Source organism: Trichoplusia ni, chromosome 11 (genome assembly GCF_003590095.1).
Source record: "Trichoplusia ni isolate ovarian cell line Hi5 chromosome 11, tn1, whole genome shotgun sequence".
Classification (NCBI taxonomy): Eukaryota; Metazoa; Arthropoda; class Insecta; order Lepidoptera; family Noctuidae; genus Trichoplusia; species Trichoplusia ni.
The window spans coordinates 1,651,399-1,795,577 of record NC_039488.1 but is presented as its reverse complement, the minus strand read 5'-3'; the positions used below and the strand labels follow the sequence as shown (position 1 = coordinate 1,795,577).

Genomic DNA, 144,179 nt, shown 5'->3' with positions numbered 1-144,179 from the left:
CCCTGTTTCCTTGATGCCGGGACCAAGCAGAAACGCTTTTGCAGACCCCGTCAGGGGTTCCGCTTTTAAAGGTAACTGCGTCATTGGTGTGAGTGGTAGGTATGAGTTTTCCACCATCGTCGTTGTGTGACTATTACATCAGACTTCCCAAAACTGCTGACCGAGGCTAATCAGGGTGACTAGAGGAGGACATTAGGGACTTCTTCTGCCCCTTACTCGTCGGGATCGCTATGTATGTCCCGTATAATTTAACAACGATTACATCACTAGAAATCTGCTAAAAATGACCAATTACAATAAATATATCTACAATGGCGCTCTGATAAGAAGCCCCGTTTCGGGATTCCTTTTACAATTTGTCACCTGTCAAATTATATAAGTAGACCAATTAGCGAAATAGATAGCTTATTATAATTGCACAATATTTTGCAATCCATATTGTCATGGTCAGATAAGCCCTAATCTAAATTCAGTCATGGTGGGTTTTGCTTGTAAAATGGTAAGTTTTGCGGTAAATGTAGGTTTTTTCTTGTAGTAAATGTAACAACTGAAAATAGTAAGCTGAAATGAAATGAAATTGTTTATTATCTATGCAGCTATCAGCTTATGGAAATTTGGCATATCCGAATGTATTTTTGAGAATCCTCTACATCTTTTTTATGAATTTTGCGTTTATTTTCTGGCATGAATGTTCTATTAAAATATATCTTGAATTATGCAGTTTAAACACCTGTACAAAAAGTTTAAACCCAGTAATCAGATATCTACAGGTATTATCATTATAATAGAGCAGTATACAATATAATAGTTATTTGTTGTTTAACCTATAAATATCAATTAAATACACAATACCTATATAATAAATGACATAAAGAAACAAATATTATTCAGCTTTCCTCTCGTAACGAGCTCATTTCTCAGAATTCAGAATACTACAAGTAAATGTAAAGCATTGATACCAAGTTGCAGCAACAGAGCCACCAACACTCATAGAAAGAGTACTACAGTGAAGAGCGAGATAGCACTACACTTCGTATAGCGCTGTCCCGATTCCACAACGGTAACAGTATTGTCTCAAGACGTGGTTGTATCTCGCCAGGTTGTCTTAGGTTACATTGTAGTATTTTCTTGTACAATTAAAAGCATACAGAATTGTTTTGGACTATTATTCAATTTTGCATTCGAAATATATAAAATAACCCAATTATTGGAGTGTATTGATGATTTGAAGAAGCAAGTCCTGCTCTTACTGTTTTCAGCGAAACATGCCCATTTACCAATTTCTGTCTGAGTCTAAAATCCTCAGTCATTTTATTATGGCATTGCCTGACTTGCAAGAGCTGGATGCGAGCAGTCGAAGATAGATCTCGATAGCGTGCAATTGGGGAGGCCTATGTCCAGCAATGGACGAATATGGACCGATGATGATGATGATGATTACCTCCAGTAAAAATGACATTGGAATAAAAAGGAGTACACATGACTGTTGGAACAAGCAAACAAAAATAGCTGAATTTGCAACCATCAGAAGTAGGTACAACTCAAACGAAACATTAATAGTTATATAACAAAAGAAATACAAACTAATCCAGTTTAACCTATTGCTGACCTAATTTTTAAACTAAAATATTCAAATGGTTCAATCTTGTCATCAGATATTTGTGATTTCCCATCAATATTGGATTCAAAGTTATTTTTTAATTGCAGTAATTATTTCTCGTACCACATTATTCGTCGCTGTACAGAGTGGTATATTGGCGTCCCAGATGCATATCAAATGCAATCGGGTTGCGACATTGACCTTGCTTTCGTAGATTAGATGATTGTTACACAAATAGGCGAAATTCGACGTTCTGAATACCATGCATTTTAAGGTTTATGAAAATTTTATATAGCTGTCCCCCAGTTTACATATAACGAGTATACAAGACAGCCAAAGTCTTCCGATACTCGATGCCTTTAATCAAGAAAAATGCTTGACTATGCTCGAACTTCTTTCAGTTGGTATGATGGTAGTCTTAAATCCAGGTCCCCAATTACAATATTTTCAATAGCCGATGAATGCTATTGGAATAAATTTGACAGTATTTTTATTTTTTTAAGAATTTTGCTAACACAATATTTGGAAATTCATTTTTTTAACCGTGAGTGTTCCGCCCCGTACTGAATTGTGTTGGAAAATGCTTGGGAGAATACGAATAGTGTCATTTTAATCCTGTCATCTGTCATCATCCACTGTAAATAGTGGAATTGGAGCCCTGAAAGCCAAGTCAACTTACAAATCTCCAAAGAAGCAATTGTCATTGGTATTTCGGTTCACTTTTGATGGAAGAACAGTTAGAGGCTTATAAGCTACTGTGGCATGGTACCTCGGGGACGCATGCTGACACAGTTTGGCTCTGCTCATTGTGCGAGAGAATAAGAGCGTGAAGTTTAAATTTCAATCATTACGCCGAAATTATTGATGTCAGGTAAAACACGGCGACATGGGTGAACATTTGTTCTAGAAAATTAAATTATTAGTTTTTATGGGACAAATATATTTTGATCTGAAACTTACCAAAAAAGGAGGTATCTCTGATGTTATTATTGGTGGCTTGCTGTTGCTCGCAGCTTCAGACGCCTGGATATCGGCTAAACGTTACATTTCCCTCTTGTAATGGATTCGGATAAAAGTCTGTGTTAAATAAAAGGTTCAACTACCTCTATACCCAATTTAATCCAGCTGAATTAAGTCCAGCCTTTTGGGCATGAAGAGGCAACAAACATACAACAATTTAATAGCGATGAATTCTAGTCCAAGAACGTTCGATGTGATCTCTAAAAGTTCTGAAAATATTAAGCAGATGTCATAAAATTCGTAAAGCTTTTCACTTTTCTATAGAAATCCTTCTTATTAAATCTTGCCAATAATAGTAATGTATAAAAATTTAAACGGTACCAAAGAGTTTTAATAAGAACCACTACAATACCACGACTAATATAGTATAAAACCTCTTTTGAATATAAAAAAAAAAAACAATAAAGAAATACACAGGAATACAACATAAACCTTTAACATGTTTATCTGGATGTTGAGCCATTGTTGTTCTAATTATCTGCATCATCAAAACCAAAATACTCAATAGATTTCCTACTCCTATACATTGTAACTTACTTAACTAACGTATTCCTTAATATTTAAAAATCATTACAAAGTTATCATTTATCCGCCATTTATATTTGAACCGAGCAGATATTGTCTCGGCCCACCATGAGTATTGATTTTCTTACCGACTTCCAAAAATAGGGTGGTTGTTGGAAAGCAGTCGGATTCATTTTAAGTTATTTTGTTTAACGGGTTTCTTATTTATATAAGTCTGAATGTTTCATTGAGTGATGTATTTTTTGTGCTAGTAAGTTTTTAATATTGCGGCATTCCTTTTTTTCAAATACACTTTTTTCAGGCTCTGTACTCAAAAGGGTGAAAGCGAAACCTTCTTACCTGTCTGTTATACCCTCTGTCAACTGAGGTATCTCAGGAACTGGTAAAACTTAATAGGTGATGGATTTTTGATAATAACGAATACTTAAAGTTAAGATCGAGGTAAAGCAAAAATTGTTACTGTCATATCTTTTTTAGGTAACAAATTAATTTATTTGATGGTTTTTTTTGCCTATTTACTTGGAGCCCTGAGCCTCGAGACTGGGACTCGAATAAATACAAATCGTAAAAAACTATTCATATAAAAATGCCTTTATTTGTCAGGTACATTAATCCAAAAATGGGCAGAACTTTTCTTTTTTAAATCGTCCCGTATATCAATTTTAAATTTTATTTTAACAATTTCAGGGATCTTGTCACCTTATCCTATTTACTATCGTATGATATCACCATTTCATAAGCAACATGCTTTGTAGTAGATACATAACATAATATACATTTAATTATTTAGTTAATTACGTTATTGATAGATTATCTAATTGAATACCCATTCCAACTAATGATTACATCTTATAAGTACGGTCAGCGATGCAAGTTAACTCAATCAGATTTATAAAACACTAGCTGTTGCCCGCAACTTCGTCCACGTGGTTAGAAGATATAAGTTATGAGTTTTTTTGTATCGGTTTAGTTTTTAGAGTCCAAACTTTTGTTCGTATTTGTAAGATATTTTTATTTTGTAATTTTATACATGTTTTGCCTTTTTTCCCACATTTTCCATTGTATCTTCGCTCCTATTAATCGCAGCGTGATGACTATATAGCCTAAAACCTTCCTCGATGAATGGTCTATTCAACACAAAAAGATTTTTTCAAATTGAACCAGTAGTTCCTGGGATTAGCGCTTACAAACAAACAAACTCTTCAGCTTTATATTAGTATAGATATAGATCAGAATTCAATCACATGTTTGTAATTAACTACGGAAATTGCGTTATCACAAATATTTAGTGCTGTTATATCTATAAAAGACAATTTTTAATTTAAAGCTTATCGTTCAGATTGTGTTTATCAACTTTTGTTGACTGTACCTACTTTTTATTGTTTAAGGGTAAAATCGGGACCCTATTACTAAGATGCTTCTGTCGGTCTATAGGTGCGTCCATTTACCATCAGGCTCTTTCTCATGAACCATGAAATTTTCAGAGAAGATGTGTTTTTGTTACCGCAATAACAAAAAACAATGAAATATCGACTTAAGTAGTCTTTATGTTTTGAAAGTATAGAAAACCTAATTCAAACAAGATTGTTTCTTTGAATACTTTCTAATAGAAAAATGCGCTTTTGTTTTACGTGAAAATTGGCTAGCTTTTAAGGAATTATTTTGCAACTCCGTTAAATTTGTCAATCTTTGAGGTCACTTCGCGAAAAGCTCACAAAACCCACTTAGCTACTGGGTTTGAACTTGCAACCTTATGCATGTAAATCCGGTCAAGTAAATAAGTAAGTTCGCGGATTAGCTAAGGCTTTCAGTTGACCTTGACAGCCGACTAGACCGAAGCTAATAAATCTAGAGACTGTTAGCATAACAGATACGCCCTGTAGTCCGGTGAAGCAAGCAGACTGTGCTTAAGATTAATATGATATATTATTAGACATATAAACTGTGATTTTATAATTGATTATAAATATTTTAGATCTATAAACTTCTCTATTTTATTAGACACGTATTTTTTCATTTTTCAGAAAACTAGAATTGACAAAGTTTAACTGCTTTAAAGTTTAGGAGAGGGGGCTTGTGACGTCACGATATGCTAAAATTTATACTCAATCGTGACGTCACGCGTAAGTTTCATTCACTGTAATTTGGACAATTTATGTTTGCGGGACAAATTAAAAAATACGTATCGTATCCATTATTATACAAAAAACTACAAGAAGGACACTACAAAAAAATCCCTATTATATTTCATGCAAACAAATAATCTATCCTATTCTATTGACGTCTCTATCGCCAATAAGAATAAGAATAATTTGTTGTAACAAAAATTCGCTATTCATAAAAGCATCTAAGAAAGTTATTGCAAACTGTTCTTAATTTCGCAAAATAGCGCGTGGTTTTAATCAAGGTAGATTAAAAAAAAAGAACCGATAAAGAGTATAATAAAAATGAAAACAATTATAGCTATATTTGAGATTTTACCTGGACTTTACCATATAGTGACTTATTCAGAGTTATTCAGCCCATTTAAGAAGAAAGGACGAATATCCAAGAATAAAAAACAATCCCACAATCAATCCGTATATTCTTCTAATATATAAAATTCCCGTGTCACGATGTTAGTTACCGTACTCCTCCGAAACGGTACGACCGATTCTTATGAAATTTTGTATACATATTGGGTAGGTCTGAGAATAGAACAACATCTATTTTTCATACCCCTAAGTGTTAAGGGTTGCCCACACTAAAAAAATAAATTTTCTTTTTTGGACTAAATTGTTTGTTTTTATTTTTTTTATAATGTGGCATTCAAAATACACACAACTAGGAAAAAAAAAAATTCGGCAAAACAACGTTTGCTGGGTCAGCTAGTAGTATGACATAATATGTATATGTAAACAAATTAATGAATGAAATATACATGGATATACATACATAGGTGGCGGTTGGGTTGCCCTGCGCGATGGCGGGCATGGCGGCAGACGGGGCTAATCACTCCAGACAGTATTAGTAGGTATAACCCACCCTGTCTACTTATAACAACATACACTGCCTAACATCACTACGTATCTATATATATATATATATATATAGAAAATCAGAGTATCTGTTTTTAATATTGAATTAAGCGTTTTGTGGTACAAGCATGCATCGAAATATTTTTTTTATATAATTTTGTACCTCTTGACCGGACAATCTCTAGAAAACTAGAAAATCGGCCAAGTGCGAGTCGGACTCGCGATACTAAGGGTTCTGTACAACTTAGGCAAAAAAAAACAAATTGATGGCTAACCAATAATATTTAGTTTACTCACAATTTATCATCATACAAATTTATGACGGTAAGAACGTTGCTTTTACTAGGTTGGTCTAGTGATTAGTCACCCTGACTGTTATACGAGGATTAGGGTTCGATTCCCACCCAGGACAAATGTTTGTATGAGGAGCACGATCATTTGTTCTGTGTATAATACAAGCTATGCTTAATTTGACACTAGATGGCGTTTTGTGAAAGATTTGAAACATTATTATATTATTTTATTTAGAATGACTTGTTGCGGCCACACAAAATAAATTATCTGTAATAATGCAACTGTCTAATCAATTTATAAAATACAGCCTGGATAGAAGAACGAGGTATCTCAGCGATCCGTAATAAACTTAATACATATAGCTATGGTCATGTTGGTACTGCCCATGTATATTGAACATACAGTCAGCTCTCCGAAGTCCATGACTCATGAAGGAAAACGTAAAGTAGGTAGCACAAACACTTAGTCATACGCAAAACTATCTAGATATAACATCTAATTTGAACTCTATGCCTTAAACAATAAGAGCTATTTGATTTTGATATAAATTGTTCTTGCACGCATGTACGGTTACTGATTTTGGTATAGGATGTAACTTTGATAGAAAAGAGTATTTTTAATCTATTGATAGCTACTAGATAAATATTAACAAAATAAAGGCAATTCTCTGCACACTTGTACATGTTTTTTTGTGTTATGTTGTGATTTTTTCATATTGTGTGTTCTTATATAAATTTCTGAATAAAGAAAGCGATTTAAATAATATACTGGTTATATTTTTTTGGGGGTACGAATACGGTTTTTTTTTCTTGTCTTGTCATCAATGTTTCTTTGAAATATATTGTTATCAACAATTAAAAGTCTAATTTATCAAACACATTGCTCACGGAGATGTCGGTACGAGCTTTTCTTCAACAGTAACAACCAGTCAAATGAGAGTTGGATTTGCGACATGAATGGTTCCGTACAAAAAAAGAAAACATTTTGATAAACTTATTTTTAGTGGCGATTTTTATAAGTTTTTATTGCAGAAACGGAAATAAATCTTCATTTGAAAAAAATTGCCGTCTTGTGTAATGTAAATGTCAAAGATCAGTGTGTAATGTAAATGTCAGTCTGGTGACGGACGGACGGACAGATAGCGTAGCTTCAGTAATAAGGTCTAATTTTACCTTTGGATCTGAAAAACCGAAAAGTATAGTACTAAACCTGTTATTATTTATAGAGACAGCTAAAATATCACTTAAGCTACATATTAGTATCGACATTTAACTATGAGCTTTGAACATGTTCCACTACCTTGGTTTTAAACTGCATTTCTCGAAGATTGCCTAGTCTGTATGTTATGCCATCTCACTGCAGATACTCCTAAGTGATGCGGTAAAATAAACAAAGACACCTCGGTGAAGCAGAGCTGTATCAAAGCCTTGCTTGTGAGTAAACAAAGGTGTAAGTAAATAAATACGAGCATACCGAAGTATTCAAAATTCTGGACATTTCTGTCCCCTCTTCTAAAGGAATATACTGAATCTTTTAATTTTTAAATAGTTTTATTTATTTATTCCTATCTCATTTATTAAAAAGAAATTGTAAAATATTCTTTCTCACTGTCCCGAAATGCTAAATTAAAATTCGTTTTTGTAATAAGTACTCACTGATATATATATATATATATATATTTTTTTTATTAGGAATGAATATCGTTATGATATTATTTATTATACTAAGTCAAAATCAAAGGATTATTAAATCGGATAGGTATTCTTAAAAAGGATCTACTAGCGACTCCACCTCGTCAGGTCATGATGAAGGACTCCAGTTGAGTTCGAAACTAGTCGGGCAATCCCTATAAATACGCGTGAGTAAACCGTTTGAAAATTTTTGAAACACTAATCTCAATTAATTTACCTGCAACACTAACACAAAGATCAATTGAATATATGGAAGATTAATTTAAAAAGATTAGAAATTTGTCATCGTAACTCGAAATCTTAAACAAAATTGTAACGCTAGTTTCAAAATATAACAATAATCTCTAATCTGGTTAAATTAAATTCCTTTAACGAAAGCACAAATAAAACAATTTGACAGGTAACGTTCGGAATCTCTACCGGATGAAATTTTTTGTAGGAAATTATAATTGTTTTTAAAATAGTATAAATAATAATATTTCCGTTTCGCTGAATCTGTGTAGTGTCAGTTGTTTTTAATTGAAACCTGGCAATACTGAACCCGATTCCCGGAATAAATGTTGTATCGTAGACATTCACTTGTTACGCGGATTATAGGAGTGAAATAAAATAAGCACTGCTTGTATTTTATGAATAGAGAAATATAGCATAAATGGAAAATTGTATATTTTTTTCATGATAGTGTTTGTTGACAAATCCATGGCTTGAAAGTAGTTGAAAGGTATTTTTTACTGTTACGCAAATAGTGATGTATTATAATTCAATTAAGTTTGTTATGTATTAAAGGAGAGTTATGAGCGAGTGTTCTTAAACTAAAAAGTTTAATCAGTGTGCAAGGGAGGAAGAATAGTCAAGTGGAAAGTCGAATGAAAGCGCACTTAAATATATATTTTTTATATATTAAATGTTTAATATATAATAAATATATTTTTACAGGAATGAAATCAACACCATTTCTTTAAATAAAAAACAACATAGTCTACATTGTTTCTGTGTATACAAATCTTGTGTAGGCTACAACCTATTTTAATCAGTCTTGATTCGTTACCGAGATAATTAGAAGTTAGATAACTCCATTCGTTACATGATCAATACTTATTTGATGTAAAGAGCTTTCGTTCGAATAATGTGTACATACGGGGTAAAATATTGAGTAGGAGTTAATTAATAAAGAGCTGTAGCTTCGGTGTTAAGCTTGTGGTGAACATTCAGATGTCAAAAAGCAAGATGGCGGATTCCATAAGAAATTCAGACGAGCCAAATGAGTAAATGATACATAATGTTTCGCCTACACTGAATTTTGTAATTGGATGTACATTATTTGCTAATTTTATACGTGTAGGAAAATGTATCTGTCGGTTTTAAATTAAAAAAATTAAAGTTATAGTACCAGATAATTGTTTAAAAGAGTATCCACCTTTTCATGCAGTCGGGTGAAAACTAAACGACATTTTTAACTTCTTGCTGTCGCATAGGAGACGTAGTTGCTGGATAACGCTGGCATGGGAGCAAATAAGAAAACAAAACATTTATTAAGATCATTTTTATACTTAACAGGTCTGAGTAGGAAAAAAAAACAATTTCGTTTAAAATTTGGAAAAAAAATGCTTGAAAGAGGAACATACATCTGTACATACATACTTTCGTGTTAATAATATTAGTAAGATACCCACAAGTAAAACATAATTAATCCCAATCCAATATCCTTAATTTCCCAAATAGCAGTCCTATACTGCGCCGGCATCGCGGAAATAGCCGTGATGTTCTATTCTGGTTTGTCTGCGGCTTCATTCTACTTACAGTTGGTCCCATCACTCTATCTTCGAAAATACGCAATAATAGCTCCGCAACATCCATAAAACACGTTTACTAAACATTTTCCGATGCTTCCCAGTTCCCAGGTCCGATTGGGCTGTGATGAGCACAGAATTATCATCAAATTTCAATAGCGCAGTGTTTTCCACGGCTGTTCTCGGACTAGGAAATTGTATTAATCCGTCGATAAACTAGGGCACACAAAATGGCGCTCGATGCTATCTCGAAATAGATGAGAGCTTTTTCAGTTTGTCTTATTTATTTTATATTAGGCAGTTGTTTCTGCGTCTTTCTTAATTCTCACGGAACTAATGTTAACAGAGTTATGCAGTGTTGTGAAAAGTAATGAAGATGTTTATTTGATTTTATTTTGTTAAAATTAAAGACAGTAACGTTTCCGTTGTTTGTTTGATATTGGACTAATTTGACGGGGAATCTCGGCGTTTTCTAGACAGAGACGGTTCAGGGATGGAGAAGGAATGTTTTAAAGTTTCATTTACCGGGACGCTTGGATGACACTAATATAACATTCTTTACAACATCACTAATTAATGTTAGATTAATTTTCCAAGGGTGTTTATGTTTTGCGATAGTTATTTAAAAACAGGACATTCATGTTTGTATTGTTATAAACAGTGCAGCATAGCATCCCATTGTTTTATAAGCCACACAACCAATTAAAATAGATTGATGCCTCGAGCATTGCCGCCGTTTTGTCGTCATTAACATTATAGATTTTGGAAACCTACATTTGGTTCACTAGTATCGGGAAGCGGTGACACAAAGCCTTTATTAGAAGGTGATAAGGTTGAAAATTAATAAGTAGGGGAAGGTGGGGTAAGACGGGGACCTTAAGGTATTTCATAAATAAAACCCATCTTTTTTAATTGCACAACGTAGGAACTTTTATTAATTAAATAATCAGTCTTTCTTCTTTTAATAACAATCAGTCAAAACAAAAAAAAAATAAGTTCTTCTCATAAAAATATAAACTTTTAAAAAATAACTGAATCACCCCATCTTACCCCACCTATAGGGTAAGATGGGGTATACCCCTGGGGTAAGATGGGGTATAGACTATTTAAGCGCCGTCATCTTCACAAACCGGGCAGATATGTTCAGCTTCGTCATCGCTGTCTTCCACTCCTGCACAGACACAATGCGCTCACTTGCCTCAAGTACGATAAGTGATACAAGTATGATAATCGGAATACAAGCCGCGACAGTATAGACATTCTGTATCTTCTTCTTCTGTGCCTTTTCGCTTTTTCGGTTTTTCAAGTTCTCTTTATTGTTATTTTTGTCATTTACTTTTTGTTTGTTACATGTGGTTTTAGTTTCTACCTATTTTAGTTTTCCTCTCATTCTTTTTTATATAGAAAAGCAGTAATAATAGCTGCTTTTCCCCTTCTTCGAACTTGTCTTGGTCTTTTTTCGGCGAATCGCGAATAAGGCATTAACTTTTTCGGGCTAACCAGATGGAATGCATCATTATCTATATAATCATTTACTGTTGCCTGCTTGAGACATGAGGTTGAAGCAGTTGGTGGAGGTGGAGAGTTTGCTAAATGATTTACGGCGGTGTAGCCATTTAAGCATCAGGAAATGACAACATTACTGTTTTTGGAACTGTACTATAAAAAAATAGTTAATGTTGAATGCAATCTCAATACAAACTGAATAACAACTCAGCGGATAAGATCGGGTACCTACCCCGTCTTGCCCCACATAAGTGTCCCATCTTTCCCAAACTGGACTTAAAAGTTGTATTGAATTTTTAGAGGTTATAAATCAAAAGAAACCGGCATGAATTAATGAGTTTACAATAGTAAAATAAATACAAATTAACAAAAAAAATATGTCACACATTATGTTTATCATACATTATAACAGTCATGCACTTTATATGCTTCAATAATTAGATAAAACCACTTCAAATTTTAAAAATGTACTTACCATGAAGAATCGTGCGCTCCTTCGAACAAACTTTTTGCGACTCTAACAAGTACTGATAAATACGACTAGATGGCGTCAAAATAACTTTTCAATTAATACTGTATTATATATTTTTGGAGGGTCCCCATCTTACCTCGCTACCCCGTCTTACCCCACCTTCCCATACTTATAGAAATGAAAGTGGAAAACTGATGTTTTATCTTCGGAGAGCGGCGGTCACGGCGACGCCATCGATCCGAAAACACTCGGGCTCACGTCTAAATAATTCCATCCTTTATGTTTCACTTAACTATTCAACCGATATTTTCAGCTAATTCCCAAAGAAATCCTTTATTACTTTAGAACACGGCGTTCGGGCTTTAAAATTATAAACGACGAACAAAAGAAGATTGAAAATGGCGCAGTGCAAGTTGCATCTAGCTCCAGAAATATCTGAAAAATTACCTTTGTGATGACCACTAAAACAATACGTTTGGTAGAGCGGGACAGAGGAATTTCATGTCTGATGTTGGAAAGAGAGCGAGCATCGAGCGGCTGGCTGTCATTAGTACCGTAGCTAAATCTACCTGTATCAAATTTATGCCAAATTTCGTTTTAAGAGGGGTTTCCACACTTATTGCGACTGCTAAATCCGAATGATATTTAAGTACCCGAAGGAATAGGTTTATGTATAGATATTCCACCTACTTATATACCTATTGTTATTCTTTTTAATTATATTCATTAAAATATAAAAGCATTGTTAGTGTTTTAGTTATTTGTATGAGACAGCTGCTTCCCACTTGGATGCTCAATGTAGTATTGTTTTTATCGTACACACGTCGCAGGTCCTTTGTTTTAACCTACACTTTCTGTGCTCTTTAAATTATCAAAAAAACTGAAAAATGGTCATCATACTTTAACTAACGAATCTGGAGCGATCTCCCACTTTTCCAATCGTAAGTATTACAAATAGGACATCGTTTTGAAATTTGAAAAAATGAAAAGATACTCGAAACTACAATTGCATTCAAAATTTTTATATCCATACTATTTATAAATATATCTTTAATTTTCTTCGGTTTTATAACATGTACTGGTACGTGGTCGTGGTACGAGCATGGCGTGGGCGTGGGGTAAGCTGCTGACGTCACCGTTGTGACGGGTAACACCGAAGGCTCCGTGCGTCACTGTTTTTCTGCAAAGGTTTGTATAGAGGACCTGTTTCTTCATAGTGTGTCGTAATGGAGTACTGGCTACTGTAGAGTATCTTTTTTCTTTGTTTTTTTTATTTGAAATTTTAAGGGAGATTTATGGATTTGAAAGGAGGTTGTGTTCGCCAACAGTTTGGTATCGGTACTAAATAAAACTGGCTAGGTACGAGTTTGACTCGCGACACTAAGGGTCTGTACAAATTGGCTAAAGAGAAGCAAATTCTCACATCTAATTTAGAGTCTGTAGAATTCGTTTGTCATTGCTTACCATATTCTTTATTTTCATTTTTGTTTTTACACTAATACAAATATATCATCAGCGACAATCTCAGCTATATAACTATCACGGTTCATGAGACTTCCTTATGGCTCCCAACACCGTCTTTTGCTTGCTGAAGTGGTAGTTTTGACTTTGTAGTTTTAAACCTATCAACTTTCTACACCAACAAGTGCTGACTGCAACAATTTTGAAAACAGTCTTAATGATAGATCAAAAGCAACCTATAAGGTTTACCATATTACAAAAAGTTAAGAAATTCAGTAAATAAATATGTTTTAAATAATTAAAACCGTGCCCTGTCGACTCGTCTTAAGTCAAACTAAATGCAAAAGAAAACATTGTTTCAAGAAAATTCCATAGTTCAGCAACAAGATGTTCGCAAAAACAAAATCTCCGTTACCATAGCAAAATTTAATAACCGACATAATACAACTCACTGCACCATTGATTTACATTGCTGCTGCAAAATCCTTAACGACCTTGACAAACAGAACAAAACACGCAATGAACGCGATAGTGCTAATAAACTATCAACAATTTCCATTGCGTAGTATTATGTCGTTATCAAATTGATATTCTGATAACATGTTTTTTCATTATATTTAAGTCTTTTGGCGGACATGATATGATTTTAATTACGTCTATTATGTAGCTATTACGTAGTGTTAAAATGTTACGAGTAACTGCAACCTGTTATTAATAGTGAAAAGGTCAACGGTTTCACAATTTTTAATTCCCGTTGAAGTGTAGACTGTACGTCATTTTAGCTGACGTTAGTTTCTTTAAAAGTCAGAAAGTAGTGAATTCGTTTTTTTGGAATTATAATGCAAATAATATACGTTCGTTATTAACTTTAAATTTTAAGGGTTCTGTAAATAAAGGGTAAAAAAAAAACCTGTAACTGTAACTCATGAACCGTGAAAGCTAAGCAGTCGAAATTTTCACAGGTCATAGATTTTGAGATTAGTGATAGGTTAGGTTAGTGATAGATTATTCATACAGTCACTGCAGTTAAATCTTTTAATTACAAATTAATCGCAGTTTAGAAGATCACCAACACGTTATACGAAAATGAGAGATCACATTTTTCTACATACATTATAACGTGGTTAGTTCACCATGATTAGTTATAAGAAGCTTAATAACCTTCTAGGTAATTCCCATCACATAGAGCCTTCGTCCTACGGGTTTTGATATAATATTATAGCAGGGTGACATTTCCTTTACGTCTAAAAGTAATTTCTTAATAATAGCTACTACAATTTTATAAACTCAAATGAGCAAAAAGAGACAGGTGAAATAAATATATTAATATAATCTTTATTAACCATAATTCTGCTGCACGTTATTGGACTCCTAAAATGCTGGCCCGATTTGAATCTTTCTGGTTTCTTTGTGCGCCCTAATTCTTAGTTCCTCAAATCAACCTTGCCAAACGATAAGCAAGTATTTAATATTAAATCCATTAACAATCACATAACAAGGAATTTTGGAAAATTGACTGATTTTAGATTATTGGATGACAACCCGATAAGCCATGACACAACTATACAATGACCGAACTACAATCTACCGCAAAAATACTGAATTAAGCCTACACCGAAGGAAAAGAGTTTATGCTTCAGATCGTGAACAAGCTGATAATCTTTACACGCCTAATCAAAAAACTATCTCAAAAGATTTTCACAGCTGCAAACTTATTAATAGTTTTCTTTTTATTTAGTAGATTTATAACATTTAATTACAATTCACTCATTTAATACATACTTACACAACACAGATTACGGACACTAGTCCGTATAGTTTTGAATAATTTAAAAAAATCTAGCATAAAGCGTGTTTGTCTACAATGAAAGTCAGTAGACTTTTGGCACAACTGTCATTATACAAGGATTTAGGCAGTCTTTTGCCTATATATGGTCTTGTAGGACAGTATATGTTTCACCTAGTATATCTATTTAATCTTAACAGATTCAGGTGGAAACTACTCCATAGAAGTCCCTTTTAGACCCTATAAAGTATAGTTATCTATACTTACGATTCAAAGAGTTAATTTTATAAAAAATACATTTTCATTTTGACGATACGGCATTTCATAAAAAAGAAGATATATATAATTATATTATGTTAATTATGTCAAGTACATATGTACGTATCAACAAAAGCTGTTTTCTTTCACAAATTCAAAATGTTTAAATGCATTTGTGACTAAAACAGTTCTTGGGGCAGGTGGGAATAATGCAGAACCAGTATTTTAGTTGAAAGGCAAAAGTGACGCTTTTTTTATGCCTTTATTCATTGCTTGGAACGTTATTTTTTATATTAATTCAATGTACAAGGATTATTTCTGAAAGGTGTAACGTTATTCGATGTTTTGAAGAGTTTTGTCATATAAACTGTATTGTTTATTAAAAAAAGTAGATAAGTAAGGTTTTTGTGGGACAGTTTTATTGGAGATAAAAAATCTAGAGCGGTTTAAAAAAAACGGTTAGGAATACGTGAATTATAGCTATATTTTTTTTTGCTTAATTTTAATATTGCTGTAGTTTAGGTTAAATGAATTAGCAAGGGTTAAAGATAATCGAATACTTATTTTTATATAGAAATTCAAGGTCATTGACAATTGAAGGAAAACTAGGGCCGGATCTACTGGCCTAGGGGCCATGAGGCAACAAAGGAGTGGGGGACCCTTTGGTTTTTCATTCAGTGAAAAATTTATCGAGCTTTTTTTAGATGCATAGTGTCAATAACGTGAGCTTCTACCGTGGCTCATTTTTTTTTATTTCATAGGAAGTGCTGGGCCCCTAGTCATAGTGGTGGACCCCTGGTCATAGTGGGCCCCTAGACACTGGCCTAAAGTGAGTTATGGATAATACGGCACTGAAGAAAACTGACATTTTTCTTATTAGGGTCAATGTCAACGTTTTTCCTTTTTTATACCCTAAACAAGAGGATTATTATGTGTACAATAATAGATGCAATGTTTTAGCAACTAAATAACTACCGTATATTAACCAAGAACAAATTTACAATAATATTGAGTTGTAAGTTGTAGAGGTCGCTACTGAGCACCAAGCTTTGGTGATTCGTTACTCTAAGTGCACTACTTTCATTTTTAACTCGAATTTTATTTTTCTGTCTCTCGCAAAGAATTTGTCAACCGAGCCGTTCTTAATTATTGAAATACTTTTGTTTTCTTTTACTTTAATGTTTGTAAATATCACACGTGATAATTTTTGTCAGGAATTCGATGAAAGATAAAAAACATGGCGGTTGGCTATGTCACTTGTGTTCTTAATTCTGTTATATGAAAGTTAAGTACATAAATAAATACTTTATAGTCTTGTTTTGTTCTTTAACGAATTTTACAAAATAGTCTAAAGAAAAGTTAGGTACTTATAGATTTATTGTTTTTTTTACGTGGCAGGTTTACTCATATGATAAAAGTATTAGAAAAATTACTTCATATGCAATAATTTTTTTTAGTATTAGATGTTAACACTCAGTACTTTTCCTCCTCTCTCCGATAATTTTATTCTGCTATGCTTTGCCCGATATAGTCCAAAATTGTGTCTATATTACAAACCCGTATCTAATATAAACTGAAAAATGCACATTTTGGAAAATTTTGGAAATTGACTTTAAACTAAAACTGGAAGTGCCACCAAAATTATTCGCTAACTTATACCCGTTATGCTTTATTCACTTCCTTCTATTTATCTATGTTCCATGTCTCCATAATATGTACGTTCGTCATTTACGAAGACTGTCTTCTATAAGACTCGGCTAAGTTTGTAGGCAGCCGACTTTCACAAACGAAATGTTAACGCAATTTTTAAAGTAATTTGCTATTGGTAATACTAGAAAGAATACATAGAATGAGGTTCTTAAACATTTTTCTTTTAAATGTTTACGATTATATACTACACCTTAGTATTTTTTTATAAAAAATAATCTTTTTAAATTAAAAGTATAGTAATTGGTTATTTTAATTTGTGAACGCTTTTGCGTGCAGTTTTGTTGTTTGCGGTAGCGTGTAAGTTAATTTTAATATTTATTTTATTATACTTTAGGAGACAGGTATTTAGAGTGTAATGTTAACTGGGTTCGTTTACAATTATAAACATACCGCCTAACAGTCGATGATCACAGTGGAGACAAAATATTAAGGGTGGACAACCCTTATCACTTTGGGTTATGAAAATCAGTAAAGCCGTTTCGGAGGAGTACGGTAACTAACATCGTGACATGGGAATTTTATATATTAGATAAAATACCTGATAGAAAATGTAAATTACCTTACATCTAAATAAAAACTATTACAGGATCAGTGTACAACAAATATATCGTTCCGAGCCACCACATCCGCGACCCCTGCAGAAGCAACAGTTAATAAGTACCATTACATTATTAAAACGGTACACAACATATATAATAATGCATGATTTTATAAATATACAGTTCGCTAGGTTTCCTGACTATCGACATCCGAAACTGAGTCGATCTAGGCGATGACATCACCGCGTCGATTCCTCTGCGCACGCGCACAAACATTGAAAACTCGTGTTTATTGGAGTTAGGAGTCTGAGCGTAGAGTTACACACAGACTAGAATAAAGTAGAAAGAATAGATCTTTTTGTATTTTCTTTTGTCGTTTTTTGCCTGAATTAAGGAATCTAATTCTTGAAATAAACAATAAAGCTACATGCACAAAGACAACAAGACTCATGATAAGATATTCGAGGATCACGCAAATGCTTGTTTTACGCGGGGATCGAACCCGCGACACGTCGCGCACAGTATGTCCTCAACCACTCAGTTATCCATGCAGTCAGATTGTCAGTTGTCAATCCATAGTTTGGTGAAGCTATCGAAGCCTGTGCATGCGTAACTGCAAACTTCGGAGTTCAAAAATAGAGTCGTTAATCGCAAATTAAAATTAATAGCATTAAGCCTCGGTAGAAGTAAGACATCACTCTATACATTGTCAATCAACAAATTCTAAGGTTACTAAGGTCGGTGTGGTATCCTTGCCTCTCCCGTGGATGACGTAATAGACCAAGTATTAGTATCGGATAGATGATAGTAGCATTCACTTTTGGATGACGTCATTATTTTACTATTATACTTACAGGTGTGAGATTTGCTGGTTGCAAGATATATTGTATTTATTTTTTGCAAACTAAAGAGAGGTACATATATTTTTTTATAATGTATAATTATAGAGATATATGGAAATCTATTTAATTGTTTGAAGGCACGAATACTTTATTGAGAAAATACCTACTCTTCTTTTTCAGGTTTATACTATTCAGATATATAGAACTCAAAAAAACATTAATAAGACGACTCACACCTATCCCTATATTCAATTCGCATAGAAATAAACATTTATTTATAAATCATTCTACAAATATACACTCCAAATAATCAAAACGAAATGACTTGAACATTCAAGTCCGGACCATATCTCGAAATGCATTCAAACGCCCAAGTTAAACCTAAGACCCAGATCCGCACCTCACAATGCGTCCTGTTTAGATCTAATCTCAGCTTAGGCTGAACCCCTAGCTTAGTTATCTGCGATCAGACCCTTTGTCAGGACATATAGGCGTCTTAGGCCACGTTGTAATGTATTAACGTATCCTATGATCGTCTTCAATGAGATTGAGAAATCGATAGTGGCGCCATGACAAGACGGTGGCGGGATTTGGCAACTCGACCGGTAAGAGATCTCTAAGAGTTTCTGTACTTAATAGACAAGTTTTTGCTTGACTGGCTTAATTTTTGTGTCTGTATAGGTACATATGGACAAACAAAACACCTGTTTCACAGATTTAAGATGTCTTCCAACCTGATAAAATTCAATAAAGTCGCAATTAAAATATCTATGAATTTACTTAAATCGTGTTTCTGCCATTCAGTCACTTTATCATATCCTAGAGAATTCCATACAAAACAATAGTAGATTCGAAAATGATCCCATGGGAATATAAAATTGGAATAAAAACTATCCTAGGTATTAATACAGGTTATAAACTATCTGTGTAGCACGTTACGTCGAAATCCATTCAATTTTTTTTTGCGTGAACAAACATCCATCCTTACATACAGTAGGACGATCCCAATGAACAGCTAAAACCAATTACAACACCCTATAACAAACTAAGATTTATCTACAACTGATGCTGTGACTAGCATCACAGCTTGGGCACCATTCATTAACAGTGCAGGACGCATCAAGCCACCCTGTTAGTTTGGGGATGCTCGCGTCAGCCATTCAGTTGATTTGTAATTTGTATGTATGTAATGACTGAGGTCCCACGTCAGCTGATGACGCACAAGAAAGGGAAGGAGTGTTACTGTGTGTACAATATCTTCTGTATAGTTTACAAGATGAAGGATGTAAACTTGTCTTGCTTTAGAAACTGTTAACCTGCCTATAAGGAACTCGTTTTTGACTGTTTTTAGGGGTAGGGCAAAGGGTAAAACGGAAAATAGGCACCGCTGACTGCCCGTCTGTCACTGACCTGTATCTCACGAACCTTACTAGCTATACAGTTCGGAGTTCCACAGACGATGTATTTCTGTTGCCACTATAACAAGAAATACTTAAAATAAAAAGATAAGATTTCTCTAGAGCTGCAAAAAAAAAACATCAAAAAATCATTTTTGCATTTATGAAGTAATATCATAATTTGATATCATTCATATCAATGGCTCTCGACCAGTTTTAACTTACCTAAATGATATCTGTAGCAACCTACTTATCGACGTCAAGCTGTCTAAGACAATCTGAGCGTGATGACGCACTGCCCATTATCTAATTACCAGACGTAATATACATATTATGTAGGTACCTTTGAAGCATAAACCACTTGCATGTATGTATGTCGTAACACGAATAGGGATGATGACATTTTTCTCCAGTGTCCGTCTCGTAGTTTATTTTATAATAATGGATACGTATTTATCAATGTGTACCGCAAAACATAAATTGACCAAATCACACGTCACAATTGAGTATAAATTTTACCATATCGTTACGTCACAAGCCCTTTCTCCTAAACCTTAAAGCAGTTAATCTTTGTCAATTTTAGTTTTTCTGAAAAACGAAACATCTGTCAAGTATTTTTCAATTGATCATCTGAGAAACTAATTAGATTTTTTCTTTTATACCCAATCATCCCTATTGGGTAAAATTTTGCGCCAGTTCTCGAAAGTTGATAAAACGGACGAGGTGACCATGCAGGTGCGCCTCGTTTAGTGTTGAATTTATTGGCATGGTGAGACTGTCAGGAGCTGTAACGTTTGATATAAAAAAGTGAAAGAATTAAAAAGACAGGGTAAGGCTAGGAAAAACAAAGGATAAGATTGTGTCGTATGGTTTTAACTAACATTCAGCTATCTATTGGAGACATATAGTGCAAGGCCGGAACACACAAAGTTAACAACGCCGGAATTAGGTATTTACAAAAATAAATTTGTTATATAACCCATTAATCATAACATCACGGTATGACCGATAGGAGCCGACAGAGCGCGGGCGATACCGCAGGGTCAGGTAACTGTAAGACATTAAATTCGTGCTAAATATTCGTAAATCATAGTTATGTTACAAAATCTTAAGAGATAAATAGAATTTTCACGTGATACAGTTTCAATTTCCATGGCGATTATAAAAACCAGTCCAGTCAATTTTAATAACCTAACAATTTATTAACAATGGGTAACAATTATTTTAAAATGTCTAGCTTTGCAATTGAATGTACTAAATTTCAAATTCACAAAATGATTTGGCAATCAACGTCCCGACACAAACTTTTTGGTATTTACAAGTTGCTCTTTCAAAAACGTAATACGCGTAAAAATAACTAATTAAAAACCTAATTCGGTGTTCTTTTCATGAAATCTTTCAACATATGTCGTGTGTCGAAAGAACGATGAAGGAAAGAACGAACGAAACAGTTATGTAAACACAAGTGAAGGGCCGTGGGAGAGAGCGAATGTGAAGCCAGTTAGTTCACTCAGAGAACAGGAGTACTGGTAACTGAATGGCGGTAATATAACCTCTGAGGTGAATTTAGAGTTATTGTTGAACAGATACTAAAATGTGGGTTATTAATGTGTGACAAATAGTTTCCATGAAGTCCAGTCAAAGTTTATTACTCGTTACTTATATGCGATGAAATATTAGATTTGTTTAAACTGTACATTTATTATAACGTTTAGAATTAATAAAACTATTAATTAATGGATTTGTGCCTATAGTGCATTAATTATATACTTTTAAATACCTATATAGTAATTAATATAAATATATTAAAGGACTCCCGCACTAAGGAACTTTATCCTTGTGTCGCGGAAGTTATCACAAATCATTGTATTTCGTTTGTCTTTAGCCCGTTTTATTGTAACCCTCCGTGTCAGCGTTTGACTCGTATTCTCCGGTAAATTTAACAAATACTAACATTACTACATTTAATTTTTGTATAATTATTATGGTCGTCTTTCAGATAATTAATATTTGGAAGTGGTATCGCCTAATTAAATGTACCATCTATCACTAAACTTCACGTAGGTGGCAGAGGTGTAAGTCACGCCCACGCGTGCCCTGAGAAATATTTCCCACGGCAACAATGATTTTTTTGGATTTTTCCACCCAAGTATTTTTTTATAATATCTTATTCAGTTTCACCTGTCCTGTTTCTGTTTGCAATGAAATCTTGCTTGAAAGAAGAAGAAGAAGCATCAAGAAGCACGTAAGAGTTCTTAGATGGTTTTTTTTCGGTAGTTTAGCTGCTGTGTCTTTTAAAACTTTCTGCCTCTTGTATGTTTAAATCAAAAACTACCAAGATTTAATAAGCCTGAACCTAAAGTATCGTTGAGGGATATAAAAGGCGAATTGTAGCGACGACTGTACCAATCGTTCTTGAAACTAAAACAAATAAAGTAATGAAAAATGCAAACCTCAGACAGGACTCGAACTCGCGACTCCTGCCTATGCGCTCATACTCTGTACATAGGTACATGTTCTCCAATAGCTGCTAGAGTTATGTACTTAAATAGAGAAGGCGTAAACTTAGAATTATTACACAATTTTATGTAATCGTTATGAACGCTGGCTTGTAGTCATTCGGTTAGACATGTGATAAGGCGCCATTTGTGATTGTAAGCTATCAGATACCTATTGAAAACGAATAAAATATACCTGTACAGATTACGTGATTATGATGATAAACTATCATATGTAAAATCCTCTTTTTTAGGGTACTGAGGTACCGCTTTCTTCTGTCTGTCACCTTTTTTTATATAATTAGGACTTAATTAAAAGTATTATAATAGATTACGCTGATGTTTTTAAACTTTTAATTGCCATATTTTATATGAACCGTGAAGATATATCGTGGTTTGTAGGCTACCTGTAAGGACAGGACGAAATTAAGAAAATATGTGAAAAACCAAAACATTGCTTATTGTTTTATTTATTTTTTCAGAATTAATTATCGACAGATTTCTTTTTATTGGTTTTGAAGAAAAAATACATATGTTGTACATACTCGCCAGCTGTCCAGAATCGAGGCTAACGCACAACACTATTTTCCTTCAGCGATTAAAAATATATAAATATATATTCCTCCAGGCTATAAACTAGGTAACCAGCTTCCTGTCAATCCAGAAAGTCAGGTTGTATAAGGATGTTCTTAGTAAATTATATTACGTAACTCGTATTGGAATCGTGCCCAATAGTGAATGACACACCCTAATACATTGGTACCTAATGACATTTGCATTTATACACCATTAAACTTATCTGTCTTCCATTTAGGATTATCGTCATAACGATATATATGTTAAAATTGTTAATAAAGACATACTGGATGACTGCTTTTGGGGGCAAATAGAAATGTGAGATGTGATGAAGTGTAGGCAACGCAATAGCGATTAGGTTTTGTTTTCTAGATTTTTTTTTATTGTTTCGTATTTCGTAAACAAATTAAAGGGTTACAGTGTTTTAAAATGTCGCGTGACGTCACTTGCCAGTACGTTTTTTACTAGCAAGTGATGTTTTTAGTCCCCATTACTAAAGTGTTTTTATCTTTCTTACTTTTTTAGATGGGACAAAATGAAAAATACGTGTCCAGTATTTTGGAAATCTTTTTAAGTACTAAAGATTAGTGTTATTAGCTTTACTTAGTCAAATACCCTTTTCTACGAATCTTAAAAACTAAAATAATAACTATGATGATACCAAAACATCCTAATACCCCGTTGAACAAAAAGTGCTGGATTTTGAAGTTGGTTTTAAAGCTTAAAAACCTTTCTGTTTTAGTTTGAGATTCAGTCAGACTTGGTTGATCCTCTTGGGGCCGCTGTCATCATCAAGATGGAATAAAACTGATATGCTGGAAAGTACCAAGAACTTATATACTTGGGTATGATATCATCTATTGCAAACGATAGGTGATCTACTATTGTTCATTGAAAATATCGCGTCTAAAAATCATCATCATGTGTTGCACACGTTCCTTACATAGACACATTTGCAATTATCTGCATATGTTTTTTTTTGGATTTACTTAAAGCGTAGAACCAAATTCCTATCATTAAGGCTCCTCTGTAAGACCGTCTGTCACCAGCCTGTATTGGAAGACTGGTGATAACTTTACACTCTTGTAAATTCACAGATAAAGTATTTCTGTTGCCGCTGTAATAGCAAAAATAATCAATCTATATATTGTTTTTAGCCCATTTTACGGAATAATCAGTGTCGCGAGTCTCACTTGTACTTAACCGGTTTTTTATCCAAGCTTACCTTACATCAAAGTTTTATCAAAATCGGTTCATCAGTTAGTCGTGAAAGCTCACCATACATGTATAATATTAATATAAATATATACAGAACACACCCACATTATTGACTTGTGTGCTAAAATTTTGTGACTCATAATTGTTTATTTGTCCTGTTTTGATCGACCTCAGAGTTTAGGTCAGTTGCGATGAGCAACTATTGATAATTCCAAGTACTTTGAAAACAAAACATTGTATCGACGTGATTGTAGCCTATAAGGAGGTTTTATATATGTTTAGATAGTATTTATTATATTGTCTTAATTTTAGGATTCTTAAGTTTATCCTTTTGAAGGCTGGAGCTAAACTATTCATCCTCTACAAAATGAGCTACGCGCAAAAAAAAACATTTCGTGAAACAAGTTTCTAACTTCTAGCACGTGAATGTTTGTAGTGTGGATGTACGCTGGTTTGAACAAACGTACCAAACCTTTAATGAATCAAACCAGAAACTATGTGTTGGATCAAACTGGTTTGAAGGTTTCGAGAGTCTTTAGTCGTTTCTGCATATCGGAAGGTGTCATCTCATAAGTACTAGCAATAAGAAAAAGGCTTAAGCTATATTTATTTCATTTGGTTTATATTGATTTCAATTGCAAAATGACATAATTTGTAATTAGAAACAAATAAAAAAGTGTTTTTATTTATTTTACTTTATAACCAAAGTCGGTTTTAATTGCAAACAAATGAGATTAATTTATAATCTATTCAGAAATAAAATGAGGAGGCAATTGGCCACGGAATGTCCTTGCCCACGTATGGGCAATAGACATAAAGCCATAGGCACCTTTCCTTATGTCTATCTCTATGAACTTTCTCCAGTCGTATTCAGTAATTGGACTGTAGTATTTTCCCATTTCCCTTCCCAAAAAGTTTTCCTTAAAGGTCCTATTTATCCAATACGTTGCATATGTAAAAATTAAATGGCTTGTTGGAATTATTGTGTTTTTTATCGACCTCTTCACCACTGCGATTTGCATTTTTTTTTAATTTTAAAAGAATGCTTATGCTTTTTGGAATATTATACTGATGAACACTGGGATAATCGATTAACCTCGAAAACTATTCTGTTTGACTTAGTAGTAGTAATTTTTTGTATAGAGTTTGGTTGTATACTGCCTGTTAGAGCACAAAATGTCTTGATTTGACGCGTCAGGTAAGAAGTGCTTGAGCGTTATCCTGAAAAGTACTCGTAACTTAAAGGTAAAGAGATCGTGAGTTCTTTACGATTTACATTAAGCAACTGTATTAATATTTTATCAATAACAAATGAAAAAACGACTCTACAATTTACACCTGTCATTTTTCTGTCAACTATAGTTAAGTACCTACCGTATCTAAGGTATCAATTTCTCAACTTAAACTGCATCCTTATGTTAAAGCAATAAGGTTCATTATTAAGATATGCTTACTTAGAAATAAATTTGTAATTTAGACCTACCTTGATACTTTATGAGTTCAAGAAGAATTTATTAATAATTTAAAAGTGTGACATTTATCAATCGGCGCGATTTCAGTAGGAAGCTGAGTCCGTTGTGTACTTTATTGTGAAGAACAGTGAGGGATAGGTGTGCAACAAGTGGGGTGCTTGATGTGTCTTTAAGACAGGCCAATTGTCGATTTTGTCGTCTGGCGATAGCTCTTTACTAAGGTAAACTTCTTTTAGTAGCTGTGGGTTCATTCTGATTTAGACAACAGTATGTTTCTTTTTTATAATTTAAGCATTGAGGACATGCTCTTTTAAGGTTTGATACATTTATTGCTAAAGGTAATGAGTTTAAAATTGGAATTTTAACATTTCTTTTTAATGTTCTGAAAAAAGTCTTTTTTGATCATATCAAGTAAGTGTAGTCTATAAGTGAATCTATTTTTGAGTAGCATCTTATGTATTGACCATTATGTACCAATAAATCTTTATGTCTCTGAAGTCCTCCTTAACGGTTGAACCGATTTAAATGATTTTTTTCTAAGCGTTTGAATGGTGCCGTGGATGGCTTAGATTCGAAAATCAGTCTTGCAGAACAAACTTCGACGTATCAGCCAGATTATTTATAAATTTCGATTAGTTCCCAAATTCATTCTTTCAAATAATTAAACTACTTCCATAGCACGTAGCAGTATTTAGCAACTATCCCACTGTGTTACTCGTCTATTCTTGCAGAGAGAACGAGCATTGATCATCAGTCATCACGCATGCGCACTGCGTGTTGCCAATTTCACACAATTAAGCCTGAGATCCATTATGTTTTCCTTTGCTCTTTGTTTTAGATAATATTACTGATAAAAGTGACTCTTTTAAAGTTTAATCAGGATTTTCTTTTCTAATCATTTGTAGCGAACGTGTAACTGTTTTTTATTTTAAATTAAGCTGTATTCTATTCTTTTCGTCATCATCAATGTGAATCGGAAAGAAAAGAATTATGTTCTTGTAAGCTTATTAAATTGGTGAACTATTACGACGATCAGGCAACAAATGTATCGTTAACATATGGGTACATACATGCGTAAATTACAAAAATAACAAATTCTTCAAAACTCCACGATATTTAACTCAAAATCTCTTTTATAATTTATTTATTCACTTAACTATGACACTCCAACGACTTATAAACTAATAACATTTACGGATACTGTAATAGATAGCGTTTAAATCCTGCGTGAAATTCTTTAAATTATTTATTTTAAATTTATTTTGATTATTAGATATTAGGATCACTTACAGGCGTGCAACGCACTTGCAACGTAACTTCTTCAGTATGCCATAAATACACACACACACAAATCACCACAGACGGACTAGGAATTGCCCATATACACATAGTACCGACATATATGACGTCATTGGAATGACAGCGCTGACAAAGGAATAGGCTTAGATGGTACTGGACTGCCTTCAGCTAACAGATATTTCTATGTGATACAAGTATTTGCCTACATTGATGAAGCAACAATCAGTAATTCAATGAAAATATAGTTTCTTAAGGAAACGCCTGTATTTGAAAAATCCTGGTCAAGAGCGAGTCGCACGACAGAAAGGGTTTCGGATAAATAGATTAAGGATAAAAAATCGGTAAGGGTACACTCCAATTTATTTATCAACGGCAACAGAAATACATGATCAATATAAAAAAGTCATCGCCTAGCTACCGTTCGTACTAGTTCATGAGTAAATCCTGGTGCCGAATGGATGGACGGACAGGCGGACGGGCTGGGGGCTACATAAACATTTAAATCATAGGCACTAAGCACCACCAAATGTTACATGAATAGTAGTAAGTTAGTTAAGCTTCTTGCTTATGTCGAGAACTTCTAATACCGAAAAGCAAGTAATTCTGCTATTCTTTATTTAACACGTTTAATATCTCTTACTCCTCGTGTTATAATTTCAACTTATAGCATTTAAATTTTTTTTTGTAAAAGATTAGTATATTAACCACTATGTATTTTACTTAGCCTACTTAGCTTAGTCTTGAAAAGGCAATCGATCTGAATGGATTTCTTATACTGATTTCCGACAATATCGAAATAATGTGCGTAACTTTCTGCACAAGCCCATTCTATTGTCATGGGGCTAGGCTAAACGAAGCACATTCGGTTACCTGCTCACCTGTAGCTTTACTTCCTTTGTTAACAAAGATTCGAACCTGCACCAACCTGTCGCTGCGTGCTGCGTTTTTTTTGAGGCCCAAGAATTTTGTTCAAATTTATTGCAATGAAAAAATTTACATCTTTTTTTTCGTGATAAGATTTAGTGGTTTTAAAATGTTATATGTTATTTTGATATAACATAATACTGGGTAGTGTTTCGTTTTCATAATTTTATTTTCATTATATACATAGTTAATTGATTATTTTATATATTACATTGTTGTACGTTATAAGGAGATTCAAGGCCTACCGTTAAATGAGGAGAGGGGGAGAGAGCGGGAGCTACACCGCCAAGACCTAAGCTCTTAATAATGACGATGATGTTTTGGTCCATAGAAATCGATGGCCTAGCTATTTCGATATTAATCCTGCACTTTCCTTAAGTCTCAAAAATGATAATATTTTAATTTTCATATTATAGTAGTCTTCGTAAGGATGATTTATATTTTAATGATGCAACGGATTGCCCACGCGTATTTACCGGAATCTGAAGCGCAACTCATGATTAAGGACTCCGGTTGGGTCCGAAACTAGTCGGACAATCCCGATAGGATAGATAGGACAAAATTATTGCAGATATCTCCTTTCCTAGTGGAGAAAAGTATTAAGTTCCTAGTGGAGAGAAGTATTAAGGACGATTAAAATAATCAAACCACCACAAACAGATGCATACGAGAAACTTGTATGTCCCCCTTTTGCTCTGGGGGTAAAAAATACTAAATGTTTCAAAAACATTCCTGTCTGTCTTCACAAAACATCCCACACAATTTTCCCTACAATTCTAAAATATGGGTAAATTACCGCAACTAGTTGTAGGACCTTCAACAGGAGCTGAAACTTCAGCGCTGACACAAATAACGAAGCTGCCTGAGGATCACTACAGGCCGAGTTTAATGACTTATACTCGTTAGGGATCGCACCCGGCGCCACTCGCTCTCAGGAACAGGGAGGAACGTATTATTAGAACACGAGAGAATGTCACGCAAATCAATGACAGGATTTTTTTATGTTTTTAAATGTTTAGGTTTTATGTCTGTGGCTGTATGGTTTTGTTCCTTAGTCCAGGATCTGGTTTTTTTTATTTACTGTCAAATTGTCTAGTGTTGTTAGTGAAGAAACGGCAATATGGGCAGGTCGCTGTTGCTGTGGAAATAAATATAATTCTCATATTCCAAAGTTTGGCTTTTAATTTTGATTCCTAAGATGATAGACACAGAATGTTTGTAATACTGAGTTCGAAAAGCAGCTCGTGCTAATGCTTAGGTAAATATTTTTACATAAGTTTAATCAAATATTATATAAGTTTTAAAGTAATGCAATAAATAATTCAAAAAATACACAGTTTATCATGATCAAATGCATAGTCAATGAAAATATATTTTGTTCTCTACATTTTCATTCACACTACGCTGTTCAATTGAAGTGCTAAATAAAAGAAAAACGTTACAAATCAGAAACGAAATTATCACTTACGAATAGAGGTGATAATTAATCGTAAATTCTGTAAACAATACGACCGATTAGGACGTTTCGATACCTACTAGGAGATTTGTACTGTATATTCAATAAAAAATATATTTCATTCAATAAACGTTAGGAGTACTGCCACTATTTTTTGGTCAAAAACTTATGAAGAGCATAAACAACAAGATGTCTGCGATTTAAGCTTGGCTTATTCCGTTTGTTATTATTTTGGCAGAACGCGAAGATATTTGGAAGTTTGCAGTGCGTCGCACGGCGCGGTGAGCACTGTGAGTGGTGTGAAGCAGTGTCACAGTTTCTACGTGTGAAAGTTACCGCGTTTGCCGCGCTCCGCGTGTTTCGGCGGGAATAATCCTATTCCCGGCATAAAGCCGGCCACTCACGGGCGACGTGACGCACCGCGACGCAGGCGCCACCTCGCGACCCAAAACTATCACTAATATTCCTTTTAACTTATTATACTGTTATTTGAGGATCTCAATTACTTTGAATTCTGAACTAGAACGTTATCAGAGAAATTTCGAGTTGTTAGTTACCGCATTAGAGCCCCAAAGTAAATTAATATGCAGCCAATGTTTCTTTGTTTCAAATTTTGTGGAAATATGTAATTTGTTTGTTTTGCGTTCAAACTTGTATCGGACAACGAGTAAAAGTAGAGTTCGGTGTCCGAGAGCTCTTTATTCATTAGCTAAGCTTCTCACATCACGTCGTTATGATCGCGTCACGTTAAGTCGAACGCGGAAAACTTAATTCGCAGTAAGCTACAAGCCGGTAGGAAGCGCGACATCTATGAGCGACGAGGCAAACTTCAGCGAACTGAATTGCGTTTACGATCTTTATTATCGGCAGCCGTAATACTACAAATTTAGTTCTTGCCCTACAAAAAGCGTTTCTCCTTTCATAATAATAAGAATACGTCGAGTCGGTCGGTTGGCGCGCTCGCTCGTTCGATACACACGGACTCGGCGCGGCGCGCGTGTGTGCGTGCGGCGCACGCGTGTGCGGCGGCCGCTGCCCGGCCCCCGCGCCCTCGCCCCCTCCCGCCCCCGCGCCGCCCCGCGCGCCCACCGAACCTAGCTTTCTGTTCACTTATATAACGACATACATATATAAATGCGGTAAATAATATACGCTGTGAATAGCGAGCTATGTGCTGCCACCTAGCGGCCCGGACCGACTACGCGCCGCCACAGAGTATATTGCTTTGTTTTCAGATTTTCTTTTCGTTTGACACCATGTTCCTAAGCCACTAATGTTATATTGTTTTTTAATCTGATATGTTTATGATTTTGGACGAAGGTAGAGACTGGATGGGAGATGGGGTTTTGGGAGTATGTCATTGCGTGGGTTCGGGTACGGTGTTTATGCGACAGTTTAGTTCGGGAGTTGCGCCGACTTTTCAATTACCATTCAAATGGCCTAGGATTCGTAGCGGCGCGCGGCGTAGCAGGCAGTCGTTGATGTCTTTTGCAAAATAAGACCAATTAAGACATTGGGATTGCGTAGCTCGAGTTCATAACCCGCGTTGTTCGTAGGTAGGTCTGAGACTGTCAATATGTTTACAGTTACTGCAAGATAAGTTAGTATTAATATACGGTAATACATAGTTACATATTGGAATGTATTTTCATTTCTTTAGAGGAGTATCTCGGATGTGTAACCGTGATAATTTCGTAAGTAGTTCTTAGTAAGAATGAGTCAGCAGAAAAAGAGCGGAGTATTTTAGATTAGTGAGTTTCCGTTCATTTTCGCAGTGGTTGGAAAGTGTTTGGTTCTTCGTGACCCGAGCCGGTTGCTTGTGGCTCTGGCTGCGATATATCTCGGGCAACCATCCATGACTGACGGCCACGTGAGCCGCGCCGAACAAAACAATATCATCATAATATACTTTTAAAACGCGACAACACTTTTAATATATTCTTGTAGTAATAAACACTTCTATTGTTTCGTATTCTCACAAGGATTTTGCTGAATTCTCTCGTTTTTTTTTGTTTGGTAGATTTGTTAGTATTTTGGTAGTAATTGGTAGATTATTTCCTACATGTTAGCACTTGTACTGGTCGGCACATGTAGAGTTAGGTATTGTGTGTCCTGTTTTCTTTTGTTTCATTAAAATTTCTAATCAATCATCGAATGTTAATGATTTTAGAATCTTTAATAGTGACTTGAAAATATTAAGTTACATAAATATGTTCAAGAATATTACGTATTAATTTTTATGTACTAATATTGGTAAATTACATAAACCATTCTGTCTGGTAATGTACAAGATTTTGGTTGGAACATGATAAATTCACAATACACCTACGAGTGTATTTTTAATGAGCGCTCAATTAGTTTCGCTGTATATCAGCTATGTTCAGTTTTTCAGACAGTCTAACTTCACCGCCTCCCAGTAACACGAGATCTCGATCTGTTTTCACTCTCCGTGACTTAACGGCGGCATAACTCACGAACTTTCAAACCTTCTCTACACTTTCGGCCACTATACTTGACATATTAAAGAAACAACTCCTAACTGTGTAAGCTTAAACTCTAGAATCGTCTTTTGTTCCTTCTTAAAACAGTTTTAGAAGAAGTTGGTTACTAAGGAGCTCGATCTCGAACGACTCTGTTTTCGAACGAAATCGTCAAACATTGTCCCTACCACAGGTGTCGGCAAGCGAGTTTGTACGCGAGTCATTGTACATTAGTAGTCCGTTGTTTTGTTCAAGTGTACGAATAGAGGCCGCCAGAGCGTCGACTTTGAATGATAGTCGAAGACGGACCGAATGAAGGGGAATGACATCTTTTTCGGACTGCGCCGCATGTTGCTGCCAGATGGCCGGCGAAAAAACTATTTACATGTTCACCGCTCGCGACATACCGACATTACAGTGCCGTTGTTGGAGAACACGCAATGTATCATGTTATAAACTGTGTTTAGTAGGAGCTGTTGCCGTGCTGGAAGTATTTTTGACCTGTAGCTCCAACTGTGTGAGCTCCTATTAGATTAACTCTTGCTATGTTTTATCCAATCATGTAGCGAATTATGAACCAAGTGTTGCGAAATTATACCTAAGCCCGTAAATAACATTTTCAATTTGTCCAGCAGTAAATTTTTGTTTCGTTCCAAACGAGGTTCATAAAGAGATTTTTTTATTAAAATTCCTAGTAATCCTTATCAGGACTTTAATAGAGTCCTCTTCCAAACGTTCAGTTTCAAACAAAACGATTTTATAAAACGTTATTGTTATAGCAGAGCATTCCATTTTCTTTTTTATGCTCCTCTATCTCATTGCGACGAGTCATCAGCACCATTGCCGTGACCTGGAGACCCCTTCGTGGTCAGCAATTCGCTAACCATGGACTTGTTTCGCGATTGGCAATACGTCGCGGCGTCGTCAACAATCAATTCTAAACTGTAAGCGCGGGCCGCAAGGCCGCATTTACATCGTTATCACGCGCAGTGATAACACGCCGCCTCGACGTACACTCATAAATGAAAACATATGTTTACAATCACAAGAGCCGCGCTCGATCGGAGAACGCATCGGGACGACGCGGCGACGCTTCGAGATCAACTCATGCAAAATAGGTTAACAACAGCACTGGCGAACTCTTTGCTTGGTAGAGTCGCAGCGAGTTGACGAAAAAGAGGCGTTATTTCAAAATACCTATTTCGGAATTTCAGGACCGAAATCAACTTCATAACAATTAACGATACGACCCCCGCCTCTAAATTCCTCGCCCCGAGCGTGCCCGCTATACGTGGCGGTACGACGCCTTCGCATAGATAGAATAGAGAGCGGTTTCGGAACGCACCCGTACAGGCGCGCGCGTGTGTGCGCCGCGCGGCTGTGTGCGCAGCGTACACACGCGCGCACACAGCCGCGCCGCCGGTGAGCGCTGTTCACCGCACTCTGTGAGCGCAAACAACCATCTATAAGGCCACGCTATAGCTGACGGAGGGACGAGCCGCGCCACACGCCGGTTGCATATTTGGGTTTTTCTTTGTTCATATTTATATCTAGGTAGCATTTGTGTTTAGGAAATTAATGCATTCACGTTTTTTGTAAAGAGTTATTTTTGTATCTGCAGTTTCAAACCTTGCAATATATTTGCACGCTAAAAATATCCCAAAAAAATACTGTTTTTTTCTAGTAAAATATTTATATACAAAAATTTAAAACTTAAAAAATATGTTTCTTTTATCTGGTTTAACAAGAAAAAAATACCACATTTGTTTCAACAAGTTAAAGTAACTTAAGTGTTAGCCATATCTATATACAGAATTATAAAGGATTTCTTGAAAAGTCTTTTTGTAACAATATTTCTGAATTCTAAAAATTTATAGATTTTGAATAGTCACTTTCATATTGTTTTAGTTAATTTTCCTTGTTAATTTTTTACTCTTAATTATAGTTTTTTTGTGTTTTTATTACTGCTAGTAGAGTTGATACCGTTACTTTTAAAATTTTAGGCTTATGCTGCGGTAGGATTGTCTGAGACACAGATTTGACTTATTACAAGTGATTTTTATTTGATTTTACTACACTTTGATCGCTCATTTATTCAAAATCTGCTGAGAACTGACTAAATACTAGGCAAATAACTTCTGATTCCTAGATTGTTCGTAATATTTTCAAGAGATAAGGCTATAAAGATCTTCATCTTTATAGGCATCTTATTTTTCTTCATTTAAAACAGGATTTAATTTTCTATATCATTAGCTAAAGAGTGACTGATGATGGAATAAAAACGCATTCGTCCTTATTTTTAATGCAAAATGAGGTAAAAAAGGTTTTTTTCTTAATTATTAAAATTATTTTTAAATAAATAGCTCATGGTAACAAGATATCAGGGTGCTTTGTAATATGAAAGTATTGACATTCATGTATGTTCTCAAATATTTTTATTTTTTAATTACAAAACTATTTTAGGAAATTTCTTTTTGTGATATGTTTAACCAAAGCAGCTAAGCAGTTATAAAAATGCATTATTTGTAATTTTAATTTTAATATTTATTTTTTTCATAATTATGTTTAAAAAGAGTATTATAAATTTTATGTTTTATGAATAATTTTGAACTATTTTTAGCTAAAGAAGCGTGTAAAAGCAGATATTGAAATTGACTACTTCATAAAAATTTTGAAAAAACTTGAGCTACTTGACATACCCCATATACCTTCAACGAAAGCTTACCCTATACTTTATATTTTAACAAAAGAACCGAATCCATAACTCTATCTACAACTTAAAAAAATCGAAAATAAACTTCCCATACAAACTAAATAGCAAAAGCGTATACCGGCTTGAGGCGCGGCGCGGCCGGTATATTTCCGACATAATACCGCTGCGTCGAGCGATTACTACTATATATTCTATATACATTTAATAGCTATACAGGCGCGCATAGAACTGGCCGTACTTATGTGAGCGCTACGTGGCGCACACTTACAGCGCTGGAGCGCTGCGCAACTCGGTGTCGTCTAACCATACATGACGGGTGAGCGCTGCAGCGGAATGCTTTCTAGGTAGCCGGCTTATTATTATCGTAGATTGGCGTCGGCGCAACTACACGGCGTTAGAAGGACGTTCCGTTTTAAATATCAGGTTTTATTATTATGAAGAGCGGCGCAGCGGAGTGCGGACGGCGCGGCGGACGGTTGCGTGCGATAACATTTGACATTCGTAATTACTCGAGCGCGGACGGCGGTGCGGCGCAGGCGAGGCCGGCTCCGCGGACATTCCGCCGGAGTCCGTGGGGCCGGACAAAGAGGTCGCGCGTTGCGTCAGCGACCGGGCCTCGCACCAACCAGCGGTTTGACAATCGCGACGCGACGACGACGCCGCGCCACCGCGCCGCCGCCGGCACCGCCGCCGACCACTCGCGCATTTCACATACACTGCCGAAATATACACTAGCCTTGACAAACATTGAGTATTTCTAAACGCACAGCGCTAGTCATGTTTCCGTATTTTGTAGCAAATGCTGATGTCGTCAGCTCCGCACTATGGCTGAACCAACTTTGAGAAAATAACTTTAGTAAAGCGTTAATTAAAAGCAATAAAGAGGCAACGATTTTACTTTGATCGATATAATCAGGATGATATTAAACCTTGTTTTGTATTTCTCATTTGTTTCGTTCTCTAAAATGCTGTTTACTAAATCCAAAATTTCCGAATGACGCTTAATGAGTCTGAAAATTCAAGAAAGGACGTTCGTGGGAATTTCAATTTTATTTGTTGAAAATAAGGTCGATAATGAAAGTATTCAGAGTTGTATACGTCAGCCAATGTCAAAGAGCAGAGAGGCAGAGAGAGATAAAGCGTTGGAGGAAAACATTGCGAGCGCTACGACACCAGGGCTCGTCTCGACTCGATAAAAACACGAAATTATAACGAGAAAACGGCGTCTTCGGCATCGTCGTAGGGGGCTATTTTGGACGATGCTGTAGCTTGCTCGTTCTTTGTTTACGAATGCCGCGTCGCTCCTTCGGGCAGAGCAATGAATTAGGCTTTGTTTGTGCCAAAAAAAGGGTACCAATCTCCTTTGTATCGTTTCGTTGTGTTGTAGAGGGATAAGTTTCCACTAATTCGTCTCCAATTGCTTGATCTTGAATTCTAGAGCTCGTTGGGTAGTGCTCTCAGCCAATTGGTTGTTTTAGCTTAGGATGTGATGTCGAAGGCTTGTATTGAACCCTCAGAAGGTGCCATATTTACGTTATAGTAACCATGGAGGCGACTCTACCTTCCCTTGTAATATATTGTCTCTCACATTCGGGACCAGCTTATTTATTAATTCATGAGGCAGAAGTACGGTGTTATTTTACAAATAAGTAATTGATTATATTTGAGGTCTATGTTGTTGCGTTAAAGTAGGTTGTATCAATTATATAAGTGGTTTCACGACACTTAGATAAGGCGTCGTTGCACTTAATGAGATCGAACTGTATTTTTGGGAGAGTCGACTGAATAATGACTTCAATGTTAGGTGGAAATTAATTCTTAAGAGTCAGTTAAAAATGAACTGAATTTTAGATATATCTCTAAGGGTCTATGTTCCTATAGATATGGACGTTAGCTGGTAAATTCGGTGGGTACTCCCGTTACTCGACGCTGTTGCCAACCGGTGCTGAGATCAGTCGCCCCGCGGGTCGAGTGTTATGTTGGGACGCGGCATCACGCTCAATGCTGGGGTGGGCAGAAGTATGCACTCAATGAATTGTAGAGCAATGGCCTGATTACATCTAGATGAAAGTTTCCTAAATTGTTGAATCGAATGATACATTTAAACACATAGTTGTTTATGTTGGAGCAGATTTAACAGTATATGATATTCGTATTTTACTCTGTGAATAACAGAATGAAAACATTGAAGCATCGGCTAAACCTTTGAACCAAAATTTTAACGTTTATTTAATGTTAATTAGTTATTCGTATCTCGTTGAATATGCCATACAAAAATCGGTAGTTGTTTGGCATATTCATGTTATTCCGATTGATATTTGCTAAAAACGTCCGATATAAAAACTTTACATTAACATTGGTTTATGGAAATAGTAAAATAAACGTTTGGGTATTTAGGGTAAAAATCGTTTTATTAAAGTGAATTTGTGACTCTATCCTTATTTTATCATATATTACGTATTGTTTAGTCAAAGGCTCCTACAAGTTTTTCTTAATAGAAAAGAAAAAGTATAGAACAATATCAAGCATTGATATTTTTTAGAAAGCCAATACGTTTGTACAACGGTAAGATTCAGAGAAAATACAACACGAGTCCAAACATTCTAGTCAAGGATGTATGTGGCGCAACGCGAGAATCAAAGCTAGAACCTCGCCAGCAGAGGCACCTCACACTACTAGACGAACGAGGCGTTCCAAACCTGTTTATTCTACCTAAATCCACCATCGTTGGCCAGGCGGTAACTGTCAAAATTCACGCCACAAACAATACTAAACTCTACCAACAGAACATAGAGTCGAAATTCCATTACAGTTTTTGTCATTAGCATATAGTCAAAAATGTGATAGTCGTCGCGTTACCCACGATAGAAGTATTATTTAGATGCCAATGTACGGATAAATTAAAGAAGGTTTTATCTTCTAAGCGTTGGTTCTTCTCTGAGTGGTTTCCTTGGCTGTTGATGAGCTAATTACGGAGGTATTCAATCAATAGGAACGATGAACTGAGGTGAGAGGTGAAATGATGACATCATGCTGAAATATGGGTATTGCTGCGGTCCACTTGTGGAGAGCATAGTTTTCTATCTGTGTACTGGCGGACTAGAGACTATAATAGCAAGCCATGAGATTTAAAAGACCTCAAAAGCTGAGAATCCACAAAAATCATTTTCATTTACACTATTACGAATATTCTAGGATTAACAATTCCACAATTACAATAGCAACGTTACCGAATATCAATCATAATAAATTGTAATCACTAGACAGGCTGACTCTACAAAAATAATGACGGCTTAAACATAACACAAGCAAAATTATTAACACTCCAAAAGTACTTAATATTTGGTCTCAATTCTGTATACTAGTATTTTATATTATCAAATCCGCTGTCACTTAACCAATCAAACGTTTGAATAAAACAAAAACCTGGTTTTGGTAAAGATACAAAAGTAAAAATAGAATAGTGAACGCTTGCTATCTCGCTCTTCATGAGAACTAGAGAACAATCTCTTTCGGAGTTACGGCCCGAACGGCAACGTAACCAGCCAATGAATTATATTTTTACATAATATTAGCGAAACGCGTTTAATTTCTATCATGGGGTCGGCAGCAACTTAAACTTACTCGATGTAAATTATAATTAAAGGAAAAGTATTACATCTGTCTTAACATTTTTAATGAACAAATTATGTCATTTTTTTTCTATTCTAGAATTTTAGAGAAACTTGAAAGACAGATTGAAAATTTATACATTTTTTTTTTAAATTTTTGAAACTGTATTTATCTGTAAGACGATTTGAAATCTCTTTCTTTATCACCTGAAAGTAGCATTAAAGCATAATAATATATGACAGCTACTTAAAAATGATTAAAGTTATAGTATTTGACCATATAACTTACAATAATTTCTACTCCCTTTGTTTGAACTGTAAGTTAACTCCAAGTTGTTTTTATTCCACATATAATAGGTGAGCCTAGTTCGCCGGTCATAGTTCCAATTCTGATGTTTTAACCGTGATTTCTCTACATGCTGATATTTTGTATACATTTCGTTCAACTATAAGAACCTAGATTTAAAGAATAAAAAGTTCTGAAAACAAGGCGATAACTATGTATTATTAAGAACAAAAAATGAAAGTCTAACATAAAGTCTAGATTTTCTTCAAATTCTAGTTTCCAGTACCAACTATTTTGTGTACAGAAAAATCCTTGAAAACTCAAACTACGCAGTGAATTCAGTCAATAACCGCAGTAATCGGTTAACAATAGTTTAACTCGTTTTCGAGTTATCATTAACTTCTTGGTAAAGTAAGAATTTAATTCATTTAACTTAACCAGTATAGCTATTAGGAAAATATTAACTTTCGCGTGTATTTTGTGTTAAACTCAAGAATTTACATTTGTACCTATTTGGGCTCTTATCTGACTAATTCCTAACTGTTTTTGCGCTCTTCAGACTTCCAACAGCTAATTCTTTGAGTATCACCGGATATTTTGACAATTATTTAACGAAGAAAAAGCCTGTTATCAGCATGGGTTATTTGAAGTATAGGTAATTTATCAGAAAGAGAAGTGGAAACACTTTCAGTTAAAAGATTGAGAAAATAATTTATAACTATGTGATGACGCTGACATGCAAACAAGATCCTTCTAAGCATAGGAAGAGGACTTTCATCGGGATTACGATATTTTCTTCACATTGAGTAAACACTTTTTTACCAGATCTAGGTAGACAGTTAGCAAAGTCCAAGACATCTTCACTAGACGACTAGGTACAACATCTTCATCGGACTATAAACGACTGACAACTTATATGTGCTAAGGACAAAGCAACGACAACAACAATTGTCATTATTTCGTATTGAATCATTAATTAATTTTGTCTCACAACTATCTAATATTCCTCTACCTATGTCTCTTTTTAAGATGATGATGATGACATGGCAATTCTTCACCAGGTTCCACAGCTACAGATTGAAATGATTCACTTGAATTTATAAACGTTTTGCGCTCGGTTGCCTGTAGAAGGATTCTTTGTAATATTAATTAGCACTGCTCATTCGAACTACATAGATCTATGTACATACATAACGTGTATCACGGCACATTGTATGTATTGGTAGTGTACACATTTATTTTTATGAAAAAATGGTCAAGTATAGTATTAATTTCCAGGCGAGGAATTATTGTACATGTACTTAGAGATTTGTGGACAATATTAAAACAATAGGATATCACATACTTATCGATTTATTTAAATAAAGTGGTCCAATATTAGTAAACCATTTAGACAAATTGATCTGGGGTTATTAGTATCATTCGTTCTCTAATTTTGTTTAGAAAACAGTGCAAAACTTTAGCGCAAAATATCGATTCTAACTATTCATGACATTAATAAGATATGAAAAGAAAATTTGCTGTTTTCTTAAAAAAAAATGGGTTGGTATTTCGTAGCCAGCAGATTTCGCATTCAGGTCAGGGGCGAACTGAGATCGGAGCCAAGGAGGGATTTATCAGCTGCGGATGCTCCCGGGGACATTTTCCCAGACATTACAGAATGTCTAGACCTGGACACGACTTGCTAGACGCTGCTGAAGATACTTGTTATCATAATCTGTAGTACTATAATATATTCAGAAGATTAAAGAAGATGATTAAAAATAAATAACAAATCTGTATATATTTCTTTATTTAACGAAACTATTCCTTATTTTCCTTTGTCATAATCGTTACAAATTATTTACAGATTGCATGTTTTTAGGTATTGATCTCAATTACGTCAGAGAAAGTATAATACTTGTGTAAATGAGAAAAAGTAGAGTCTAGCAGGGTGAGTTATCCGACTAGGGTAGAAATGTCAGAACACACAGCCTACCGTAATTGAATTTAAGCGCTAAACAAGCAAGTACTGTACAAGTATTACAGCAATTTAAACAGTATTAAAGTAGGTACTTAGTATTGTTGAAAGAATGTTTGCTTTCAACAAAGTTTGATTCGAAAATTGAATATTAAACTTATCACGACCGAACAAACCAATACGCAACACAGCAGTGTGAAATCGTAATTTTCTAACTTACAACAATTTACCGATTGCCAGCAGAGTCGTAGCACGAGGCTAGTATATATATGTATTTTTGTATACTGGCAACAAATTGTTCTTGTACGGTACACGTTGTGGAAATTGAAACTAAGTGTGAGCTGTAGATAAGAGCGGCAGAGCTGTGTAGAGACTAATCAACACTAATAAACGTTGATGGTGACGACGGACGACGCGAGAATTAACCTTCACAGAATTACACACACTTGACGGGCCAAGTCAAGTGGTGACAGAATGTACCGAGCTCGTCCGGGCCGCGGTGCCACCATGCCGCCGCCGTGCCCGCCGTGCCCGCCATGCCCGCGCACACCGCGCTGCAACGCACGCCATCGATATTAGCAATAATGAATAAAGATTACATACACTCGGGAATAAATTAGCAATAAGTTTGACTGGCAACGGCACCTATTTTCCCTCTTTATCCTCATTACTGTGGTTTGAGCTGCTTAAATAAGACTTAAAATACCCATTCTACCTAAACTTAGTCACTGGAGAGTACAGGGAAAGATTGAATTAGCGGTCGATGTTTATATTTTAAACTTGACACAAGGTAAAGGTTACTCATTCATGTCATAAAGCGGTCAATAATGAAGTTATTTTAAGCATGTTTACGTCACACTTATATCATGGCTACGTCACAACAGCTGATAAGCAAGCTCCAAATTACGTGGTTTCTTATAGCTTGTGTCGACAGGGACTGAATAACCCGAAAATTACGGTATGTTTAAATAACGGTATGACGTCATATCGTAAAAAAATTGTTACCGCTATATTTGGATACCTAATTTTATTTCGGTACCTTAATTTTTGGGTACCATATAAAAGTATATTCGCTAGCAGTACTTAGCGGTTACTAAATAAAGGTATGAAAGAGATGGAAAGACGAAGAAAACAGGATTGTTGCCGGCGCGCACGTCGTGCCTTGCCTTGACCACCCTTTCGGTGCTCGCACCCTCGCCACGTCCCGCAACTGTCACGCTATATTTTCGTACGATATCGCATAAGGTAATAGCGTTACTTATTTTGTACTTTTTATAGGTCGTATATACAGTGTCGAGTCGGTGTGATGCCGTGGAGATTGTCGCGTGTGTTTCGATATAATTAGTCAGTTTTTGTAAACCCATTGAACTGTGATCAAATATGAAAGTTGAGTGCAAGTGTTTTGCTTTTACATGATTATAATTTATAATAGCTTAAAATTAATTAATGCTTTGATTGCTTTGAATCTGACCAGCCCAATACCGAGCAATATCGATTACGGTTTGGTAAACATATTTTAACTTGATTTCATTTCTTATTATCAAGTTATTTACCACAAAATACCTAGTGTAAAAGTGAAACATTTGTAAAAAATATATATTTTTTTTGTATCAACTTCTCGGAGTCGTGTATAGTACCGTTTTCCGCTGCAGTACGCGCGACGTCAATGCGGCTGCAAAGCGTGAGATCGTGAATACGGTTCCCAGGTCGGAGTTATTGGTTTATTCTATTAGAAAATAATTATTTTACAGCAACTTATACTGTGGTATAATCATAGATCATATTAGAGTACAAATTTTATTACTTTTGTCTTATATTCAGTGTCCTATTCTCTTTACGCGGCCTGAATAAGTGTGAAATGAACGATGAGGTATTTCGAAAATCAATCTTTAAAAATAGTCTTAGTGGAGATCTATGTTATTATTTTACAATTCATCCTCTAGAATTGCCTTTATTTACTTCTTTTATTATATTATATTTCGGGAGTGGGATGCCGCTCTACACCGCATAGAGCACTGTCTCGCATTTTCAAACACAACAGACATACTTGAGGAGAGAGATGACAGGCCACCAAGTCTGTCTCTATCTGAACAACTTTTTATTTCTAGAAATACTGTTAAAAAGATCAACCAGTGATCTTCTTATATAAACCCACCTTCTTCGTGCAATTACTAGCTGTTGTCCGTGGGTCTGCCCAAGTGAATATCAAATCGGAATAAAAAATGTCCTATTATTAATCCTGGTTATAAACTATCTGTGTACCAAGTTTTGCCTAAATCCGTTCAGTGGTTTTTGCGTGAAAGAGGAACAAACATCCATAGCATACAAACTTTCGCGTTTATAATAATTTTAGTAAGATCATAGTAAAAATCATTTGTCATGTAAATGTTATTGTAATTTGATCAACATTGAGCCGTGAGCTAATTATAGGCATCGAGTGTCAAGCCTTTAGAGGGTGTCAGTCAATGTCCTCACCAATTTATTGGACAAGACAACTTCTTACTACTTATAATGGTTACCTAAGGGTCCATACTAAACAGTAGGTAATTACTGAAACAGTTTACTTCAATGTAGAGTCGTCATGAAATAGAAGAAATATGTTTTGAGTGAGAATTCAACATTATGACATATGATAGAGCTGATCTGATGCTGGAGCTGGAAGGTGGCCATAGGAGAAGCACCATCGAATTAGCTTCGTTCGAATTGTCTATTTGAGTACTCTGATTCCAAAGCAAAAATTAAAGGCTTCTATATTTTTTTTTTCATTTTATTTTTTTGTCATGTTGGAGAAAAGGAATGCTCACAACGCCTCATCTTAGGATAAGTGGTTTTTGCTCAGTTTTAAAAGATATTTTTACATAATATATTGGGCTTAAAATACTCTAAACTTAAACAATTTTTAGCTTAAATATGCCGTAGGCAGGTGTAAGCTACTCAATAACAATAGTGTTATAATAAATTACAGCACAGTTATTTATTATTGAATATTAGGTTATAATACTGAAATTACAAAATATACCAGAGTATATTAAACCAGTGTTATTCCACGTATTTTCCTTCAGAGAGCGAGCAGGAATGTATTGTTTTTGTATCGGTGTCAGTCTATGAATACAGTATTAATCTAATTTATTAAATAATTATAATCTCTATTTTAATACTTAAGATTTAATATGTACAACAAAAAAAAGCAGTAGGCAAAATCTGTCAAATCCCACGCAGGGAACGCACTGTTTCTGTTTATACTTTTTACTTTATTATAATCTGTACATATGAACATCTAGATAACATTATGCGTTACATGCAATAAGTACGTAGGATCTTTTTGTCTCCACCTTAATTATAGTAACATTGACGAGGTTTAGATCCGGAGTCTTGGGCACTCCAATAAGTCTCTCTTTCCCTAAATCCAAAAAATTAACAAATGAAGAACGACAATCTATGAAATAAAATTATTGCTATGTTATAAAAGCGTTTAACAAAATTTTAAGTGATAAACATTATAAAGATTTTGTGAATTGTCTTTGCCATTAACAAAGTCATATCAATAACGAATTTTGACATAGCTCCCATGAGAATTGAACAGTGCATTAAACCTTCAAGACTATAGAATTCTATTGAATTATATCCACACAAATAAGTTCCATGAATGTATATGAGTAATCTTAATAACGTTATGGTCAGTTTCAAGTACCTCATTTATTTTCTACCTTAGATCTGAACATGACTTCTTCGATCAAACATTGTACTAGACTTCCACTCCTACTCTATTCTGAGTGACGTGACTTTCTATCAGACAGACATAAACATAGCCTTCAACCGTTCAAAGAGAGTAATTTGGCTTACAGTGAAAATATCAAAAAGAGAGTTTGTCACAAAAAAGGTAGCCCATCCATTGGCTATCCGCGACGAACGTAACTTGACATTCAGTCAACTGGTTACATACAACATGAGCCGTTTTTCTCTTGACCAAATATCTAAAAGAGAGGAAAAAGGAGTGACAGTCTAAAAGTGTGCTCGATGGACTAGGTCCGAATCCAAGTACGCACGACTTATCTTAATCACCATCATCAGCCAGTCTCAGCTTAGTCCAGCTGAAAGAGGTTTCTCCCAAGGCACACCGCTAAGCTATGTTGACTGGAAATCATGTGTGTGCGTATTTCAAAGTAAACTGAGTGAGGCAATGTTACAACCTGATAGTGTTAAGGGTGTGTTAAGTCACATCAGACGCCTGAAGGCGGCTTACATGTTGCCACTAGGTTGTACATCAACCATATAATAAGAAGTGCTTAAAGTGATCCATTTTCCCAAAAAACTATCTACTGACAAACTAATTATAATTTTCCTTTAAACATTACCTTGTTTAACGGATACTAAATGCTAAAATCAATTCAAAATTATATCAGGGAAAGCCATACTTAAAAATCCCTACTTCCCTATTAATATTATAAATGCGAAAGTAACTCTGTCTGTCTATTACGCTTTCACGTCTGAACCACTGAACTGATTTGAATGAAATTTGGTACAGAGATAGAGTTGACCTTGAGAAAGAACATAGGATAGTTTTTATCCCGGACCTCGACGAAACCGTAGGCGAAAAGTTAGTAATACAATAATTATAACTTTCTTTGTAAAATTTACCTATGATCACATGTAAATGGTAAGTATTATTATGTTTTGTTATGCATCTAGGGCATAGGTTAACTATTATCTGCAAAAGTTTATACAATGTTTTTATCGAGAATATGTTTAAAAAAAATTGCACTCATTCATTTGCACTCACTGACAATTATTATTTAAAAATAAGAATAAAAACATAAATGTATGCAGGACAATTTCAAACTTATATGATGCTATATTATTTTTCTCTTTAATTAGGCAATTAATAAATTTCTTAAAGGAACATAAAGTTTCATGTATTAATTAATTTGAAGCCAAACAAAATTGCTAGGTGTCCAAGAAAACTACAAGGATTTCAATCGCCTTAATGGGATTACACATTTTTGTAAGTAAACATCGAAACTTGTACGAAAATACTCAATAGACTTACGAACAAGAAAAAACGTATTTTTTAATTACGATGCAAGAGAAACTAAGTTCATAGGTTTAAATTCTTTACCTGCCAGCAAAGCACTATTATCGTAACTCTGGGCAAAGATATGCACAAAGTAGTGACGTCAGAAAATATCAGAATCATTATCCATCTGCCATTTCTTCATTAAACGAACGACTTTCCAGACTTCCACACTTTTTCCAGTTTTGGAAAATGGGCTATTTAAAATAAAAAACTTTTGACTTAGATTTTAATGTGATTTCTAAATGCCAGAACCAATATAGGAAGCATAAACTCAGGTACTTACCATTAACATAGAATATCTTAGATAAATACAGAGAGAGTATTCAATACCATGTTGTGTAAATAAATAATAAATAATAAATGCGGACAACATCACATACATTGTTGGCCTTATAGAGGACTAAAAGGTAAAGATGCTACTCTTATTTAGCTAATGTCAGCCGCCACCACACCAAACAAAAATACCTATATACTTATATAACCTATATACTAACTTTGTATACAATTCTGCAAAAATGACGCAAAATAATGAAAGAATTTCGCATTTTTAAACACACAAGTGTACATTTTCGTACGATCTGCTGATATCATTATCACACATTATCTACGTTTGGCTCAGGTCGACAACCTAACAACTGATTTGACAGTCCTTACCTCACCTCTACCGTTCCATCGCATATATATTATGAACCCTTTTCGTCCTATTATTTACTTTGCGGCTAAGATCCTACCTCTTTCCTTTCTGGAGGACATACATTGACATATTTTGCGCGTTTCCAGCCTTTTTGACTCTACAAATAGGTAGATTAAAAATAATAGTCATCGATAATGGTTGATATCCTTGTTTGTTATGTTGGCGTTTGTTCTAGATGAGTCATTTTGCGATTGTGTATTTGAGGTTTTCGGTTCGATTCTCGATGCGATATTCGATGTAAGTTTTAGTATACTGTTAAGATCGGTGGAAGAATAGAAGTGAAGATATGGTAGTAAGATACAAATTCCGTGTTTTCATAAATACCGAAGTGAGGTTCAACTGATAAAATGAAAACTAAATTAAATTTTATGTAAGTATATCCCCACAATTCTTTACGTCATATATGATTAGAATTTCCCCATTTTGCGAGATAAAGACAATTATTGTTTTACTGTCCTCCATTCACTTTATAACTGTTAAAACATTTCAGTAACCTCTCAACGTATTTCGGGATCAAAACCAAAGAATAACCATAAATATACCTTATAAGAGTACAACAGGTATAATATAGATCCATCAGATGCCAATTTCAATTCAAAGTCCGTCCAACAAGCAAAGCAGTAGCAGCAATAGGTGATGAGCTCACCTCTAAACGACAAAACGCTTGAAGATACAAGACATTCCGTCAATCCACTCCCAACAGCTCTGTCGTAATAAAGCATTGATCATCAAGCCGATAGTCCTCGTATTTACAAACCGACGTCGAATGAAAACAAACAAGCTGACTCAAAGGAGTCCTAAAGGTGAGTTTAAAATAATTATTCTGAGCTAGAATGACTTTAGATGTGGAGGATTCGCTCGACGATTTCATTCAGCCATATTTCTGCTTGTAATTTTGCGCTGTTCACGCGTTTTGTTTACAGGTGCTGCTCTGTGCAGTTTAATTTGTTAGTCTGTTGTTTATTGGGTTTAAGGCGTCGTAAGAATCTGCGCTGATATTATACACCACGTCTTGAAGTTATATTATAATGGTTGTGGGAGCGTGACAGCGAAATACGGAGTAGAGCGGCATCTCTCTTCCACGCTTGCAGTAAAATAACTTTAATTCGTGGTGTTAGGTCCCTGTACTATGAGATACTACAAAAAAAGTCATGTCGAAATCATCGCTCTTTAATTTCAGATCTTTATATTTACGGGATATGGGATTAGTATTGGCATTGGGGCTTATGCATTAGCTTCTAAGCAATAAAGCATAGAGCTATATCTTTTAAAAACCCCGTATCACTATAAAAATGTAGGCCTTTGGTTAAGATCATGGAATTTTTATCTAAAAGGCAAGTGCAGTATAGAAAACAACAACCTATTGTTTAATCTAATCAAATGCGCTTCGACTTGCCTCATTATTTTTCACGCTCACCTTAGATTTAGCTCATAAACCATAAAAATAACTGTTGTAAAGTCATATTGCTGAATTAACTACGCCTGGCTACCGACCGCCTGATGATTTCTATGGACCTCATTAGAATCTCCAATGGGTCGATTGGATTTTTAGAGGTACTACTAGTGAGCTACCACTCATCTTGAAGTATTTTTGCAGGTATGAAAGAGGGACAACGCTCTACGCAATACAGTTTTCCGTCTCGCTTTCACAGGAGCATTTATGTAACTTGAAGTGGTGGTACGGTAGCACTTTTTTGATAGATTCAATGCCACTGAATGAAGAATTAGATACAATTTTGCTATGGACGGAGGAAAGAGCAAAAATTATGATCGTACTTTATAGATTAATTTGCATATGTACCATCATTATCTACCTACTTCAAGAGATGGATAAAAGTTATAATTTAATGTAAGAATCCTGTAAGCGTTAAAGACATAAGTGATTTTTTTTTATTATTATAAAACATCCTGCCAAACATTATTAAAACTATTACTTTACTATTGCGGGCTCTTGCCGGTACCTCTCTTCTTTCATAGTAATGACATTTTAGAAACGTGCACCCTGTCATTACTGCTTTGAAACTGTAGAAAACTTCTGATTTTGATGATATTGATTTCGATAAAAATATTTGAAAACTTTTATCTAAAGATTCTTTCATTTTGGGTGTAAGATATCTCCTTTTCGGTTTTCCAACAATATTTTAGTCAAAGCCATATCTTAAGGACCGCTTACACACATAAGGGATCATCTGGTATTTTCTGGACAAAACAAAGCAAATCTTCAATAGTATCAATAGGCAAATTGATAGCATAACTGGGTATCTATGAACAATTAAATGTATGAAAAAGAAATGAACATATATTATCTAGTTTTAGTGTTTACTTCCCAAACGGTTTCCAGTAAGGAGGTTTCATCTTCGTTCTAAATATCACAACATGAGTATTTCATTTAATTAGAATTGTCTAAAAAAGACTTCATAATGCATTCAAGTCTACAAATACCTTAAAAACTGTATAATTTAAAACAGAAATTTATTTAACCACCACTTAAAAGCATCCCCATGGCCTTAAATACCCCATAATCATGGCACAAGCGTTGTAAAGTCACTGCTGACGGCACACGCCATTACCCTTGAAGTACTGAAAACACAGAATTCCTATAACAATGGTGATGACGCACCATGCGCAGGCGCTGACAGGAAAACGACGCTTATTATAAAGTGCTGTAGTGATTAAAACTGTGTGGAATGACAAATATAGTTGTAATGACTCGGCTACCGCGAAACTAAAGGCAAGACTGTTTGTTGGTATCGGCAAGAGTTGTCATTTAAAAATGTATTCTGTTTTAAGTCTGTCCCTGGGATCTGGATGAGGATTTTTCTATAGTGATGTTACTTACCTTGCCACATTGCCAGAGTATTCCTGTTTAATAAATATCACCCGCACTGGTAAAAGACAAAAATAGTAGAAAAAAATAAAAGACAAATATTAAGTAATCATTTATTGACTATTTACAAGACCATTATACAAGTTATCACTACTTAAAAAGAAAACACAGACTCCCGCTTTAATTAATTTAATCCTTGTATCGCGGGGGTTTCACAATCATTCAAGTCACAGCACCCAGACTCAGACCAAGCGTTCTTGGATAACACAAATGCTTGTCCTAAGTGGGGAGTCGAACCCATGACAAATAGCGCTCAGTGGGTTTGGCGTGGTGGCCACTCGCCTATCATATCATATATACAAGAAAAATACGAAGAGAAGTAGAATTTTTAGGATAAATGTTTCAGCACAGAGAAAAGGTATGATGACCAAATAAAGTGTTTTTTTCAGAGCTCCAAATTACCGTCACATAGACATACAATGAACACACTATCCTTATTGATAGAATCCGTTATTCCAACCACTGCGCCGTCGGGTAATAGGTGTGTCTCATTATATAAAACGCCCGTTTGCTATGATAATGAGGCAAACATTGGTTTTGCACTGTGTACTGCGTTCGGGGGCCGATAATACATAGCTTAATTTTTGAACTTGCTGCTATAACGGTAACCTATGTTGTAAATTGTTTTTAATGGCTCTATTGCTGATGTGCGTAATAAAATTGTATGTTGTTTTTTGACAATATTGTTAAGGCATTGTCTGTCCTTCTTTCAACAGTCTGTATGCTACGAACTTTAAATTATTGACAGATGATAATTTTCGCCACGATTTGTATTTTTGTTTTCGTAATCCGTACAGACGGATCCTTAGCATTTGGCGGTTTTTACTTTTGTGTCATCTTATTCGACAGACTAATGGCAGTGGATGAACAAAAGAGTTGCTCTTGGTACCTACTGTTTCACAGTAAGTAGATTTAATTTTAGGTACCGATGAACTATTTTTTATATTTAATTTTTAAAGACTTCTTTGTATGGAAGGATTCAAATCAAAGGCAAAAATGTTATAGTATGCCAACAATAAATACGTATGTTTTCGAGCAAAATATGATCAACAAATTAAGGATAGGGTCTGATTTTAAATAAAATTATTATTTATTGACGTTTTTATATCGTGATTAATTAGCTTAAAACAATATTTCGCAAAGATTGAGATACAACCACTTGTAACAATCGATTTTTGTTGCTAGGGGCTTAAATTATGCTTTTGGAGAAAGGTTAGAAGCCGTTTTTTTACATTTATTTTTGTTTCTATGTAGCAATAGGTTATTTTTGGTTATCTTCTTAAACTAACATTATTTTAATAGATTTATTGTCTGCAGATACTCAAGTACTTAGGAATCTTTTGTAGAAAATGTTCGACGATGTCCTAACTAAGCTAACTCATAAAATAAATATTAATTTTCTATTAATATGGAAACAATTCAGCGTGATTTTTAAACAAAAAATGTTGTGTTAGATTACAAAAAAATCGTGTGCTACTAATACAAATAGCTGCTTATACAAATTCGAATGCCGATGATCAATTTTAATTTGTAAAACTCAAATTCAATTTTAATGTTATTCATTTTGAAATACATTTTCTAACGTCAACGTCATACTGCATTATTATTTGGGGAATCCGTCGACAGGCAACAAAATAGTTTAACATGATGACAATCACAAATACAGCTCAAATTGTGTAATAACTACCTACTATTAATTAATACAGAGGCTAATATAAAACCGAAACTCAATATTTTTATTCCACTTGGTTACAAGTATTACCTACAGAATATTTTCAAGTGCAGCAGTAAAACGATACTTGCTTAAGTCGACTTCGCGAAATTGCAGGGTTGGCGAGTCGCACCGTGCGCCCGCGCAGCGCGCATGTCACCGGCAGGTTGACGCATGCGCTCTGCACACCTTGCGTTTAACGCATACAACGCTTTCTTGCTGTGTGTTTGAAATCGAATCTATTAATATTTTGTGTAGTAAGTATAAAGTATTATTATGTTCTTCAGTTATATGGTTATGTTATTTAATTAGGTTTTTTAAAAATATGTCAATAGAAACTCAATTTAAGACCAAATTAGAAAAAAAAACTATAACAGCTTATTAAATCATTCAACTGACTGATTTTCATGGGAACTAAAATGAACAAAACAACAAAATTATGCACTAAATAAAAACCGCCTGACACAACTGGCACTTAGATTAGAATTGATCAATCCGCTTTTATTAAAAAAAAATACATCGAAATCAGTTGAGCGTTATAGCCGTAATAGTGTAACAAATAAACAAACAAATACACATATCACATAGTATGGTTATTTAAACTTATTTGTATCAAAACACAGTTAAAGGTTAAGGCAATCCACATATTGCTTAATATTGTGACGTATGTAACATTACTGCAAATTGTGTGCAACTAAAGTAGAAAAACTTGAATAGGGTAATTGGAATCAAATCGTAATCAAATATTATTCAGATGGAATACCTAATAAACAAATCTCAAATATGTCTCTACGTCACAAAAACTAAAGTATTTGTTGTTGAAGCGGCTCCCTTACGGTTGAAAGTCAAGACGGTAACCACTGCGCGTATGGAACCTTCAACTAAGAGATGAAATTGTTAAATTAATTTCCTCTTTTTGTTTAGTAATATGAAATTAAAGTGATTCGAATATTAAATGGAAAGTGACAATGTATTTATTTCTCAAATGAGCAATCATAATATTTTACAAAATCAAATAATGATTAGTTTGGGGGCTTTGAACTAAATGATTCATCAAATACATGCTTCATGTCACGATCTATCACTTTAATAAATTTGAACTATTTGCAGCCGACGTATAACAACCAAGTTTTATATTTATACAAATCACTAAAGCCAGTAAAAGTATGTTTCTTTGACTGCAGGACGAAGTATAAAACTCCATAAAAAGTGCACACGCACTTGAAACTTTATTTTATTTCGCCACAAACTCGTTCAGCCGCCGCCGTCAGAAATGCCCGGTCATCATGACGAACCAGCCAGCACGATGCGAGTTTTAACTTATTTATTTATTTATTCGCACTCTATGTAATATACTTTAATAATATCACCCGACCCAAATATTTATAATAGTAACGAGTACTCGAAATTACCGCCGAATGATTCGAGTCTTCGGCGCGGTATCTGTAGCAACAATATCGATCGGCACACGCCCCATTGCCGGCGCGCCATCCGTGCCGCGGCGCGCTGCCTTAACTGCACGCGGAATGGAACGCGACAAACTGAAGGTTCTTTTGTCATGCGGTGATTTGCAAAACGTACCTAAACACGGTAAGGGCGTAGTCGCTCGACAGCCAAGTGGCGCACTCTCGTGAGAGATGAACGAACAGATAAATCTGAGAGAAATGTTTTGCGGCGGCGACATTCTATACAGCACGTACATTGCTGCGTTTTACCCGAACCAAGACTCAGTACAGACTCAACGCGCGGCAATGTAGAGCGCTCTCAACTGTTCGCTCAGTAGTGCGTCGCTCGCCGCGGCATCGTGGTAAGGGGCGCAGGGTCGCAGAGCTAGTGCGGCCTCGCGGCCCTCTTCGCCGCAACGCAAATCGTTGAAATCAAAACTTTCACGCTACGAGAGCGCTACGAAGTTTTACTGCTACGAACTTCCTGCTACGCCGGCCGTAGCGCGGCGCACTCAAAACTTTGTTCAGAAAGCTTTTTTATTTGTCACTTTCTGTTATCAGTTAGCTGAAAACTTGAGCTCTTTATGATTGAGCATTAGGATTCAGATTTCAATACTCGGAGTTGTTATCAAACGCTTGAACAAGATATCTTGTCTCAACTATCCGTGGCTAACAACCAGTATTATATTGAGGTCTGGAAGGTTTTTAAAAGTTTTCCTTCGATCAATTTAATTAATAAAAATATATAGAGACTAGAGACTCTTTATGACTTCGATTTAAATGATATTGTGAATTGGATATTGAGCAAGGGATTATGACGAAATAAATTTCTGTACAGGCACTGAAACTATATAGAACTATATTCAGTGCATTAAGTCGTGTATTTGTAGCGGGCAGTGGAGTCCTGGCAGCGGGCAGCAGGCAGCAGGCAACAGCAGCTCGTTGAGTTTTGTTGTTCGTGGAAGCGAGTCGCAGGTGGGCCGCTACTCGCAGCCGAGCGGCCGAGCGCGGCCGAGCCCCGCCGAGCGCGCACGACCGCTCCGCGCTAGAACGGCGTATGTGACGGACGGCGGCCCGCGCTAGCTTCAGTCTGCGCTCGGCCACCACCCTGCTCGCTTGTGTCAGTGACGCCGTGCTGTGACATATTTGACAGTTGTTATCGTGATTCGTGTGATGTTTTCGTATCGGAACTATGGTGTATCCCAATGAAAATGTGGAGTGATTTCCAGGTAAGTGATAGTAATAACACGTCTTCAGCTAGTTCTGTGTAACGTTTGTGGAGAAATCTCATTTATTTCAAATTCTACTTGAGTTCCCAGTTATACTTTTCGTGTAGTCTGCAGTTTAGTTACCAACTTGGCAATGATGAAACTCGAAATATAGTCAATGCAAGGGTATTTTGGATATTACCGCGTTGTTACCTTTTGTTTACATCCAATAAGTTGTAGTTTTGTCGACTTTATAAGGTTTTTGAACAAGTGGGTAGAATCGTTGAAATCTTTATAAGGATAATAGTGGGTTATAGAGGAAATATTCTGATATATTTTTTTGTGTCTTGTGAAAGAGTTTTAAAGTTTATAAGTTAAAAAGTGTCTCCAAAGTTCACATTTGTACAGACTTGTAGGACAATTTATTAAATATGAGACAGCATTCTCATATTCTCTTTGTGTTTCTCCATTCTAATGTAACTATGTCATTGTTATTTCGTCTGCTGTTACTAGTTCTAACTAACTTTAAACTGTTGATAACATTGTGCAACAATAATTAAATGTTGCCTTCATCTCATATCAGTCATTGTCTAGTTTGTACTAATTAAACATTTCCAAATTGTGATAGGAAATTCATAAAAACATGCGCGCCTTTTTTCGAATCTGACAGCTCGGCGCGTTTCCGGCGACCTGTCAAACGCCATGTGATAGATAGAAGGGCGCATTCGGTGGAGTTTTAAATCAAAGCGCGGTATTCGGCTCGAATCTCGATAACTGCGCGACGCTCGAGGCGAGCGAGAACTCGTCACAGAAATACGTAGTGCTCGCCGTCCCGCTCTGGCGCATAGCTCGGTCTCGCTCTGGCGACGGGTGTTTTTGTGTCGGAGCGGGTTTTTTGTGTGCTTGGCGAGGCTGGCGCGCGGCGCCCGCTCGCTCGACTCGACTGACTCCACATTAATTATCGCCGAGTTGGCTCGCCATCGCCAGCCAGCGCTAACGCACTTTACTTTCTATATTGCTGCGATATTACTTGACTCTTTTACAATGCGTCGTAGTTTTTACTTGATGATAATGAATATATTCATGTTGACTGCGATTTGATAAACTGAATAAATATACAAATGTCATTAGTTATGAATTTGAGAACTTTTAGAAGTATAAAACAAGCATTGAAATGCAGGCGAACTAAGTTTTAGTCTTGTTTTGAAAAAAACAGTATGCGAGTAGGGCTGTATTCGACGTTGGTGGGTTTTCCTGGTGGCGTGGCTAGGGGCGCGTTGCCATGGCGACGGCTGGGGCGCCCCGCCCAGCACGGCCTAGAGCACCTCCTCCACTCCTCTTATTGAGATTTACTCCTCAACTGGAGTCGCCATTGGCGAGTCCACTGCTCGCTTTTATACCTTTGCTTTTCTTTCTTTATTCACTAATGAACGAAATACACTGTATGCCAGGAATACGTGGATGTACCGATTTTCTTTGTTTTTCGTCAACTCCGATACTGGCTTAGATTCGTTGGAGTTTATGTTTATCCATATCAGTCGTTGAGTCCGTATCACAAATAAAACACCACCCAAGTTCGTGTGTCCTTCACGACTTGGAAACTTTTGTTTCGTTGCTCCAATCTTTTCAAAATACATTATTCATATGAGTATTTCAGTACCGAATAATGCCTTTTTGGGTCTTTCGACTACATTATGTCAACTTTGGTAAACTGAAGTCCATACAACACATACATACGTACAAACTTGTGCGTCATCGAATAGAAGTCTTATTTTTACCGATGATGTATTTTAGGGTTAAATAATGTCATGTAATTACGTCCCATCTGGTCCATGAATTTGGCTCGCGGTACTCAGCAACAAAAATGTATTCTAATAGTAACCCTACTTCTAAAAATAAAGACTTAAAAATAACTGTATCACAAATAAATTATTTAACTTCTAAGCTATTTTTGTTCTTCGTTTCTAAATAAGTATCTAAATTAATTACTTACATTGTCGAGTGTATGTCGCCTTGTATATGTAGAGATATTAGAAATGTATACAACCTCTATGTTATGTGGTTATCAAAGTTGGCAGTAGACCTACAAGGGGTGGGGGTGCGTGGAATGCGACTTGTTGCAGTCACGTGCGCTAAGAAACTATGCCCAAACTACCCTTATGCACTACTACTTACATTTAACCTCCTCAGACAATTTAGAACTTTGAGCTCAAAGTGATACAGTCTAAAATCGTTCGCATGCTTCGTTTACGGTAACTAGTTTGGCTACCCAATGTAATAAACTAGCTCCGATACCCGGTTTCGTTCGTCCGCCGCGCGCCGCTGATTGCCGTCTTTGCCGACGCGACTATCTATATTTTTAATGAGAAATGTAATAACGAAAAGTGTTTCAATATTTGTTTTTATACAAAAACCGTTTTCGGTATCAAATAATACCTTCAACTCACTATAAAAGATGCAAATGAGTAAGAAAAAACAATATTATTGTTATAGTAATTAAAAAAAAAAACAAATTCTTTTCCACGATAAATTAATTCATCCTACGTACAAAAAAAACAAAACCAGAGACATAATACACAAATTACATAACTTTAATATGTCTGTATTAAAATGCCGTTGCCATAGAAAAAAAAATGAGACGTCAGATCACAAAACATTACCATAAATAGTTTTGTTTCGCATATCGTGTTATTAACCTTTAGTGTTTGAACGATCTTGGCTACTTAACTGTTTTATAAAAACGATTGATGATTGGGAGCCACGAAAATGCTGGTCACCATGACTTTGCCAACGGATAGGAAAAAGGGTTGATGGTGGTCAAGTCAAGTTGTCAAAGACAGCTGATGTAAAAGTCATAGACAGTAAATAGGTAGACGAAAATTACTTATGGTAGAATACATTTTTTTAAAGTTATCACTCAATTAGTTTCACGTCTGACTTGTCCCTTCGCTCATCAGATCAATGAGGTGTTGCAAACACCTCAGAATAGTAATTTCAATTACAACCGCTGTAGTTATCTGCTAGATATTACGGAGACAATACTAGGAGTCTCCGATCGCGTCAGTTTCTTGCCGCCTGTTACTACACCGTAATGATCATAACAATGCAAATAGTTCCCATTTACGGCACAGATTCTAACCTCACTCCACGCACGTTAAATAAACATGTATGTAAACAAACGGTCTATCACGGCGCATTATGAATCAACGTCACAATGAGCCGCTCCTCCTTAAGCACACCGCGTAATAATAACAACTTTTATTACACATTTGCCGTTAAATTCACGCTCGCATTGTAAACAATCGACCACGTGGAGTAAAAGTAATAGTAAACTCATAAACAAATGAATGAATTAGCCATAGCGGTGCCGACGTCATCGGCGAAGACACGCATAATAATCGCTTATGCAAACGAGCCTAATTATGTAAAGCATTATGAGCCGCGCCGACGTGTTTTGACATACGCTAATGACCAATTATATGGCTATTGTGTGACTCAATGAACTTGAAAGACACACAATAATATAGGGCATCGACACGCGCGGTGAATGACGCCGCCATCCATCGGCCGACACCTGTTTAGAAAAAATATATGCGAATGTCAGGTGCACCCAATTCAATGGTCGCTACTCGCGTGTATTTATATTAGGACCGGCCCGGGCCGCGGCTACCAACTTTGTTTACCATTTTTTACGATAGACTGGTGACATGTTAGAATTGCATTTACAAATTCTATTCGTGTAACACAGGTTCGGTATTCTCACGTGATGTTTTATGTAAACTATCGTTTTCTTTTGTATTATGGCATCGGGGGAAAACCATTGGCTTGTTCGCCTGATAATTGCTTACAAAATCTATCTGATTATTCCGCAGCGGATATGAGCAGCAGTAGAAGTATCGCTATCTAATCTTCGCTATACGTTTCAGCATGATATGAAAATTATTCTGTGTAAAGTTGGCGATGGGTGATGTTTTTATTGTTTGCGAATTGCTAGGTTTTTGCAGGGAATTATTTTAATTTGTTCTGTATCAGGCACCGTGAAAGATGCGGACAGAGAATCGAGAACGGGGGATAATAATATCTTTGGCATTCGCGGAGTGTCTCTTCCACGCTCTAAATATATTTCCCATGGCCTCAATGTCGCACCGCGACCCAATTACGTCTGGCAATAAAACAATATATGAGTCGTTGAACCCTCCATTCGGAGTGATGGCTATGTAAACATTGCATCTGGGTAAACACGCGGGGTGCCGCGTGCCCCCGCGCCGAGCCGCGCCGGACTCGAGACGCGCCGCCGCCAATAATTTATGTAAATTCACGTCATTGTATAAGAGTGATGTTTTTATTGCAATCTTGTTTTGACGGTCAAGTTCGGCACGCGGCGAAAGTTAAACAAGTACAATAACTCTTAAAGTTTGCACCTCGCATCTTAACGTGCGCCACGTGTTGTGCTCGGCGGCTGTGAGCGAGGGCACTGTACATTGTATACTACGTACCGATGTCACTGAAATAACGATACTGGAAAAAGGACTTTAAGTTAGGACTTAGAGAAAAATGTGATTGTGGTCGGACTAGACTTTGTGAAAAACTGGGTGATGTGCAAATATACGCGCATGAACTTTTCCTAGAAATAAAGCAAAATGTCATAACATAAATATGATAGTATCTGCTCGTAAAGTGCTAAGGTACCGTCAAACATGCGAATCTCCAACTAAAATATTTACTCTTGAATGAGAACGTAAAAGTGGTAATTTTGATTTAGCATCGAATGTTTGTAAATAATGTTTTACTACAGCCAGCAAGTAGCGTAAAATCTTGTTTATAATTATGATAATAGCTTTATTATATACTACTACAAATCTATTTCGTAGGTAGTAACCATTAATCACTTATGAATGAATGAATGTTATTATTATACGGCAACCGGTCAACGATATCATAATGTTGTAAACGTCATTTTATAATCATAAGCTCATAAATAAACATGATGACGTATCGCGGGTGATCACCGATCGGGCGGAGTGTGCGGCGCGGGTTCCGCAGCCCTCCGCGGCAGCGCGCGCGCATGGTGCCGGGCGCCGGCTGATAGCGCGCACCTCACACATGCCGATAATTATGTAACAATGTTTTGACATTCAACGACACATTTAGCGCGGACATTAAGTGGATCAATGAACTTGAGCCGTTTGTTGTGCTCGCTGTTACGCAACGATCGGCGTTTGAGTGAGATTAATGCGCGCGGATTATGGCACGCGATACATTTCAATTTACGTTCCGTTTCATTCATGACTCGAGATAATGACGACGCACTCGTTCCGCTCGTTTGTTTGCTTTTGCTTGTCGCCGGCGGTGTCCGCTCGTAGCTCGCGGCTCACGTACACAGGTACACTTTACATACTCGATCCGCCGCTGATCTACCACGATTTATGAGCACCCGTCTTGCACCGCACTCGTCACACCTATGTGACCGGCCGACCGACACACCGCGTACAATGTCTTTAATTTATTAAACATTGCCGTCCGGTCGTCACTCCCGTGGCCTAGGAGTCTAGGTGGCACTTTGTTTATGTGAGGGAAACATGTGTACGCGGCGACCGCCACAGGGTAGATCGTACTATTAGCTACAAGTTTGAGCACAAGACGGCGGGGCGAAGGGAGTAAGTCTTCACCCATTGACGGTTGAAGCGGCCCGCGACACTTTCACTGCTCCGTTATTGCAGTTACTACGCGCCTACTGTGCACCCGGGGGTAACGGGCCGAGGGGGCCCCGCCACCCTATTGCATTCACCCCTCGTTCTCACCCCGCATAGGGCACGACTTACAACAAGGGTGCATGCTTTCTAAATTTAAGAATATGTTTTCTAGCTTGATGTAGTATCTCACAGTTGTTTACCTTATGCTGCAAGACGTTTAATAATGGAGCGATAGAGCATTGTGATCGCACCGAGACAAACGAATGTAAAATGTTAGCAACGAGCGTATCGACGGCGATCGTATCTCAAGTCTAGACGGGCGGGCAGTCGCTCGAAGTGGGACAATGTCAACTGTGAGGGCTCGCTATTATTTGCGTAGACACGTGTGCGTCGGCCGAGGAACGGCAGCGCGAGTGACAAGTGCTCGTGAGTCGTGACGGAAGTTTGTAAACAGTGCCGGCCTTGGTCCCGGCCGCGGGCCGCTGCACTGCAGCACCGCAGCGAGCCGCACCGCTGCCGCACCGCGCCGCACTGCCCCGCACTGCCCGGTCACGCACAATCTATATCGACGTGTTCCGATATCCAATTACACACTTCTATCAATCCATGAATGAAAATGATAATGTACCACCCGACCGACCGTGACAATCGATTCGATTCATATCTCGAATCGAAGACAGGTGGATTACTATTACTTACTACGGGTACAACAACAAACTATTATCACGTGTGGAATGTGCGCGATGTTATCGTAGCGTCGAGAGTGCTGTTATCAGAAGGCATCTTTTCGCAGCGATCTATGGGAGATAGGTGTGTTGCCGTAAGACGGGTCGAGTTCGAGTCGAGTCGCGGAGAAGTGTAGATGGCGGCGCGTCCTTTGGTAGCGGGTGTCCGGGCGGGCGGTGATTGATGGCCGATAGATAGTCGCGACTCGACATTGAACCCGTCCCGCTGCGGCTGCACGCCTACAGTAAATATATCTAGTGCGGACTTCCGCTCGTGACGTCGCCCGTGACGTGCGCATTCCCTCGCTGACGTAGCCGCCGCCGACGCCGACCTAACACATTTATTATACTTTTTGTTTACACTATAAAACTGTATTTACATTGTTATTGTTTTGTGGGGTCGTCGTCTTATCACTTTATTGCTTTATGGCTCGTTTGCGTTTATTGGCTACCTGTCTCTCGATTTCGTAACACTCAGATGAACCAACAATTACGTGAAGAGGATTTCCATTTCGTTACCGTATATTAATTAAATACCGCACACTTGGAGCCGTTTTCATAATGTAGGTTCTAGTAGAGCGTATTTGTTTGAGTTATAAGTCTGGTAGGTGGGCTGGGGAGAGTCGTGTCTACTGTGTCTAGTGTATCAGTCTTCTGAAACAATTACGATTGAACTACATGTTAGTTAGAGTGGAAAGTATTTATTTGTTGTCGAGTGGATATTATTTGAGCGGGTGTACCGTTGGTTGTTAGGAAGTTAACTGGAACGCTCTCGGGAGTAATCTCCTAAGTGCGTACTGTTCGGAAGAGGCAGACAAGGGGAGGGGCTCATTAAAAATTCATTCTTATTTGGAAGCTCGCCTCGTAATCAGCCGCAAAGGGGAGGATCTCTCCACGTTCTGCGAATTCTTCTCTCGCTACTGATTTATTAGTTTTGATCTGAGAAGGGAACTCTACCGAAACAAAACTTGCTTTTTCAGTCAATCTGAGCTAGTGTTGTATATGTATAGCAAAGTTCTTTACAGAACTCAAAATGATAGTGAATAGAAATTGAGAGTTGTAAACCCATCGTTACAAAATGGACATTTTATAGGCGCTAGGCAAAAACTGAAAGTTGTAGAGAAAAAATCTAGACAAATATTTTCACTAAAAGAAAGGAAAAAACGAAACTCAAATAAAAGATAACACCAGTGCAGTCAGCACAATAACGGATTTACTCCAATCCCGTCCCATCTCGAGAACTTATTCAAAACTTACTTAACTTATTAAATTCCTTTTCCATTAGCACTTGCTTACATAACGGGCATAATAGCTCTATCTCGTAAGTGTCACTAACCCAATGCCATTCGTAATTAAATGCATAGTCATACATTTTTTAATAATTGGATAATTACAGTAATGTAGTCGCTAGTGTATGTGTGTTTCACCATATTCCCCAGTGGTGGCGGCGGGCGCCCGCCCCCGGCCCCCACGTCTCTTTGATCTGCCCTACCATTTGTTCTCCCCAACTCGAAAATATCTCGTTTCCAAACTGAATTTTATTTTCAAGCAACAACCCGGGCCACTTCTTCTTAGTAATTTTAATTAACATCCACAATTCAGTACATTTTCAGTGAATATTGTGCAAGTTTTCAAATAATAATGATTGAGTTTAGTGTTTAATTTTTAAGTTGAAACAAAAATTCTGCTTTCAAATTAAAGTAACATTAGAGACGAAGTGAATTCTTCCTGGTTTGGAAATGAAAAATGTACTTTCAATTACTTTCTGTGCAATAATGTGATCGAGTAGAGTTCAGTTGGTAGGGCGGCGCGGCGAGGGTTGGCCCCCGCGCACCCGCCACCCCGTCCTAATCTCCTCCACCCCTCCCTACCAGTGACGTCACCACTTACAGCTCTTTTTTGGCAATGAAAAAAGTGATGAAGTTATATTTATTACAAATTTCTTTCACTTTTTAAGTCTTCGAGGTCGTTGCTTTGTTTATTTGCTGTTCTATTAATCGACTGCGTGCTGCTTTTTATTTATTGTACGTGTAGAAGCGGCTTCGTTTTTATACGTCATGCCCTTTAACTGCAAACAAGTAAAAAGTGTCTGCGAGAAGATACGCCATCCAGTAAGCAGGCTCGCGACATGTTAATTGACACACGATATTATCGTCGTCGAATCGTAAATAAACAAGATATTTTAATAATAACGGTCCTAAACCGGTTTCGGTGTAAGTCGCGTGCAGCCGAGTGATGATGTACGCATCAATCACAGATCAGCTGATCGGCGGCGGCCGTTTTCCTTTTCATCTTGCTCTTTATTTAATTAATTGTTCGCCGCGGGCGGCGCGCTCTCTGGGCCACGGTTAAGCCGACTAACCGCTGAACTAAAGCCTCCACAAACTTACTACGTTTACCGCCGTTGTTATCAGATTATGAATGAATCATGTTTGATCTCTATTCAATCTAGTTCCTAGTACACGTCGACGGCTCGCGTCGCGTGCCGCACTTTATGTTAAACGTTTCTACTGTATCGATGATCATTACTCTTTCTTTATTTGTTTTCGCACTATTATGCTTTGAGATGTTGTGATCGCGTGGGCACGAGCCGAGTTATGTCATGTACCGCTAACAATGGCGATTTTCGCTCGTAACCAATCGACAATGACAACTGCAATGGACCGCTATAAAGAATCGTGTTTGTGAGACGACCGGTCCTTTGTTCAGTTATCCATGCACTTCTACCGAAACAGGTGCCCCATTTACTGGTTATTATTTGCATTCCTTGCAAGTGTCAGTCAAACACTCGTCCGACTCGTGCTCCAAGAGATAGCAGCCCGCATACAATAATGAAATGCCCCTATAGGAACCAATTATCACAAGATTGGGGAACGCCCATTATCCTTCGACTTGGCCTGGCGAGACTTACGTAGTGAATCGATTTGAGTTCCACACAGACGTATATTTTAAAGTAATTTCAGTTGAGCAAGTGAACGTGTCGGGAGGGGGCACTGCGTATCGGCGGTGCCAGCGCCGTATTTCTCATACAGAGCTATGTTGCAACCACGGCGTGTAGCAAGACGTCGCTGGTATCGGGCACAGAGAGCGGCTGTCACGTTGTCTTGAGCCGCCGAGCGTATGGCACGCGTGTGCTGCGCGTGTGTGAGTGACGTCAACGCGCCACTTTCTCCATACTTTCGTCGTTGCTGTTGCGCTAAAAAACGAAGCTCGCCTAGACGACGACTATTAATACATACGATGCGACGTCGCACGCTCTGTCGCGCGAAACGATACGGAATTATTGTTTTCTGCGTGCGACAGGCGTGCGTGTTAAGTGTACAGGCCGACTCTCCCTGGTGCAGCGCGCACCTGCTGGCGCGGCTCGCCGACAACTAAAACATTGCACTTTTTCCATCTGAGAATATAATTGGAGTCGGTCTGTCGCTTGGCGGGCGGCCTTGTTGACAAATGACCACATTTGTCAGTCGCGAGTTCGCGACTCCGAGCACTCGCTAATATATCGAGCAAACAAAGCGAACTGTTCGCTCACGCTCGCGCCGAAGGCTGCCTCTTTACAGTTCACCGGTCTACTAATTTTAAGTGCTTTAATTCAGTCACAACAATTTGTGCTTTAATTCGCGCTGAAATAACGAACAAGTAAAATCCATTCGTTGCCATCGCACGCCTGTCTAATTAAGCTCTGTCATAGACTCTTCGAAGGCTCTATTACGAGCCGCCTCCAAACTTAGAGCGGACTATAACGCATTTGGTATTCAATCAGTAATTCTTGCCGGTGGAGAGTGGGTTTTATGCGGGGGTAGTAAGGTCGATAACGCGAGGGTGGAGTGAAATTCAGCTCGCTCAGTGTGACAATTACGGCGATGCGGCCCGCCCCGCGCCGCCGCAATCGATAGGCCTACGGGGGAGGCGCGGGGCGCGGGGCGGAGGCGGCGGTGGTCATTACTTATGCAAAACAGCATCGGCGCTGGCGAGCAGCTTGCTGCGGCTGCCGGCCAGCACGCACGGCCGGCTGCGTGCCGGTGACCCTGCTGAGCCCATCAATATTGACCTTACACTGCTATCGATTTATCGACCCACCGCACCAAATGAAACTGTCGCAGCTCTTATATTTTGAATGTTTCATTTACCTGATGATTCAAAATAAAGTCCTTTGTTAGGGATCGCGGCGAGCTCCTCGCTGAGTTCCCGGGCCCCCCTAATCTGCGAGTTGGCGATGGGCAAACGGACTCGGGGCTCGTTACTGAATTCGAGAGACGGTCTTTGTACTCTCCCTCGGCGCGGCCTGCACGAGGGTCGCCCTGACTTTTGTTGCCTGCCTCTTTCAACTGTTTCGATGCAGTGTTTTTACAGTTAAAAATAACACAAAGTTTAATTAAAACAAAAATGTTTTGTAAGCGAACTGAAAAAGACAACAGAATTCCTTATGAATTTAGATCAATTTATATAAGTCGAAATATAATATGAAAAATACATAATTTGGGAAAGAAAAAGTTCAATTGTAGACTTAATCCTAAGCACCGATGTCGTCGAACTAGGCTAAGCTCGTGAAAAAGCTTCGCTCAGTCAGCGCTCGAGCTTTCGCGATAAAGTTTGCGCGCGAAAACTCATTCCCGCGCTTTATAACCTGTGAGTTTCCAAGCCTTGGAGAGGGAGGGTTTTATATAAGTCACCCTCTCGGGCCGCCTCTTGTACATAATGTAATTGGCAACAGCGAGCGCGCTCCTCGGCGAGCATTGTGGGCGCCCGCTCGAGCGGGGCCGCACGAGCCCGCGCGGGCCTCTCAACTTACCCTAGCGGGAAACTTTACTGCTTTTCAAAAACTTATTGTTTTTACTCTCGTAGCGTTGATGTTTGTATACTTAGTTCATTTATTTACAGTTTTTAATTAGGTAATTAACACATATGATAAAGAATTGATCAAAAGCGTTTCAATTCTTTATGAGTTCACAATTAACACGCTCGTCTAAACAACATTTTTGCTAAATTGTATAATAGTCTTAACTGATAGAGAATGTTATGAATCGTTATCTGTATAATTTCATAAATTGTATACAAATAAATTATATTCACAATTACTTACTTTATAATGCGATTATTGACAAATGTAAAAATAATATCTTTAAATAAGATTGCGAGCTGGCCGGGTCGGCGGTATCGTGTTATCACGCCGCTCGCTATGTTATCAGCGTCAAGGTGACGCGGCGATGTAACGCAGCCGATTGCACGACTGAAGATACGGCTCACTATTTATTTCGTCCTATCCAGCATTTCACAATTATTACGATACCAAGGTGATCACAATCACGGGATACGAACTCTCTTTAGAAAAATCACGTATTCACATCGGTCTAAAAGTCTTTATTGAATGAAAGTGAACTTGTAATGGAAATACCTTAATAAAAACACATGATTATCGCGGCTCAGTAGATATCGATGCATGTGCGATCTAACACAAGTTCAATAACACGGATCCAATATGGTAACAGTACACGTAATGAGTCACGATCATTTAACGCACTTTAAACTTTAACTCCACTATACCTGCACTTCTGTAAACCAGCAACGTCGGATCGTTTACTTTTTATTGAAACCAAGTGTGAAAGTAAGTTGTCGCCAAGTTGTCACATGTTGAGCGGGAACTCGCGCGGCAATTATGTATAATATCGGCAAGGCCACGTGCTCCGTTGACGTTAACAAAGTTTCCCGATGCGGGGAAAACTTTGTGACATGTGAGTGGTAGATACTTACAATATGTTCGGTAGGCACGCACCCCGCGCCCCGCTCCCCGCCGACGCCGGCACCGCCGCCGCCGTGACTCAGCGGCGCCCTCGCGCGACGTCGCCCCGTCTGCCCCCATGGAAAATTTATACCCACCCTCTTCCCAAGATCATTACGAAGTGAACACACTAAATTCAACCTTGCCTTCGTGGAAATACGAAATGCTTTCGTTCGCCTTGTTGGAGCAAGACAAAGGAGCACCAGCAATTTCGTCGAAAACAAACCTTAACTCCTGTGGGATATAGTTTGTAATTTATGTGACGAAGTGGCTCACGTGCTTCGAAAACGCACCAGTGACGTCACCAACCTCGAAGGTGGGATACAGGGCGGCGGCGGCGCATCTTTTATGTTGTTTTGCTTTGCGTTTTGAGAGTAACAGAAAGAATAGTTATCGTGCTCTAGATTATAATCAATAATTCCGTACTTTTACAAAATTCACGAATGTAATCCTTAGAGTGCTGTTTAAGCTAGAGCTAGAGAGCTAGCACAAAAAAGCCACATCTAACAGTAGTACCGGTGAGACACGGTCGCTGTGCGCTCCCTTAATTCCCTGCTGGTGCGAGGTGGCGCGTCTAGAGAGCGTGTGCTCTCTCATCTCCTTAATTCGTCCTTCGCCGCAGCCCCCTTAATTCTCCCTTCTAGCATAGCTGGGAGGGTGGGCACTCACTCTCTTGTTAACCCGAGTTCGCCTCCCTTATTTATACCCGGCGCGTGGGGGCGGGCGGGCGGGCGAGCGGGCGGTGGGCGGCGCAGGGTGGCTCTATCGACGTCCGTACGCTGTGTCTATGTGCTGGTGAATTAAGAGCGAGTCGGCTTTCATTTTGCTAAAGCTTCCACGCTCGTGTGCTCGCCTTTCAGGCGCTGCTTGGTGGTGTGCACACGGATGGGTCGCGCAACTCTCGACTCTCAGCCGAGGGGATAACAGCGAAAACCCCTCAGCCCGCCTCGCTCGCCTTCAGCGTTTTATAACTTCAGAGGGCGAGGAGGCAGCAGAGTTTTTGTGAGTGGAAGGACTTTTTTGACTAACGTTTTTTATGTTTTACTCAGTTAGGGTTCGCTAAGATAACGACATCTCGCAGAGGGTGGAGAGCGCTTTCATAGGAGATACATGTTTGCAAGCAGTAGTTGATGTTTAATAAATAGATAGATAGAGGATGCAACGACTTATGGATGACATACAGGTCAGAGTAAAAATGCTGTGTCTTTTCAGGCAATAATTCATGACTGTCATGTAACTTCGAAAGATTAAGGTATACTTGTAGTGTCGAAACTATTTTGTAAAGTTTGCAAGGGCCGGGGACGTGGTGGGTGGCTAGGTCTACGCACAACGTCTTCAGAGAAAGTGAAATTTAGCACAAGTTCGGAGAAATACAACTGTTCGGCCCCCTCCCTCTCAGGAGCTGCGGGGAGGCAGTCGGCAAACGCGGCTTATAACAATTAAGTTTATTCGCTCGCAGGTTTTTCTATTCAACTCGACAAAAAAACATTGGAAGTTAAGAGTTGAAGAAAATAAAATTATTTAGTTAGTGCGCCAGTGCCGCCGCGGTCAGCCGCGGTAGAATTCATCCCTTTCTAATTTATCTTAAAGCCGAGAGATAACAAAGGCTGATCGATAGAAAAGAATATGAATGAAAAGTCTGTGAAATAGCAAATAGATAAATAGAAGTCCTGCCTATATTGCTCTCTTTAGTTAATCAAATCAAAATGACCAAAATTTTCCTTTGTTCCTTAAAAACATGTGCATAATTAATTATCGATTTTCTGGAACAACAGTGATTATATTAGTGAGCTAGACATGTTGACCGTGATGCATGTACGTCAGATTAAAAATCGCGAGAGCAACTGCCTCTGTGACGGTTGAACGACCTCTGGTAAGGTGTCGGTTTCGGGCAGGTTATTTAGTGCGGGGGCGGGGGTGGCGGCAGGTGGGGCGCGCAGCCCCGGGTCGCCAGGCAACGGCAACTGGGTCACTCCGGGCCTGCCCCGGCCGCCCACCAATTATGTACACGCTCGTTACCGGACACGCGTTTTTCAATCACATCCATATTTAATTGGGCATCACGAAGCTGGAAAATGTGTTTGAACCGCCATGTTTTACGAGAACTTTATTTGAATTGCGTTACATATAATGATGCTGGTTTTACCAATAATTTCGAAATGTTTTATGCTGATTAACGACTTGTGTTCGTACCTCGGTTTTTAGATCTTTTATATAGTAATTTCTATGAATTTTACGTCAAATACAGAAAATCTGTGCGCTCTTTTTTTTATAAACTCGGGCTAACTAGATGAATGGAATTTAGAGTGACCGCTTTGAATACTCGTGTCATTACATTAGATCAGCTATGCAAATCGAAAACAGCAGATCATCGGAAGAACAGGTGTAGTGTTTGTGCGACACATTAGCGGAGCGCGGGCCGGTACCGCGAGGCGACGCGACTCGTCTTCCGGGCTCCTTACAAGACAAACCTGTGCCCTAACTTGTTGCATGGATGCACCGCGGAGGGTGCGGGGTGGCGCGGGCGCGGGGGCGCGGGAGGGCGCGGAGGGCCGCGGGGGCGTCTTCATAGTGAATGGGCGCGAGATGTCGTGGCCGGCCGCCACGTGCGCGTATGGAGATGTCTCCATTGATAACCGTGACCTCGCCCTTATCGCCGCTTGTCGATGAAGCCCGCGTACCTGAGCACCGAACTCCCGACGCCTTGCAACCGACTGCCCACTTGGGGACTAAACGTATGTGAATAAAAGCTCCGTACTTTAAGTTACGAATGTACAAAAAAATATCGCATGAACAAACAGTCAAAATTACCTCTGTGGTAAAGGTAGAGATAGTTGGTAAAGGTAGACATACCAAATGATGTGCGCATAGTTTGCTGATCTATGATGAATTCGAATAAAATACATATCATTTTAATTAGTAGCGATTAAATTGTACCTATTCAAATTATATTGGTAATTTGTGAGCTGGATTTATTTTATTCTATGTAGAGTTCCAACAGAATAGCTCTACACATTTTACATCATGTTGTGACCAGAGTTAAATTCCTGTTCAATCAGTGCACAATTCGCAAATGAAATTGTAGCACTACATTTTTAATAAACGAATAATCAATACAATATGCACAGTGGCTGTATCTATACAGCCACTTACAACTATTCAGTTCTGTAAATTGGCATAACGGGGTCGAGTCAACTCGTAGACAATTAGCATTGAGTACGGCCGGGCAGGCGGGCGCATAGCAAGTGCAGCCTTGACATTGGCCGTCGCCCTAATGTCGTCGCATCGATTGTCGGAATGCGAACAAAACCATCTCCGGCCGGCAAATAATAATAGTGTCGAACCGATGAATGAGCATATTAGCGAGCGGCGCGGGCGCGGGCGGCGCGAGCCCGGCGTCGAGTCATTACGCGCCCCCATTAATCACTGCAACAATCGGCCGATATCTCGCTATTTACAAACGCGGGAGCACGTGTTCGCCGCTCGTACTACGCAGAGTGTATTGACCCATTTAGATAGCTCGACCTTCGCGCGGCCATTGTGAGCGAAAAACATAAAAATAAGTTTTATTGCGGCGTCGTTATGCGTATCGCTGCGGCGCGGGCCCGCCACCGCCGCCGTCACGCTCGCGCCGCACCGCCCAACAGCTGATTGCTACGTGACATTTTTATTTTATTCGCTCTCTTCCGGGGATTCTCCGAGATACGTGCCAGTGACGTCATTATCAGCCTGCGTACGCTGCCACCTGATTTATTATCTCAAACACTGTGATATTAACTCACCCCTATGGATCAGCGTGATTTATGTCCACATTGTATTGTTTGCACTGCACTGACTCTGTGATGAATGTGTCTCCAAGTTCAATGTTTTTGATTTACTTATTAGTGAAGGGTTGGTGATAATTAACCTTTCTTTATATTTTGATAAAAGTGAGCTGCGTAACCTCTGTTGCTGTCCGAGTCCACATTTAATTCTTTGCACGCGACAAGCCATCTCCGGATCTTTATTTAGATTTTCTCATTCATCAAGATCATTGCATTTCTGCTGTCGGTCTTGGTGCAGCGCAGAAATAGTGTCACTAAATCCTATTACTCGGAATTTTCGATTTCCTGATAGCTCCGTTGTCCAAAGATCATAATACTTTTATGATATAGACCGTACGCTTTGAGAAGTTTACTATGTGTAGCAGAATGTCAGCCATCTAAATAGGACTGACAGTAGCATCGGCTTAAATTCGCAGACCGACTGTTCCGGAGACAGCATTTAGCTGAGAGCCACCCGAATAATTCTCTCATTGCTAATGACACCGCGTTAATCCCATCCACTATGATCCGATTCACCCATAACGAAAATGGATCCCGGCGAAAGGGATAGATATCGGATTTAGGTCATCAGAGTTTAATGAAACAGTGCGAATGCAAGTCCAATACTATTAGCTTAAGCCAGTTGAAAAATGTGCGAGCGATAGTGATGTAAAGCAGCATCGTTACGTGGAAGCTTCGGCTGCTAATGGGTTGCAGGGAACAGTTAGGTTGTGCTCGCGTGGAGGCGAGTGTGCTGGCGTAAGGCGCCGGGCAGAGGAGGCGAGTGCCGACATTCCGATCATTCGCCAGGCGGTCGCGGCGGTGCCCGCGTTCGGGGAAGCGTGCGTCATCTCGCGCTCTACCGACAAAAACTACAAATTTTCCCTTTCATTGCATCGAGTGGTCGCAGCTCGCTCATCATAATAAACGCATAACGCGTCGACTCGCACGCGCTCACTGTAAACAATGCGTTTCGGGAAATCCCTCTCTTTTTATGCGGGATCACATTCCTGAGGGATTCCTTTTGTTTGCTTTTCAACTGTTGTTCATTTTTTTCTTTTTCTCACCTTGAAGTCATTTGACTCTATTGACACTTGCATAACGGTACGCGCATAGATTACGAGCTTTTTGTTATAACCATTCAAGACATCTATCATCGTATGAAGCGCCTTTATGTTGTCCAGATAGCTGTTAATGTTTTTTATAACTCTTCAGATTTGATTGATTTTTATGCGCTTTTGAAGCCGCTTTAGAAAAAATATTGTTTACAATATTGCATTATACCACAAAGTAAGTACTGAATTTATAACATTAAAGTAGAATACGCAATTTACACTTTCTATCATATTTTTATTTAAACTCTACTTTTCGTTAAGTATAAGCATTGACATCTCGAAACAATCAAACCGGAGTCCAATCATAATATTTGAGCAAATGCATAAAGTTATTCTAGTGTTACTTAAATTGCAAGTTGCAAATAAACAGCCATTTGTTACGGTTAGGTGTTGGCAAAAAAATTAGATTACCCAACTACTGTTCAAATTAATCGTGTACGGGTGAGCAGTAGCCGGAGGCGTGAAATAAAAAGCTCGACAGAAGCACGGCGAAGCTGCGCGAGCGCCGGCCCACGAAACAGGATGTGGGACTGGTTGGCGCACGCACACAGACGCGTCGCGAGGCGTGTGCGCATGGGCGCACACACGCGCGCGCGGCCTCGCCGCTCGCCGCTCTCCGCTCACGGAAATGTGCGTGCCAGGGCTGCGCTACCACGACCATGCTCAGACATCATTTATTTTTATCAATCCTTCCAAGCATACTGCTCAAATTTGCAAGTTTATAGAGTCATAAAAAAAAACAATATTTTGAGATGATTTTCTCTCCTTCTGACAATATTAAAGAGCAAGAAACGGAGACTGCAATAAACTGCGGGAGTTATTTTAAGTTGGTGTTGGGAATGCGTTTTCGCCAGCTGTGTGGACAGCCCTGGCCCAGGCGAGGCTGCCTTCGTGCCGCAGCTCCGACTGCCGAGAGCCGACACTGCCACGAAAGAATCCGACTTTTTTGACAATTCATTGTCTACAAGCAGGTCGCTTGACAATGTTACACTGCTCTACATCTAAAAATCGGGTCGAAATTCTTTCAATTTACTGTATTTAAACAAATTGTAGAGACCTTGTAAAATAAACTTATTTGAAAAGAATTGAATAACCCGTAAAATTGTGCCTGTCATAACAATGCCATCCAAATAGCTGGTAGTATTTGCGATCGTCAATATTCGTCAACAATAACGTTGGTCAGGTGTTTACAATCTAATCTGAGTGCAACAAACGGGTCCACAGGCCACAACGAGCCCTTCCGAGATGAATGAGTTTAGCAGCGCCGGTCACGTGCTCTATTGTACTAAAAAGGAGCGTTAATGGTTTAATCGGTCATTCAATCGGCTCGTTCCGATACTGCAATAGCGCAGCCTCTTCGCACCGTTGTTTCATGAATGGACGACAAAAAATGAAATAAAATTCTACTACGATGTTATGACCGTGGCGTCGTAAACAATCGTTATTTATACAGGCATCGATGTATTCCACACACAAACATGAAAGTTGTGTTCACGTGGGAGTCTAACTGTCACAGGGCGCTCGCGGCTCGCGACTCTTCTAAACTAAAACTTACCTCTAAAATGCTCTATCGTATTCAAATGGCCAAGTATACCTGTTACAATGTTTTACAATAATTTAAGTAATCAGTAAAAATCTATTATCAAAATATTTACAAAATAATAAATTGAAATTAGAAGTTTCTATGAATAAAGCCACCATTAAAACGTTCCCACATACAAGTTGGCGCACAGCGCTCCGTATTTTACTCATGTGTATAGGGCGACCCCAAAACGTGCAGCGCAGCACCCTACGCTATCTACCCCGCTTTATAGCTGGCTTTATAATATAACATTGTGGAGCCGACGCCGCGCGACGAGCGTAGGTAGCTGTAGCGCTAGATACAGGCGGCCGCTACGCGATGTTATTATGTGCGCGCCTGTGTGCTGCACGTGCACGCCGCGCGCACACAGCCGCACGGCCGCGCGCCCCCCCGCCCCGCTCCCCCGCCGCCCGCGCCCGCTCGCCGCTCGACATGGCTGTGCCGCTGTGAGGCAATGCCGTTGCCGTGCCGCCGTCTATTTGGTCTCCACAATGCCATAGAAAGTCTCCGTTCGACTCGCCTCGCCGACCGAACTTTTCCTACCTCCTCGAGCGAGAGGCGCTATAACAACACCGCTCCGACGACTCGTCGCCGACTAAGACTTCTTAACGCATATAGTAGAATTCTTTATGGTTGTTATTTTGAATAAGCACTAACTCCTCGCCTCGGCGCTATAGCGAGCGGTACGGTTATAAAATGCCGCATATCCGAGACTAGCGATAAAATAAACGTCTGACGTTTCCAAGTTTCGAACGGAGAGAACGAGCGACGCGCTGCGCATCAGAAAAAGAACTTTACGACAAGATTAGAAAGAGCGAGCGGAGCGGCAACGGCGCGCAGCCGCGTTCCAGAGGCACTGAACGGCAACGCCGAGCGCCAACGTCATTTACTAAATTTATTTTCATGAGCGCCAGCGCTGGCGACGACACTGCTATGCTACACACATATAGCGCTCGGGTGCCGCGTGATACAACCTCACGCTAGATATTATCTAGCTATTTCTGCATATTTAAAACTCGTCGCGTTTACTTATAATTTTCCTTTAATGAACAGTAGGTGTAGTGCCGGTGCAATAATCGGCCGGTACAATGAGGTGGCACGTTTGCGCGAAGCGATAAAGGGGTGACGCAAAGTGATTATTTGCAGCGTTGCGATGAGTGGCCGCTGAGTCAACGCAACGGGCCGGCGCGATGGCGCGATGCCGACGCGGCCCGCTCGCTGCCATCGCAAGTAATCGCACTCTGTCAGCCACGGCTCCGCTTGCTACCTAACCTACTAACCGATCATACGTTCTCGCCTTCTCATTATGCGTCTTCATACTCTACCTCACTCTGTAGGAAAAGGTAGAGTTTGATGTTGAGGTTGACAGTTCTGTAGAGCTACCAATTATGATTCAAAAACAGTAACTACATACATTATATTTATAATTATCTATAACCTATCCATATAAATAGAGATTATAACAAAATGAATTATATAAAATTACAAATTTAAAAATAATTAAACACTAAAAAGGTTCAACTATAAAATAGATCAATGCTAAGTATACTTGTAATAATACCTATGTATTTTCAGTAAATATAGGTAGCCTAGTAATTTTCGTTGAATGATACTATTACTGCATAATAATAGGTGGTATAAAGACTAGAATATCTAGGCAGGTTCTGGGCAAGGCGTGTGCCTCCTAATTGCAGCGGCAGGTGTAGGGGCATCTGCCGCCGCTGGACTTGCCGCTTACTAGTTTATTTTTCACAATGTGTACATCGCCATGCACACTGTCCACTGGCTTAACGTATTGCAAAATTTCGAGTCAACCACTAATGAAAGTAGCAATGTATTGGTGCGTTCGTAATTCGATAAATATGCGTTACTGCGGTAAAAGTCAACGAGCTCGTCGCCTGCACGTCCGTCATTTTGTAGTACGGAGGCGACTGCAGCTGCCAGCATGATAGCTTGTTATTCAAGTATTAAATAAAGATAAAGTAAGTTATTCGATGTGAGCCTCAGACTTGACTTTGTCATAGCATATCTATCCTGGGAGTTTTTAACTGTGTCATCTATGAGCTTGGTAGAGTAGGGGCGAAAGAATGCGTTCTATCAGAAGGGTCTTGTTCCCGGTGGGAGCGAGCTGCGTCCCTCTACCTGAGCGCCCAGGGGCTGCGCTCAGGGCGCATTGTCGGTAAAAAAACTGAGTAGGGTCGGGGCACACAATAGGGCTCAGATGCCCGTATGTTACTCTAGCGAGCTGAACATACATTGAGTGTAGGTTGAGTGAAAAATGGAGTTTACTGATATAAAGAGAGTCGAATCAAATGCAAGGCAACTTGACAATCTTTTGACAATCATGTCTTTGATTTTAGGGTTGAATAGGGTGATTTATTATTTTAGATAGGATTAATCTCAGACGGTTGATAATCGATTTCTTCATTAAGCATATAATGATCTATCAATTCATAATCATAGCTTTCTAAGATATATTTATCCATTGAACCGTATTGAAAAAATAATCCATACAAACTGATAACATGAAATGTTGTATTCGTTGTCCACGGAGTGCACAACGTCTTAGCTTACGGTACTTGTGGTAGTTAGAGAGCGGCGCCGCGCGGCTCCGCCTGTCCGCGCGCCGCCGCACCGCCGCGCCCACGCACCATTGTGCCGAGAGCCCGGGTCTCCACTGGTACGCGGCTACACATCCGCATCTCGACACCGGCTACCTCGCAGCCTTCATTGCATTATGACTACATTTCGAGATATTCCATAATTATGCTTTAAGAACATAAGAACTTATACTAATACAGTAATGTCGCTTTTATTTAAACGTAGACGAAATAAAAGTGTCACTGTCATTACGAACGATTCGAATGATGTTGGTGATGGTATATAAAATATTATTTTGACTTTAAATTAGATTTACCACAAACGTCACAGTCTTACAGTTCTCAGTGAACGCGTCAATATTTGGATTGCAGTGAGTGATAACGTTGTGTTTTGTGTATTTGCAGGGCTCGGGCGGCGGGTGCGGCGCCAAGCGGCGCGCCGGCTCCCCGTGTGAGGGCGGCGGCAAAGTCGCGCGCTGGGAAGACTCGATCGCTCGGCTTGAGGCCGTGGCCGCCGGCGCTGGCGGCGGGGACTGCTGGCGCTCCGAGGAGGAGGAGAGGCGCGCGTGCCGCCGGCGCTGGTGCGGCGGCTGGTGCGGCGCGCACGACACCATCCGCGCCGAGAACGGCAAGTCCTACCTGGAGCTGGGCGGAGCGGCCGCGCGCGCCTGCTGCGACGGCCGCGCTGCCGGCCGCTGCGCCTCGCGCCGCTGCTACCGCGAGAGGCGGTTCAAGATGATGAACTTGTGCGCGCTGAAGCTGGCGCGCCTCCGCCAGACGGCGGACCCGTCGCTGCGGCGGTCGGTGCTCGTGTGCAACACGCTGCGCGGCATCGAGCGCGAGATGGAGCGCGAGAGCGCCGAGGAGGCGCCCTTCGAGCCCGCATGCGTGGCGGGCGGCGTGGCGCGCTGCGAGCTGCTGGGCGCGCGCGACCCGGCGGCCGGGCGCGCCACGCCCTTCCCCGCGCCGCCGCCGCCGGACCGCGACTCCGGCTACGGCGACGAGGAGCAGCGCACCATCGACTGGGGCTCGGTGCTGAGCCTGTCGTCCCGGTCGGCGCTAGACCCCCCCGAAGACGCGTGGCCCGACGACTGGGGCTGGAGCGAGGACAGCTTCGTGCGGCTGCTGGTGCCCACGAGTTAGTGCGGGGCGCGCGGGCAGGACTCGCCCGCGCCGCTGTGAGCGCCTGTGATAGCGCGCGGTGAGGCGGGCCGCGCGGCCGGCTCGCGCCTGCGGCCGCGCTCACCTCTAGTCGGACGCGCCGCGCCGCCCACGCGACGCGACGCATACACGCAGTCAGTAGTTAGTATTATGTAATTGCTAAAGGGAAGGTGCTAGCTTCGGACGTGACGCAGGACTTAAATGCGAGCCGAGTTATTTTTGATAGTTTTATTTTCTTTAAGTGAATTCCAAACCGAAAGAAGTGACTTAGCTAATGACGTTATTATCGTTTAAATTAAAACTCAGGTGTTTGAAATTTTGTTGAAATTATTATGTAATTAATTAGGTAAAATAACTATATTTATTTCGTTGACCAGAAGAAGAAGAAGAAGAAGAAAGTGACAATTTGAAATTATTTCTGTCTTGATATTTTCATTGTAATGAACTGAACAACGAGCACTTTGATTTGTTTGGGTTATGTTGACCGGAGCGAAACCCCTTGAGCGCGGCGTCCTGCCGGCGAGTCGTTGAGAGCGAGCGGCGGCTCGGGCGCGCGGGGCAGCTCGCGCTCCGGAGGTTTCCCTGCGGAGTCGTGTTCTAATGTAATGTGTGGACATGTGCCGTGTCGACTAGCGCATGGTGTTGTGTAAAGCTACTGCAGCACGATGGTTGATGCGAACAATGACGAACAAATTGTAATGACTAGTACCGCGGTACTTAACGTAACTGGTGAACTTTCATTAGTTTCACATCCACCACTCGCGTGTGCCAGCACTCGGTAACTGGATGTCAATTAAATAAGCCTTACCAGCTGTGACAATGAAAGTTTCATGATTACAGGAATCGTGCATTTGAATAATTGGAATTTGTAATACATGACTGAACCGTGGCTGTAGGTACTTAATAACTCATATTTCGGAATTGAGAGTTCTGTCCATTGATTCGGATGCCTTCTAACGATCAATGTTTAACTTTATATAGACGTTAAGACCTTTATTTAGACATAAAACAAAATAACTTTAAAACTCTCATCGAATAGTTTATTTACTACACTAACAGTGAACTGCAGTTCCTAATACGTAATTAAAAACTAATTAGAACAATCTTTAATTTATTCGACACATTTCCTTCTAGTTTTGTACTGCGATATTCTTGTTAGGGGGCATCCGAACATCAGATAAGGTTTTCGATAGTCAAAAGGTAGTTCGTTGATGGACTCTGTAAATGCATTGAGATTTGAGAATTGTAATAAACCATAATTGTATCAATAGTTTGATGTGTACCAACCCGTCGTTCCTAAACAGAGACAGGTAACGAACAATGTCGAAAACAGAACTTGGACGAGACTTGCTATGACGATACGTTCTCTCATTAGTAACATCGGGTTGTGTGGCGCGGGTGTCCCAGCTCGCGGGCGCGCGCCCGGCCTGCCCGTGACTGTACCCTTGGTTCGCTCAGTCACGGCCGGGCACGCGCCCCAGCTCGCGGACAGCGCCGCGCCAACCACGGAATTGTGACTGCATGGACCAAACCTACCTAGCACGACTTTTAATAGAGCAAAGTACAAATTTCAATAATAAGATGCATTCGTGCTCCGGCGCAAGTTTGTCCACCGTTGTCAATTACTCAAATATTTGAATTGTGATTCGGTAGCTAATGAGAGAAAAACTCTATGTTCTTAAATTTAGTGTACATATTAGATACGGAGATGGGCATTATGGCGTGGTGATTCGCGCCCGTTGTAAATATATTATGTAAAGTAATCATTTTATTGATGTCGATGTCGATTGTCGGGTAGCTCATCACACCGCTCGCGAGCCGCCGTGCGCGACGCCCTGTTGTTTATTACGACCTCTATTCTGTCCAATACACTCCACAAGTACAGATTTACAAGTTACATATTAATGCATTATTAATATAATAAGATGTCACAAAATTTTATCGCCAGTACAGACCAATAATATACATGAACAACGTTTAGTTATAATTTTGGGTTCTAAACTCATAAGTGATGCACTGAGTTACTGATCAGCTCAATCTATTTTATTTTATGAGTTACTTCGCGTTAGAGATTTCGTTGATGATGTCCGTATGGTTGGTTGTGATGGTTTACTTAAGTAAGTTAGCGACTCCGGCAAATTGCCCTAATTGTCTTGTACCTACCTATTACATTTTACTATATATTTGTATTAACATTTTTGAGTCAAAGTTTTGTATTCCTGGCGCATAAAGTATACGAATTCCATTTGTCGAAAGTACTTAAAACTAATTAGTCGATCCTTTCAGTCAAACTTCCTTAATGAATTAGTGTTATGTTTGTGGACACTTTTGCCTCATGAATACAAGACGGTTAATGCTTGCAATATAATGTAGGTACAGAACTTCTTTATCCTGTCATTTTCGTAAAATAGCCGACTGATCTCGAAGTCGGATTGTCTGTGAAATATATAAATGTACGTTACTTTGATGTAAAAATTTTGTACAAATTGTAAGTGGTGGGCCCTTCTTTGAATTGTATTGAATACTCCTAACTGTTAGTTTGTGTTGCGAGGCCGGCCGGCCGCGCAAGCGAGGAGTCGCACGCGCGGGTCGGACTCGTGGCCGCTCGCGGGTCGCGCGTCCAGCCCGCGCGCGCTATGTGTTGTGACCTCCAGCAATAATTACGATGACAGGTAGACTCCTTGTCGCATCCGTCTTTACTCAGTTGCGAACGTTTCAAAGAAATTTTCGCAACTTTTTCATACGTAACTTTACGACTACAGTGTATAAGTGTATTTCCTTAGTGTTTTTCATTGCCATTGGTTACCAAAAATGACAGGATTTTTATTAAAACTATTGTGAATATATTTTAGAAAGAATACTCTCGTTAGATAATTGAGAAATCCATTTTGAAGGGGCTCATTTTGCACATCGAATTGTTAAATCGTTCCTCAAGTTGGGAGTTTCTCAAAATCGTTTCTCGATTTGTCTGATGTAAGATATATAATTGTAATATATTATTGTTTAAGCCGTTGTATCGAAAATAACAAGAACAGGAATAATTTTGTGAAACAATGGCACAAAGAATGAACATAAATATTATATATATTATAGAAACAGAAATGTGGCTATAAAAGCAATTTTTATAATAAATATTTACTGTTGAAGAATCTTTGAATTTTTCTTTTACACCACGAAGTTTGACCCAAGAAGGGCAAGAAGCTCTTTATTTACACACAAACTATTTTTTTATAATTACTGAATATAGATTTCAGCATAAATCGCATACGTATTATTTACACCAGATTTCAGCATAATGACCTTCTGTCATCTTGTCAGATTAAAAAAACCTCTTTCTCCAGGCGAGCCATTGCAGGTTTTACGAGACAAATAAATAACACATTTTTCAAGCCACCTGCTCACATTCCTTTGGAGTAGTCGTTACGATGTTCTGGTATTTGAAAAGCTGAAGAGAACTAAAGGTGAGTCTTATCTGAGTGGGCGAGTAAGTATTATCAATAAACCCAGCAAACGTTGATTTGACATGGTGCAGAAAAAAGAATACGAACGGAAAAAATCTTAAGGGTATGAAAAATGGACCTACCCAATATGCATACAAAATTTCATGAGAATCGGTCGAGCCGTTTCGGAGGATTTCATTCTCGTACATCGCGATTCGAGAATTTGATATATCAGATAATTACTGAATAAAGTCAAGTCTACGACGAAACGTTTTTTAAGTTTTTGAACCCAAGAAAAGTCAGTTTATTTTTGGCAATAAAGACTTAGAGAACAAAAATCTGTTAACGTCACTCGTATTATCAGGAATTCCATCCTTGTGTCGCGTTGCACAAACATTCAAGTCACATGCACAAAGACACCCAGACTCAGGACAAGCATTCGTGGATCACACAAATAGTTGTCATACACGGGGATCGAAGCCGCGACACGGGTTTGGAGTGGTGAGCTCAATCACTCGGCTATCCGTGCAGTAAGTATAGTGCTGTTACCACGACTATAATTATATTTTAAAACTTGGTAGCTACCTGTACACCACCATAAAGACGGTACATCCTTATTACGCTATAAACTTCTAGAAATAATAGACAGTCATAAACTGTTACAAGATTCTAAAATGTTATCACTACGTATGTAGGAAAGTGATTGCAGTTCAGGTACAGCTAACTTGCAAGAGAACATCAGGGCCCCGATTCTGCTATTTTACAATGGCCGATGAATGAATGGCAACAGCATTGAATTTGAAGTTATTGCTTTTCTCTTAAGCATTTTGCCAATACAATAATTGGATGTTAATTATATTGACCTTAAGTGTACCGTCCCGTACTGCATTTACAATTATTGTGTAGATAAATGTTTAAGAAAATAAGAAAATTTACATTACAAATTTCATTCATTCATCGGGATTCGTGCTGTTGTGGGAACGGGATAGCGCTCTACATTGCGTAGATTGACGTCTTGCTTACACTGCGGCAGAATTTTTGAAGTTCAGGCCTCCTGGACGAAGTTCCTAGTGACATAGTTAAGTATCAAAAACTTACTTTATTTCTTTGTTAATTTTTGTGTTCTGTTTGTCTCTGTATTACTCAAATTTATTAAAGATTAATAAATTAATAAATCTATACTAATATATAAAACTGAAGAGTTTGTTTGTTTGAACGCGCTAATCTCAGGAACTACTGGTCCAAATTGAAAAATTCTGTTTGTGTTGAATAGACCATTCATCGAGGAAGCCTTTAGGCTATAAACCATCACGCTGCGACTAATAGGAGCGAAGATACAAAGGAATATGTGAAAAAAACAGGGCAGGTATAAATCATAACTTATATCTTCTACCCACGGGGACGAAGTCGCGGGCAACAGCTAGTTTGAGATAAGATTCATACAAAGTTATTAAAAAAAGTATGTATTTATGGGATCAGTTATCCCATATATACATACTTTTTAACGGAAAACTTGCCTTATAATTATTATTTGAGTGAGAAAAAAGTAACAACACAGTCATGTTGTTTCACAATCTCTTATTTTAAATGGATAATCTAGATTCAGCTGAAATTTCAACTTCAAATCATCTGCATAAATGGCAAAGAAATATCTAATATTTTTACTAAATTTCAGACGTTAAATAAAATAACAATTAACCCTATAATACAAACCAGTAGAAACGCCATTCAATTAAACAGAAACCCCGTAATGCTTCATAAACAAATATGAAATAGTTTTGTGAATTTATGTTTGCCGTAAAACCATATTCGTAATCAAAAATCATTGGCCGTCCAACAAAATGAGACCGAAGCTTTTAATTATTTCGTTGGCTGGTATGTACAAGTACGCACTCAGTTAGTATTACGTATTCGAGTTAAAACGTATATTATTGCAAATAATTATCCAATTTACAGCAAAAAGGCTAATAATTGTTATTGATGAACGGTATTGACTAAATCCCTTTTCAAAATTATTTAGTTATCTGCTAAAATGGTGAATCGATTTTGATACAACATTGACTAAACATCTTTAGGTACAAGAAGCTACATTTAATTGAATTACGATAGTACGTACCATAGATGTATATCGCCTTGTCTAAAACGTGAAAAATTAAATAGAATATTGCAAATTTTATTATTATAATAGCGATATTTTTTTTTGTTTCAAAAGTTTCAAAGTAAAATAGGAATGCAGGGTATAGGAAAAATAGTGTAGACGGTCAATAAGTGACCACGAAACGTCCTTGGTGTCAAATACTTTCTAAAAATTGACCCAGAGAAGACAAATACTCGGTAAAACTGAATTAAAGCTCCCGCGTAAAGTCTCTCATACCTTACTCTATATTATTTGAATGTTAAAAACTTTAATTATTACTTAACAGTAACATATATTATTAGGAAGTAACAGGTTCAGTCATAAATGAAATTAGTATTTTTCCCGCGTTAAACTTTAGGAACTCGATTTTGAAGAGCGCTTAACACACTATCAGCTATTCTGGTAGTTTGAAATCACATTAATGTATCTTTTTTGGATAACAACCTACATCGCGATTATTTGTGTATTTATTATATACATACTAAAGTGAATTATGTAACTATGTTACACTGAAGTACTATCTAAACAGCTTGATGAATGAAAATTCTCTCCCGTGCGAACTCAGAGCGAATCATTAAACATTTTCTAGACTTTTATACTCTTATCATTAATACAACAAGTCGAACTTCCTTATAGTCATTTGGCAAGCGACAGATAAAGATATAACCAACTGTTTCGACTTAAGTATCTAAATACATATTCAATAATAACGACTGCACTGTGTATGCGTCTGATTAGACGAAAAAGGTAAATATTTTCAAACCGATCTCAACACAAAAAACAATGTCATTCTTTATATTTTACTGTTTGAAAATGAATGTTGGCACTGCGCACGGTGAAGCAAGAACATTTTGATGTAAGTAGCGACATCCAGTGGTGGAGTTGGGGAGTTACGTTTCTCTCTTGGCTCATTTCTTCAAGTCTGTTTCAATTGTAACTGCTTGGACGCCGTGAAGAGTTCTTTTGTGTTTCCACATGTCTCCTGATCGCCTGAAAAGTATTTTTTATTAAAAATAGTTGGTCATGTGCACAATAAGTATGTGTAATTATGTATAAGTTAAGTATGTATGTAGAAAATAGGTAGAGTCCGATTAAATAGATTTCTTAAAAGTTAATTATTCTGAGTATCTGCCACGGCTTAGTTAGCAATTAATAAGATATCCTGAAGACTACCTATTATTCAAATAGATTGATAATTACCGAAAGACCAAACATTGTGTGATTAAATGTCGACTCTACAATAAATAAAATCCTACATGTAAATAAATTATTCAAAGTTTAAAACTAAAAATAAACATCTATATACTAAATATTGTTTCTTATGCTATCAAGAACTAACAATTATATCCATCCCTCTAAAATGCGTATAAAATAATTAACTTCGCACGCAAATTGTAAAAGTAAACTAACAACAATTGGTAGGATAGTCTCTGATACAACTTTCATCTGACAATATTTGTGAAAAAACTGACTCTTTAGTTTTAAATAAATATATGAATAAATGTAGGTACGTCTCTATTCGATACAATAATGTAAGGTTATTTAATTTTCTTGTCAACTACTTTCTGGAAAGCGTGCGATTGAAATTAATTGAAGCATTACTTATGAATAGGCTAAAGAGAAAAAAATAGAAACCCATCACTTTTATGACCTATATTTTTTTTATATAATCTAATTTTATATATTTTTTAGGTAGAAACCTCCCTAAAAAATATCGAAAATTTTAAATGACTGTAACTATTCATGAGTTCAGTCTGTGGACACACGGACAGACTGCGGAGTTTTAGTAATAGGGTCCCATTTACCCTATAAGTACGGAAGATTCAGAGACGCATGCGCTTTGATCATAGCAAAACTGTTTCTCACAAAATTACTGACTACAAAAGTGCTCTTCTTCTATCTAGAACAACTTTTAAAAGGATCTGTAAGGATACATAAGATTAGGTTTTATGTAGTGTAAAAAGGACAGTATCATTGTATTTGTTAGCATGTTAATATGAACAGCTAAAAGTCATAAATATTATCGTTCGGTAAAACCCGAAACGAACTCACGATATGAGCCGCACTGTACGCGCTACATATCACTGCGTTATTCCGGCTTGTGCCTATCTGCTGGGACTTCAGAATATCTATATTTTCGGTATGAAACTATGTATATAAATAAAATATTAAGATGTAAATTGGTTTAGTTTTTAATTCAATATGGACACAAGGGCCATATTGAATCCAATAAATTGGCTAAAACAAATAATTGTAGGTAAATGAACAATAGTTGGGGATTTAAACTCCTATAAACGGAAACTTAACATTCTCTTCGTAAATTATTTCAATAAATATGTCAATTCCCTACACCATATTTTGTAAGAGCCTAGCTCCACAACAAAATCTGGTGGGCATTTTACCTAGATACTGTTTCCTGAAAACTATAGCTAATAAAAAAACTGCCTAAAAATAACTGAACAGAAAATCACCAAAAGCTCTAGTCGAATTGTTATCATATTTTACATCTGTAAATCTTAACAGATGTCGAAAGAAGCGCAGGTAGAAAGCGCAGAATAAAGCATCATTTGAAGGTACGTAGGTAAGTGTGAGACTATGGGTAAGCGGGAGCGGCCGAGACTTTTTTGCTTACCCCGCAAAAGCCTCGGCGTGATGAACCGATAGGGAATATACAGGTATGAGACGGCGCACTGCAAAATGTCTTTAGCAATGACGCTGTATTTTAATTGTCAAATGAATGAAACAGACAAACAAACGATTTCTAAGTATTGTTCTTGCTGTTAAAAACGTTAGTCATTAGATATCGTTAAGGATTTGGCTTTGGCCGCTTGAAATGGGATAGAATTAAACAGAAGGTATTATAATTAGGCATATCAGCCTTCTAAATAGGGAAGGTTTGAACAGCTTCCATTTCCAATATTTTTAATCACAATTCAGTCTGGACTCCAAGAGAGTATTGGTATATCTACAGCGGTACCTAAGTCTTACTTGTGGGGTTACGTTCCAAGGCCGCTGCAAATCCTTAGGCAGTAGGGAGGTTTATAAGCATTTAGGAGTATAGTGAAGATCGAAGGGTACCTGAAGGCAGTTCCACAGATATCACACTCGTGCGGCTTCTCACCGGTGTGGATGAGGGTGTGCACGGTGCGGGCGTAAGGTCTCCTGAAGGCGGCCCCGCAGATGTCACAGCGGTATGGTCTGAAAGCGACGTTTAACTGTACATGAAATGATTCTTCCAAAACAAAAGTCTATCGCACTAAGGAAAGAACCTTGGGTCGCTTTATAAACATTTAAGTCACATGCTCATACACTTCAAGACTCAGAACAAGCATTTGCATTCATCACATAAATGCTTGTCCAACGAGGGAATCGAACCCACGACATGTCACGCTCAGTGAACTTGTTATGGTGACCTACACCACTCGGTTATGCCTGCAGTCTGTAGATTTGCATTATTTGCTTCTAAGTTCAGTCTTGATTAAATTTTCAGTTATTTTTTTGTATCAAAAATTAATGTTATCAGAATCAGTTCATTGATTTTAGAGTTACAATGACGTTGACTCGTTAAACTTTTGACAGGTTTAATTAATAGTGAATAGACACCTGAAATACGTGGCTTCATAATATTGAAAACCTCACAACATATTAATATAACATTTCAATTATTTCGTACAAAATTTTAGCCGTAAACCAAATAAATACCGCGAAATATTTTTGTAATGTCCGAATGAAATATGAAATGCACCTATTATTTTGTTTACCGAAATAGCGGCCAGTATATTTCACTATTGATACCGACTGATTACAGAATGTACTCACGTTGAGTTCGAAATTTATCCCGGCCAAATGAACGCCCGATGTAGTTATCAACACAAAAGAATTAATATTGGTCAGCAGAATGAGTGCGAAATACTTTTTACCGAATTCTGTACATTAATCAATACAGGTTTCATTTTTATATAGAGGTGTATGAAATTCAAAATATAGAGAAATCTTTCTGTTGATAAATATTTAATATTACGTTGCGTGTTTTAATGTAAAAAGCGGGATTTACGCTCGAATTTCGTTTTTGTACTTTTTATAGTATGGCGTTAACATTAAGCAAATATAATCCCCAATACTGGCGCAGCGTTTATAAAAGTTTCATTTCGAACATTTGAGTAAGACAGCGCCATCTATGTTATCATGACGAACTTAACACCTTTCGCCAGCTGCATTAAAGGCGCTGGCAGAGACCGTAGTGACTCCAAAATTCAAATTTCTCCCCCAAATTCGATACTTAAATCTTTGTGAACGAAATTTGATTTGTCTGAATGTGAAACAAAAGGATTGTATGGTAACCTTTGGTCTGTGTGAATGCGTGCGTGTTCACGCAAGCGTGCAGCGGCAGTAAACGTCTTGGGGCAGGCTGTGCACGCGAAGGGTTTCTCGCCAGTGTGGGTCCTACGATGATCGTCGCGCTCCACCTGCCACCGACACCATTCCACATACATTATCATACGGAAAAAATACTGGGAACTATCTGCGTCCATCCTATAGTAAATAGCGCGTGCAATGAGCGTTTTTGCAATATCTGAGTAACTTTACTACCAAGTTTGCTTGGTATCAAAGCTTTTTAAGTGGGTTTTATGGAAAGTTTTCCTTTTATTTGAGCCTTTAAATTCTACAATCACAAATTTATGATTTTAGATGGTTAATGTTTATTCATTGATAAGGAATAACTTTATGGTCCGATTAAAGTGTGCAGATAGAATTACATTCACAAAAAATAATTCTTTTTTTGGAACACCAACATTCTTTAACGTGATTTTTCTTCATTTATCGTACTCAAGTGTCACCTTAGTCTAATTTGTCAGATCAATAATTCATGAAAAGCACTTAATTCAATGTATAAAAGTCCAGAGACTCTACGTTCATACATAGAGACACTTATACATAGATTTAACGTACGTACCTTGACTTTGAAGGCCTTGGGGCAAAGGTCACAGGGGTAGGGTCTCTCCCCGGTGTGCATGCGCATGTGGATGGCCAGGTGACCTGATTGGTTGAACCGACGCCCACACACCCGGCAGGGGTAACCCTGGAAACAGATTCAAAGCTTAATGAGGAATTATGCAAGAATTAGAAACCAAACGATTCTTGATGTTGATAAAGCTGGAAGATGTTAAAAGCAGGTTTAAATTTTCTTCAGTCACTCCCTCAGATCTTAGCAGGCAATATAAAAGTACACTTATTTATGATTTATGTATTTAATCTAGAAATATAAGTTGCAGCCGAAGCTAGAACTCGATGGCGGCCTATGAGCCGAGGAGCAGTGGACGTATATGGGCTGATGATGATGATGATGAGATAATTCTCTAGCGTCTAGAACAGACGGGCAAAGGGACTTTTCTAGCTCCATTCTTTCTACTGTTTCCTGTTGATCAACTTCCAAGCAAGACTCAATATTCATTACATCCCACATCCTTTTATTTCATCAAAATTCGTATTAAAGACATATTGTTTCATTCTTCATTCCTTTAAAAGTTTAATTATTCTCAGGCATTCAGTCCCAGCACAGCTGAGTAACTCGAAAATTTCAATCAGTTGACTTTTACTAGTGCGTGGGCTATCATTGTGTACTATTGATCTATTCTTAACTTCTGATTCTAAACCAATTTTGTTGGCTGCGTCAGTACTTTTGAATGCAGGATATTTAATTTGGATAACTTAAATTTTTCATTATGTTATGCCATGATTGACTTTTGCAAAACTATCCGCTTTCAATCAAGTATATTTTTTTGAGTATATTAAAGTATTTATAATATTTAGAGCTAATTCTAAAGAGAGTTTTTTGTACTTAAAACAAGCAACCAATAAGTTAGCTTTATAACGTACTGGTTTCGTAACTTTATGCATCTTCTTATGTGTGTGCAGGGCACACATGCTGCCTAGAACTTTGTCACATTCTTCACAAACATACGCCATCAGTGGAGCACCTGGGGGTCGATCTTCGCCTCTTTTGTGGCGGTAAAGTTCCCTGAAAATCAAATAAATTAAAAACAATTGGACACGAAAAAATAGTTTAGCAACTAAGCTTAGGACAGTGACATCTATTGGCCTGATTTTGTACTAATTTCACGCTTTCGTGTGTATTGGTGTACGTGAGTGCGTATGTATGCTAAAATCGATTTACTACCCTATAGCTCATTGTTTCGCAGCGCACCGAAACGGGTTCGATTCTCGTTTCTGAGAAATAATGTTTTAACATAGGTTTTTAGTGTTCGATGTTAATGTCGTAAATAGCTAAACGGATTATTATGTTATGTATGCCAGAAGTCTAAAATGACCAGTTATTATATTCATTTAACCCCCTTTATATTTTACCTTTTTTAACGTATATAATAAATTACTGACACAATTATTGTGTGTATTATTATATTCTGAAGAAAACTCAATTGAATATTTTGTAAGACAGTTACTTATCTTGGGCACTGGTAACGCCATCTAGTTGTACGACAACGCACAAGTTTCATTTCGGTATCCGATCTCCTTGGTTTTGTTACATTCTATTGCCGTAAAACTACACAATAGTGTCCAGAAATTAAAAAAACTGCGAAGGAAGCCTGTAATACCGTGCAGTAGCAAAAAGTTGATTGCAAGATCCACAGTTCCACATTTTACTGTTCCCGCTGTTAGTGTAGGCGCGTCGAGTCGTCCTCGGGGGCGGAGGCCTGTGGCATTCTAGAGAGTGGATCTTCAACTCCTCTGTGGAAGCGTACTGCTTACCACAGATGTCACAGGAGTAACAGACTTCAGGGCCCCGAGTTACGTTCGTATCTAAGCTGCAAGTGTCCTGGAAAAGTGAAACTAGGCTAGGTATAATTGTATAAGGTTGCCATTAACTTTAATGTTTATTTGTGCATTATTTCTTTTGTTTTTTAGAAGTTTCCTAACGTAATCGGTCGCGATTCCTTAACTTTAGAATACTTATTTCGAATAATCGTTCCATAAAAAAATACATTGGTGTCTAATAATCTTTATTAGTGAGTATATCATAAGGCATTTTCTTTTAAGGAGTAAAAATATGACGTAAAATAAAAAAATAGAACACATTGTGATTTTTGTGGTACAATTTATATCATAAGCTACTTTTTTTTTATCTTTCTATCAATACAAAATCTACCGTTTGGTCCTCATAGTAATTATTTTGATCATCAATGTAGCAAGTCAGCCTGTGCTTGTCAAGCGCATCCCCATCTGCGAACAGGCCGCTGCAGAAGTCACACACGTACATGGTGTACAGTTTGCGAGAGGTGACGCTGCCCTTACCATCAGAGGCAATGCAGCATAATTGTTCTAGAAGGAAAGAAAAACGGTGAAGACAATGATATTCACGGCCCGGATAGCCGAATGACACAAGTCACGTTTCGACGCGTCGAGCTGCTGTGGGTTTTGTCCAAATTACAAGACAAGCATTTTTGTGCTCCATAAATGCTTGTTCGAAGACTGGGTTGTGCGTGTTTTCAATATTTGTAACATAACGTTAGAGCAAGAGTCATCCTTTAATAAAATGATACTTATTATTAATTCTTTACGTAAATTTTTGTAATCAATTCGTTACTAGCTCGGAATGTGCAACTGCTGGTCAAATGACTCCCTACTCTTCGTCCACTTGGCCCTCTCATGAGGGCCAGTTCAGTAAAAACGAATCCTGCGTCTGCCTTACTGTCGTTGTGCTAAGCATGTGTTTTTGAATCAAGGCAAAACTAAACATAATTAGATTATTACCCGTGGGTTCAACTTCCAAAGCGGTTGATAGTACTCGTTCACACATTCGGCACACCAGCCACTCTGTTTCAAAGTTCTCATTACTATGAGTTGGTTCTGAAATGAGAAATCATTATTATTATCTTCTGTTCATTCTAGAACAACTTAAATTCCTATTTCTTTTTTTCTGGCGCACAACAGGGGCTGCCCGGCTGGTACCATTGTAACTGTGGAAGCGAGACAGCAGAATACGCGTCTCTTTCTCACAAATGTTATTTGAATACCTACCTACTGTCAAATCTACGAGTCCGCTGATCTTCAGTCATCAAATACCTACATCTACACTCCTTACATCTATCACTAATTTGCTTGCTATAAATAAAGATTTCCTAAATTAACAAACCTTGTACATTCCGAGGAACTTTTTCATTTTCGATTGGTAGCAAAGTCGTCGCTTGATCTAAGGAGTTATCGGAGGTATGAAGCGATATGGTATGGTCCAAGAGATCCGCTTCCGTAGTAAATATCTCATGACATATTACACAGGAATGCAGAGCGAGTAAGTCCGGGCCGGCGCTTTCACTTGTCTGGAAGTACGAAGTTGGGTAATGTATTTAAATGACAGAGTAAGTGTGAGATTGCTGGAGTTGCAATAATATTTATGAGGTAGGCCTCTAAATTCTGAATCTTGTTGAACACCGTTCCATGCTTGCATCAGTTTTTTTTGTTATCTAAGCTATGGTGTAGCTTCTTTGTATAGTTATCTATCTACAAGTAAATAATAAGTTTAACCTTCGATTTTCCAGAAGAATCTTGGAGAGGTAATAGAAACTGATTGACAGTATTTTCATCAAGCAAAGTTGGTTCGTAATTAAATAAATTATCTGACTGTACTATGTACAGCTCAGTATTTGGATGCATATTTGTATTATTTTCTTGAAAGAAATTGGTGTTTTCAACGTTAAAGAATCTTCCAGAATCGTTTGAATGAAAAGACAACTGGTTATCGACTGTGTTCAATATAGTCGTAACATCTGAGGGGCTTTTATGGACATTGGACAGAGTTTCATTAGTTACTGCATCATTCGCAAACAGCAAATCATCTGGATCATAAGTTTCTGAAAGTTCTTTGTATGGGTAATCAGGTGGATCAAACATCATGGTTTTGGCTGAAACAATGCGAAATGTAATAATGAAAATGTAGTTTGTAAAAAGTGACTCTTGTTCAATCGACCACCTTCGATTAAATAATAGGTACTACTAATATCAATTAGAAAGTTAAAAATTGACTTGACAAAAATATATTGATCTTTGATTTCTAATATGGGATTAAAAGTCAAGATTTCAAACATCTGCAACTTCTTATGACAGCTGTCTAACTTCGAGCTCCGTCATTCGGCAGTTGATTTTGTTTACTGCCGTGTTTTGATTGTCCCAGTGTGTACAATAATATAATTTCTTTTAAGTGAATGTTAATTGCACAGCGGTCAATATGAAAGTTGAAGCCGCTACAACTTCTGATAAACCTAAAATTCCATTACCGACCCTATCTCAGATAAATTCTGATCGAATAACTCAGGTAAGTGAGGTTATAAATTTCATAACATTGGACAATTCAATGCTTCAGAAGGCCGGGTATTACCTATTTGTGGTATTTGATTGAATTTTCTGCAGATCCCTTTCATTCAAATTGAACAAACTTGTACTGTAGTAGCTAAAATGTGAAAGACTACAAAAAGAAATCTTAACCATATAGTTTTAACTTGTTCATACAAGTTTTGTATAAATAATAATAACAATGAACGCACACAATTCACTAGTTGCGTTAACTTTTCTGCTTTATATATAAACAATACTTAAATATGGCTTTTCTTCAAAGAAATGAGCATAAAAATCAATCATAGGTTATGTTATGTTATTATGTTATAGTTATGTTAAGCAATGATAAATATATTGGGTATTCTCTCGTTTGAAGGCCTCCTAACACGACGAAAACTTGTCTCTTTCATTTATTTTCTAAATCTCCTGTACCAAATAGATGAAAGTATAGTTGCAACCATAGTCACAAATAAAATAAAGCATCAAATGACCATACTGAGTTAAAATTACAAAATTGTTATACTTTGCATAGTTAGGTCTATCATTAAAAAACAGCCTACTTGTAATAAAATACATATAAATGAAAAGAATTCTGAATTAACATCAAAAGACTTGTAAATCTATGGCATACCTATATGAAAACTAACTAAGGACGACCTAAATCTATAATATAAATCTTAATGACTTGAGCATTAAGCGCTTTATGTAGCTCAATCTATTTCAATATTAGTTTTTTTTTCTTTTTTTTTTAATTTCTCAAGAATTTTACGCTCAATACATATTCTGCCTTTGCTACTTAGCCCACTGCTGAATGTAGGCTTCTCCTAATAACTATTACTATAAAAGTCATATGAATTACTGAAGTAATGTAGTAATCTAAACAGCATGATCATAAAATGTACACTGCCAATACAACATACACTCTGTAAACTTATCCGAAATTCATAGAACATCTAGAGAGTCATGTTCAAATTTAATTTTAATTAACAATAAGCCTACTGGTATTCCAGTACCTGAAAAAGCTATAAAACAAATCTATATAACTATCCACATTGAATTGTTAAAGAAATCAACATGGTTGCATTGTTCACAGCTTGCAAATCAGTACTGGTCTCCGCAAACGAAGGATAGCCACCTACCTTATGATGCTTCAATTGTGGAGTCAATCTATCAAGCAGAAATACTTGGATCCAAGTAAGTTATTAAAAATATTTATAATACATTACACAAGACCGCCATTACAAGCACTTAAAATGCCCTGAGCCTAACTGATTTAAACAAATGAAGAATTGAGGTCAACAGCCTAATAGAGTGGGTGCAGTGACCTATTTATTTTTTCGAAATTCACCAGTTATTTTTGAGAATGCAGTGTTTCCATATTTTATATTATTGTGATCTTATTTAAAAAAATGCAACATATTTTTTATTTTATTTATTTGTTGAGTAAAAATTGTAAAAGTATTTCTTTTTTTAAATTAGGTTTCTTTACTCTTTGTTATTAAACTTTGGTTGGTGCAAGTAGTTTGAAACTAAACGACTTTTCGTAAAAAGTTTAGGCTTTCTTAAAGTTTGAGTTTTCTAATATTGATTTTATTTTGATTCAGCATATATTATTTTGGTCTTAAAAGATTCTTTAATTAATTTTATAATTGCTTACAAGAATTCAGTGAAGTATACTACATATCTAAAATACAATTTTGAACCTCAGAATAAAAAAGAGGTGTTATTAACTGTTGTTGTTAACTTTTAACACTCAAACAAACAACCCTTTTCAGTTTCTAAAGCAACTCTTTTGTTCCCAGTTTCTCAGTACGTCGGATCATGATGCTGGAGTTCTCACAGTACCTGGAGAACTACCTGTGGCCGCACTACGAGGCGGGGCAAGCCTCACACTCGCACATGATGTCCATCATAGTCATGATCAACGAGAAGTTCAGAGAGAGGGTGCCGGCGTGGCAGGTATGTCAACTGAAATGCTATAATAATGTATACAAGTGAGAATGAAACTATTGTCAAGTAGGAAGGCTGCTGTCGTTCTAAAGTGATGACTATGCCAGCTCTGTAGTCACCTTGCGTCCTGTAGGCTTATTCGCGATAGAATCGTTTTTGGTTTCAATTCGCTTATTCATGCAGTGTCACTCGTTTCTTAGCCATTAATATCTCGGGACGTAGGTACTCCGAAATCACTGGCTAAACAAAATAAATGTGTTAGCAGGTTTAATAAAACGGTTTCCAACCGAAAAGTTTTAGACACGACCATAGAAATGTTATTTATATTCTCATTATCCATTTAAATTTCCAGGCATTCCTGAAGAAACCGGACCATTTCCCGGCGTTCTTCGAACAGGTCCTCAGAGCCAGCGTCGCCGACGACCTCGCCAGCAGCAACATGCGCGAGCAGACCGCTCTGCTGCTCTTCCTCAACCACTGCTTCGGCAGCATGGAGGTGCAGCTGTGCCGCGACCAGGTCAAGCGGCTCGTCTCTCTTAGCATGTGGATCAGTTTGCAGGAAGGTAGGTTACATGAAACTAACAATAGGAGCTTATACTGGCCCCACCTTGCTAGCTTGTGAACCTCATTAAACAAAAAGGTTTTAATCTTACATAAATTGTAGTGTAGGTACTAATTTCTTTACTAGAGGCTCGTGCTTTTTGCCCGCATTCTTCCTTAATTTCAAGATTCAATTCTATCAAAATCTAACAGCTAATATAACTTACGATAGCTGCAAATAATTTTCGCAAGAATTTTTCTTTTTCTTCTACTCTCCACTTAGCCTCTTTGCCACTGAAATATTATCTGGATTGTTTTTGCTGCTTAAAAGGTCTGAAAATATAATTACAATGGTTTTCGCAATACCCTTGGTATGAGCTTAAATAAGTTGTTTTGATGTCCTCTTACAATTTATATGATATATCATGATATTTTAAGGTCGTCGAAACCAAGAATTCAAAGCCGTGCCAAAATGGCGCAAGTACTGGCGTGCTATCCAGAAGAAGGATAAACCTGAACTGCTGGAGAAGCTGAGCTGGGAGCGGCGCTACCTGCAGCGGCTCATGATCAAGTTCATGAGGATCCTGGAGAGCATCCCCGAGGAGGGCGATCTGGATGCATATGCTGTCAGGTGAGATCTCATACAATGTGTCTGAGTTAGTCTTGCTTTGGTGACTTGAATGTTATGAAACCGTACGACACAAGATCAAAGTCCTTACTGAAGTCGTCTATTCAAAAATACCTTTTTAATAGCTAAGTTAATATGGACATAGTATTTCGTGTCATTGCACAGGTCACATGCACGGGGCATGTGATTTTAAAATATGGGAGACATTTAACGGTACTAGGATAAAATATAAACGAGCAGGCATCAATAATAAAAATCAATTACCTAAAATTAACCTACAATATTGAACTAAGTGATTCATATTAATGTGCTAATTTGTTCTATACCCTTACGATTCTGACTTCATTACAGATACTGTGAGCGGTTCCTCGAGCTGATGATAGACCTGGAGGCCCTGCTGCCAACGCGCCGGTTCTTCAACACAGTGATGGACGACTGTCACCTGGTCGTGCGCAGCCAGATGGCAGCACTGACGCAGAGGCCCGAGGGACAGTTGTTTTGTCAGGTTAGTGATAAAATAGTTATTGTTATGCGGCTTTTTGAAGTGAAAACTTTTTAGCGGCGCTGAGCACTTTTTTATATGGGTAAAACATCAAAACTCGCGTCAGGGTCACGTGATGCTGATCGAAAATTCGTAAGACGAAAACAAAAGATAAACTTTAATGAAATAATATAAATTGTCATGTGTGTATGATAGCGCACGAAATAAATATTGTATCCTGCCACATAAATGGGAGCACTTTTATACTGATAAAGCAATTTGTGCAAAATTATTCCCTAACCAATATTCAAGTTTTCACTTCTGCCGACACTCCCGGAGTGCAACCGTGTTTTTTTGTACTTGTGGTAGGTGTCTCTAGTTCTTTAGTTAACGGTCGATTTACAAGCGGTATTTAGGGTTGTTTACCCTGTATAGTCGCTGAATACGGATAAATCTAAAACAATGCATAATATAGCATTTACGTTTCAAATGTAGGCATTCACTTCTGTGAATTAAAACGTTATAAACATTGAATGGTTTAAAGACTTTAATTATTTTACGCCGAATGAGTAATATCAGATTAGAAACACTACTTAAATATTGCTAGGCATTTTATATATGAATAGGATACCAATAAAACTAGAACATACTTCAGCTGTGTTTATTACAGTTTCAAAATAATTAAAAAAGAACAATAAATGCGTTTTATCAGTATACAGTTCAGAAGTTACCTACATTAAAGGAAAACAGAGTAAAACAGTCCAATACAAAACATATGACACTTATTCTTATATTTATTTGTGCAAGAGAGCAGTACATAATTATATATTTTATATTTCAGTAAAATCACTAACCGCTAACGCTGCCATACATTAAAAAGGACGGAAATAATGTTCTTCTGCTAAATATACAGTTAGAGCATTAGAATAGGCCCCGTAAAGAGAAACATCTTTTTAAATTTATTAGTCTAAACCTCTGGTTCACATTATTATAATATGTTGTTTTGTTAATGTTAGTAATTTTTTTCGTTACATTAATTTAGTATGTGTTAATTTCTTAAATAATTTTAAGTATCTTTTGTGAGCAATTAATTTCTAATGAGATTTCCTTAATTTAGGGCAGGAACGTTACGCGAAATATAATAATATTCGAATTCTTAATATCTTCATACATTTATGTCATGGAATATAATTCGTAAAACTTGAGGTTTTTTAAGTATTTTACTCTCAAATGCACATTGTAAAATACTGATAATCACTTTTATAAGACACTCGGTTTCAATTATATCATTATTATGAGAATTCAATCAGAGGAAAACCACCTTGATAGATTAAGAGGCTTAAGAAATTAGAACGAATCATCTTACACACTATATTGGTGTTCCTATTTTATACTTGAGGCACATTTACAAGGCACAAACTTTGTACACAGACAGACAAACATCTGTGAAACTGAGTATAATATTTAATAACAATAGTTATTCTTATTTCTAACTATAAAGTGTAATATAAATTAATTTTGTATCTTGTTTCGTCTACTTGCATAGCACAATTTTGTCCTCACACTACATAGGTGCGTAATGAAGCGTGTGTACCGGCTCTACTTGATATTTAAATGAGATTTGAATATTCTATGATATGTCAGTAGTTCCCCCCATTCATGTGAGTCATCTCGTCGCCCCACTCGCCCGTCGGCACTGGTTCAGCATAACAACAACTCTTGCGCAACAGAAACGTTACATGGGACTGTCGTAAAACACACACATAGAATATTAAAATTGCCTGGAATAGATTAACGAATATGTGTGCGTAGAGTAACTCGTCGATGTTCAGCCATGATAAAAGTAGGAATAGCCAGGCTGTCGTCATTATGAGGAACAGTTGAAGGAATAAATTAAAGCTGGAATACAAAAAAAAAAAACATTAAATATCATCTAATATTAATAATGAAACATCGTGAAAGTACTTTGCGTTATAATGATTCTTACCAGCCCTTGAGTTTGTGGTGAATCCGTCCGTAAATGTTTATTCTCTTTATGATTTTTAATGTTGTCACATAGAAGAAAACATTAAATATTATCGTGAACGCAACTGGAGTGAAGAATATTGCAATACCGAGTAGTCCTGAAAATAAATAACAGACATTAGTTTCTTCATCTATTCAGTCTCTCATTTAAGTATTTATTTAGTGTTTTATGACGTCACCCAATCACGATCGTTTATTATTTGAATTGCGTAGGTACGGTTAGTAACAGAAGTCAGCTATCACAATATATTTTCAAACTGTAGAGTTTGAATCTAGACCCCTACTAGAATTAAAACATAATGCCAATGCACTGAAAAGTACTATCACTCTGAAAGAAACAGTACTAAATCCCTTACCAATGGTTTCCTGTTCCACATCGTCAACGATGATTGATGATGAGAACTGTATCCTTGTCTTCCTGTTGGGGTTGGTGCCGGTGTCCAAGAGGAAGTGAGCGCAGATAGCCATGGCGGCCATGACAAACACACTGATCCACACAACGCTTGAGTAATAACAGTATTTACGGACGTCCGTCACGCGTAGGAAGACGTTGCGAGATCTTTAATAATTTAAATACAAAACGTAAATATAAGCTTATTATATTATGAGGGGTTAAAAGCAGATTTAGTTTACATTAAAGAAAAAAATACATTTGCCAAAAACTTGTTACTTCATAAACCATGTTCGACGAAAAAATCCCTACTAATATTAAAAAGGCGAAAGTAACTCTGTCTGTCTGTTACGCTTTCACGTCTAAACCACTGAACGGATTTTAATGAAATTTGGCAGAAATAGAGTTGACCTTGAGAAAGAATATAGGATAGTTTTCATCCCGGACTTTTGAAGAGTTCTCTTGGAATCGCGATATAATCGACATCGGGCGAAGCCGCGGGCGAAAAGCTAGTTAGAGATGAAAATATGTTATTCAAAAGACCAATCGAGTCAAGTATGGTATAAATTAAATATTTGTCTGAAAACTGTCAAAAAGGGATATTCTAATTGTTAGTTTAATGAGATTAATGTATTACTTAAAAAAAATATGTAAGATAAGTTCAAGGTTGAGCAGGCTTCTTCTAATCTAATAATAGGTTTCGTGTTAATATCGTAATGAATGAAGCACTTAATATTTTAAAATATACTTACTTGAAAGTTTTCCATACATAAAATCCAAAACTATTTAACCAGAAGAAAGCTGCCAATAGACTGATGTACAGAATTATATCTGAAAGCACATAAAAATTAATACTTCTTTTCTTACATAATAAATTAATCTATACTAATATATAAAGCTGAAGAGTTTGTTTGTTTGAACGCGCTAATGTCTTAATAAAAATACGTTTAGGCCGGCCATATCAAGACGCACTCAAACAAACTGGCTGTACTGGCTGGTGGCTACACTGGCACAAATAGCCAGATATCGAGAGAGACAGAGAGAGAGAGAGAGAGAACTATTTATTTATCAAATAACATACACAATGTAACAGTTTACACTAAATCGTTGGGCAATAAACGGGAGAATAAGACTGGGTTCTGTGAAAGACTCGGTCATTCTCCAATAGGAAAGCGCTGGGAGGCACTAGCCCTGCCATGGAACAATATAGGCTTAGATATGTAACGAAATATAACTTACCAGTTACCATAAAGCTTACATGATTACTGAACTCAGTAAATATCCTGACTAGGTCCGCAGCCTGGCTCACAATTAAACACATATTTATCGTTGTAATTATATTCCCGGCTAAGTCGCGTAGGGTGGGCAGCACAAAGTATATAACGGCCACCAATAAAAACAATATCATCGCTATTGCATGAAATATAGGATTTAGAATTTTCCTCATAAGAAAGTTCATGTCTCTCCAGTTTATTTTTACTTCTGGCACGCATACTAATGCGTATGAGCCGGTTATGTTCTTTGTTTGTGCGCCTTTTTGTGTAACTAATATCTGGAAGTGATAAAAATATTTGATAAAAAATCTGTACTGTAATACTGAATTGTGGAGTTACTGCGGAAGGAACCGTGGGTACAACTAGAAAAATGATAAATAACCACTCTTTGCTATTTCACTATTTACTTATCAGCAGAGTATAATTTCATTAAGGATAATATAATTTTTGGGTTACGAACTTAAATTCATCTGTTTTTATTCATATAAATATTTTATATGAATATTATATTATATATATATATTATATTTAATTACATATGAATAAATAAATTAAACCTCAGACAGGAATCGAACGTGCAACTACTTGCTAAAAGCACCAGTCACTCATGCAGATTGCTTTATGTGCAGAACACTAAGTTACATTCAAATAGTTTTTTACACATTGTTAAGTTTGAGTCACCTAATGACTCACGTCCAAGTTGAGTCAAAGCAGAATGTGAAAGTTTTATAATATAAAGATAAATTCGTTTAAAGTTTATCTCAATGCTAGGTCACTATGTATATCAGAAATATAAAAGAAAGATATCAACTAACCCAGAGTCAAATTTTAACTTTAATTTTTCCAGAACTCTTAATAAAATCCTTTTTTTTTTTAGAGGATTATGTTAGGTTTCTATTTCTAGCTTATTTGCTCAATTGTTGGTAGTAAATAATATTTTAGATGAAATTGAACAAGCTTTTATGTTTACATTTTTTTTCTTTGAGGTCAAGTCTTCCTTCGTATGTACAGATAAGTTGAAGTTACTTACAAACACAACTGATAACAGAGTTTTCAACACTTTTAGGCCTGCTGGCAGACATTTGATTATAATATGGGAGTTAGTTTCTTTTTACTGGTGACTGGTGATGCACCTTTTTCCGCAAGTAGGCTCCTGGTCTTAGTTTCTCTTTAGAAAGAGTATATTTTTACTCTTATAGTGCATAGTACGGACTGTATTTAATCAGTCAATATATTATAGTACTAAAGTGTTGTGTTTAACAGGTAGATCGCTAACTACAACACTTGTATATAGAGTAAGAATTAATGTTCCTCCATTGTTCTTGCAGTTTATTGACCAATCTTTACAATCTGAGGTTGTAAGATTAAAGCTATTGCAGAGAAAGACCCTTAATCGTATTTTCTTAGATAGAAATTCTACATTCTTATTTCAGGCTATTCTACCTCACTATTACGATTATTCTTATAATTCTTAACAACCCAATCTCAAAGAAGTATTATTACAGGTGATTAGAGACATACCACTCTACTTCGAATATAGTGCTGTTACACTTCCATTACCATCGTAATATTACTTAAAGGCATGGTGGTAGACTGTCAGACATTAACTCACCTTATCCATACAGTATTTAGCCTGATTGTGTATGTAAGACGAAGGTTCCTTCTCCTCCGGTATTGCAATGCTCTCATGTAAACTAAATGTACTTATCACTGGTTCCTCTTTCACATCTGAGCTTGGCAAGTGATTTATTATGTGACGTAGCCGACCATCCGTTAATAAATTAAGCCTGGAAATATAGTTTTAATTTATTGGTAAATGGTCAAGGAAAGCCATGATCTGCTTTTAAATACTTTTCTGCCGTCTTTTGTTTTGAAACAACATTAGTTATCAATCTTTCAAAAATCAAGTTTTTTTTTGGATACAGAATGGATTTGTCCATTTAAGTTATAAAATGAAGGGTGCTTGCTCAGAACCAATGCTATCAGCACAAGTAGCAGTTTAGAAATACTAGCTGAACAGTTCAACATTTTTCTTCAAAGTGCATAAACACTATTTTATATTTATGCCCACAATAAATATAATTACTTACTTATCTTCAGACTTGTTTAAATCAAATATAGCTCTTTGTTGCACAGTAGCGCAGTCAGGTACTCCGTATACATAGCTAAAGTATTTCACTTTGGCGTCATTGCCATCCTCAGTCTTAAATTGAGGTGACCACAAAGCTGGAAACAGAAAATCATTAAAACCATGTAGCCTTTGCCTTTGTTTGCTATAAAAAAAAACATTACATTACATTGTAAACTTTATTGTGAATCGTAACAAAAGATCTAGTTTTTGTTAGAAATTGCAAATATTTGTATTCAATTGTTAGCATAATAGACAAGTTGGGTTGTAGGCATTTCCTGTATAAAAAATGTTGGTTTTGCTGCTATTTCATTTATTAGTTGGTTTGTTTCTGTATAAGCTTTAGTAATCACTGGAGATATTAGTTAACTTGTTGCATTATACGCATGTTTTAGATTGCAGTTTAAACAAGACAAAGTCGCATCTAATTAACCAAGTTAAACCCAAATAAAGGACACATCTTAGTCAAGTTAACAGATTCTGTCAAGTCAACAGTCTTTAACCATCCATTTAACGCATTATCTTAAGTTATACTCACTCTGATTGTATGCGTCGGCTAATCTGCATACTCCGTCGACAACAATCTCGTTTGGCTCACAACATTTATTTATTTTAACAGCGTTCTGTTTCTCCGATATTTCATTGAGATCCGTGTCCCCGACTTCGGCGTGCAATAAGTGCGTTGCACACAACAATGACAATGTTAACAGTACAATATACATCTTGTTATTGAACCTATAATACTTTTCATCACAATGTACTTGTCGTTATTTACCTACCGATTCACACAATACGACACTTATTATTTAATTGACATAACTCTTTAGGCACTTACTTATAGCGTCAACATTATTTTATTATTCTAACTTTGTGTAATATCAATAACGACTATTATGTTTTTAAATAAAACTTTTTGATTCTTTGGAATTTATTTCGGAGTTTCTGAAGACGAGTTCGTTTGCGTTTCCGCTCGCTTCTTGCGGTGTTTGACGTTTGAATGTTGACTTTTTCTTTGCGTTAAGTTATATCGCGCTTTGGAATCAGGTCTTTTTGGTTCTTTATTAGTACGACTAAACATTTACTATAATCAATTTATATTGAATTAAAAAAGTTTATTGAATTAACTTACTTCTATTTATTAATATCATGACTGTAATAATAATACAATTGTTCCTCTCCCTGGAGCCCTGACCGCCGGCAGCTTGGGCCCTGTCCCCGTTGCCGGTTGGACACTATTTTTTATATTTTAAAATATGTTGTTTTTTTATATATATATTTAAAAATGTAATGACTTAACAAAGGAAATACAATTGTATTCATTTTGTCGGACTGCGAAATGCTTTCTATGTGTTGGGGTGATTACAATTATCGATTAATTGTACGTCTGTTTTGCTGCCACCCCCTACCGAATGAGGGCAACTTTACTGTTATAAACAAAACAAATTTCATTAAAATATATTTATTAGTATTATATACCAACATGCATTTGTAGAAAAACAAAATAATGATCTATAGGAACTTATTATTATTAAAATCTTAATTATTAATATTCTTATGTAGTATTTACATCGAGTAAATTCTAGTACATTGTTTAAAAATATAACATTAATAATTGAGTTTCTTTACAATACACTTTTGCTATGGCACATAACTATTGGTACTAAAAGTACCCACTACGAGAATGTAAATCAGATCTTCATAATGGAGTACTTGCAATACAGCAGGTTTTACATTATTACATTAAAAGAGATTTCTTTGTAATTGAAAAGTACAAAATTTTCACAATTTCAAATTATTAAAATCTAGATATACATATTAATTAACTTAACTTATTTAAATACAATAAAAATAGAATGAAAATAAAAGAAATGCTACTTGATTACATAGAACTGGGAAGAATTCGTAATAAAAATATGAATGGAATCATTTTCTTCGAACACACATGTCTTTTACGTAGAAAGAAAAACTTTACACTGCAATAAAAATATAAAATATTTTCTTAATAGTTTGAATTGGCTGTATGATCCTATTTGACTAGTTATCAATAAATTAACCTCTTTACGTATGTAACATAGAATATAAAATTATGGAACCTTTTTTAATTTAATCTGACCTCCACGGTGTCATCAGCTAATATGTGCTGGTCATCGGAATCGTCGTGAGGACTTAGTTTCTCGGCGAGAGGACGACTGCACCAAGTACAGATGTTCTCACTAGCTATTCCCCGCATTGCACGCCTTCTTAGGATCACGAGAAGCAGGAATATGATCACTCCTTGGAGACAGTTGAATGTGTCCATGATTTTCCTGGAAATTAAAAAAAGAATGTTACTATTGAACACAGTTTTTAGATTTATTGAAAAGTATGTCAGTCAGTGTGTATAACTTAATCACAGTTTTTTTTTATTTTGTGTGATAGCTAGGCCATAAATGTGACGGAAGATACGTCCATTCTGGCCATCGAAAACTGTAAATACACTCTGGTAGATCGATCGGGTTGCAATTCGTATATTCTTATTATCAACCTCAGAGCTAATGTCCATTACGATATTACTAAAAGAAAATGTAGACACATCATTTGTAGCAATTGTAGCCCATGCTGCAAAATGCAAATGATGAATATGCTCTTACCAAACAATGTGAGCTTCACCATGCGCGAAACTGGCGATTTCGAAGATCCATGACATGCCCATCACCAGGAACAGTTTCAGTGACAGCAGAAACCTGACAATTAAGATAGAAACGTATTATTTAATAATTTATTTTTCTTTAACTAGGAAGACATTTGCCCAGTTCTGGTATTTGAACATGGTCTTGTTTATAGTCTATAATTAAACTGGACTATCTAGTTTTAGTATGTTATTAATAGTTATATTGCGTATCATCAATATACCAAACTGGTTATTGGGCTAAACTTTAACACTAAACATGGCTGATGGAAATCAGGTTGAGTGTTAACAATCATATTTTAATTGCAAATCATGTTATTATTTCCTTGTTTTAAGCATAATTTCGTATCGTTCTGTGATGATTTTGATCGCAATGATCCATTCATTTATTGAAAAAGTCCGTATTTCGGAAGACACATTAATTTATCTTTGATAGTCGTAACGGGTAGTTAGAAGCTAGATATTCTTAAAACCAGTGTTAGTAAAGGGTATCGTGTTGCCCAGGTAACTAGGTTGATTAGATCAGATAGGCAGTCGCTCCATGTAAACCGCTGGCTCTAAGATGGATATGGATAGGATAGAGCTGGGAAAAGGCTAGGCTGAATGGCTGATGGTGATTTGATCAAGCCATAAATTATACTTACTTGTGTTTAAGGAAGTTCAAAGTGTTGACTTCGTATTTCCTGGTGTGTCGCAGTAAAGTAAACGAGGATAGAGCAAAGAGGATCACGTTAGCCGTAATGAGAACTGCGATCGGGCCGTAGAAGAAGATCCAAGTTTCGGTACGACCTGAAGCAAAAGGGAGAAATTAGTAGTACTCATAGACTCCTAGTTTATGAAGTGTTATTTTTAAACAAGCAGCTTAGGACTTGTGACTATGGAAATGTCGGGATCGCAGAAAAAAGGACTTTTTGGAGGCTTAAGATTTCCCTACGCCAAATTTTATTAAAATTGGCTAAAGCTTTGAAGCGTGTAAGGGTAGCCTGCCGACAGTTAATAATATTTTTTGCATCGATGTACCATTGAACCAGCAACTGTTGTTTCCAAAACCTGGCTTCCAGTGGTCTCCTTCAGCGAAGTTTGTGATAAGGGTGACGGTTAAGAATAAAATCGTGCAACCCCACGCGTAGCAACTATAGTAGAAATATTGTTTTCTCTCAGTCTTTTTCAAATAAGTGGCGTCTCTGAAAACAAAGAACAAAACGTTATAAATGGACTTTATATACGAATGTGTGTAAAACAGGTGAGAATAAATAAAATATTTGAACTTACAATACTGTACGGTATACGTTGATGCAAATAACATTCATCCAAAAGAAAGTTGCCATCATCCAAGTGTAAACGAGGAATCCTGTAAAAACAATACACCTTAGAACCTTCCAAAAAAGCATAGAATCTTGCCATTCAAGTTGATGCTTTCAATTGTGTAAATATAAAGCACATTTTAGGATATCAAGTCAACTTATAGAATATGATAATATTTTACCTGTAATAGTACATATCTGGCCTCTGAAGCCAGGGCTGAGCTGCAGCACTCCAAGTGACAGGAATCCCAAAGCCATGCTGATGCACATACACATGTAACATAATCCTTGTAAATCCCTGAAACATAAAAATCGTTTATTATAGAAAATAATATTAAAATATTTACTTAGCACCACAAGAGCTGCAGGATATGGTATAGTATAGATGTATTGATAGGTCAAGGTACCATTGCCATCCAATATCTATAAATTCCACGCAAAATTTATACAGAATGAAAAAAGCCACCTAAAAAAATATATAGGAAAAGACACCATCTTTTCTATAGTAAAACTTTTTTGTCATTGTGGTTTATAATACGTTACTACAGAGTTTTTAGGATAGGTTGTGGTCGAAAAATAATTGGCAGCGATGATGATGCAAAATTTTGTCGATTAAAATTATCCGACAAAAAAAACAAGGAAAAACAACTCCCAAATGTCAATGCTATTTTTCCAGCAAAATTGTAAACCAGTTTTTGATTGTTCTCCATTTCGAGTAGGTACTAGTACTGTAGTTACCGGTTATATATTTGTCCAATTGACCTACCTTAATTGGGGTAGGTACGTGTAAACAGCGATGGTGGCAACAAGGAAGAAAACAGATATGAGTGTCAAAATCCCACTGGTTTCTATATCATTTGTTTTGGAGATCTCCTCGAAACACACCACGGCCACGGGTACCATGCCGAGCGAAGGATCACTGTTATTCCGGTACATTTCAGCCACACAATACCTGGAAAATGTATTATTTGAATATAGGCAACTGTTTCAATTCAAGCTAAGAACGTACTGAGTTCAGCAAACATTGAAGTGTCGCAAGCTAGTTGCAATAAAATGCTTAACAGATATGCGTTGCATCTGAATATTTGCACTAAGATAAAAGTTGTACTTTATCCATCTATTCATAATAAGGAATTTGACACACAGGAAACGATTCCTCATAAAACATTCCTTATATCCAGAGTGAGATTTCTATCCACTCTTGTATAATGTGGATGTTGGAATCAGATTTTGAGTAAGACATTCTAAGGTTTAGTCCTTACTGGTTTGGATCTTCAACGAATACGAAGCTGGGTGAATCCTGTGTGGAAACCTTGGTGCCCTGCAGAATGATGTCCCGAAGTACCATTCGGCCATGCGTACAATTTAGTTTCGTCATCCTCTCAGTCCCGCAGAACCCTTTCGGCAGTAATGTCGCGTTGTTTGGACAGCATGGTTGCACCGACAACACCGCACTACAACCGGCCAGTACTAAGAATAGAATCGCCTGTGAATTGAAAAAAGTCATCATAATTTTGCTCCCTACAAATGAGTTTGGTTGACAAAGATGGTCCTTTTTAAACGAATTCTATAAAAGGACGTTATAAGATATGCGAAGATTCTCTTATTAATTTTCATGCGATACCATAAAAATAGATTCGGATTTAATAAAAATTAAAAAAATATATGTAATAATTATATCAACACATAAAACTGATATAAACTTTTGTCATGACAAATTAATATCACCAGTTTTTGTGTCATCGTTTTTTGTAGTCTTTACAAAAAACGTACACTAACCCGAATCAGAGTATATTATCGTTTTTTATCGTTGAACTATGAACTTTTACAATCAAGACAAAATAACTAGCGATTTAAATTTGTAAGTGAACATGTTTTACATGTTTACGTTGAATGATGAATTTGTTCTAATTTTCCCTAATCTTCAGACAAAAAATGTTTACACTTGTTGTGTTTATTTCGATTGTCTTAAGTAATTTATGTATACTTCTACACTAATAAGGCTAAAAGTCTACCTTTTTCTTTGTGACGAATATGCTCTTAAATAGCTACTGAACCAATTGAAAACCGACTGAAAAAACATTTTATTAATATAAAGACTACAAGATATACAAGAAATACATTCTTTGCAAAGATCATAGGCAGAGCAGCAATCAAGCAAGTTACAAAATCGGTGAGAAATTAACAACGGTTACTTATGTAAAAATCATGTGTTACGAATTTGTTCCTCTTATTTATGATTATCTTTTAAAGTTGACGTACTCTATAACGATTCTAAGTTCTAAAATAACACTTATTTTCAAAGGTATGATCTATATTATGGAGTTTAGCCCAACAACGCGGACCAAGTCGCAGGCAATCGCTAGACGCTACTAAATTGCATACGAGTTACAATTGTATAATTTATTTGATAAAGACATGCGTAAACAACTCGTCGGTATTTCTAATGCAACGATTATGTTGTGTCTGTACCAAGATATCAATAACAGATCTATTTTCATAACTAGATATGGGTAATGTGGAGCAAACATCTTATAATACCTAGGTACAGTGCGCTTGGATAATGTTCGGACTAGATGATTTTGAGCTTGAAATAGCTGTCATTTGATTCCGTAAAAATGTCATCAAGTTTATCTCAGTAGTTTTTTATTTCCAGCCTGTTATGTGTTTTTGTTTTTAAAACAATATTATTATAGTCTTACGAATGCATCGTAACATGAACAAGATAACGGTCTCATATTTGACATCGAGGGACAATGACTGCTCACTCCGGAGTTGTCTCGGACAACGCTGACAGTTTATTAACCCTATCTTAATAATATCGTCACGCGTTCTATGAATACTATTGTTTATTTAAAATATTATTGACGAAAAACCTTGTTTGTTGTTGACCTTCATCGGAAACGTCATTAAATTTAAAAACAATTGAGAGACTTGCTAAGAAATATAATTTTCTTCTCGTCTTTTGTTTCTGGATGTTTATGACATTATACATGATAATTATATAATAACGGCACTTTAAATCGTATACAAACAAACGCACAGACGTGTTATATGAGTAAACAGTGCATCAGTCACAGGTATTAATTGGTAGCCCCGTGAACTTGTGATAGATCACTGCCATGTTTGAATCGATTTAAAGAAATAGGTCGATTGACAATCAGTGAGCCGTAATGATATGTAAGGAGGGTAATTCAGTTAGCGTTTGAGGCTAAGGTCATAATCACGCCTACGTTTGAACCTATATGTGTATCAGCGGGAACAGACCCTGTACTTAGTACTTTTTATTATTGACTTATTGTTACTAAGTACAGTTTCAAAGAATCCCGGAAGATTTTTTTCTTGGCGTAAATAGCTTAATGACTTCAAGTTTCGTTTTGGCAAGTGATAATCACTTTGCTAAAAAAAAGAAATCGAAGTCGTAAGTGCTTTCCAGGATTCGCAAGAACTTCTAAATGCTTTCTAGTACTCGCACTTACGATCCTTTTCTTGGCAGTCATACCACTAGGATACGTGTAGCTAAAAAGTACAACTTAGTACTCAATTTTTTATTCATACAGGCCTTAATTTAGCTGGTATTTAATAAAATCAAGATATTGATGGTTCTCCTATATCGCTATATCGGCTTTTATTTTAAAATATGTTGAACAAAATAATTTGGTAAGACCTAAAACGGTCTTCATTATTGTGTTGTTGCAACGACTAATCAGTATATTCAAACCTAACTTAAACACTACACTAGAACAATTTAAATACAATGGGAGATAATGATGTTTTTTAGGCGTATACGAATGTATTTTAAACGTCCGATAAATCATTGAAAGCTGAACTACGCATATTACTGAGTGCTTGACAATACATTAGGTAATCAAATCAATCATTTACACCTATGAATGTTCGGTAATTATGATAATATAATATATATGCTATCACTCAATATGAACAACAGGTATCTGGTAGATATATACAGGTAACATTTTGGTACCAAATAGTGCGCATACACGACTATATCTGTGATGATGTTGATGATAATTTTATACATACAGTGGATGTTTTATGGAGATGTTATATAGCTTAGATATATTTTAATTGTATTTATAATTTTTTCTTATTTTTAATCGCCTCAATTTATTTAATCCTTCTGTCGCGGGAAAATTCGCAAACCATCAAGCCACATTCACGAAGACGCTCAGACTCAGGACAATCATTCGTGGACACAAATGTTTGTCCTACGCGTTGACTTTATTGAGTATAATGTGGTGACCTCAGCCACTCGGTTGTCCGTGCAGTCAAAAAAGTATAAATAACATCGAAAGAAAAAATTGAGAGAATATCATCTGAACAAAATGTCTAAGGGAAGTCCAAAATTTTGGAATTGCCAATCACTTTCTTAAAGAAACTTGCGCAATTAGGCACATTCGTGGTATTTACAATTTGTCCGTCATCAAACACGTGATATATGTAAACAAGGTCCAACGAACGAGTTATCAGAACTTGGAGATGACAAATTGTGGAAAATGAGAAACAATTCCATGAATCCTATGTTTTACGTATGTTTGTCGATCGCGGGGAAGTACCTGTAGGTATCGTTTCCCATGACCGTGTAAGATCGATCTATTCAATTCATAGTGCCAATAAAATGCTAATGAAAAATGTGTAAATATTTACTATTCATTCAGTTTGATTATATCGTTAATTAGAATATTTAGTCACTGGTCAGCCGGTAAAAAGTGTTTGGATTTGTCTGCTATTTATATATTGGGTTTATTTTCTAGTTAAAATTTTATAAGGGCTTTGCTTCACTATCTTTACAACTTCTATGGTTTTGAAGACTTTTTTGATTCGTACTCAATGGGCCTGGCCCTCTAAACTTTAGTCTGTTTCTGTTACCGGGCTGTATCTCATAAACCATGAAAGTTTGACTGCTGAAAACTGTCTTATATTACAAAAAATATTAAAAAACAATAGACACAATACTTAAGGGCTCCCGTGTAACAAACATGTTTTATTTGCTTGGCTACACCATAGATGGATACCTTGGATATTTCCTTGCTGGACATAAACCTTTTAGGAACAAAACCTTTTGGTCAAGGCGCTTATAAATACAAACTGTTCACATTTGATATGTTTAAAAAAGTTATTGTAAATTATCATATTAAAATAGAAATGATTGTCTTAAGTAACTCATTATCATCGATGTGATATTTAATAACGTACAAGAGTATTGCACTTATTGACTTTAAAACATGAACTCATTTTGAACTCAGATAAAAATACATAATATTTATTTTTGATGTAACATTCATTTTATGTGTTGTCGTAATCTTTGAAGTTTCGTTTTGATACGGGCTAATATCGTAATTATTTTTTTGAAAGATATTTCATAATGTTTATTGGTTATTAGTAATACATAGCAAAGTATGTAAATATCACACTTAATGTTAATTTTAACACAGCCTAGGTAGTTTAGCTGTTCTTTATTTAGGTTAATATGTAGGTCTTCTTTTTAAAGTAGGTTAAGAAGGAGGATATTCTAATTTTGGGTATTTTTTTTTCTTGTATAGGGTGTGACCTTATAAAGGGACTTCACACACTAATTCAGCTTATGCCCATATAAAACAATGTTTTTGCGTGGAAAAGTGTACGCACACGAAAAGCTGTACGCATCTAAATAGTCCCTAATGTTGACGAGCCCAGTGTTTTGCTAAACCAATTGCAGCATCATTGGTAACATTATACTAGCTGCAAAAAAGGCATTGTTTTAGTATTTTAGAATCAAAATATTGTCCTAGCGTTTTCAAATATAATTAAAGATAATTTGCAAATTATAGACACATAAAAGCTAATTAGCGCGGCGTGAGGTCACGTGTTATCAATGTGGAAAACAGACGCCTCGGTGTTCACAACGAGTTTCAATAATATCAACTCGATATAATATCACTAATGTTGAACAACAGTATGTTATAACAGATGTTGGTCAAACTCTAAATACCGCTCCTGAATAGTATTCTGAAAGAAAGTATTTCGAAGAGAAAAATATGTTCGCCTGAACAGTTGTTTTACTGCTGACAATAATTGTTAATGGGAAGTAGGTAGATATATCTTTCTTCTTCTTTCTAATATATAAAATTCCCGTGTCACGATGTTAGTTACCGTACTCCTCCGAAACGGTTCGACCGATTTTTATTTTGTTTGTTTTTTTTTTTTTATAATGTGGCATTAAAAATGCATACATTAGGCAAAACAACGTGTGCTGGGTCAGCTAGTATTATATATTTTTTGACTTATCTGTTTTCTTAAAGATTTTCTACTTTTCAATGCCCGGAAACAAAACATCCAAATGTATTTGAAGTATTTAAAGACTTAGTTATAGCACGTCATACATTTATACACGTATTTAGATATTTTGACTTGCGGTAGAATGTCAATACGGATAGGGAGCACGATGGTTATCATGTTGGATAATGTCCAGTTCCCGTAACAAAGCGATGGGGAAAACCAGTATTAGGGTTTTTCTTTATAATAGCATACGAATCCGTTTTCTTCGGGTAATAAAAGAAAACAATAGCATTTCTGCACATTAAAAAAAAACAACAACAATTGTAGTTGTTACAATTGTAGACATAGAAAAAAAATAAACTTCTAAGTTATCGAGCTACGACAGGATTAATGTAACACGCTTGCACCCATGCGTTAAGTTTAATTCGATTAGCACATTGATTAAAAACCTAATTATTACCTATTTTTTTAATCAAAGTAACCACCGTAAGTGTGGCCGCAATAAGTATAATAAATATAATATTATAATATAGAACTAGACTATCACCATACCAAAAGGCATGTAGCGCATTGCTATTTACAATTCGCATTAACAAAATCAAATTACAATCAATGATCCTACAAGTAATTTGAACCCAATGTTCTAGTTATTCAGATTCCCTACGTATGTTGCGGTCAATATTGAAGTCTATAATTACATTATGATAACGTTATCACACCGAAAGAGGAAGTGTGCTCGCTTTCTATCACTCGATGTAATAATGTTGGTGACCAATTGACCATGCGTGTGACGTCATTGTTGCTCAAGCGATTTTGACTTTATAAGTATACACCCAGCTTCAATATTCCCCTGCGTCAAGTCACGATTGAAGATTCCTGTATGAATTCGTCGATACATAAGTATTAGTAAATAATAAGATGTTCTAATCACTTGCAAATGTCGTTTTTTCAATTGACATTCATCCTTATAAAAACAGTGACTCGCTGTAAAGAATTTGATCCTTGCGTCAACATTCAAGTCACATTCTAAGCCGCCCAGATTAAAAACACCAATTCGTGGATCACACAAATACTAGTACTACGCTGGGATCGATCCCGCGACTCGCCACTGAGACTGATTTACCGGACTAAGAGTTAGCAAATGTTATTCCAATTGCTTGCGCAACGATCTACATCACTTATCTCGGAATACTAAGAGATAGCAAAAATACGTTTGTAATGTCTGTTGGGATCGGATCTGCATCTGATGCATTAAAGAACTCAAAGCAACATACGTTACAGCTGCTTACAGTCAATAGAGAGTACCTAAGCTCAAGCTAATCAATTGGACTTTAAGTGTGATATTTTCCTATGCGTCTACTGTGCGTAGTTCTCGCTAGTGAGTCAGCGTATTTCTATCAATGTGACTGTCAGTTACGCACTAGTGCGTCACTATCAGTTGTTTATTTCCTTAAAACTAGAATCGGAAACACCCCGTTGATAAAATTCTAATTTAAACGGACTTTGGTAATTGAATAAAATTGTAAAATCATAGTAGTATAGAAACAACAAGGTATCTCAATGGAGGAATAAATCTTCTGGCTTTGAAATATAGTTAATCTTATTATGACGTATTCGTAGCTTAACTGAATGATATTTCGTTAAACCGCATGTCTAGAACTAACCTAATAAATAAGATCTCGTGTCACAATGTCCTCCGAAACGGCTAGATTGATTTTTATGAAATTTTAAATGCTTGTTCAGTAGGTCTGAGAATCGGGTACCATCTGTTTTTCACACCCTTAGGAGATCATTTCTAGGCCATCATTTTTTCTTATTCGTTTGTTACGACTTTTCTACAGCAGATAGAGATAGATTAAATAAGAAAGAACGCGGCCTCTTGCAAAAACTGCTAACTGCCAGTCTTTACTAAACTCTATATATTCATATTATTTATAAAAACAACGATTTACTACGATACTAGTACATTTATACACTAGTATATACTTAACTAATACGATATATTCATAACAAATTCCTACCTTACAGATTTAATGAGTTAATGATACGAACATACCTACATGCATACAGCAAATTGTAAATAAAAGAAGTACTTGACGGACAGCTATAGAAACTGGAAACTGTATGTTTGTATGTAGTACACAAATAAACACCACCTCAGCTCATGACCTCGGCGTGGCTTGGTAACCACATCTTTTAATAAAAAAAAGTCGGTATGTAGGCCTATGTGGTATACTTTTGCACATATATCTTACTTTAAAAATATCGCAATTTTGCATCAAAGTTACGATACGAGTTATTAAATGGAGTGGATATATTTTATGTTACACCGCGAATGCAGACTTTTTGTGTTAGTTATGATTACGAAGACCTTTTGAGTAGTGAGAAAGCGGCTTTCAATAAAAATAACAGCCTGCAACACCCAACACCACCTATGTTGCGGAAAGCATAAATCCTCTTTTGAATATTTTTTATGTGCCCTGGATTTCTGTTTGTAATCAGATAAACGTAAAAATATACTACCTAGATAAATAAACTCTTTATAGCTATTAATATATAAGTATAGTCTAGATTAAATGAGAAGTAGACATCAATTTATAAACAAGATGAGTAAACAAACAACATTGTTGTATGAAACATTTTATTTAGTTACAAGAAAATATAAACTATATTGATGTTATTTGTGTATGACGTTATCCTTATATGACTATTTTATTATTATGTACCGCGGTTATATTTTTTAATGATAGTATTTTTCGACCATTTTTATTCGTTGTTAATTTGTTATAAGGCTATTAAGCCTGTTACTACCATCTACTAATATAATAATACCGTCTATTTTGATAATACTACACATCATTAATTGTACCGAAATTGGCTGTTAAAATACATTTTTTTCATATCCGAATCGAATGGTAGTTTACAAAAGATGTACGCGTGAACACGTGACTTGAATGTTTGTAAAACCCCAGCGACACAAGGAATAAAATCCTTTGTGCCCTTAAAAATACAATTTCGGTTATTATTTCTACAGGAAATGCTTATAAATATCATTACAAACTTGGCTAAGAATTTTATTATAGTTATTAGTATTAGTCTAAATGCTTGGAGAACTTAACAGTACAACATAATCAGTTAAAACCTAAGTTTATCAATATAAGTTATCAACATTTAGGGTCAGAGTATAAGCTGTTTATAGAAACGAATGCATTCGAAGTGAATATAATTGAATTATCAGCACGTTTTATTGAAATCTTAAGTACAATGAACAATTGGGCATTCATGTAATTTAATTCGTCCAATTAAACCGACGGCAGTGTCAAGAAGGTCTTACTAAAACAAATTGGTATTATTTGACAATGGAACTTTCACTATCACGAAATATATTTACGTTACTAGCTGATTCCCGCGGCTTCATCCGCGTTGTACCCGATCTCGTGGTTATTTTTATTTCTCACTGTTTAAACCTTCCCTGGACTACTACAAATATTTCAAGATTTAACTTACCCAAATCTGTTCAGCCATTCTCGAGTTTTAGCGAGACTAACTAACAACAATTCATTTTTGTATAGATTAATTTTGTCCACGAATTTAAAGGCCTAAAGTCGTTGAAGGCAATATTATTGCTTTGAAACAGTGTTTGAGGAATACCCTGCTTGATGTAGAGCAGTCCAAGAATGCAAAAACGTTTTTAAGAGATTTAGCTAAATATTTGCTTAAGATAGAAAAAACGATCGATTGATTTATCACTGTCAAAAATAGTTTAAACACGCAGTTGCCCTCGGACCTCCGCGGATCTCACATTAAATCAAGATAAAAACTATGCTATGTTCATCCTGGGTCCCGATTCTGCTATTTACAATGGCCAATGAATGAAAAGCAATTGAAAAAAATAGAAACAATTCCTATTATCTTAAGCATTTTGCTTAGACTAACGAATAGTGCCAATTTCCATTCATTCATCGGCCATTGTAAATAGCAGAATTGGGGCCCTGGTTATATACTACATGTATACCAAGTTTCGTCTAAATCCGTTCAGTGGTTTTTGCGTCAAAGAGAATCAAACAACCATACATAGAAACGATTGCGTTTATAATATTAGTATCATTAGTAGCCTAGTAAGAAATGTAAGTAGAAAGAATATGATAAGATTGTTTTAAATTACTATTGTTTATGTATCCATGTATGTGTGACATACCTTAGATATTACACGCGCATAATGGTACATGAGTAAAATGTGGGTGTAGATAAAATCATCATGTTTCATTCAGAGATAAAACTTGTAATTCAATTAATGCTGGATAGAAACTGAAACATATCTACTATCAAATTGCCGGTTTATTTTTAATCAGTTTTTGTTTTTATTACTGTATGTTATATTAAACGGAGAAACACCTATTTTTATGATATAATGATATCATAAAAATAGGTTTTTACTGTCACTATAAAAAAGGTTTAAACCACTAATAGTGAGTTTTCGACCAAACTCTAGAGTTTCAAACCGAGCAAAGGTTTTGCAAAGAGAGCAATCAGACAAACATTCATTTGCAAGTATGGATCGAGAACGATATGTAAAACAATTTTCAATTGACAGCTGACGTATAAAGGTCATATACCTACAGAATTTAATTATTTTCATAAATAAAGACATACTTTTATATTTTTCTTTCGAGTCACGATTGTTTGGTTCGCACAGGGCAAGTTATTTTTGTTACAAGTACCGACTTATATTTAGTTTTACAAGTGCATCGCCTTTGAGTTTCTTGCGTGCATCTACTAATTGCGCTCTTATTAATAATATTCAATTTATTTTATTTAAGGATTTGTTTATATGTTTTTGAATATCTACTTATCTACGTGTAAATATGTACTCAGCGTTGATGACAGATAAAAGTTCATCAGACAGGTACCCTACTTCAAATAAAGAGTTAAACTTTTAAAAAATGTTTATTACTTATATTTTAGTTTTGTATAAATACGCGTTTAAACTAGCATACATGTTCTGGTACTAATTAGACATATCTACAGTTCGCAAATACGAAAATGTTTCTAATAATGTACTTATTATTTTTATTTTAAATTAAATGTGGGTAGAAAGAGTAGATATGCAATCAATTATAGCTTTATTTACTTAAAAATGCAAGTTGGATAACAATTAATATGTAATTGTATATTTTTCACGAATGTACGAAAACTTCGCGACGAAGTTTACTACGATTTAATTTAACACGGGGTTTTCACTATCTAAGTTTAGATTTAAGATCATAGTTAAAAGGAAACATATTTTTAAACTACATATTTGAATATTGAAGACGTACAAAACAAAACCGCAAACGAATAAACTTAAATGTGCGAAACGACAACTTCACAATTCAAATGAAAATCCACCTCCATGTAAAATTATGAGACAACGAACTGTTTTTAAAAATCACTGCTTTTATAAAATAAAACATAATAATAAGGCCTACAGTCCACTCACCTTCATATTACTATTTTCCTTATATTAATATTAATATGATTTATATCACTCTCACTGCATACACTTGTTTCTCCTGCCCGCGTGCGATTGCCAAGTGACTTGTGTTAATTGCTATCTTGTCCCGACCACTCGTAATCGGTACTCGATTTAAAATATTCCTTTTTTATAATCGATATTTTATGCGCACTCGATGGACGACACTATAGTATTAAGAATGAGATAGAACTGTTGAACTCGGTAATTAGTCACCGAGTTTTGTTTTGTTTCAATAGTCTTCTTATAGATTTCGTTTTATCGATAACGTTCGTAAACAGCGTATCACTATATCAGCGATTTTGACCAGTTTAACTTGTTATGCAAAGTTTGTCTATAAATAAACGTTTTGTATTTTTTAATGAAATTTTGTATACATATTGGGTAGGTCTGAGAATAGAACGACATCTATTTTTCATACCCCTAAGTGATAAGGGTTGCTCACACTAAAAAAAAATATATATTTTATGGAGGATTTTTTTTTGTTTTTATGTTTTTTATAATGTGGCATTAAAATACATACAACTAGAAATAATTTATTAGGCAAAACAACGTTTGACGGGTCAGCTAGTAAAATAATAATTACAACCTTTATCCCAGCGATGCTTGAACAATAGACTGTTAATTGTGAAGAGTTTTATGTCCAATTTCAAAAGACAAGGAAATAATATATGAATAATAAATTAATAAGAAAGTTATTGCTAAGTGCCATTATCATTACGTAATACATTTAATGAAAATTAAAACAATTTCGATATAAATAAATAAGACGATAGAAACATAGACGACTCGGTCCTTCGCTTTCGCCGTTTGTTGTGGACAGACCACGGAATGACCGCGCGGCATCATTTTACTTTTTTCTTGCCTAATATTTCCCTCGTTAAAATACGAGGAGGTTTAATATATATAAATACCTACATATAAGATATGTAGCTTCTCAACAGTAAAATATTTTTTCAAATCGTTCAAGTAGTTTCGAAGCCTATTCGTGTCAAACAAACAATCAAAGCTTTCCTCTTTACAATATTAGTATAGATGTATACAAATCTAGGCAGAATTGTTTACTCACCTTCCTCAATACAGAAATCTACAATGTAGGTTAGTTAATCTATAACATCTTTTACAAATACTTTTATCATTTCAAATATAAATTTGTTTGTAATTTCTGTATAAACTGTCCTTGTTTCAAGCAAATAAGGTTTTACGACAAAGACTTGGTACAGGAAAGCGACTTGTGAAGTTTGTAGGTGAAAAGTCCGTTCTAGCACGTTTTTTGGCGCAATGACCATTTTATAGTTCAATGCACTACCTTCTATCCAAAATAAAATTATCACAAGAAAACACGTCTCAGACGTACTGAAGCGCCTTGATAAAAGTTCATAGTTGTCCTCTTTGAATTTTCTTATACCTTTCTCGTTAGGCGTTACACGATTATATGGTCAGGGTTGCGCATATATGAGCAGTTCCTAAATTATTTAAATACTAATTTATTATGTACTCACTACTTTAGCATGACATTTTGCTGGAAACCATGTCTGATACTGAAATTTTGCTCTGCTTTTTTGAAAGAGTCAGTATCGCTTAAAATGTTCGTTTTACGTGCCAGAATTGCTTACAAAATCTTTAGAAATGAACCTTCAAGGATGAGCCCTACTTATATGTATGTGTATTGATATTAGAGCCTGATTGGAATCTGTATATTTTTAAACCTATTCTTATTTTGAGGTGTCTGTGAAATAAACTTTAGCAATAATGAGGCAGAAAAAGAAAAAAGTTTATTATTATGTAAGGCGCTTGGCAATTTGACATGTCATCTTAAAAGTAAAGGGTTCCCGTAATCTTAGAATTTTTCTGACTCTTCGTATCGGAGTTATTAAATTATTTGTTACAATATTTTCTTAGAATTTTGTTTGAAGTACGCTAAACAACAAACAACATCTTCATCTAATCATGTAGCTACGATTTTCCGACTACGGAAATCTCATAGATAATGTTATCAATTTTCTCACGATTTTCGATAGCATAATGTAGATACGTATATTCATGCTGCGTCATATTTATCATATATCATTCATTGATCATTGTATTATAAATAATGTGATTCACAATACCGACTATTTGAAATACTGCAATAGTAGACGATGTTATGAAAACTTTACGTGTGCAGAAATAACTAATGAATCATGTTTGTTCTAAAATTAAAAAAGGGGTGATACGATACTAAAGTAAGACTTAGATAACAATGCTTAAAACAAATCAATGTAATTACCCTAAGTAGGTACCCTTTGCTGCATTAAAACTAGATACCTACTAGCAACGTATCATTTTGCGTGAGTGATTACGTTCTTCTGAATTACCTTAAATGATGTATAATCATTTAATATGCTCGAGGGCGCTAAATAAATAATTAATTATTTCTTCGATTGATGGCTCCTAGGCCAGTCTGTAGACAAGTTACAATTTTACAAGCGTTGGCGATCATGTCTTAGAATGCCTTTTCTTCCTTTGAAATTCAATTAAGTAATACCTAGTCAATTTATCAGTATCAGCTCTGAATAGCTGAATAGATATCAAATGTTGCCAGTAGCCGCTAATTTGTGCTCCCATCTAGCGACGAGTGTTGAACTAACTCTATTGTTCTTATTTAGAAACAAAAGATGTCACTAGTGATCTGTCGGCATACCTCCCTAGAAAATACAATTAATAATAATAAAATATGCATTAATATTTATTAAAAAAATAATTTATTTTGATAGTAAGAATTTTGTTAAAAGTAACATCAAGTAACAATTTTTTACATTATAAGTAAACAATTAAAAATACGTTTATTAATAAACATTAAACAGCTTCTTATAAAAAAAAGTTTAATAGGTTTAAAAATACATTAGTTCCTATACGACTACTATTTACACTTCCAAACACTTTCGTCTTATTACAAAATGATGCAGACTATTTATAATACTTATAAGGTTTGAATATCCTATATATAAATTCCCGTGTCACGATGTTAGTTACCGTACTCCTCCGAAACGGTTAGACCAATTTTTATGAAATTTTGTTTACATATTGGGTAGGTCTGAGAATAGAACAACATCTATTTTTCATATCCCTAAGTGTTAAGGGTTGCTCACGCTAAAAAAATAATTTATTTTTTTAATAATGAGGCATTACAAAATACATACAACTAGAATTAATTTATTAGGCAAAACAACGTTTGCTGGGTCAGCTAGTAATAATAAAATTGTCAAAGAAATTGACAAAGTTTTTCACAGTACTGAATTTAATATCGTGAGACCTCTTGTCACTTTCTTTAACTATGAAATATCTTTGAAATCACGTCATTTAAGTACTTATATCAGTAATTTTAGTAAAATAGTCAACGCCAAACTGCACATAATTTCACACATCGCATTTTTAGTATCAGTATTAGTAGGTAGTATAAAATTAAGCCGCTCCCGCTATATATGCATAAATCTTTAAAGAGCAGCTACGCAATAGATTCTGATGCGGTTTTTTAATAGGAAATGAATCTACAAACCTTGACTTTGCCTTCCAATGGTCTTATATCTAGGCTATCAAATGTGTAAATAAAATGTTGAACTGAATAAATTAATACTATTGTGCTACACACAGTTCTTACAGAGATCCCAAGTTTATTCCACAATTGAAACTAGTAAGCTTCGCAACTTATCATTCCAAATTATCTCTTGATTATGGTTTTAACGAATTTACTCTCTAACTGTTAAATATAAGTTTTACTTTACAGTTAGGTTTAGACACGTGTCATCACACTGTGTAAGGAGTCTTTAAGTTATAAATTGTCTTAATACTAAAGGTATTACTATTTATTGTCACTTATTTTTCTTTTTTCCTCTGTTTTAAAAAACGACTCACGCAGTAAGGAATTTATACCTTGTGTCGCGGTGGCTTTACAAACAAAAAAAATCACGTGCACATAGATACCCAGACTCAGAACATACATTCATGCATCACACAAATGCTTGTCCTACGCGGGAATCGAACCCGCGACACGACGCGCGACGTGCTCTGTGTTTGGCGTGGTGAGCTCAACCACTTGGCTATCCGTGCAATCACATTAAAAGCAACATGAATATGAATACCAAGGCTTAGAGTTTAAATTACGTAAGACTATTTTTGTTCATAGCTCAAGTACCTAGTTTATTTTGTGTAAGAGATCTACAAATAATTTGGGGGGCATATACACATAACCAGCCTTAGCCCAGCGTTAGCCTTAGCCCTAGCATTATACACCTTATTTTGTTATAGCAATACATTGGATAAACCGCTACGAAAGCCAATGAAACAGATTTGTGGTGAAATTATTCAATTAGGACACAGCAATTTCGAGACTGTAAGCGGTTAAATGTGTAAGTGTGTAAGGCATAAAGGCTTTAGATTTTACTTGTTAATCTCATAATCCATTTTGGATTGGTTTATAATGGAGAAGCATTGACTAATTCATTATTTTGTAAATTTTAAATCCCAGACACAGGGATGAAAATAATAATACATGAAAATAAGAGCAAAATTATTATAAACCTTTCGTTAAATTAAAAATAACTACAAATCTTCATACTGCACTCATATGCCTAACATGGCTCAGCTATGGTGTCATACTGTGGGGTAATAGTACTGACATTCAAAACATATCTCTCTTGCAAAGAAAGATAATCAGAATAATAACTAACTTAGAACAAACAGACGGCTTCCAAAAACATAAAATACTAACACTTCTCTACTTACACTGTTTAGAATCATGTGAATTTATCGGACAACATCAGGATTACTACCCCACTTGCGAAAAGACACAATCAAAATATACTTTATGACATCACAAAAGTAAAAGGAACAAACCTCAATCTCGAATTAAAATGCACTTAACCAGCCCTTTAGTTTTTTGTCCATCAAAATCTATATAGATTACCAAACGAAATTACAGAAGTAAGAAAAACGAATTAATTTATAAATACGTTAAAGCTATTTCTAGAATCCAAGGCATATTATACAGTAAATGATAAAACGATTGCAAAATGAAAATAGAAAGTAAAAAAAAATGTATATTGGAATACAAAAACTTATTGATAACTCATTACACAAAAATATGTGTTTTTATTTCAAGTGCATGAAAATATTATAGAAAAAGTTTACGAATTTTAATAAAATAAACGATCGAATTAATTTGATACAATGTACTTAATATCAAGTCTAATTAAGTACATCATTTAATATATATTGTATAGTTTATGCAATAGAAATCGTAATATATAAAAAAAAAATACCATTTCTATAACATATGGAATGCAATAAAGTATTGAGTGTTAAGTTTTGTATTTCGTCCGTTAGTTTATCTGATGAAGCTTTTAAAGGGCAAAGCCCACGCTGAAGAGTTCGATTGCTCTATTCTTCAGGAAACCAAACTTTGGGTACGATGATCCATTTATCAAAGATAGTTATTTTAATAATACTACAAGACAAAAGAAGCATACATAGAACTCCAGTGAAATCACACTGAACCAGTATTTTCTACGGAATACGGCATTCAGTGATTTTCTTTTATAAATAAGGAGTGGCGTTCCTAGATTTACACAGTAAACATTCTGTTCGAGCTATACATCGATATTTCTTATCGATTTGACGTCATATCGATTGTAAGTATCGATAAAATCCGATTATTACAAGACAGTTCTATCGTTCATCGGAACGTCGGTGTGCTGTACTACATTTTCTTCATCATCTTCGATAGCCAGATGTTTCTCCACGAACCCTGATATGCAGTTCAGCCAGCCATGCTTGTACATGATCTTGATCACCCTTTTTCGGAATACTACGAGGAGTAGGAATATCAGGATACCTTGGAGTGTGTTGAATACATCGAGTATTGACCTGCAAATAAGGAATACATGTTTTTATTCTAAACTGAATTAGAATACCCCTGTCCCTAGACCAAACTGGTCTGGAGATGTAGGAGATATACAAAACTCGTTCTTAAATAAGATTGCTTAATTGTTAATAAAGTTGGGCTGAACCACGCGTGGGGTGACCTCGGTTAATGTAACTAACGTAGTTAGTTTCTATCTTTGCTTTAGCCATGTTTAGTGTAATGATTTAGTTCAAAATTGAATTGTACTAAATATTAATTAAACTTAGTTCGTCCACTGTTCGATAGATGGCGTTGCGCATTCGTTCGTAGAGATTCCTTAATAAGACGCCTTCAAAATCATCTCTTGGTATTACATTCCTCTTTTCTCTGTTATTTTTGCGAGTCCCGTATAAAAGTGTTCACAGGAAACAGCTAAGCTACTAGCTTATAATTTAATTCTCAACCTTGTCATATGACTAACGATGCAGAAATTTCCTTATCAAAGTTATGTCACTCAAAGTATTGCAGTTTTAAATAAAATATGTTTTTCCAGCTGTTGAATGTAGATAAGAAAGTGTGTTTTCAGATAGGTACGAGGTTCAGTAAACATTTAAAGTTTATGTAAGTTATGCGGTGTAGCTGACGCCGCCGCCGGTGACGTGTGACGCCTTTTCCTTGTGACTATCATTATGTAGGTAAACTATCTTCAAATACAGTATACAAGCAAGCAGATAATTTAAAAAAAATACTGCATCTCAGAAAAACACACATGGCAATCGTGGTTGATCGTAGTCACCATTATTGGTGTAAAATACAAAAAAATGCAATTACATGTACTTATTACGATTTTAATTTCGCTATGCTATGTTTAAATAAATAAAGGACATAGGTTAACAATATTTTTAAGAATAAATAAAACCACAAGACGTGAACTTAAAAAACCGGTCTGCTCTCACCACGAAACGAGAAAATCGTGTTGTAACAAACTTTACTTTTTTAGGGCTTCGTTTTAAAACAGCTTAATAAATACGTCATATATGTGAAAGACGAGCAGACACCGAGGTCTTAGTAATAGAGTCTTGTTTTACTCTTTGGAGACAGAAACCAAAAAAAAGTTGATAGTACGGATAGCCGAGAGGTTGAGGTCACGCCGCCAAACATACTGGGCGCGTCGTGTCGCGGGTTCGTTCACTGATCTCAGCATTTGTCTCATCCATTTGCCTTGCTTTGAATCTGGATGTCTATGCACAAACTCTCCGCGACCCAAGGATTAAATTCCAAACTGCGGGCTTCGTTTTATAAAAACTAACTAAAACCTAGTTAGATTTTTCTTGGTAGTTCTTTACAATATGCAAATGTAGTTTTGTGTAATTTTATTCTGTATGTCCGTTAGAACTAACTTGCTAATTAGTTACACTCACGTAACAACAGACGTTTGTATTACTCATAGCTTCACAACTTATCGCGAAACTTCAAGTTATTTACAACTGGTTGCATTTTGGTTCCTTAGTCACATATTTTCGAATAATTATTTTGGTGAACAACCTTTGAACCATTTATGATCGTGCATTTATTTTAGTATTTAATTAAAAATAATGTTATTCATATTGTAATAGGAAGCTATGCTAAAATTGTAATGAATTAATCATGTCATTTTTATCCAAATAAATATTATTTTCCAATAAATTTACGATTGCCCTTGACCACTCAATATCGATTACATACATTTTAATTAAGTAGAAAATATATGCGCATACGCACCATATAATATGTTCCCCTGCTAACGATCCGATCATCTCAAATACCCAAGGCAGTCCCATCAATACTATCAGGCGCACCGTCATCACAAACCTGAAAAAAATATTTGGGCAACTATAAATAAAAAATATCAATCCCTTTTCGTGATCCCTAGTGTAGAAATTTCAGAGATACAGCGAAGTTGACTTTAGCCACTTCAATAGTTCTTTGAGGTAGACGTAATAAGTTTTTACTTCGTCTTTTGAAAAATACTTAGACCATGGTCTTCTAATGACGTTATAGGCCGCACCGCGTCCAGCCTGATGCTGGACTAGTTTTCGTCTTTCGCTATCACTGCCCCAGACTACTTTTAATTATCATATGGCTGATGAAAATCTGTTATCAAAGCTTAACCTGCCTTTAGGCTTTTGACAAGATTTTTTAACCCCTTCAAGAATTCTTCCGGTTTCCCCACAATGTTTCTTCCACCGTTTTGCCACAGTAGTAGTCTGAGGTTTCGGGAAGTGATAATTAGTCACTAGGTAATAATCACATGAATTCCGAAAGACATTCATGCGTTCCGAATTTTAGCTACGACAGTCGACTTGATATTTACTTCATTGAAAACACTGAAAACTTACTTATATTTAACTGCTTTTATATGACTTGACGAGAAAGACAGGCGCCATATTAACAGGGAAGTGTATATGAATATACAGATGTTAGCTGCAAGTAGTATTGACAACACGCTATACATGTAATACCACTGCTGCTTTTTATCTGAAAGAAGTAAGAAAAAATAATAATAATTAATCAGTCATCAAGTACGGAAGACATTTTAAGGTGATCTTTTAGTAGGTGTCAATTGTAAAGCATGCACTAGAGTCATCATTAGAAGCTTCGAAAACAGCCTACTTGAAATAAAATTGATTCTGATTTTAAGAATGTAACTTATTGAAAACAAACAACCGAACTTTTTGAACGTTACTCATAAAGTTGCTACTTTGAAGTGGTGAATTACCACCGAATGGTCCCTGACACAAAACCGACGTCAGCGAGGCAGACTCAGACGGAGATGGCGGGATGACCTGGATCAATTTTTACCGAACTGGTCACTCGCAGTACAGACAAATGATAATATTTCTCTTATGGAAAAAAATACCGTACTTATGTAAGATACGCATACTTTCATGGTAGGTACACTGGTAAACGCCTTTGATGTTTTCGACGTAATATTTACGCTGTGAATTCCTTTTATTTTCACTGGCGTTTCCAGGCTCATAAGAGAGAAGTGAAAGAAGAGTGCGGAGGCCTTTTCCCAGCAGTGGGACATTCCATTCTAGTAATAATAATCTTACTGAAGAACCAGCAGTGGTTGAGTCCGATGCCAGGCTTTGCGTGTGAACCGGGGTGGAAGTTGACGATCGCCATGCATATAGTGAGGACTGCGGGAGCTCCCCACGCGTACAGTGCATACCACTTGAATTCATGCCAACTGTAGTCCAAAGTAGCAGGCCGTCTAAAAAAAGAATAAACTGTTTAAAATAAGTACCAGAGAGTAAATGATAAAAACACTGATTTAAAGTTACTAGAAGATTCAATTTAAATATAAATAGCTTATTTTACATCTTTTATTTACTATTTTAATCTGTTGTGGGTTTCTATCAGAATGCAAATTTGATAAACCTTTAAATAACAAACAAATAAATATGTATTTTAAAGTAAGGATTAGTTAAACATTATCATAAAGAATATTTTATATAAATAAGTGTGATTTTTGTGTAACAATAAATAATATCAGACTCTAACCTTGTGTTCAAAAGAACCTGTATTGATATTGCGTTTGACCAGAAAAAGGCTGCGATTGTAAAGAAATAACCTAAAAATCCTGAAAATAATAATAAAAAAAAACAAATAAAAAAGATTCTGTGTAACAAACTTCTTTGCTATTGTATTTATGATCATCTTGCAGATCAGAGAAATGAGAGCTTAAGCTTTGACAGTTGAACGCAAAAAATGGAAATATCATTCAAACAAGACAAGTATACTATGTACATAATTAATTCTATTGTTTATTTTTAATTAATATTTTTTTTACAAATTATTATTTTTCAAAAATGTATCGTTGATTTTTTTATAAAAAAACCGGGCAACAGCTAGTCTTTTATAAGTAATAATAGTGTATAATTTACAACAAAAGATTGAAGTCTTCGAAGATAAATTATTGTTGAGGGTACCTCTAGCTGCGCATAGGTCCATGTCGCTGTACTCCATGAGTTTCATAATGACCAATATCCCGAGACCGATGGCTAAACTGGTGCAGAAGTTAATAATACTCTTGCCTTGGACATCCCTGAAACGATTAAGAAGTAATTGTTGAACAGGTTCTGATATATATAAAACTTTTTGGGCGTGGTTGCCGTTTTGAAGTGCCTTACCGATTGTTCTATTATGTAAAGTATCAATTTAATGACGCCTTCTACGTTTGATTTTCCTAGAACCAATTTGACTTTAAAATGATGAGTTAAAGTTATAGGTACAGACGTCTCCATACCCTGTTTCCAATAATAGTCTAGTTTACTTATTCCAACTACCTTTTGTTAATTAATATTGTGCTAAGGAATTTAATCCTTGTTTTGTGGGGGCTTCACAAACATACAAGTCACATGTACAGACACCCAGACTCAGATAAAACTTTCGTGGCTCACACAAATGCTTGTCCTACGCGGGGATCGAAACAGCGACACGTCAACAGTGGATTTGGCGTGCTGAACTGAAACACTCGGCTATCTTTCATATCCATACTATCTTTCTAGTTTAGCCTTTCATCCTCACTCATTAAATGCTCATGCCACGCCAGAGGAGCTTTTAATTTTTCCCAATCTAATGTAGTATGCCGAATAATACTAACCTTAATTCCGGTAAAAAGCCGTATATAACTGCGGTGGCTGCTAGGAATACAACTGAGACTATCATGGTATAACCCATTATTCTGTCGTCAATTATTTCCTCATTTTCGTCGGCGCACACTATGACAGCGGGCTTCGTCTTATTAAGAGTCACATCCCGTATCGTTGTTAAGTTGCCCGCGCAATACCTGGAAAGAAAAGTAGTGATAGATAGAAAAGCGGTTAGAAAACGGATGCTCGAGCGAACTGCGGGAAAATTACGTTCCTTTTTTGGGTAGTCTTGTAAAAAGTGACACCGAATGAGGATCAAGCCAATGCTATACAGAGGAGATTAGATATCATTAAAGCTTTTAAGCATCTCGGTTGTCCTCGAAGATTCTGTTTTAAAGCGTAATAGGTAACAAATTACGCTTTCCAATAAGAAACAATTTATCAATCGGGAAAACAAGATTTTTGATGAGTGCATTTTTATTCTGTTTAATTCGTAATCCATCTCTCTATGGTAAGAGGCCTTTGACAATTAGTGGAATTTACAGCTAAATAGCAACCTGCCCCGTCTTTGCATGGGTAAAGTGGTTTTAGTATATTTATATTACAAGTATTATAAATACTAAAATAACTTTGGAAGTTAAGCTCTCCCTAAACTATTTTGATACAACTTCGTGTTAATTCTAGTCACATACAGTACCTAGGCTGCATTTAACTGCAATAATATACGTCGGCTACTTTGATTGATACTTACGAAAATTTAACTTACATTTACATTTGTGTCAATGTCAATAACCAAAACCAAACTGATAACCAAAATAATATGAAATAAATAATAAAAATAAAAGTACAAAATGCATGTAATTCAATGGACTTAAAGTTATAGAAGGTACAAATCAATCAAATATTTTGAAAGTCTTGGAAACAATTTATTCAGAGCACTCCAAGAAATCGCGGAATGACAGAAATTTGAAACATGGGAATCGTAAATAGTAAGGATTTCATATCTAGGAGAAAAGTGGATGAAGCAACAAGCAATTCCAGGAGGAGCAATGATGGGCATGTGTATCAGGCTAACTTATTGCTTATGCATATTAGAATTATCAGAAAATTACATATTAAAACAGTTGCTGGAATTTAGACCTGCAACTATGTGCATAATAATTCAATCTTTGAAACCCTAGTTCACATAAATACTTAGACCTTTGTTTACTCCTAGCTAACGCATTAGGTTAAGTAACCTGTAATGGTAGATTTGTGTGATAATTAAATAAATAAATTTATGATTTTCCGACCTGGTTCCTTTATGTCAGCAATCTCTATTTTTTAATGTCTAGTATTAAACAGCACATTACTGAGTTGATTGCAACGTCGTTAAATTAATGAATATATAGTTTTGAACTATGCAATGTGTGCATGGGTGTACGATTCGTTGCAATCGTTGCATTTTATGTTTTTAGATTGCACTTTTTGAGGCCAGTGGTTTTATGAGAATATTATATTATTATGATTATGAAACTCGGTTTTATTTCGGTTATTGAAACTATACCACGTACCAAAATTATTTATTCAGCAATATTTCATACAATTTAATAGTTTAGGCGTAACTAAACACCTGTTAAATTGCTTACCATTTAGCTAGGGGCGATGACGTCTGGCATCATGTTTTAATAATATTTTTTTTTATTATAATTACTTTTATTATCACATGAAATAATTTATGTAAAAGAGTCAAGTTCACAATAAATTACTCTAGATATAGAACTTAATTCATGTTAACTTGTATATGCAATAAAATATGTAACTTTTTGCAAGCCTATAATAAATCATACAGGAATGTTTATTGTTTAACCTCGTGTGTGTGTTTTTTATCTAGTTGCAGTCTAGTCACATTGATATAGGTTTGGTTTTCCTATTATCATAAATACCAACATAGAGAGGGCGGTTATTTATTTGGACTTGGCTTGTCACAGTGCCATGTGTGTATACATTTACAAGGAAAATGAGATTAATATCTATTATGCCAAAAATAGGACTAATCACTAATATAGTAACCGCTCTGATACACTTATTACTCTATATGTATAAAGTTAAACTATCCCTAGAATCACAGAGATTTATTATTTTCTTTATAAACGATCACTTGCGAGACGAGAGATCGCGCCAAGTCTCGCTTTTAGTGTTATGGATATTCCACGTTTGGTTTAAGGGTGGCTATTTACTGACATAAGATATTAATTAATGCAAGACGTATAAACTTTCGATTTTTTATTTATTTATTTATCACACATTTACTTTGCCATTACAGATATCTTAACCTAATTCGACATAGTAACTAAAAATATATCACCTTTACTATATTTCCTTACATACCTACTACACAGTAAGTGGCCCTTGTGAACTCACTCAGAGTACAGTTGAATAAATCAATTACATCAGCCAGATTGGTTGCTTATAGTTCAAAGAGCAAGAAATACAACAGTTTCTCGCTAGAAAATTTGACGTTGAAAATGAAGTTGTAGGTATTTTGAACCCTATTCCAGCTTAGCTAAGTTACTTGAGTTGTATTGTTAAATTGTCTACAGCTTGCGTCTGAGGGCATAGAGCTACCTCTTAAAGATATTTCAGTGTAGATGTGGATGCTTGACAGCGCACTGCACGGAGCGTGGTCTGTCTTTGATAAATATAAATGAAGAAACAATACGAATATTTATTTAAATAATGAGGTTAAATAAGGCTTCTTTCACAACTTACGCGTCGGGTTCAATTGTCTCGTCAGTTTCTCCGCCTAAGCTCAGCTTCAATTGTTGAGCTTCATTGATGTAAAAGTTCTTTACGAACTTAATAGCAACCTTACAAGTCAATGTAGCAGGCGAAGTCACGTTGGTTTTTGGATTCCAACATCCATCCCTTTTCACCAACAGCGCTTGTCCTTCAGGACAGCAGGGATTGGCAGCAAATACGTGCACTAAATGTATCGGTAACACAACTATCCATTTCATTAAACCCATTTTTGTTCGTTGCACAAACACTCAATGTTAAACACAAGTTTTTGCCGCGACTGCACTCACGCAGATGTTAGCTATCGCTGCAAGGAGTTGTCAACGTATAATTTCAGTGAGTTGCCGTTTTGGCACATTTTACTCAAGTAATTAATTTATTATTATTATAAAATTAATAATACAACACATAATTTATAACAGCATTTACTACCATTAAATGACTATAGTGAGCGAGCCATAAAAGATAAACACTGGCTGTAGCTGACTTTTTTATAGACTATTTTAAGGTGAACAATATTGTAGTAGATTATTTTGATTTATGTTGTGAGATATCTAAAATTGTTATTAATTAGAAACCTCTTGAATTATCAGTGTCTTTCTACTATGTTATTTATTATATACATAAAAATCATCCTCTTAGATCACTCTACAAATGAAGAAAACCGTATCAGAATCTGTTTTGCAGTTTTGAAGATTCAAGCTAGGGACAAGATAGGGACTGACAGAATACTTCGTTTTCTAATATTCACTTCACTGAAAACTCCTTGGCGAACTTTATAGCGATCGATCATCATCCTTTTAATTACGATGGCACTAGCACGTCCATGGATTAAACTATCAAACGCGTGCTCAACGCGCAGCACGCGCACAACCGTTCCTCGTGAAACCAGTTGAGGCACTGCCACAGAGTACATTCTAATATACTGTCGCACAGGGCCCCAACTCCGCTATTTACAAAGACCGATGAATGAATGAAATTTGGCTAAAATGTCAATTTTCGTATTCTCTTAAGCATTTTTCTAAACAATAATTCAAAATTCAGTGCGTTTCGGTATACTCAAGGTCAATACAATTAACTTACAATTATTGTATTGGCAAAATACTTAAGTGAGTTGACGACCTCCGTGGTCGAGTGGCGTACGCACCGGTTTCAAGGAGTCGTTAGCTCTGAGGTCACGAGTTCGATCCCCGGTCGGGTCAATGTAAAAATTCATATTTCTACATTGTCTCGGGTCTGGGTGTTTTTCGTACCGTCGTTGTATCTGAATTCCATAACACAAGCACAAAGCACAAGCTTTAGCAACTTACTTTGGGTTCAGAACAATATATGTGATGTTGTCCGCATTTATTTATTTATTATTTATTTGAATAGGAATAATTTCAAATTTAATCCAATTGCCATTCATTCATCGGCCATTGTAAAATAGCAGAATCAGGGCCCTGATAGTAAACTATAACTGTATAAAGAGTGGGCGCCACAGAATACACAGAGTAGAAGGTACACGAGATCGTTAACTTCGCAAAATTAAATAAATCAAAACTTACTATGTTAACCTTTATTAAAGAATTTATAAATTAGACATTTTGTGGCAAAACTAGGTTATCTTTTAAGTGTATTTCATATAACAATGCATAATCTACGAGTATAATTTTGTAATTCTACCGATAAAATAAATTGTCTGTTAAAATTATGTGAAATAATTTATACTGAAAATAGAAGAGACATTATATCTTTTTCATGTAATTTTCTTTACGCAAGTTTCAGTCGGCATTTCCTTACTGGCTACCCTGAGAAGAAACATCTAAATTATCTTCTAAAAATGTCTACAGGAAAAAAACTGAAAATGTCCAAAATTTTTTGCTATGGAGCAGTCCCTTTGTTTACTAACCGCTCTATACAATGGACGAGGTTTTAGGATCATAAGTGGTAATTTATTAAAAAAAACACACGACACTTAACCTAAAGCGCGCTCTACACTCGCGCACGCTTCGCACCGTTCCCCGTTCGTTGCAGGTACCGGCAGGAATCGCGGCGTCAATTCACAGCAAGAATCGCGCGCGAGTGTAACTAATTGCTATCACAATAAAATTAAATCAACAATAGGCTAGTTGCCTCATGTCACCATTTATAAAAATAACTTTTAATTCAAATATTATTCCGTGCAAGGGTCCGAAATATATAAACTTCAATAAATATTAATAAAAGATTGCTGTAAAAATTTAACTGAAATGTTTACTTTTTTTCTCCGGATTGTAAACACCGTCTGCCATGTTTCTACGTCACCAATATCGTAAACAACATAATGTCAAACGCTAGTTTCAGGTTTTTTCGTGGTCATTCATTTATACGCCTTGAAAATTATTTATTTCACGTAAAAATACACAGAAATATACTGCAGTTCCACTGGACAGAGTTACGGGATCTCGTTTAACCAGGTGTTTCGCATATTCTCATCAGTGGGTACTTCAAATCATAACTTTTCTGGGTTCTTTATTGATGTATTCCCGCACGATACAATAAACACAATAGTGGTAATTAGGTACTATATTTATTATGGTAATCCTTTCGAAACCATGTTTTTGAATTCTGATAAAAAGGTTATGATAGTCACGCGTATTGTTTACAAGAATAGTCACGTCACGGCACAGATAATTAATAGACCACCATGGCGGACGGCGTTTTTGGCAGCATAGCGAAAATATATTTTAAAATTCAAAATATATTAGGATAGGACCTTCAAAAAAAAACTAATATTTTTTTATGATGTAATGTAATCGTATTGAACCGTTCTATCAAATAATAAAAATAGTGGCAACTAGCCTATTCACAAAAATAATCGACAATAATTCGTACTGCACTTTATTGTTATCAAATTTCTATGAGAACTATTAGTTTACATAAAATGGTTCACGTGTAGCGAGTAGATGTCCATCTACCTCGCGCGCTGCCAAAATAATGAAAACCTGGCCTAGTTAGTGACCTGCTTTTATATATATACCCAGCACAATGTTACGATTAAGTGAGGGTTTAGTTAATAGTAGTTTATGCCTGTAATTTTTTTTATATCCTAGTAATAAGTAAATATTATTAGATTAGAATATTTTTATGAAAGGCTTTTACAGACCTCATAAAGTATTAGGAAACAATGCAATGTTATCATTATATGTCAATAATGTTAAAATATATGTATTTTTTTTATTTGTTGCAGCTTTTGAACATGTTGAAGTTTTATGCGAGATTTGAAATAAGTGACGAGACAGGTGACCCCTATGACCGACCGGGATATGACTCTATCTCATTATTCTAGGATAACGTCTTTACAGGTAAGCTTCAGGTCTTCATAATCATTCATATATTTATATTTCTCATCCATGTCTACATTTGAACGTTAATAGACTTCTATCAGTATTCTATGTTAAGTTTCACCCTGCTTGATTCATATTTTTTTATTAAAAAAAACGTGTTATTTTTTTTTAGAAGGCCGCTTTTTTCAAAATTTCCCGATCTACGTTTGTTTGCATTAGCAAATGTTGCTAGTGTCGATACGAGGGAGTCGTTACAAAAACATTTTGGAAATCTAAGGTAAGTCTAACTTGTGTACCTACTTATAAAGGCCTTCACAAATGTAACCCCCACGCAGAAAGACTGTTTCGACGTATCTGTCCGTGGCGTCATAGCTCCCAATCGCATTGAGCGATTACAATTTAGATTAATTTAAATTAAAGGTGGATTATGTGCGAGTTTCGCCATCTTTGATAAAATTCGCTTGAGCCGTTTAAAAAGTGGGCAAGAATGATATAAATTAATTCTAGTGCCCAGTTTTTAAGTATTGATTTTGTTTTAGTGAAAATGCTCTACGTGCCATCGCTACATACTTGAATCTAGTACCACCGGAGGGTAAAGAAGGTGATGCACCATGGCATCGAGTCGACAAAGAATTTCTGAAGGAATTACTGGTAAGCAAGAATATAGAGGTTGCTATTGATGTGGCGTTAAGTCCTTCCGTAGGTTGTTATTTTGCATAACACATTTTCCAGAGCAATTAAATTCTCACAATGCAAATTCGCTAACTGTGTTGTACGGATGTCTGAATAGCCCGTAGCCGTCTTTTTACTTTAATGTTAGAAGTTATGGATCGCATTAAACCTTAAAAAAAGTTCTGCTTGTTAAAAACCGATGAGATATTATCGGTAATTATGATATGATATAAAGGAAAACTAAAAAAAATATCATTCTAATCACCAAATGCACCAACAGTGGATATCGCCTTCCAGTGGGACAAAAATGTTTTTATTTTCCCTTATCATAGATATGTATTAATACAAAGCAGGTATATAAACATAGTATATACTTTGCACACACGTTGTAACTGGAGGGTATATTTCGTGTTCTGTTCAACAGATTTTCTCGACACGAGCGTCGCATATCACAGCTAGAAGAGCTGAATTCCATGCCCTTATACCCGACGGAAGAAGTTATTTGGGATGAAAATGTAGTCCCTACTGAAATCTATAGCGGCGAGAATTGCCTGGCACTACCTAAGCTGAACCTGCAGTTTCTTACGCTGCACGACTACTTATTGAGAAATTTCAACCTCTTCCGTTTGGAGAGCACTTGTAAGTATACCTAAAATACCTAAACAGCATAAGTAGGAGAGAAATATAAAATAATATAAAATATAAATAAGAAATATATAATATAAAAACTTACCTGCTAATAATGAAACAATTATTTAATCAGTTTTATTCTACTAAATGAAAAAAAAAAACGATTTGCCCTGTGCAAAGGAAATTTATTTCGCGAATCGTCTCGCATTACCGCTACCAAAGCATGAAAAGAAACAAATATTATTAAAAACTCATTTGTTAAATATCAAATACTCAAGAAGTATTAACAGCGTAAAAAGGGGATTAATATTGTATACAATTTTCTGCTTCCGACATTACCTTTAAACCAAACAAATACACGACCGCAGCTGCATGGCGACATGTCCGCGCGAAAAGATCAAGCGAACTGATTACGTTGCCGCTTTACGGCCGGTCGCCGCGCGGCAAAAGTCGGATGCTATCCCAACTTTGGGGCTTGCGACTTTCGTCACTGGCGCCTTAATCGAATTGCCTTTTAAATGATGTCGATGTTATAACTATTTGGGCCTCTTTTTATTTATATTTTGTTTTTTCTTTTATTATATCGGTATTTTTTATAGTAAACTTGACATTTATATTACATTCGTTGATAAATAATCATATGTACTTATAGAATTTGCCGTTTGAACATAGTATAAACGTTCTGTGTGTCATTGTATGTACAAATTGCTCTATATTACATTTGCATAAATTAGATTATTGCCAAAGGCACTTAAATATGCATTCAATAAAGTTAAGAGAGTTGACATAATAGTTTTCTGCGTGCCATCCACTTGACTCAATGAGAATTTAATGCATCCAATCTTGTTACAGACGAAATTCGTCAAGATATTGAAGACGCCGTTTATCGTCTCGCCCCATGGTAAGTGTCCAATATTTTTGAAAGCGATTTATGTAATATATTCTACTTTTGTTGACCATTAAAGTTCTGCGTTCTGATGTTGAAGGAAGTCTTTGCTTGTCCTAATTATTTGAGCTTATCGAATCTATTTCCTCAGGCGTGCTGAAGATGGGAGTGTATATTTTGGTGGTTGGGCCAGGATGGCACATCCGATATCAAAGTTTCGCAGTTGTAGAGGTCGCGAAACCTAACATAGGGGAGAAAGCACCCTCCTGTGTCAGAGCTGACGTCACGGTCACACTCAGTGTAAGGAATGAAATAAAACACGAATGGGAAAGCTTGAGGAAGCATGACGTCTGCTTCCTGATCACAGTGAGACCAACACAAGGCATCGGTAAGACACGATTACTAAAAAAGCAATTCTTAATTTCCCATAATGATATCGAATACAACTAAGTCCCAAAACTTTCCTTTACCAGGTACTAAGTACGATTATAGAAAGAGTATGGTGGAGCAGGCTGTATCGTGTTCGTCAGGGGTTGTGAGGTGGAAGGTATGCTCGACGCTTCCGGTAGAGTCATAGAGGAGGGCCCTGAACCGAGACCAGAGCTAGAGGGAGACGCAAGAACATTCCGTCTTCTTCTTGATCCTAACCAGTACAGACTCGATCTGGATAACGCCAGCAAGGGAAACGAGGTCAGTTCATAAAGTCATGTGAGAATTTATAATTACGTTGTTCATTACACCAGACACACAGAAGTGCTATGTTTAAAACTTCTGGTAACCGTCGAAAAACAGGTTTTGTTATAAATATTTACTGAATATTTTAAGCTGCCGCATTTCTCAATGCAAGTTTTCTTGTTATTTTAGAATTTGTTTATTTCATAAAACTTTTTTGGATCTATCTCTGAAAAATTGAAAATTTTACTCGTGATCTCATTTATTTCCTTCAACCAATTGACATGCATATGAATATCTAGCTTTTCTTCCTCGTTTAGGACGTGTATGAAACTCTGAATATAGTAATGAGACGTAAACCAAAGGAGAACAACTTCAAAGCTGTGTTGGAAACCATTCGGGAGCTGATGAACACGGAGTGTGTGGTGCCGGAGTGGCTTCACGACATCGTGCTAGGGTACGGGGACCCGGGCCAGGCGCATTACACCAGGTAAACACATGTTCCATACTTCTCATGCTGACAAGTACTGGATATATGAATGTATATTAGAATTATGGTGATTTTCCCCACGTTTTTATAAACTCACTTTCTTGTTTGTTTGTCATTCCGGTTGGATTTTTGAAACTCAATTTTGAGGGACTTCCCGATAAACTAGCAGGCTGAAATTCTCAGGATAGCTTCAAACCCGATGACAATGCATTTATGACTATTGACAAAATTTGGATATTAAAATTTTTAAAATCTATTAATTTATGTGGTGAAAATGATGGTATATCAATCAATTGTGATTTTATTGTTCCTGATATTTATTTGCTTTAGAAAAAAATACTATCTTTTATAATTGAATCCATGTGTCGTAGAGACACCTACTATACAAACCTTCAAGTCAAGCACAAGATTCACATTTTATACTTTCTAGAGCAGTATTGTTTGCAGAAAACAACAGCAAGCAATAAAATAAACTTAAAATTATCTAGGTATCTCTTAGGTCTTAGATGAAATGGCGAATATGGTCGATATTATCAATATGTTGTCTTGATTCAGAATTATGCAATTAACAGTATCGAAAACGATATTCTGAGCTCCAAATGCCACTTGTAGATTCGATAACAGCATTTAACCTTAACATAATTATTTACTCCCTCTCAACTACTTCGAATTTCGTTTACAATTATGTATTGTTTCAGAATGCCGAACGAAATTCCGACCCTGGATTTCAATGACACGTTTTTGGACATGGAACATTTGAGGAACAGTTTTCCAGGATACGAAATTAAGGTGCAGACTGATGATCCCAGGAAACTTGTCAGACCTTTCAAGTAAGGACGATTTTTTTATTAAATAACGGTTTACTCAAACATATGAATCGAGATCGCTCGACTAGGACTGTTTATCCTTAATCATGAGCTGATGTGGTGGTGCTGTCGTGAGGACTCCAGTTGCTTCCGAAACTAGTAGGGTGACCGGGTGAAAGAGAATGAGTACAGATTACCGTTCTGAAATAAAAGCCTTTCCTATTAATATTATAAATGCAAACCATTGTATGGACGGATGTATGGATGTTCACGCAAAGACCACTCAACATATTTAGAAAAACTTGGCACGCAGATAGTTTATAACCAGGATAAACACATAGGATAGGTGTCATCTCGATTTTATGTTCCCCAGGGATCCTTTTCGATATGTAGAGGACGGGCCTGCGGGAAACAGCTTGTATAAAAAATATGTTTTTGATAATGCTTCATAAATAGCTTTCTTGCTCTTTAAATGTATCAGCTGACCTTCGGGATTTTGCCTGCGTGTTTTAGTTTTATGCTTTTTTTATGTTGAATCCTTGGATTTTTATTCTATTTCTATCTTCGAAAAAGAATTAATTAAAACCATTATAATTTCAGCTGTTTGCCAGTACCATAAAAATGATCTGGAAATTCCAGATGTATGATCTTCTTTTAAATACTAATTTATTTTTTGCCTTATTTTTAATGTAATTGTTCCTTTCGTGATAAAGCAAATTTAAAACTAATTTAATAATGGTATAAAGGTTAGATGTCAATGATTAATCTAATTGAGGCTATTAACCTGAGCTGTGCATAGTAAATTCTAAGAATTACGCTCAGCTCTCATATAATGAATCATTTCATACTTTTTACACTACTACTTTTTTAAGTTTTATGGCAAAACTGCATGTGCGTCACGGCATATTTATTTCTAATAATACAACACAACATTTTCTGAAAAAAAAATGTTCATCGCCTGTCAAACGTCACGTCAAGGTCTGTGATTAGCAGCGGTGACAATTTTTGAAGATTTGCCAGACTCTGGGAAATATCAAGCCGATTGGGTATTTATCGGGGATTGGCATTATGTGGGGAAATTGTGGGGATATTGACATCTTAGTCTCATTTGTAAATATGCCAGCTACGCATTCAGTGTTTTTTTATCACCAAAATTATACATGAATTATGAAGGATAGGTATGTGTTCCGTTTTGTTAAACAAAGATATATTCTATTCATTTTTATCATGGGCTTCCAAGTTGTTTCTTTAAGTTCGTCATCGCCCTAGCCTTTCCTCAACTATGTTTGGGTCGGCTTCTAGTCTAACCAAATGCAGCTAAATACTAGTGTTCCACAAGGAGCGATTGCCTATCTGACCTACTCAACCCAGTTACCTGCGCAACAACAACAACAACTTTTAAATACTCTGCACCCTGTAACGACTGCAAAGATATACATCTTTACTTTTTTCCAGTATAAATAGCAGTCGGGACTCACAATTTAACGGGCCTTCTGAAACACGGAGGAACTCGCTATCACGTAGGTAGATGGTCACCCATCCACGGACCTGCCGTGTCAAGCGTAACTCAACCTGTGATCAACCTATTTAGAGCCTAGCCACGTAGTTTACTGATTTTAGTAACACAGCGAATTATTCATTGTTTTTTGTTGATCCAGACATCTCAAACAATCTTAATAAAACCACGCGAATTTTCAGCAATATTAATAGTCGAACCAATCCGTGTGTACTTATATTATTTATAATCATTCGTAAAAGAACCATCCTGATGCATTGATTTAAGTAATCTGGAATCACAACTGTGTTTTTCTGAATAGCCTGGATAAATAACATTGCCCGCGGTACCAAGACTGACGCGTGTTTATCGGTTAGCCCGACTTATTTCGTACCTAACCAGACTTCTTAATCATGATCTGTCGCGACGGGGTGGGGTCGCGATAGCTTGTCGCGTAACCCGCCGACACCGTCGCGCTCTTACTCCGTTTGGATTCGAAAATAATAATAATAAGAACGAATTTGTTAAATCTCAGGCTCACTGCGATTAGGCCAATATGATACAATCAAATACAAAATAAATATATCATAAACAATGTGATATATTATGTAACAATACTGCTATGATTGTGGGTATCGAAAATACGTCAGCAAAGAGTTCAAATATCGCAGATGCAAATATTAATAACCCTATTATAATTTTAATTGATGTAAACGTCTGGACTCCGGGTATTATTGCTGGCGCCAAAGGAAATATCATATTGTCAGTTATAATTGAAATTCTTATCAAGCATATTATTGTTATCACGACAGCAAGTTTAGATAAATATTAATTATAAATCATCAAGCTTGGCCTGACATAATAGCCGCATGAAACGCGATATGTTAGCAATATAAATATGAAGTGAATTTCTGAATCAGGACTTCGGAATCGAGAGGAGACCGTGTTAGGGTGACATCGATCTGTACGAATGATTGCAAAGCATTGCCATACACCGACACAAAAACGCGGATGACGTATCACGGCGGTTCAGGTTAAGTCAGTAAGAGTCTGACACTACCCATTTCCACCCCCGAGGGAGTGGGTGTGAGGATTCCCCTGCCTTACCAATAAAAAAGGGTGACATTGATCTCGTGCAAAATCTCAAAAAAAAAACATCAGAAACATTTCTAGTGTTTTCGATGAGATCAACCAATATAATCAATTTGATGATAAATTTAACAATCCTACCCTTCATTTACGATCTTTTTAATGAGATAAGTTTCACTTAAATTTAAAAAAAACTCGCGCACTAAGGAATTAAAGCCTTGTATCGCGGGGGGTTTCACATACACAAAGACAACCAGACTTAGGAGAAGCATAGTGGATCACATAAAAGTTTGCGCTTCGAGGAGATTGGCCTCGCGACACGCGCTCGAGAGATTTGATTAGTTGGCTCAACCACATGGCTATCCGTGCAAAAAAAAACAAACCACCGCAAAGAGATTTCAAACGATGTTAGCGAGTACCCAAAAAAGTTCAAGAGTTAACTTGCCTCCTTTATTGCAGGGTGACATTCGAGAATGTTCTTCGGAAACAAAAGCAGGGTGAGGATGCCATGGATGAGGACGAGCCGCGGAAGGTGATCCTGGTAGAGCCGCACGTGCAGCCCAAGAGAGGACCCTACCTATGCAACGAACCGAAGAAGTAAGTGTTCACTAATCCCGGAATATTTCGTCAATCCCTGAATATTTATCTCCAAACAGATTAGTATCCATCTTTCCTAGTTATTTTAGAAAGTAGAATAACTACCTAAACAAAAAGTGAAAAAAATATAGTGATCCCGGAAACCTGGATTTCAAACCTTCCGCATATGTAAATGTATTCTAGTAATGGACAGTGTCTAGACTATTAATTCAAGTAAAAGGTTTATAGAAGTTTTAGAGCTTCATTTCTAAAAACTAAATAGCTTTGTTCTATTTGTTCAGTTTTTGCTTGGTAGCGTCTCTAGGATCTCTTCAAATTCTTATTATCCTCGTATGATCGCAGAGTTACCTGTATTTGTATAATTTTGTTCGACGAAAAGTAGGTACACAATCCAATACCAAAGGCCCGAGACATTCTTACGCTTGACATGATAAATTACATGGCGGCATCCTTTGAAAAGACTACGTGTGTATCTGATGCACGTTGCAATTATAATACAATCATTAGAGTTCATTCCCGCCTTTTTGATAAAGACGTTATCACTATCCAGTGGGCCGCTACCACCTCTGGCCGTTCCAGAGGTGGTTTTGGAAACGAGATGCCGTACTTCACGCTGTAAAGCTCTCTCCCTTGCACGAATATCACTGGAACAGATAATGTGGCTGATTAAAGCGATCGTGAACGTTGCCTGTTGGATGTCGACTGGTTGCTCGCATGATTTACAGTGATCGGGGGATGCATCTAAGCGCAAAGTGCATTTACACAGGTCGCTAGACGGCTTGCTAGCGGCACATTCTGGACACGTCTGTCTTTTTCAATAACTCGATCGCAAACTCTTTCTTTATTCCATGATCGCAGAAGGTCGTTGGATTTTCTGTCATAAGTCAATTTAGAAATTAGTTAAAATGTCTGCTCATTTCTCAAGTGTTAACTATTTCTATCTGGTACTGTGCTGAATCGTCTTTTGAAGCATCCTATTTTGCAGCACAAAATATGATAAAATTCGTAAATGGAATCGGTTAATTTTCAAAACCATTGTAACATTTGTTCGCTTAAATAATGGAACAATTGTCTCTGAAAAACCCAGACGTTATTTGTTAGTTGCTGACTTCATGGAATCTTCTTACAATTGAATAAACGTTTTTCAATTGCAACTTGATGATATGTATAGTTTTAATGTGAACGTGTGTGCCTGTATGCGAACATGAATGAACTCACGTACGTACAAAACAAAACTCAGTACTAAAACAGTGGAACCATTTATGAATTTAGAGTATGTTGGGATATCAATAGTCTTTTGAAAGCATTCCCAGACGGTTAATCTATTTTTAGAACATTGACTGATAAAAGAGGTATACAGTGTATGTTTGATATTTATTATATGGTTTTAGAATTCTCTGAGAATTGGCCGCAGATCATTTGGGGTTATCGAAAGATTGTTTTGCTGAATATTGGGGAATATACCAAGGGAGATTGTGATAAAAATAATCATGTACAGTACTTTTTAGGTAGTATGGGTATTTTCATCTTTCGTTACTCCCCCCCGAAATTAGGCCGTCCGTATCATCCTAGTATTTTCCGCTTTGATTTATAGGGTCTTGAAAACAACTCTAGGGAATAAGCCTGAGCTCGGACTAAGACTGCACGATCAACTTTCCGACAGGTCAAAACATTCGATCAAATCCAAATTCCTAATCTTCAGAAGTAAAACCCCTCCCTTATCTACCGACAAGTTTTTCCATCAAAAACCCAACCAGTATCCTAAAGAAAGGCTCTACAAAAGTCTGATAAATACTATGTTTCAGAAACTCCATACCATTTACACCGACACAAGTGGAAGCGATCCGTTCCGGTATGCAGCCGGGTTTGACTCTCGTGGTCGGGCCTCCAGGAACAGGTTAGTCGAAAGCAGCCTTAAAATGCAACAGACCCTTAATTTCCTGTTATCCGAATGCCGTTAAGTCCGCACTCACAAAACAAAGAGGTTTTAAAAGGAGGCTGTTAGCTTCACACTTACCGCTCCTGCTTTAAGTAAGACCTTCACCGTTGTAAAGATGAAATTACGATCTACATGGTACAGATCGCCATTTCGTGTTCACAAATGCTAAACTTTTCTTTCAATCTTTGGAGATAGGCTCCAATGATTTGTAATCGTGTCCTGTGTTTCAACCTTCGTTAAGTATTGCTATTCTAAGAAGAGAATATTAGATAATAATGAAATGATTGGTACACACAATACAATTGCACAAATTGACTGGGCACGATCTAATTCTGACGCAATTGGAAACTCCAAACATTTTGATTTGTTATATTTTTTCTAACAGGAAAAGTTGTTATGACGATGCTATAAGCTTTCTCTTTAAGACTTAATGTTTAAATTGTAATCTCTATCATCGAGCTCGACTTGACATATAAGAATAATAATAATAAAATATTTGGACTAATAACAATTGTATTATAAGTCTTCAGTGCTATTTTTACTCTGCCATCAATTTCCACAGGTAAAACGGACGTAGCGGTGCAGATAATATCCAACCTGTACCACAACTTCCCGTGGCAGCGCAACCTGGTGGTGACCCACAGTAACCAGGCCCTCAACCAGCTCTTCGAGAAGGTGGCCGAGCTGGACGTGGATGAACGGCATCTGTTGCGTCTTGGGCATGGAGAGGAGGCCCTGCAGACGGATAAAGACTTCTCCAGGTTTGGAAATAAACTATCTTTGGACTTCCTTTGAAAAATAGCCGATTAGAAACTTGGATTGTTTTGTGTTCATTATTTTGTAAGAAATCTCATAGAATATCTTAAACATAACAGTAAACCATACTTCGAACAAGCATGGAAAAAAAATCACATTATGATTTAAGATACTGATAATTATCTTCACAAATTATTTAACTATACTTCTGATTTAAAAAGTATAGCAATTACACCTTTGCTACAAATTGTCCAAATTATACTTTCGCCAGAAATATTCAGTTGAGTCAACAAAGCAATATTCCGGCGATCCGATAATAATGTTGACCCGAATACTAGATTGCCGTAGATGCTTGAAATTCGCCGTCACCGTGATTTACAGGTGATTTAGACGGTCCCACAAATATCATGCTGCCTGAGATCCATTGCCGGCTCTCAAATATCAATTCTGATACCAGATCTTCCTTACCCTTCAATGTATTGCAACTTATGCGAAATCTATCGCAGTTTAAATTAACCATTACTAGTTTTCGCAACGACGACGACATAAATTTATGGCGATGCAGATGAAGAAATATATAACTATACGTATGTATGTATACATAAATGCCCTCCTTTGTTCATTGGAGCAGAGCGGCGGCTGAATAATGTTGCTATTGTATTTCACTGATTACGTATTCAGGTTACCATATAAAAATGTTCCAGATACTTGTTTTCTTGCAAAACTGTTTACTTTTAAGTGAAATTTGTATGGAGTGTTAACTTTTTTTTTGTGGAAATGACATGGAATACTACAAGTTTACATAGTTCTCATTTAGTTATTGCCTCAGTCTTAATGCAAACTTGATAATTAATAATTATTGAATAATTATTAGTGAATAATTATTCATGAACTATAACAACGAATAATGATAATAAATATTGAGGTTAAGCAAAGATTGGAAAGGTCATAAATTTGTTAGGTGCCAAACAAAATTATTTTTCTTAAGCCTAAGCACAATCACTTTTGGGAATTCGCGATAGTTATATACCATTATAGTCCTACAAAAACCTACTCAAATTTCCTTTCATATGAAAGATGATTTATGGAAAATATGCGCACCGTACAGACCGCAGTATTTCCTTTTCAAATCAACTTGACCTCGCATAGGTTATTGACTCCCAGCATCATGAATCGTTGAAGACTATCTGTGGAGATCTATTTCTAATTCCACGGACGTCACTTGACTAGACGGCTACGGTATGTACCGTTACGGCCGAGTCACATTTACCGCACTGTCATTCGCAAATAGTTTAAACTTATTGTTCAAAAATTCGCAAATGAGAGAAACACACTTACGCGTTCTTGACACCACACCGCTCAGACAATTATGAACTTTAAGCGCTTAGTTTGAAAGTCTTTTTTCTAGTGTCAACAATAAGACTCTGGGTACACACTTCACCATATATACGCCGGCTAAAGCAAAGCTAACGAAAACGTTTAGCAGTTTATTTCAGTTCTGTACGGATAACCAAGTGGTTGAGGTCACCACAAACCTACTGAACTAGACGTGTCGCGGGT

At 36.6% G+C, this 144,179-nt stretch overlaps 5 protein-coding genes, 1 long non-coding RNA gene and 1 pseudogene across 9 annotated transcripts; 2 read left to right on the top strand and 5 right to left on the bottom strand.

The window, feature by feature from the left end:
• Positions 1-40,216: 40,216 nt before the first annotated feature.
• On the bottom strand, positions 40,217-46,338 carry LOC113498943. Its single transcript, XR_003401051.1, has 2 exons — positions 45,970-46,338; positions 40,217-40,955 (listed from the first exon to the last, which is right to left on the bottom strand). It is a non-coding gene; the product is annotated as an uncharacterized LOC113498943 (long non-coding RNA).
• A 6,767-nt stretch (positions 46,339-53,105) lies between these two features.
• LOC113498524 lies at positions 53,106-78,533 on the top strand. Its single transcript, XM_026878549.1, has 2 exons — positions 53,106-53,441; positions 75,123-78,533. The coding sequence occupies exons 1-2, from the start codon at positions 53,418-53,420 to the stop codon at positions 75,858-75,860; spliced, it is 762 nt and encodes a 253-aa protein (XP_026734350.1). The 5' UTR covers positions 53,106-53,417; the 3' UTR covers positions 75,861-78,533.
• A 3,695-nt stretch (positions 78,534-82,228) lies between these two features.
• LOC113499042 (zinc finger protein 2 homolog) lies at positions 82,229-92,011 on the bottom strand. Its single transcript, XM_026879371.1, has 11 exons — positions 91,943-92,011; positions 89,997-90,373; positions 89,608-89,791; positions 89,226-89,321; positions 88,621-88,793; positions 88,070-88,290; positions 87,333-87,474; positions 86,410-86,535; positions 85,797-85,921; positions 84,534-84,653; positions 82,229-82,445 (listed from the first exon to the last, which is right to left on the bottom strand). The coding sequence occupies exons 2-11, from the start codon at positions 90,363-90,365 to the stop codon at positions 82,364-82,366; spliced, it is 1,638 nt and encodes a 545-aa protein (XP_026735172.1). The 5' UTR covers positions 90,366-90,373; positions 91,943-92,011; the 3' UTR covers positions 82,229-82,363.
• Positions 90,560-142,673, top strand: LOC113499046 (annotated as a pseudogene).
• LOC113499043 (probable G-protein coupled receptor Mth-like 5) lies at positions 95,847-101,327 on the bottom strand. The gene is made up of 8 exons (XM_026879372.1): positions 100,759-101,327; positions 100,183-100,318; positions 99,705-99,879; positions 98,058-98,370; positions 97,571-97,649; positions 96,784-96,986; positions 96,390-96,525; positions 95,847-96,301 (listed from the first exon to the last, which is right to left on the bottom strand). The coding sequence occupies exons 1-8, from the start codon at positions 100,940-100,942 to the stop codon at positions 96,043-96,045; spliced, it is 1,485 nt and encodes a 494-aa protein (XP_026735173.1). The 5' UTR covers positions 100,943-101,327; the 3' UTR covers positions 95,847-96,042.
• On the bottom strand, positions 101,726-116,173 carry LOC113499045 (probable G-protein coupled receptor Mth-like 3). Its single transcript, XM_026879377.1, has 9 exons — positions 115,951-116,173; positions 105,455-105,678; positions 104,959-105,144; positions 104,375-104,490; positions 104,161-104,239; positions 103,909-104,072; positions 103,533-103,677; positions 102,851-102,943; positions 101,726-102,526 (listed from the first exon to the last, which is right to left on the bottom strand). Exons 1-9 carry the CDS (start codon positions 115,954-115,956, stop codon positions 102,319-102,321), a joined length of 1,221 nt encoding a protein of 406 aa, XP_026735178.1. The 5' UTR covers positions 115,957-116,173; the 3' UTR covers positions 101,726-102,318.
• On the bottom strand, positions 121,127-130,247 carry LOC113499044 (G-protein coupled receptor Mth2-like). 4 transcript variants are annotated; one of them, XM_026879373.1, is made up of 9 exons: positions 130,005-130,247; positions 129,253-129,586; positions 126,513-126,698; positions 125,839-125,954; positions 125,411-125,489; positions 124,960-125,120; positions 124,243-124,381; positions 123,626-123,715; positions 121,127-121,887 (listed from the first exon to the last, which is right to left on the bottom strand). In XM_026879373.1, the coding sequence occupies exons 2-9, from the start codon at positions 129,507-129,509 to the stop codon at positions 121,677-121,679; spliced, it is 1,239 nt and encodes a 412-aa protein (XP_026735174.1). In that variant the 5' UTR covers positions 129,510-129,586; positions 130,005-130,247; the 3' UTR covers positions 121,127-121,676. The 4 variants fall into 4 exon arrangements, with proteins under 4 accessions (XP_026735174.1, XP_026735175.1, XP_026735176.1 ...); XM_026879374.1 differs by having other exon boundaries at positions 129,253-129,580; XM_026879375.1 differs by having other exon boundaries at positions 130,012-130,247.
• Positions 142,674-144,179: the final 1,506 nt, after the last annotated feature.

Excerpts from the sequence above, each read along its gene's own strand:
- LOC113498524 (XM_026878549.1), top strand. The coding sequence starts at position 53,418 with ATGAAAATGTGGAGTGATTTCCAG. Across the intron at positions 53,442-75,122 it reads AAATGTGGAGTGATTTCCAG|GGCTCGGGCGGCGGGTGCGG; the intron begins GTAAGTGATAGT and ends GTGTATTTGCAG.
- LOC113499042 (XM_026879371.1), bottom strand. The coding sequence starts at position 90,365 with ATGATGTTTGATCCACCTGATTACCCATACAAAGAACTTTCAGAAACT. Across the intron at positions 88,794-89,225 it reads TTTGGAAGTTGAACCCACGG|AACAATTATGCTGCATTGCC; the intron begins GTAATAATCTAA and ends CTTTCCTTCTAG. Across the intron at positions 84,654-85,796 it reads CGCATTCACACAGACCAAAG|ACCATACCGCTGTGACATCT; the intron begins GTTACCATACAA and ends CGTCGCTTTCAG.
- LOC113499043 (XM_026879372.1), bottom strand. The coding sequence starts at position 100,942 with ATGTATATTGTACTGTTAACATTGTCATTGTTGTGTGCAACGCACTTA. Across the intron at positions 97,650-98,057 it reads TGTAAGCTTTATGGTAACTG|ATATAATTCTGTACATCAGT; the intron begins GTAAGTTATATT and ends ATGTGCTTTCAG. Across the intron at positions 96,526-96,783 it reads TGTGGAACAGGAAACCATTG|GACTACTCGGTATTGCAATA; the intron begins GTAAGGGATTTA and ends ATTTATTTTCAG.
- LOC113499045 (XM_026879377.1), bottom strand. Across the intron at positions 104,240-104,374 it reads CCAGATATGTACTATTACAG|GATTCCTCGTTTACACTTGG; the intron begins GTAAAATATTAT and ends TTGTTTTTACAG. Across the intron at positions 103,678-103,908 it reads CAACAGTTGCTGGTTCAATG|GTCGTACCGAAACTTGGATC; the intron begins GTACATCGATGC and ends CTTTTGCTTCAG.
- LOC113499044 (XM_026879373.1), bottom strand. The coding sequence starts at position 129,509 with ATGGGTTTAATGAAATGGATAGTTGTGTTACCGATACATTTAGTGCAC. Across the intron at positions 126,699-129,252 it reads GAGACAATTGAACCCGACGC|GTATTGCGCGGGCAACTTAA; the intron begins GTAAGTTGTGAA and ends TTTTCTTTCCAG. Across the intron at positions 125,490-125,838 it reads GGACCTATGCGCAGCTAGAG|GATTTTTAGGTTATTTCTTT; the intron begins GTACCCTCAACA and ends TATTATTTTCAG.